General features: G+C 46.4%; 3 protein-coding genes, 1 non-coding gene and 1 pseudogene across 7 annotated transcripts; 2 read left to right on the top strand and 3 right to left on the bottom strand.

The window, feature by feature from the left end:
* Window positions 1–8928: 8928 nt before the first annotated feature.
* Window positions 8929–10509, top strand: LOC113596037 (pre-B-cell leukemia transcription factor 2-like; annotated as a pseudogene).
* A 4221-nt stretch (window positions 10510–14730) lies between these two features.
* LOC113598419 (U6 spliceosomal RNA) lies at window positions 14731–14838 on the bottom strand. The gene has a single exon (XR_003419070.1). It is a non-coding gene; the product is annotated as a U6 spliceosomal RNA (small nuclear RNA).
* Window positions 14839–27693: 12855 nt separating this feature from the next.
* Window positions 27694–51119, bottom strand: COPS7B (COP9 signalosome subunit 7B). 3 transcript variants are annotated; one of them, XM_015079092.3, is made up of 7 exons: window positions 50797–51114; window positions 44207–44384; window positions 40415–40490; window positions 38984–39072; window positions 37122–37324; window positions 34954–35059; window positions 27694–28923 (listed from the first exon to the last, which is right to left on the bottom strand). In XM_015079092.3, exons 2-7 carry the CDS (start codon window positions 44366–44368, stop codon window positions 28765–28767), a joined length of 795 nt encoding a protein of 264 aa, XP_014934578.1. In that variant the 5' UTR covers window positions 44369–44384; window positions 50797–51114; the 3' UTR covers window positions 27694–28764. The 3 variants fall into 3 exon arrangements, with proteins under 3 accessions (XP_014934578.1, XP_026903636.1, XP_014934579.1); XM_027047835.2 differs by lacking the exon at window positions 50797–51114 and adding an exon at window positions 46235–47143; XM_015079093.3 differs by lacking the exon at window positions 44207–44384 and having other exon boundaries at window positions 50797–51119.
* Window positions 51042–102618, top strand: PDE6D (phosphodiesterase 6D). Its single transcript, XM_027056324.2, has 6 exons — window positions 51042–51138; window positions 51333–51624; window positions 98479–98567; window positions 99176–99301; window positions 100026–100131; window positions 102013–102618. Exons 1-6 carry the CDS (start codon window positions 51042–51044, stop codon window positions 102092–102094), a joined length of 792 nt encoding a protein of 263 aa, XP_026912125.1. The 3' UTR covers window positions 102095–102618.
* Window positions 102619–117208: 14590 nt separating this feature from the next.
* On the bottom strand, window positions 117209–122221 carry PTMA (prothymosin alpha). 2 transcript variants are annotated; one of them, XM_027047858.2, is made up of 5 exons: window positions 121979–122221; window positions 119165–119236; window positions 118802–118898; window positions 118218–118291; window positions 117209–117960 (listed from the first exon to the last, which is right to left on the bottom strand). In XM_027047858.2, the coding sequence occupies exons 1-5, from the start codon at window positions 122021–122023 to the stop codon at window positions 117913–117915; spliced, it is 336 nt and encodes a 111-aa protein (XP_026903659.1). In that variant the 5' UTR covers window positions 122024–122221; the 3' UTR covers window positions 117209–117912. The 2 variants fall into 2 exon arrangements, with proteins under 2 accessions (XP_026903659.1, XP_026903666.1); XM_027047865.2 differs by having other exon boundaries at window positions 118802–118895.
* Window positions 122222–142681: the final 20460 nt, after the last annotated feature.

Here is a 142681-nt window from a genome sequence, read left to right as displayed (position 1 = left end):
ATAATCCCCACAACAATCCTTATTAGGTGATTACTATACTTATCCCATTTTATAGACGAGAAAACCAAGGCATAGATGCTAGCTCATTAGGCTGGCAAAAATTAGAATCAGGATCTAAACCCGGGTAGTCTTGGTTGGAATCATTGAATCCTTCCATGAACAATCCTTCAAAGAGGATGCCCTGGGTACAAGCTTGCCAGAGGGACTTAGGACAAAGAGAGGTCTTAATCAGGGGAAACTGGGGCTATTTTGCAGGTGCCTGCAACAGGAAGTAATCATGAGGCCCAAGGAGGAGAAAGAGACTGGGTGGGAGAAGGCAGTTCTTAAAATTCATAAAATAAAACACAAGGATGCAAAGCTTTAAAAACCCTGGAGGATTTCTCTGAAGTGTTGAACTGTGCGGAGAGTCGAAATGGCTGCTAATATCCTCGCGTTCCTACTTCTGCTCCTACCTGGCGAGGGATTTGCATTTCCTGCGGGTTCCCGGGATGGTTTCTATTCCATCCCGAACTCGTCTGTCACGCGGACTGGCCCGTGTGTGCAGCCAGGTGTGGAGCCTGAGCACAGCTGGCTCTAATTTGAGGGGCCTTCTGCCATTTGAAGATGACCTCACTCCATTCCCTTGACTTTTTAATATGCAATTCACGCCATTTTTCAAAAATTGGGGTAATGATTTATTGGCTTCTTTTCTTGCATTATCCTGCAGTGTGAGGTTTTTTGTGTGTGTAAGGGCTTGATAACTGTTCTTGATAGGAGGATTGTAAATGTATCTACTACAGGAGTGATCACTTTATTTCCACCATACTCGCTATATTTTAGTCCTGGCCAAGGAACTCCTTCCCATCATCCTGTGTCTCCCACCTCTACCTTTGACAGGTGAATGTAGAACAAAGGGGTGATGGTTAAGTGGCTTTGGCATGAACAGCTCTGTACCTTGCCTCTGACATTTAGCTGTATGACTCTGGGCAAAACAGGGGACTATACCACATGGTCTATCCCAGCAGCAGCAGGAAATACCCACTCCCTCGGTCCCTTCTGTCCCTCCTAAGGCAGTGGTACTCTGTACTACCTGACCATAGCTGATGGGCCAGGGTAGGCATCTGACCTATGAATGTCTGGCATGAAAGGCGAGTGGAAATGAATTAGGCCAATCAGATTCCCTTTCAGAAACCTAAATTGGGAGAGGCACCTGGGTGACTCAGTAGGTTGAGCGTCCAACTTGGGCTCAAGTCATGATCTCTAGGTTGGTGAGTTCAAGCCCATGTGGGGGCTCTGTGCTGACAGCTCAGGGCCTGGAGCCCGTTTCGGATTCTGTATCTCCCTCTCTCTGCCTTCCCTGCTCATACTCTGTCTCTCAAAAATGAATGAACATTAAAATAAAAATAAAAAGGAAAAAAAAAAGAAACCTAAACTGGGATAAAGAAGCAGCTTTAATCACAGCAGCTGGGTCTCAGTGGGCAGTGGTGAAACCTGGCAGGGAAGCCCCAGATCATCTTTTAATTTCCATTTTTGAGAGAGGGAGAGAGACAGAGCGTGAGTGGGGGAAGGGCAGAGAGAGAGGGAGACACAGAATCGAAAGCGGGCTCCAGGCTCTAAGCTGTCAGCACAGAGCCTGATGCGGGGCTCGTACTCACAGACCGTGAGACCATGAGCTGAGCTGAAGTTGGATGCTTAACTAACTGAGCCACCCAGGTGCCCCTTAGATCTTTTTTTTTTTTTTAATGTTTAATTTATTTTGGGGAGGGAGCAACAGAGCTCAAGCAGGGGAGGGGTAGAGAGAGAGAGGGAGACACAGAATCCAGAGCAGGCTCCAGGCTCTGAGCTGTCAGCATAGAGCCTCACACGGGGCTTGAACTCACCAACCAGGAGATCATGACCTGAGCTTAAGTTGGACGCTTAACTGACTGAGCCACCTGGGTGCCCCTTAGACCATCTTTTTATCAGATGACAGAATACCTGGTCCTAGAGCTACCTTAAATCCACAGCTCATCTCCAGGGTGCGGGGACACAATGGTCTCTGTGTTAGAATTTTGGGGGGCACCTCTCCATCTGATTATAAATGAAAACAGGAGGCTGCAGCCATGTTTTCCCGGGAGGGGAGGGGATGGAGGAGGCAGCCCACTCATATCGGTGGGGAAAGAAACCTTTACACAGCTCTCCTCCCCTCGTGGGGGCTCGTGGGGAAGGGATAAAGAAAATCAGGGAAGAAAGAGACGCCTCTGGTAGTTCTTCAGTCCCCTTTCAACGTGTGTGCTCAGCAGATACTCTGTTTAGCAGAGTATTATTGGGGTAGGGGCTGCCTGGGGAGGCCCAGACCCCAGTGAGAGAGGAAATTAAACTTCTCGGCACGATGTGGAGGAGGAGTTTGGAGGAGGCACAGAAAAGACCCCAAAAGTGGAATCAGGGCGTGTTGGGAGCGCCTCCCCAAATGTCCAGGAGGCTGCAGGCTGTCCAGAGAGGTATACAGGGGAAGTTCCTGATGATGGACACCTAGAGGATTTTTAGGACAATAAAAATATTGAGTCAAACAGTTTGCATTCCTGTGAGGTAAACACCTTTTACCATCCAGCACATTCAGTAAAATAGCACAAAATATCCATTAAGAAAATACCCCAGAAGACAGAGTGCCTGGGGGTTTCTGGATCCCTCAATGAACACCCACTGCTTGAGGAGCTGGGGTGAGCCTCTTGTTTCTAGAACCAGAAGAGTCTGCTACAGAACATTTCCTGCAGCAGGTCACAAGGACTGGGGTGTGGGGTGCACGGAGTGCCCAGCATGGTGCCTGGCGCGGGGAGGGGTGCAGCCCATAGCATCACACAGAAGCTAATCGGCACCCACCCCCAAGTGCCCACTGGGTGGAACACGCAGCAAAGATGGAAACAGAGACAGGACTTCCTGTTGGGCTGACAGCCACAGACTTGTTGATCCAAGGGCTGAGGGGACACAGGCATTTGTCAGAAAATGAAATGGCCCGGAGGCAGCTTCATCAGGTGATAAATGCCTTGAAGGGACCACAGTATCACCTGAAAGACAAATGAGCTCTGGATTTTGTGTGGCCCAAACTTCCCAGTCCCACCAGCCCTCATCACAGGCATGGAAGTAACCTGTGCTACCATGGGGACAACCCCCATTTACTCCATTTACTCCCAAGGACCCTCTCCCTTTGCACAGTTCCCTTTGGCTGTTTTCTGGGAGGCCACAAGGGTAGTCACACATGAGCTCCTGGACAACCCCATTCAGTTCCTGCAGGGTGTGTGACAGCCTCCCCACTTGTGCCTACCACCGGCATCTCTCAGCATGGCCGTCGATGCCTGGTACATCTGGAGGGCCCAAAGCTCTGAGCCACTGTTCAGAGCTGAGTGTTGAAGCTCATGCTCTTTGACCTCAGCTCTCAGGACAACTAAGATGAAAGGCTGTCAAGGCAGGGCATAAGGGAGCAAGCTTTCATACTGCTAGTGAGTTTGGTCCAAGGATCACAACATAAACTCATTTCCCTACAAGAGAAACGTACTGTTCACGTATTCGGTCATCGAAAACAAAAACAAAAGCAAACAAACCCCCACGTGTTCCAAGGACTTGGACATTTTCACATTGAACTTGGCATCTCCAATCTAACTTTTGTGAGGGGCACTCTGGGTCTCTTGTAATAATCTGTGTCCTGTCTGGGACACAAACTGTTATCTGTTCACTAGATGATTTCCACCTCATCTGGACTTCACTTCCCAGACTCCTTTGCAGTTAGGTGTGGCCATGTGACAGTTCAGATCAAAGGAATGTGGGCAGAAGTGACATGTGCCACTTCCAGGCTGGCCCATGGAAATCTCCCACGTGTGATCCTCTGTGCTCTTCAGCCCCTCCAGTCAGCTTCATGAGGACAAGCATGGCGACCCTGGAAGTGACATGTTGAAGACAGCAAGGCCATAAGACGGCAGGGTCCTGGGCCCAAGAATCAGTGCCTAGAGGAGAGCCAGCCTGCCAAGCACAACACCCACTTTGGACTTTCCATCATGTTTGAGCCCCATATATCATGTTTCTTTGTTACAGCAGCTAGCATTCCCTTAAGTAAAGCCAACTGGAAGATCTATGTGACCATTAGGGAAAATGTTGTCCTGTTCTGAAACTTGGAAACTTAGATGTGTTTGTGGTATCTGCTTCCTTTCTTAAAGCTGCACAAACGAACTTGATTTTGTCAAATACTAAAAATCAATATACGGTGCTAAACGCATGGAGAGGAACAGCAAGACCTGCTTCAACAGCTTAGGATAAAAAGGGAGTCACGTCTCTACTGAATTTCTAGTTACATGTCTACAGCTTTTATCAGCAGGAAGTTCAGTATGTCCATCTTGAGGCCTCCCCAACCCATATCTGACACCAGGCAGAGAATCACTGCCGTCTTTGCCTCTGATGCTACCACCCACGGTCACTGCTAACAAAGGGTCCCCAAATCTGCAGGATGCTATGGACCGCTGCAGTGATGCCCCTGCTTATCCTGACCCTCGTCTGAGCTCCAAGGCCTCAGTTTGTTTGGGTCATCTTCGTGAGCTTGGGACTCTGCCCAAACCGCCATGCCAGCAGGGTGGCTGAGTGGGGGACTGCCAGCCTCAGCCCACACTGTGCACGGAGCAGCACGGCCCTGTCAGCATAGCAACCTTGGCCAAAGTCCGCTAGATGACCCCACAGGCCTGCCTAGCTTCGAATCTCAGGGAGAAGGGGCTCGGGTCTCAGTTCTTTCCTCCCCGGAGGCTCTTGGTTTGCGTGTGCCAGAACTCTGCACGCCAGGGAGGCCAGCACCTGCTAAGCCTGTTCTTCACTGACCCCCACCTGGAAAATGAGAGCCCACTCTCCTTCCATTGCAAAACAAAGGGGCCACCCAGTGACTCTCAACAGATCCAGATCGACTCTAAGATGTCCTTCTGTTTCGGCTTGTTCAAAAAAGCAGCTGGGAGCTTTTTCTTCTCTATTAAAAAAAAAATTGCTGCTTATTACATTGAGTTGAAGGGAATAGATGATGAGCCCCTGGGAAGATATTAATTTCTATTTTGTTACAAAAACATCCAAGCAGACTGCTGAGAATCTGATCCCCTCATTTTGCTTGTAAAACATGTTTTATATTAGTTCATGCTTTTTTCCAGAGTCTATTAATTTGCATTCGCTCCTTCTTAGAATTTGGCTAATGGCTTATTAATTTTTTTAAGACTGTCTATAAAGGAACTTTCCCTTCAAATAACCATAGTATTAAATCCTCTAAAGAACCAGCCCGAAAAGAACTTGTGAGCCCAGCATAGCCAGTCTCCCCGCTCTGTGCCCGCATTTGTCACCCGTGACTGGGGTGACTTCACCCAGCCGGTGGTATCCGATCCCCAAATGCTCTGTCCTGAGGGCAGGCAAAACCAAGAACTTGTCCTTTTCTCACTCAAGATGAAATTCAATTTCTTCTTAAAATTAAAAACAAGATAAGACAGAGGAAAAGGAGGACCCTTAAGCAGTGTAGGACCACATGGATTTATGAAGAAGGGGTGTAAGGCCCACGATAGGGTGCACTTGCCTCAAGTTGTGTGCCTCCCTCTCCCTGGCTGCAGGGTCTGCTGGGCGCTTTCCTGACTTTGAGCATTCTCTATTCCACCCCAAGTACTTCTGATACTGATTAGGGCGAGAACTCCTGTCAGGATCCACGGCCAGTGGGTGGCCACAGGGCTAACTGAACCCCCTTCCCCAAGCCCACTTGCCCCCAGGCATCTGATGGGAAGGAAGAGCGGACTGCCTGGAGAAGCCAGGCCCCTTCCTCCATCCTGTCCCACTTTGCCCCACTCCGCAGAAGGGTCATTTCCTTCCACGTGCTATTGATTAAGTTTATCAATTCTCTCTCTTCTTCCTCCATTTTGTTTAAATTTATTACTTCCTTTTTCTCCTTTCTCTTGGTTTGTAACTTAAAGGGAACAAAGTTCATCAGGTATGGACTTGATTTATTGTTTCTCTTTTTTTCTCTCCATAATATAAGCCCTGGGAGCAATAAATCTCCTCTAAGTACTGCATTGGCAGCATCCCAGAAATTGAGATATGTCACTTCCATGGTTTTGTTCTTTAAATATTCTGTAGAGTCCTAAATGTCTTCCCTAACGAAAGGTTTATTTAAGAAAGGATCTGCTCTGCTGAACACAATAAGAAACAGCTGAAAAAGAGGTTCAGCTAGAGGAAGGGAAAGGCAGGAGATAGAATGATCATTTGTTGATAATGTGATTTTATTCCTAAAATTACCAGATGAAAAATTCTTAGGACTAATAATAGTTTACTTAAAGTGAATGGATACCAAATAATTCACAAATCAATTCCTTTCCTCTATACTAATAATCAGAAGGCAAAAGGGTGGGGGAACAGTAAAAGTACATACACTATAGCAACTGTAATAATATACCCTAAAATTAGTTTAACAATAAATGTGCAGAAACTATATAAAAACTGAGAGTTACAAAACAAGAAAGTAAAAATGCATGCCATGTTCATGGTAAAACTCAATGTTGTAATGATTTGAATCTTTTCAAGTTGACTGTATAATGTCAATCAAAATATCAATGGAAATTTTTAGGAAAAGTGCCCAAATGATTCTGAAGCACATCTGGAAAACTAAAGAGACACAACTCCCACCAGGTCTCCTCCTGGGGAGGAGAAGGTCTGGGCTGGGAGAGTTGGGCATAAATGGCAGGGGTGGGAGGCAGGTAGGGACAGGGCAGTGGCCACTACCAGGCCTTACAATCCCTGAGCTTTGAAAGTGGTCCCAGTTGTTAACTCCCAGACATGACTTTAGGCATTTCACACTGAGGAAGACGCATTTCCAAAAATATTTACTGAGCATCAGGCTGCAAAGGGAGCAAGCATACTCTTGGTGAAACTGGCTGTTTTGTTGTGTAGCGCTCTGACTCCTCTGTTCGTGTTGGAGGGCCATGTATCTTCTAAGAGCCATAAAAAGAAACCTTCAGTGGCAGATAAACTCTAGAGTGTCATTCAGTGACAAAGATAAGGAAGTTTCTCAATGACAATGTTGAAGTATAAGTGGAGTATTATTTGCCCATATAAATTATGGCTGAGGCCGGGTTAATTTTTCCAAAGGTTATATATGGATGAGAAAAAGGGTGTTAGCATTTTTATGAGGTCATGGAACGTCAGGACTGACTAATGTTTCTGAATAAGTATCTCATGCAAGGAACTTAATCCTCTCCCAGCTCCCTCGTAGAGGAAAGCCCAAACGGTCGGACAGCCACCTATGATCTGCCATTCCTGCGTTAGAGCACTTGCTAAAAAACTTACTTTGCAATGTGGAGGCCATGGACTCATTCTTCAGGGCAGAGAATGACTGATCACCACCCTCCTATCTCTTTGGGATGCTTGACCAGTGAGAAGTGCACATGCCTGTAGCCATACTTATTGATTTCATAAGATCATAGTCACTCTGCAGGCCCCATACCCAGAGGCCCTGCTGTAGAGGTAGATTAATTATAGATTCGTGTTTGATGGTACTCCTTGGCGCTTACAATAAGGCTTCTTCCAACTCTCCAAAAATGTGCAAGAAGGGGAGAAAAGATTGCCCTCCAAGAGTGATCAAAAAGAGGCTTGTAAGAATACCCAGTTAGGACTCCACCTGACCTATGTCTGACCACCACCCTCCCCCACAGAAAGAATGGCTTATATTTGTGTTAGGCTTCCGTGTGGACATGATTCCCATTCTCTCGGTATATACCTAGGAGTGAAATTGCTGGGTCAAATGGTAACTCTATGTTGAACTTCTTGAGGAACAACCAGACCATTTTCCAAAGTGGCTGCACCATTTTACATTACTACTAGCAATGTACGAGGGCTCCAATTCTCCACATTCTTACCAACACTGTTTTTTCGGTCTTTTTGATTATAACAATTTTAGTGGGTGTGGAGTGGTATCTCACTGTGGTTTTGATGTGCATTTCCCTGGTAAACGATGTCGAGCATCTTTTCACATGTATTGGCCTTTGTATATCTCTTTGAAAAATATCTATTTGGATCCTTTGCCCATTTTTTAATCGGTGAGAGGCTATTTTCCCCCCTCCTGACACCAGATACATGGTATCTTTCCCAACTTCACTTCTTCAACTCTCCAGCGCCAACTGGGTGTCCAACAATTAATCCTATTCTAACACTGCCTGGAGTTAGCACCAGACTCCACAGGTTTAAGAGCTCAGTCCCACAACAGTGCCTCCACTTCAGAAGCCACCTGCAAGTATTAGGTCCCCAGGTTACCTACATGTCTGTCCAGCTTGGCTAAAAGTCAGGGGTTCCCACCCACCCCAGGTTCAATAATTTGCTAGGACAACTCATAAAGGTCAGAAAAACTCCAATGAGTCCTGAGCATAGACGCCTCGGTCCTCATGGAGTTGGGCTCTGCCACCCTCCTGACATATGGATGCGTTGGCCTACTCAGAAGCTCTCCAAACCCTGTCATTTAGGGGTTCTCGTGGAGGTTTCATTATGTAGGCATGACGGTGCCATTGGTGATTATCACAATCTCTAGCCCCTCTCCCCTCCCTCGAGGTTGGGGGGTAGGGTTGAAAGTTCCAAGCTTCTAAACAAGGCTTGGACTTTCTGGGAACCAGTCCCTGTCCTAAAGATACCAAGAGGTGGGCCCCTCTTCCAGTTTCCTCCCTTGCTTCCCCCCTTCTCCCTCCTCCCTCTCTCACACACACCCCCCTTTGGGCCTCCTTTCTATGACTCCATTTTCTCTGCTGCCACCAGGGGCCAGGGTCTCCTGTGGGGAGCCCAGCCGGTACCCAGGTCTCCCTTCAGGGCTGGGGTGAGCCTCCGGGAGAGCCAGGAGGGGAGAGATGGGAGAGGGTTGGGGCAGAGGGAGCAGCGAGCCCACGGAGTTTGGGGGGGCAGTAATCAGACGGGGGGGGCAGTAATCAGGCAGGGGGAGGGGAGGAGCAGGGAGGAGGCCTCAGGGCCCCCCCCACAGCTATGGAAGAGCAGCTGCTGGGGCCTCCCCCTCCAGGTGGGGGCTGGGGGCGCCTGGGATTGGTGGGTGGGGAGCCTGGGGACCCTGATGAGCCTCCTAGTGGCAGAGACCCTGGTGCGGGGAGGGAGGGGGTCCCGGGAGGTCGAGGGAAGCAAAACATCAGGGACTTTCTGCAGCAGATAATGACCATAACCGACCAGAGCCTGGACGAGGCCCAGGCCAAGAAACACGCCCTCACCTGCCACCACATGAAGCCTGCTCTTTAGTGTCCTGTGTGGAACCAAGGAGAAAACTGGCCTCGGCATTCGAAGCTCCCAGAGGAGCCGGTGGGCCCACAGTGGATGCGCCCAGACAACATGCTTCTGGCATGGGTGTGGCTGGGCCTGAGAAAGGAGGGGGCTCAGCAGCAGCAGTGTCCCCCTACAACTCCATCCAACACTTGGGCTATGGCAGCAAACCTGCTCAGATCTGCCACATCTGCCATTGGGAGCTGGAGAAACGTGAGCGGCGGGCATGAATCGAGTTCACAACCACGTCACGAACCTGCTGAGGGAACAGAGCCGCACTCGGCCTGTGGCACCCAAGGAGATGGAGCACGTGTCATCCATGGAAAGTTCCACGCCATCCAGATGCAACTCAGGCAGAGCACCCGTGAGGCTGTCATGGCCCCACGTTCCCGCTTCTTGGATGGATGGCAGAAGAAAAGGCTGCAACTTGAGCACACAGGCTACTGAGGTCTCAGTGAGTATTTCTACTGGCATCTGAGTAACCCAGAGCCTAGTGACGAGGCTGAGGAGGAGCTTGCCAAGAAGTGTGGAGGTGTCTCGGGTCTCCAACTGGTATGGCAGCAAACGGATTGGGTATGAGAAAAATACTGGAAAGTTCCAAGAGGAGGCCAACACCTATGCTGTCAAGACCCCCACGTCAGTCACCCAGGGGGTCCACAGCCACACCAGCTCCCAGATACCCCCCTCCTCTGCAGGCTCTGGTGGCTCTTTCAATCTCTCAAGATCCAGAGACTTGTTTTCCGGGGATGCCTGGGCTCAACGGAGATTTCTACTCTGCTTCCCAGTGGAATCACTCTGGCACTCAGTGGGGTCAGGGCTACAGGGATAACCTTGGGGGAGGCCAGATGTACAGCCCTCAGCAAGTAAGGGCAAACGGTGGCTGGCAGGAGGCTGTAAGCCCATCCTCAGTGGTGTCCCCAACAGAGGGACCGGGGAGCATTCACTCTGACACCTCCAACTGATCTTGCCCTCAGGGCCACAGGGGTGGGGGCTCACAAAACGACTTTTGAAGAGGACACAGGCATCCAGAGGACAAACCCCAGACACAGGAGAAGCACAAGACAGAGAAGGGAGAATGGGGTCATCCCTTCCCCAATCAGACTCCCTCAGTGCTGGGGGTGCTGTGCTGACTACGTGGCAGGGAGAATGGGCTCCCCTAAGGGGAGAGTGGGGTCTGTTGTCTCCTTTTTTCAAGTCTTTTTCTCTTTCTCTCACAAATACCCAGAATCCCATTGTTCAGATCCCTTTCCCTTCTTCCTGTCCCCCAACCCCAAACCATATTCCATTTCTCTCTCCCTCTCTCTCTCTCCCCACCCCCCCCCCCCCACTCTCCCTCCCCAACCTTATCTACCTATCTGCTCTGGGATCTGTGGAGAAGCCAGCCCTGCCTGACCAGAGATGCCAAAACTGCAGACACACCTTCTGGACAGAGGACATGGGCCACAAACCCTGTGTCTCCCCACCCCCTACCCCTCCAGATGGCTTTATTACCTCATATGCAGCTCATCTTAAACCAACAGAATCGCTCAGTGGACTAGGGGAAAAAAAAGATACCTAGAGGTGGATGAAGAGTCACCCCATTAGAACAAAAGAGGCTCCTGTCACACTTATCACTCAGGAAATCCCAAGGGTTTTAGGAGCTCTGTGCCAGGAACTAAAAACAAGGACCAAATATCTTTCGTGTTATACCACAATTAAGTTATTTGCCTTTTTGTTATTGAGTTATGAGTTCTGTACGCAATCTAGATTATCAGTTCCTTATCAGATGTATAATTTCTCCCATTCAGTAGGCTGTCTTTTAACTTTCTTGTTGGTGTCTTTAGCGCAAAACATTCAATTTTGATGAAGTCCAATTTACCTGTTTTTTGTCTTAGTTTCTTATGCTTTTGGTATCATATCTAAGATGCCATTACCACATCCGAGGTGACAAGATTTATCCTTATTTTCTTCTAAGAATTTTATGGTTTTATCCCTTATATTTAGGTCTAAGATTCATACGGGGCTAATCTATCTAGTGTGAGACACATCCACAACTTCAATTTTTTTGCAGGTGGATATCCAGTTGTCCCAGTGCCGTTTGTTAAAAACCCTATTCTGGGAGAACCCCTCTACTTGCTAGACGGGATGCTGCCTGATTCATGAATCACTTAATAAAGCCAATTAAGATCTTCAAAACAAACCAACGAACACAAACACACACACACACACACACACACACACACACACACACACACACACAGCGCCACACTATTCTTTCCCCCATGGATTGTCTTGGCACCCTTGTTAAAAATCAGTTTGACTACAAATGTGAGGTTTATTCCTGGACTCTGAAATCTATTCCATTGATCAACGTGTCTATCTTTGTGCCACTACCACATTGTCTTAATCACGTTTTTTTCTTTCTTTTTTAGTAAATTCTGAAATTATAAAGTCCTCCAAATTTCTTCTTTTTCAAGATATTTTTGGTGTTCTTGGCCTCTTGAGTTCCCTACGAATTTTAGGATCAGTTTGTCAATTTCTGCAAAGAAGCCACCTGGAATTCTGACAGAGATCACATTGAGTCTATAGATCAATTTGGGGAGTATTACCAGTTTAATAATCTTAAGCCTTTTGATTCATAAACAGGATGTCTTTCCATTTATTTGGGATTTTTAAATTTAACATTTTGCAGTTTTAAGACTGTAAGTTTTACACTTCCATTGTCAAAGTTATTCATTTCATTCCTTTTGGTGTTACTGCAAATGAAAAATTTTTTTTAATGTTTGTTTATTTTTGAGAGAGATAGAGAGACAGAGTGTGAGCAGGTGAGGGGAAAAGAGAAAGGGAGACACAGAATCCGAAGCAAGTTCCAGGCTCTGAGTTGTCAGCACAGAGCCTGACATGGGGCACAGACTCACAAACTGTGAGATCATGACCTGAGCTGAAGTCGGAGGCTTAACCAACTGAACCACCCAGGTGCCCCTGAAATTGTTTTCTTAATTTCATTTTTAGATTATGCATTATAAGTATATAGAAATTCAACTGATTTTTTATATTAATCTTGTATCCTGCAACCTTGTTGAATTTATTAGTTCTAATAATTCTTTTTAAAAAACACTGTATACTAAAATGACAGAAGTTAGGAACTCTTCCTCAAACCACTTCATTCCAAAAGTTCAGAGAACTAATCTCACATTAAAAAAAAAAAAAAAAAAAAAGAGGAACACAAAGTATCAATGTAAAAGTCCCACCCAAAGTATCTGTATGAAAAAAAAGATAAGCAGAACATCCATACAGACTAGTAAGTGAAACTATACCAAATATTCCAAGTCAAGAAAAAAAACATTACAAAAGTCAGAGTTAGAAAAACTCAGAAGTGAGAGCACAGCACTTAGGATAGATTTAGAAATAAAAGAAACAATAATTTCAGATATGAAGTCTAAATTAGAGGAAATACAAGAGCAAATCAGATGATGCCTCATGAGACATAAAATGTGAAAAGTAGGAATTTTTTAAATCAAAAAAGAAAAGCACACATAAAGGAGTTCAAGAGAAAATGACAAATACTGGAAGTATGCAAAGAAGTCCCTGAAAATGAAACTCACAACAAGGGAACATAATACTAAAAACAATAAAAATTAAATTAAAAATTAAAAATAAAGAGCATGGCAGAGATCTGATATTACATTGCATTAGTCAGGATCCACTTAGAAGAAAGAAACCACAAAGGGGGACACCTGGGTGGCTCAGTAGGTTGGGCGTCTGACTTCAGCTCAGGTCACGATCTCGTGGTTCGTGAGTTTGGGTCCTGAGTTGGGCTCTATGCTGACAGCTCTGAGCCTGGAGCCTGATTCGGATTCTGTGTCTCCCTCTCTCTCTGTGCTCCTCCTCTGCTCACACTCTGTCTCTCTCTCTCAAAAATGAATGAACATTAAAAAAAAATTAAAAAAGAAAGAAAAAAGAAATCACAAAGGAATCTGAGTAGGAAAAGTTTTATATAAAGGATTACTAACTGTAACAGGAGGCTGGAATAATGGAGGAATGACCAGTAAAGACTAAAAGGAACTTTAAAGAACACGGAAGTAGTAAAGCCTCTACACCTAGGGCTGAGACAGAGGAACCAAGAAAAGGGCCTCCTTCCTCAGGGTTGGTACCAAGACCCTGGTAGGAGACACAGCTGTGACTCACTGGATGGTGGCCTGAAACCACCCAAGGGGATGCCAAGGGAAGCTTTCCAGGGGTGGCGCCCTGTAATGATGACCACCAGGCTCTGCTGGAGATAGCTCCGGGAGCTGCAGACACTGCATGAGCCTGGTGCAAGAGGCACCCTAGAGTCAAGAAGAGAAACCCCTTCCTCCTCCAGTGCCCCTACAGCGCCCTCTACTGACAAAGTTCAACACTGGGCCAAGTCACAAAGGGGAACTAGCTATCCGGTTTAGCTCCATTATTGCAGAGCGGACAGTGAAGATGGCTTTGGAAGCTGAGACACTATAGATTAATAACTGGTGCCTATATATTAAAAAAGAATACAATATGCCTGAGAAAACTGACTCAGAATGAGCAACACCAAGACATATTTTAGTAAATTTACTGGATATTAAGAGGTAGAGGGGATCCTTTAATCATGGAAGTGAAAAAGTGACTCACAAAGGAAAGAAAATTAGATTATCATCAGACTTTTCAACAGCACTTCTTTGTATGAGAAAAAAAAATGGTGTGACCTATCTAAGGCAAAAGTCTGAGCCAAGGATCTTATATTCAAGAAAACTGACCTTCAAGTATAAAAGGTACGAACTGTAATCAATGTACAAGAACTCAGGGAATATTGTTCCCGTGAGCATTTCCTGAAGAATTTACTAGAGACAAGCCTCAGACTGCCAAAATTACTAGCTATATCAGCAGAAGAACTAGCAGAGAGCATTAAATACATAATTACTTGTAGAACCAAAACTGTATGATATTTAAAAGAGAGGATATGATATATGAAAGCTATACGCTCTATTGATGTAAATACAGAACGGCTAGGGGTGCCTGGGTGGCTCAGTTGTTTAAGTGACCCGACTCCCGATTTCGTCTCAGGTCATGATCCCAGGGTTGTAGGATCAAGCGCATCAGGCTCCATGCTGAGCATGGAGCCTACTTGGGATCTCTCTCTCTCTCTGCCCCTTCCCCACTTGCACTCTCTTTCTCTCTCTCTCTCAGAATAAATAAATGAATATTTTATTTAAAAATACAGGGGGGTGCCGGGGTGGCTCAGTTGGTTAAGCGTCCGACTTCAGCTCAGGTCATGATCTCATAGTTTGTGAACTCAAGCCCCATGTTGGGTCTGTGCTGACAGCTCAGAACCTGGAGCCTGCTTTGTTTCCCTCTCTCTCTCTGTCCCTCCCACACTTGCACTCCATCTCCCTCTCTCTCTCAAAAATAATCATTAAAAAATTTTTTTAATACAGAACAGCTATAAAAATTAGGGTGAGAACCTTTTTTTTTTTTAATATGGAACACTTCACAAATTTTGTATGTCACCCTTGCACAGGGGCCATGCTAATCTTCTCTGTATCATTCCAATTTTAGCATATGTGCTGCAAGAATGAGCACGAGAACTTTCAAACTCTTCTCAGCTATCATTCTGGTGGTAGCAGCATTAGTATTGATATTCCCTGTTGTGTGTGTAATGTAGCCTAAAACAAGTGAGTAATTATGAGCTATTTTAACTATCATCCCCCGTGTCCTAAAAATCAAGATTCTCAGTGTGGAAGAAAGAAGAGACAGCTGTAATTTTTTCAAAGATTAAATAAAAAAAAATCTATAGTCCTGAAACTTAATTGGAAAAACAGTATGAACATATGACGTTTTCAATCTATCATTTTATCTATATCGAATAGCTCTGTCTGTTGAAAAGGCCTGGAAACAATGACCAATTCATAGCAGCTAGTATCCCTGGAGTCCACACTGTGGTCATAAAATGCCATTTCCCACTGAAAGTCAGAGCTGCATGGAGAAATGACTGACTGCAGGTCAGAAGAGGAAATACAAACGAAGTCTAGAACATCTTGACATAAACGACAGCACACACGCCATCACAGACAGGCTCATGGAGCCCAGGGTAGCGTCAAAAGAACACCGAAGCCAATTCACAAGGGTTCCCACTGGCCAAAGACAGGACAATTTGAGCTTCGAACATAGTACCAATGGCAACAAACTGAAACTCACCAGGTTTATTTAAATCCGTGAACTCATAATGATAATGAAAAAGTGAACTGGTCACCTCCAGAGGATAAGGAACCAGTTTATTATTTTGCAAACTGATAAACACAAGGAATAAAGGCATTTATCCTGCCTCTTCTACATGAGCTATACCACTGGGTAACCTCATGGTAGATGAAAGGAAGCATCTGTTTATAAAGAATTCCAGCAAATAAATGAAAAAGAAATGATGGAATTAAAATATCATCATTTTGTAGTGGTGGCAGCTGTGGTTCTTCTCATTACCTCATGTAAAACACTGGAACAGTCTCATCAACGTTGCCATCATCTGTTTAACATTCTCAAGGTATTTTCTCAAAGCCTATTTACTTATAAATTGTGTGGAATGACAAAATTAATAAGCAATAAAATGTGAATCATACCACAATGAAAACGATATATGCCACCATTTTGGACCCCCAGGGAATTAAGGATCTAGGGACTGAGCATCCATAGCTATGAACACCACCAAAGGAGAGACAGCCTGACATTATGTGGCCCCTGATGAAGGAACACATCACCACCTAGAGTCTTGCCAGAAGACAGAAGCTGAGTCTGATCAAGCTTCTCAATCCAGCTGACAATGCGTGTGGCACAGGCAAAGGGGAATGGAGCATGCTGAAATGTCCCATGCGTAGGCGGCAAACAAACCCCGCACTGTGGGAAATGCTACAGTCAGATGGCCTGGATTCAACAGACAAAATGAAAGGAAAAAGATGAGAGGGGACTCGAAACATGAAAAGGAGGTAAATAAAGATACATTTTTAAAAGTGGGCAAGACAGAGCCATCATTTCTAAACATGCACACTTGGACTCTAAGACCATAAACATAAGGAAGTGATTACTACAGAAGCCAGGCAGTGGTTACTCCTGGCGGGGGGTATGACTGTGACTTGGACAGGGAACATGAAGGTGTTTCTGGGGTGGCTGCAACATTCCACCTCTTGGGTTACAAAAGCATGTGGGGTGTTTGCCTTATACTTCATGAAGCTCTTTGTTTTGTGTATTTTTCTGTATCTCCATTCCAAAACAAATGTTGTAAGTACAAAGATTTAAAAAGGAATATTAAAAAATTGATGCACGTGTCACGTAACACCATGGTACAAAATAGTGCGCTTTGAGAAATGTTGAGCTTTTCCATAAGCTCGGGTAATGACAGGCACTGAAAGCCACCTTGCCACAGGAAAGTCTCTCTCAAAGATCTCTGTGCCCATCTGGACTGGGTGGACTTCATGGTGGGGGTAGGGAAGAGTACAGCAGGAAAGTGACGTCCATACTGGACAGCCTGAGCAGCTGTCCAGTGAACGCAGTGTAGATGGGGTGGGGCAGGGAGAGAGGGCTCCCACCTAAATACATCCTAAGCCGTGCCTAGCAGATGCAGCTGAAACCCAAGACCCTGTCTCAACCACAGCATCTCCTAAGCGGCCCACCGGGCTCCTGCAGACCTGTACCAGGCCAGTGGGGACGGCCAGAGATGCCACCACCAGCTTAAAATCTTGAGGCACGTGGAGACCCACAGAACAGGGACTCGGAGGCATGGACCACTATCGTGGTAGAAACCTCCTAGGATATCTGTCCAGCTGTCATCCCCGTTTATGCAAGAACTGCATCCCCATCCCAGTAGACATGCCTGAACTATATGATCCTGTCCTCCCCATCACAGCTGATTTGACCAGAGAGGAACGCCCCATGCTGGAGGCAGTAGACCCCTGTGGTTTTACTGTCCAGCATTTATTTCCCCTCCCACTCGCAGCAGCACCTCAATTCTTTTCAGACACCTCCTGTCTCCCATGTGGTCAGGGGATGGGATGATCTTATCTCTAGTTTAAGTTTAAATAAAATATCCCTATATCCAAGTGTTCAAGGAGCAGTTAGGAGTCCAGGCACAAGCCAATCAGTGAATGTCATTCCCTTGGCCCTGTGGTTGGTTGAGGGATAGGCACTGAAGCTGGTCCAGTTAGAATGAACCTTACAACTCCTGTAGGAAATGATGAAATCCCCCTAGTCCCTCACTTCTGTGTCACATGCAGTGAGGATGAAAGGTCCAGGACTGCCGCAGCTTCTGTTGATCTTGAGGGAAGGTGCCTGAGAATAAAGCCAGAACTCAAAAGTATGCAGAGCCATGGACATTCCAGAGAAATGCAGCAAATTTCTGATGGCACTTTGAGCCTCCGGGACCAGTTCAGTCATTCCTCTGGATTTTATTACATGAACCATTATTCCTCCCTTTTTTTTTTTTGAGAAAGAGAGCATGAGAGTGGGGGAGAGGGAGCATGGGGTAGAGAGAGAGAGGGGGAGACAGAATCTCAGACTCCACACTCAGCACAGAGCTCAACTTGGAGCTCGATCCCACGACCCTGGGGTCATAACCTGAGCTGAAATCAGGAGTTGGATGCTTGGGGCGCCTGGGTGGCTCAGTTAAGTATCCCACTTCGGCTCAGGTCACGATCTTGCGGTTCGTGAGTTCAAGCCCCGTGTCGGTCTCTGTGCTGATAGCTCAGAGCCTGGAGCCTACTTCAGATTCTGTGTCTCCCTCTTTCTCTGCCCCTTGTCAGATGCTCAATGCCACCCACGCGCAAACTGGCCTGGTTTGCAACAGATTTTCTGCACTTTGTAATGGTGTGTATGTTAGGAATGTTATGGCTGGAAGTAACAGAAAATGCTACTAACATTTGACTTAAACAAATATAGATATACTATTGCACAAAACAAGAAGTCCAAAAGATGGTGTCTAGGACTATTCATATAGCTCAGCAATGCCATGCACACACATGAATGCGTGTAAAAATCATGGCATCTGAATAAGGCCTGGATTGTACCAATATCAATTTCCTAGTTTAGGTACTGTGCTAAAGTTATGGGAGATGCCAGCACTGGGGGCAACTGGGTGAAAGGTACATGGGGTCTCTACTTTTTGCAACTACTTCTACAGCGGTATTTGTAATTATCTCAAAATTAAATGTTTTTCAAAAGAAGACATGTAAGTGCATAGATAATTCTGCGTAAGGTTTCAGGGCTTCCTATCTCCCGGAGGCTCATCTAGCTCCTGGAGCAGCATTCACAAGTCCCCTGCCCTTCATAATCCCACTTTCCACAATCGTCACCAGGCCATCCCTATTATGCTGCTTCAATTTCTCAGTGAGACTAAGAACAAGACAGCTCAAAGAGAGTGCCTGGCATACACGACAGTGTATTCAACTACCTTTCTGGAGGTTGGGGTGGACATTTGTGCACGCGTGTGTGCATATACACACCCTTACTCTGGCAACAACTTGGGACTCACAGTGCCACAATGACAGGAAAAGTGCCTTCCACCTAAGGGCTCCTGGATGTCTCCTACCAGACAGAATTCATTTACCACTCTGGGACCTACAGTCTTGGCCTTTAAAAGTCATCATCTTGTTCCAAACCCACCCATACACTTTCAGACAAATCATTCACTTTGGATAGGAAAGTAACCATCTTGTCTGTCTAAGTTCCCCCTGAACCCATTGACGCCAACACCCCCAGGACCCAGGATCTGACTGTCAAAAATAACACTGTTAAGGTTCAGGTTTCAACACCATGTCTTCAGCACCCTGGTGCACTGCTGCACTCTGCTGGTGACTTCTAGGTAGTACTTAGAAATCCTACAAAAGCAATGGCCCCAGTGGAGAAATGAAATAAGGGACAAGAACAAGAAAGTCACAAAAGAAGAAATGCAATGGGATAATCAGCATATAAAAAATATTTACCTTCACTGGTAATTAAAGAAATTCAAACTATAACGTCAAAGAGATACCATTCCCCCTTAATCAGATTGGCTATAATGGAAAACAATGGCAAGGTCTAGTGCTGTTCAGGGCTTGTCCCACGAGGCACACACAGAAAGTACTCAACACCCTCTGAAACCACCAGGGCTCGGGCACCCTGGCACCCTGTGGTGAAGCTCTGGCTCGCACAGCTGGACAGAGGTAAGTCAGCAAGGTCTTTTGGGGGAGTTTGGTTCTATGTACCAATGACCTTAAAAATTCCAACTACTCTCTCAAACTTTTCACCTCTAGGAATTTCTCCTAAAGAAGTCATCAGACAATTGAGTGAAGAAATTATAACCAGAGGAGCCAGTCTTCATATTGCCATGTTCTCAGACAAGATGCCCTCATTCTTCTCCCAGAAGTGAACCAGGCAACCATTTCAAATTTAAACACTGCTCACCCAACCCTCCCCACCCCCCCCCCCACACACACACAAAACTAGAACCAAGCCTGTGGTTCCTTTGAAGCCGACCCCCAAGAGGCTGTTGCGTGAAACCTTTCCCCACACTCACAGTAATGGGGCCGATTTTTACCTCTTTTACTCCTTTACTGTCTATCTCTGCACGAGAACAAAAGCTCTGTGAAGTTAGATGTGTCCTCTGGTTCCTTCACAGCACTCAGAACGTGCCTGACACACTATAGACAAACAATACTTGTCAAATGAATGAATCTACAGGCATCAGGCACGGTCTGGAAGCAAGACGGTGAATAAAGGGGACTCGCTGCTCTTTAACAATGGCAAGTGCCACCCACCCTGGAATTGTGTTGAGTTTAGGGAATTCTTTTCTTTAACAGAGATCTAGGAAGGCAGTTCTACAGACCTGCTGAGAGCAGAGACCGCACCATTTTCTAGCTGTATGACCTCAGGTCGTGTCACCTCTCTGACCTTCAGTTTCATCATCTTAATAAAAAGATAATGATGCATGCTTCAAAAAGTTAATGTCAGAATTGAATTATGTGATCCATGCAAAGTGCCAAACCAAGTGCCCTGAAAAGTTATTCAATAAATGTTATTTGTTAGTAGTCTTCCTTACTGCTGAGAATTTGTATTTTTCCTTGAGAGATGCGGAGAGAACAGCCAAGAAGATCGAGGCCTCAGCACTGTACTCAGGTAGGCAAGGCCAAGTTCTCTGCAGAGGGGTGAAGAAAAAGAGGGGATCATTGAATGTCCGAGGAAGAGGTCCCCAAGGAGAGCATTACCACGTGGATGAAGGCAGGCTAGGAGTTCCGTGGGGTAGGAGGGAGCTGAGGCCCAAGGGAGCCAAATCAGCATGGAGGAACTGACCCAGGCGGATATGAGACAACACCCCACCACCCCGAAATGCTAGGTGAAGGGGACAATCGTCAAAGATAAAGGGCTAGTATCTGTTACATGCCTATAAAACTCTACATGAATAGGGAGATTTTTCACATAAATACTGCATGACCAATTGTCCAATGGCTATACAAATTGATGCATTTACATCATGGACAAAACTAGGGCCTAGCACTATTCTTGCTGGTATCTCTTCCAATTAGCTAATGCTGAGTAACAAGCCACTCCCCAGCCAGAAGCCTAAACAATAGCAGCATTTACAGACAGTACTCGATATATGATAATTCAACTTACGATTCTTTTGATTTTACAATGGTGCAAAAACAATACACTCTCGGTGGAAGCCATATTCCAAATTTTTGATTTGGATCTTTACCCATGGCTAGTGATGTGCACTATGATCCTCTCATAATGCTGAGCAGCGGCAGAGAGCTGCAGGTCCCAGTCAGCCACTCAATCAGAAGAGCTAAGGGGCGCCTGGGTGGCTCAGTTGGTTGGGTGACCAACTTCAGCTCAGGTCATGATCTCATGGTCTGTGGGTTCGAGCCCCCTATCAGACTCTGTGCTGACAGCTCAGAGCCTGGAGCCTGCTTCGGATTCTGTGTCTCCCTCTGTCTCTGCCCTTCCCCACCCCTTGTGTTCGGTCTATCAAAAATAAACAAACATTAAAAAAAATAAAAAAAAAAAAAAAGAAGAGCCAACAACTGATATATACAACCATTATGTTTGTCATTTTCACCACAGTATTTAATGAATTACATGACATAGTCAACATTTTATTATAAAATAGGCTTTGTGTCAGATGACTTTGCCCAACTACAGTTAATGTGAGTGTTCTGAGCACGTTCAAGGTACACTAGGCTAAGCTATGATGTTTGGTAGGTTAGGTTTGTTTTTTTTTTAATGTTTGTTTTTGAGAGAGAGAGAGACAGAGTGTGAGCAGGGGAGGAACACAGAGTGAGGGAGACACAGAATCCAAAGCAGGCTCCAGGCTCTGAGCTGTCAGCACACAGCCCAATACGGGGCTCGAACTCACCAACCGTGAGATCATGACCTGAGCCGAAGTCGGACGTTAAACCGACTGAGCCACCCAGGCGCCCCAGTAGGTCAGGTGTTTTAAATGCATTTTCAATTTATATTTTCAACTTACAATGGGTTTATCAGGACATAACCTCAATGTAAGTCAAGAAAGATCTGTACCGTGTTTTCCTCACCAGTCTGCCATCTGTGAGGGCTTGGCAGGGAGAGCCGGTCTCTGCTCCAGTTGACACGAGCCTCAAAAGTTAGGCACTGGAATTACCTGAAGACTTGCTCATTCTTAGGTAGCACCTGTACTATGCAGATGCCTTGGCGTCTCGCTCTCTCCCTTCTTCCCTCCCTCCTCCTGCCCCTGCCCCTAGGGGTGATCTCCCAGCAGGGCAGCATCAGCAAAGCCAAGGATTCCAAGGCATGCATCCCAAGAAAGAGCTAGGGGGAAGCTGTATTGCCTTTTCTCATCTAGCCTCAAAAGACACTCGGCCATCACTTCTGCCACAGTCTATTCAACAGCAATGTGTCACTGAGATGGACCCATTTTCAAGAGGAGGAAAATCAGGCTCCACCTTTTGTGGGAGGAGTAGCAAAGACTTTGTAGACATACTTTAAAACCACCACAACATGGAAAGATGTTTACAATACATTAAGAGAAAAAAAATTACAAAAGAATAGGAACAGCCTGGGAGAGCAAGAGCCCCTTTGCCGTCTATGTACACCCAGTCCTGGGGCCTGAAGCTGACCTCCCCCAGCCTCCCAGAGGTACAGCCATGCCTTAATTTCAGGTGCTGTCTGAGTGTCAGGTCTGGATATATAAATCCCAGCTCTGCCACATGGGAACTCAGAGCTCTTTCCTCAGTAGTAAAACCAGAGGTTTTACTAGAGGTAAAACCAGAGTAAAACCAGTAAAACCAGAGTAGTAAAACCAGTAGTGCTCACCTTACAGTTCCTGTGAGGATCCAGTGAGCTACCCGGGAGGAGCGCTCACCTTAGCACCCAGAACACAGGCGCTAGCTGCACCACCTGGACAAGCCTAGACTGACGCACGCCTGTGCGCTGGGAGTCGAGATCCTGCTGAACGTTTTGGGGCAGCGACAGGATGCCATTCTACGTTCCACTAGCTCCCCGTGACAGTCAGCGTGCCTCCACCTTCCGGGGCTCCAGGTAACCACAGCAGCCGCCTCCACCCACACCTGCCCGAGACCGTGCCTCTGCCAGTTCCTGTGGCACAAGCACCGTGGGCCGGGGAAGGCCTCTCTCTAACTGAGCCCCACGGAGGCATGAGAAGGGAGCACAGCCCCTGCTCCAAAGAAGCTCATGGTCTAGTTGGGGGGGGGGGGAGGGACAAATCAATCACAAAGGACTATAATGCAAGAAATAGGTGGGAACACCAAAAAAGGAGTAGGGTACCAAATGGTGCAACTGGGGATTACCCCTGGCAATGGGAGCTTTCGTGGATGAGCGTTTGCCAGGTGGAGAGGGGCAGGGGAGGGAGGAAACCCAGACTGAGCAAACAGCACAAAGGTAAAGAGGTCCAACGGTGCAGACGGGCATGGCGCTTTCTGAGCCACAGAAGTTCAGGAAGACTGGAACATACTGGGTGAGGAGGGGAGGGACACGTGACAGGGTCTGGGTCCACAGCTTGAGGGGGCTTCTCAAGACCAGACAGAAACTTGGACTTTATGAGAGGGGATGCCATGTAGTCTGCAACAGGGACTACTTACTTGAAAGATGACGAGGGAGGTGGCAAGAGGCTGCACTGATGGCAGGAGAAACTGCTGCCACAAACAGGGAAGGATGGAGAGGCTGAAATTTATGTTCTCCCCAAATCTGTGTTGAAGCCCTAACCCTAATGTGACTGTACTCGGGGATAGACTTTAAAGAGGTAATTAAGGTTAAACGAAGTCATAAAAGTGGGGCCCTAATCCAATATGACTCGTGTCCTTATAAGAAGAGACAGAGACAACAGGGATATACATGCACAGAGGAGAGGCCACATGAGGCCACAGTGAGAAGGGGCCCATCTGCAAGCTGAGGAGAGAGGCCTCAGGAGACGCCAAGTTTGCCAACACCTCGATCTTCGACTTCCAGCCTCCAGAACTGTGAGGGAATACATTTCTGTTCTTTTAGCCCCCAGTCTGTGGTATTCTGCGATGTCAGCCCTACAAAATAGTACACTTGGCAAATGGTAGGCACCATTTATGGCCTACCTGAGTAGAGCTGGAAAACAGCACGTACAGATGCCCACTTGGCCGCTGACCACACAAGTTGGCAGAACGAGTGGAAGTAGATTGGGGTGTTAGGCAATAGACATGGAACCATGGGAATGAGTCACAGAACTGATGGAGAACGTACAGAAGTAAAATAAGAAGGTCACCATGGAACCCTAGCAAATGCCTACAACTAAAACCAAAGGAAGAGATGCCCCTGAAAAACATTTAGAACAGGCAGGAAAACACAAGACAAATCTAGAGACAGGCCGTGAACACTAAGAGAACACTTAAATAAGTGAGCTCAACAGCGTCAACTGTAACATAGAGATGAAGGCAGATAAAGACTGAAATGATCAGGGAGCTGGAGATCAATGGTCTCCTTGACAAGAAATTCATCAGCAGGTGGTTCACAGTAGGCATCACGTGGCAAACAAATGTAGGTGTGAGGAAGGAAGTAGAGACAGGGTAGGCAACTCTCCAGCCTGACTGTCAAATAGAAAAAAGGTGGTGGCTGGGGACATCAGGTTCAGGGAGAGTCTCTGAAAGTATACAATTCCTCATCACACACAGCCATTAAGATGAAAGGCAACAGAGGCAGAAAACTCCAGGGACAAGAGAGGCAGATCGATACAGCACAGGTGGACGAATTACACTCACATGGAAGGAGGGCCATCCTTTCCACTGCGGTAAGAACAAAGGATGTAAGGCTGGAAGGTGGGGAGACCCTAGTGTTTTCTTTCCACTACAAAGCCGGAAAATACAGTCACCCGCTGAGAGTGACGGGTGATGGAACAAGCTGCTTCAAGAGAATGGTGAAACTCGAACAGCTGTAGGCCATGAGCGTGTGCTGCCTAAGGACAGATGTTGGGATGGCCCAACAGCTCTGAGGACTCAGTTACATTTAGAAACAATCGTGCAGTGGCACCACCTTGCAGTCGTGGGACTTCTCCAGCAGCAATAGGAGGTGCTACATGAGTTCTCAATCTCTTCAGATTTTCCTGTGTTTCTCTGCCCGTGCTAAGATTTCTTCAGGGGCATCCCTCTCTTCCTTTAGTTTTTTTTTTTTTTTTTTCTTTTAACATTTTTAAAAGTTCTTAATTTATTATTTATTTTTGAGAAAGACAGCATATGTGAGCAGGGGCAGGGCAGAGAGAGAGGAAGAATCTCAAGCAGGCTCCGTGCTGTCAGTGCAGAGACCAATGTGGGTAGGGCTCGAATTCATGGAAACTGAGATCATGACCTGAGCCAAAATCAAGAGCTGGACCCTTAAATGACTGAACGACCTGGGAGCCCCTCTCTCTTCCTTTAGAGTCTAGCTGGGGGTGTTGCTAGGGTTCTGTGGTGACCTTCTTATTTACTTACATACCCTCTCCATAAGTCCTATGATTCACTCCCATGGCTCCATCCCAGTTCTTATGACTCGATAGTCTGGGAAGGTAACTAGATGAATGCATAGTGGGTCTGGTTAGGGAAAAGCAGTATAAAGACAGGCATAAATGACCCCAAGAAGAGTTAGGCTGCACCCTATCTTTCCTTTCCCCATCACTTACCTCCTTGTGGGTTTCAACCTTAACTAAGAACAGTTCTTATCCCTAAAAGACCCAACATTCCCTTTTGATAATAAACAGTTACCACCCACCTTTACCGTCCTGAGGTCAAGTCATACACAACCTGCCTAACAAACATAAAGTTTAAAAGATCCTTTTTAAGGTCCTCAGGATAACGTAAAGGAGACGCAAAGTTAAATTTCTAGTAAAAAAATAGATTTCAATCTGTAAATCTCAAGCATAACTACAAGAAAAGACTTAATGAAGCAGTCAGATGCTCATAGCTGTATACAGAATCCCCAGGAAGATACCGGTATAATCACAGAATGACCAAAGTACGTTATGCTCAAAATTCAAAATACATGAGTATGCGACAGTCCTTCAGGTCCAGTAAAAATCAATCAATTTTCAAAAAAATGTTTGAAATCTCAGGCTGTTAGAATACGACTCTAATTCTAACAACCAGAAGGTGGTTTGGTTTCCAGCAACCAGCACATCAGACAGAGAAGACAGCAAATACATCGTACATCACAAGCTGTTGATCATCTTAGTTCTTTGGTCATCACCCCATTTTCTAAGGCTCAGAAGCATAGGGTGAAAAAGAAATCTACCACCAGTGGTGGTCATCTCAGACTTACAACATATGAACAGTCTGTACTGGGGGCTTTGACCACCTCCCTACTGCTTCCCAAGTAGGAACCAGAATGTGTCTCGTTTGGACAGTAAAGACCAGAGGACTTCAGGAAGCAAACAGCTGAGGCTTAAAGAAGGTGGTTAGAGGCACTGCTGCCAAGCTGATTCCGCTTAATGCTGCAGCGTCTCCAGCCTAAGATGTTGCCCTGTTGATGACGACACTCCTTCTAACACCATACGTTAAAACCTTCTGGTTATTTCAGACGGAAGCCCAAGCCATCACAGCATGGCAAGTGGGAAACCCAACAGAGCAATGAACATCCTAGCTCTTCCCACCATGCCTGAAGACCCACCACCATTCTCTGTGTGTCCTTGCAAAGTGGCTAAGTGGGTTTGGGAAGCAGAGGCTGTGGTGTGTGGGGTGTCACTTAAAACAAGATGAGCCCTCGGAGGAACAAGGAGGAAAAGGATGCCAAGGGTCTGTCTGGGGAGCGGACAAATTTTAGTACATGTGCTGCTGACACAAGCACTGGGGAGCAGACGCTAAATTAGAATGTACCAGAGAGAAGATGGCGGGATGTACGACTCAGATCTAGGAGTCTGTCTGCCACTTACATCAGGGTACTTCGAGTCTCTGAGTCGCCATTTTCTCATATGGAAAGTGAGGATGACTGTGGTAATACTTACTTACTTACCCTTTACTGGCCGGAGGAGACTGAGTGGAAAGTATTCAATGGCTTATTGTACATGGAGACACTTTACAGAGCACTTGACAAATGTGTTCTAAGTGCTGCCGTTACCATCTTTAAGTAAGCAAACAGCAGACTTGTGAAGATGAACCTAGAGCTCCTTAGGGCCCTGGGGCAAACATTTCACACAAGTCAAGCCAGCTTCCTGGTCTACTTGCCAGTGGGAAAAATAAGGATGAAAGACCACCTGCCAAGACGACAGTGCCTGTTTCAGGTATCGAAAGAATATCTGTAAAAACCTAAGAGGCTGGAAGGTGTTTCTGAGAAACAGATAATGTTTCCAAAGATTTCCTCAAAATGTGTTCCACTAGCTATTACCAAGAATTTGGAGAGATCAGTGTGGGAATAGGTTTCCTCACTCAGGCCTCTTCTGAGACCTTAAAAATGAATTTCCAGTGTGGATGTGGGATAGAGGATGTGCCGTATTTATTTAATATCGGAACCCCTTTTCCACAGAGCATCTGTCAGGGGTTTCATGGAACATACTTTGAGAATTAAACTCTCCAGTCGGGCACAAGGTTAGATGGGCACACAGACCAGCTGAAAAGGGAAACGAGAATACTTCGCTGACATTCAATCCAACAGTCAACACCTGCTGGACAGTTTGGAAAAAGGAGAAACCCATTTTTTCACCATGGTACTGAAACAGTGTCACATTTTCCCTGAACCACCCTAATTCCAGACCCTCAAGATCCACCAGCCATGCAACCCCGCACTCCACAGTCACATACATTAAATCTACATTTTTATTTTTTGTTCTAAAATGTGCTTTTACTCTCAATGAACTTGAGTCAGTCCAGGACCACCACCTCCCCTTTAAAAACAACAACAACAACTACAACACACGCACACATACACACATGCCACCCTCCAACCAGGTGAAAAATCCCCGGCGATTAGTCTGTAACAAATATTGACACGAAGGGGAAAAAAAGCATGTTGAAATGTATTAGAATCAGAACCTGTACAAAAAAAAAAAAAATTAAAATATAACCTGAAACAGTCAAGTTCAGAAAGGCCAGTCAAGTCCTTTTCTCTTGCCAGGAGAATGCCGTCATCAGAGGGCCCTGGGTCATCAGCCAAGGAGGGGCAGAAAGAGAGAAACAGAAGCAGCAACAGGTCCTTCACCAGACAGAGGGGCCTGGGCACTGCCATCCCCAGCACGGACACAGCCGGGAGGGATTAAAGATCTCGGGAGGGCAAGTGTCGGCAGACAGTCCCAGGTGGCAGCTGGGGCCTTCGCACCGAAAACCAGTCTGAGTGGTCAGGGGCAGCAGGAAGCGCGGCCAGCAGAGAACACCAACCCAGAAGAAACTTCTGCCACCCAGCAGACCCACAGCGCCCTCCACTGGTGCTCAGATTCCAGAGGTTAGTGCTCCCAATGGATGAGAGATTGGAGCTGGGCTTAAGAGGCTGAAAACCCGCAGGTTTAGTAAACATAGCCCAGCATCACATCCCTCCGTGGCCTGATCGGAGCTGCCAACAAGGGATAAGGCAGGAGAGGGGAAACAAAGCATTTGATACCTGGCTAGAGATCACCTGCACCAGTGTGGGAGCTGTGGTACATGGGCTGGAGAAGGCACACCCCCCTCCTCACGCAGAGAGGGGCCTCCTCCGCAGTCATCCCTGTGGGCCGGCTAAAGCTGCCTCCGGCTTATGACCAGCCTGACAAAATGACATGGAGCAAAAGAAAAACTGGGAGGGAGACAAGCCCTTACACAGAGACGAGAACCTCCTGGAGGAAAGCTGGGCAGTGTCTGACCCTGTTGGGATGGCATCAGTGGAGCCCCTGAGTCTGAAGGAACTGGGGGAGGAGGGAGTGGGTGAGGGAAGGATTAACGGTTCTTCTGGAACAGTACCAACAGGGTGGGAGGCGCTGGTGAGGGGACGGGCAGGTCTGGAACTCACTGAAGGTAGAGAGGGGAGGAAATAGGCCCTTGGTGTCCCCTCCCCACCTGACCCAGGCCTGGTGAGTGCCAGCTGCCCCAGCCGGCCCTAGTGGCGGCTGGAGACCAGACCTTTCACTTTGGACATCTTCTTGGTGGGCTGCCTCTGCTCAGCGTGAGGGGGACACTCCCGTTCAGCCAACTGCTGCTCCATCTCCTGAGCCGAGGAGGAGGCGGTGGCTTTGAGTGTCTTCTTAATGTTGGTAACCTGGAGGGAGACACAGGATTAAGCTGCTCAGCCTCTAAGTGCCAGAAACTCACTGAAACCTGTTCTCATTGTACTGGGGGCCACCCAGGGAAGAAACCAGAATCCTCTGCAAGAAAATCTGAGATTATCTTCAGAAACCCAGATGAGGAGAAACAAGCAGGGGCCACTCATAGAAGATACGTGGAAATGAATCACGCAAAAAAAGGAACTAACACTTTCTTGGTTGAAAAGAGGGAATAAGGGGTGCCTGGGCAGCTCAGTCAGTTAAGCATCCGACTCTTGATTTTGGCTCAGGTCATAATCATGCGGACAGCATGGAGCCTGCTTGGGATTCTCTCTCTCCTGTCTTTCTGCCCCTCCCCCTGCTCGCTCGCTCTCTCCAAATAAACAAACTTAAAAAAGAGAGAATGAGAGAGGATAAGCCAGTGGAAGTGGACCATCTGACAAAGAGGTACAACACACCAGGTTAAAACGGCCTTAGAAACAAAAAGGAGGTCCCAAGAATGCAATAGTCAGCTCACCACTGGCTCATGTATGAAACTAAAAATACTTTCATAGGAACTTTGGGAAAACAGCTCCATGAGCCTTCTGGAATAAACAACTAGTGGATGAAATTTAGCCAACCAAGTGACAAATGACGAAAACACAGCAAAAGGACTGACAGACAAGATTACGCTAGGTTTCAGCATACCTTTCTTCACCTAACAAAGGAGGGCTCAAAAATATTTAAGCAACTTCTGAACATTTTCCACATCGAATACATGTCCTTGGTAACATCTGTGTATTGTTATTACGAATGTGCTACAATTTTTAAATTAGTTCCCAGTTTGCTTTGCACTTAGGTATAGCGCTGCTATGAACAGTCTCCTATGTTTACCTATTCGTACTTGTGTGACCAGCTTTGGAGGGCATATTCCTAGAAGTGAGCTTTCCAGATCAAAGGGTTGGCACATTTTACATTTTAACAACTATCGTCATCTTGTGGAAACTCATTGCACCACCCTGTACTTCTACCAACTGTGTCCTCCTGTGTCTGTTTATATACACATTCCCCAACAGCTGTTCTGAAAGATCTTTTATGGGGCGCCTGGGTGGCTTGGTCGGTTAAGTGTCCGACTTCGGCTCAGGTCATGATCTCATGGTCTGTGAGTTCGAGCCCCACGTCAGGCTCTGTGCTGACAGCTCAGAGCCTGGAGCCTGTTTCAGATCCTGTGTCTCCCTCTCTCTCTGCCCCTCCCCTGTTCGTGCTCTGTGTCTATCTGTCTCAAAAATAAATAAACGTTAAAAAAAATAATAAAAAAGATCTTTTATGCTTTTGCCCTTCAGCCAGATGAGAGGAAGAAAAACGGGAAGAAAAGCATTGGAAGGAAGAAGAGAAAGTAGAGATGTTTCCCCAGTTTGACGGCCCCCATGTTTTCTGGGAAGCAGGCCTGGCTTGCTATAAAGAAGGGAATTGTCGGGGTCAAAAGTTCTCAGCAGTTAGACTACCAGGAGCTGGAATAAGAGGCAGTTCAACCCAGAGACGAAACAATGCTGTGACTGAGGCCAACACCAGGCTCTTGCAGATCTATCATCTGCAGAATGAGCCTTGACTAGATTAAAGCTCATTATTTATTTTGGTTTTTGTTGTTGTTTTGTGATGAAGGAACAGCCACGCCCTAAACTGATGTCACCTTGATCAACATTATAACCTTTCTGAAAGGAGGGTTAACAGAGGGCTGTGGGCTGGGACACTGAAGACACAGGGCAGCCTAAGTCAAGTGTGGCTTCGTCCTGTGTCCAGTCAGTCCAAGACATGCCATCTTGAACCCCAGGCGGCACACCTCCCAGGGCGTCACTGCCTGCTTTGGGATCTCTTGTTCAGGAGAGTTACTTGGGGATAGAGTAGAGAAGAATCTGAAGCAAATGGATGGCCTGCCACTTTTATCTTGTAAAAGAGATATTTACGTTTTGTTTGTTTTATTTCAAGGCGTATTTTGGCTGCCAAGGTAGGTCCACCAATTAAACCTGTTGTGGCCGCGTGGAACAATCAGGACAAGTCCACTTCCTCTTTCACAGAGCCACCCTTCAAGTGATGGCAAACATCCCAATGACTTGTCTTTTTTGGCCTAAATGTCCCTGGCCCCTTCCAATTTTCTTTGAGTAGCTAGTTGACAGGACATCACATCTCATTTACTAGATGACCTAGAGTTTGTCAAGCCCTACAAACCATGGGCCTCAGAAACTTTCAAATGGGACTGTACCCGCTAACAAGACTACAGCCTAACTCCATCAGAGACTTTAAATATTCAAGCCAAAGGAGGGAGAAGAGCCTCCTGGGGGAGGAAAACTTTTGGCTGTGGGGCAAAGGTGGACGAGAGGAAGCAGAGTCACAGCTGGGAAGGTCAAAGATGAGGAGAGCGGGGAGTGGTGAGAATGAGCCTCCAGGAGGAAGCAAGGGCACCCTGTACTCTGGCAGCCGCCAGACTCAAGATCCATCACTAACTTAACCCCCTGGAATTCTCTACAGAATGGAAAGCAGCTTACTTTGCCCAGTTACGGTTTATCACCTACATGCCTGGAACACAGCCTATTTTGTGAATGTAGCAAGAGCTATACGCTGACATTCCATAGAACATCAGACATAAGCACATTCAAATGTAAAGAAAGATACATTCCAAAATCAAATATAAATGAAAAGGTGTTTCGTGTTGTTTCAACTAATCATTACCTCCCCTCCAGATTGTTGTCTGCGAGATAAGGAAATAGCTCACAATGTTAATGTTCTATCTCCCCCAGGTATGCTGGAATTGTAACTAATATGTATCACTTCTGTGAAAGGCAGAAAGGAGAGAAGATTCCTAGGCAGTTAATGATGGGACTGACTTCATTAATAGGGAAGGCTCTCAAAACTAATATTCATCAGAAAAAAAGCTGCTGTTATAAGATTTGGGGGGAAAAAACATCAAGTTTTTCCCTCTGAGAACAAGCAATCTAATTTAAGGACAAATAAAAGATCAACTTAGTTGAAAAAAATGCCAAAAAAAAGTTGGGTTAAGGGTAACAGAAGCATAAGTACAAGCAGAATATGACAGAATTACACATTCATTCTTAATAGATTTGTTTTCAAGTCAACAAACTGGGATGCCTGGGTGGCTCAGCATCTGACTTTTGATTTTGGCTCAGGTCATGATCTCACGGTTCCTGGGATTGAGCCCTATCGGGCTCTGCACTGACAGCATGGAGCCTGCTTGGGATTCTCTCTCTCCCTCTCTCTGTCCTTCCTCTGCTCATTCTTGGATGTGCACGCTCGCTCCCTCTCTCTCTCAAAATAAAAACAAACAAACAAACAAACAAAAAACAGCTAGCCTTCCATGTGCCTTAAGCTGGGGAATGATCAATAAGTACCCTACACAGATTATGCATTTACTGAATGGAAAACTGACAAGGCTCTGGGTTTTGACCATGTTCCTTCTCTCCTCATACTGGTCTGTTCCAGGTTTTCTAAAAGACTGTTAAGTCAGTAGACTGTTTTAATTGGTGGTGGAAGTGGCCTTGGTATTTTTCTCAAATTTCTTTCTCTCAAAATTTAATTAAATTATCACCGCCACCTGGTGGCAGCATCGGGTTCTGCCAGCAGGAGTAACCTCAGCTGTGGTTTTCCAACAAATCCACATGCACAGGTCCTTTTATTATTTTTTTAATGTTTATTTATTTTGAGACAAAAACAGAAAACATGAGTGGGAGAGAGCAGGGGGGAGAGGGGGGAGAATCCCAAGCAGGCTCCATGCTGCCAGTGCACATCCTGATGCGGGCTACATCTTTGCAAACCGTGAGATCGTAACCTGAGCCGGAATCAAGAGCCAGACGATTCACCTACCTAGCCACCCAGGCGCCCCTCTCTTTTTTGTTTTAATATCTGTAATTTAAGGAACCCACACTGTTCTCAAGTATTGGTCATGGCCCAACATTAGTCAGTGCCTTCTTTCATCAGATGCCATTTGTCACAGAAATAAACTTGAACCACTCAAAATTCTAAAATTAATATCATTCATTTTTGCTAGTGACCACACTCCAAGCCCACCACCTACCGCACTATGAGCAACAGTCTGGGCACAATGGGGCAGCCAGCTACTAACCAGGTTACAATATGGTTTGCTTCACACAGGCCACCCCAAGTCAGGTGGGCACAGTTCACCTCCAAACCTCATGTTTCCACGGTTTGATTTACAGAGAAGTATCAAGGATAGGAGAGAGTGCTCAGCCCTTCCTACTTTGCTGAGACATCAATCTCAGCTCAGAGAAGAGGTCACCATATTTAAGAGGGGAATTATACAGATTAGAGAAACAGCAGGCTTTCTATCCTAATTGTATATGTTGTTGGCTAGTGCTAAATTAAATGTAGTTCATACTTCTATGGCTAGAAGTAGGGTTAAAAATTAATGTACTGAACCAATTCACAGACTTGGTAGGTATGTACCTACAAGCATGTAGGGGGCTGTGTGTATCCAAAATAAATTTGTTCTAGTTCATGAAAAGTCTAGTTCAGCAGTCCACCGACACACAGGGTGTACCAGAAATATTCAGTACAACAAACATTTCAGCACCTACTACGGGTCAGGCATGTGACAAAGAGATGGTCTTACATAGACAAGAGAGGTTTTATTTTCAAGGAATACATATAACAGAGTAAGGGAAATCTTCAAATTCCACGAGTCCCCTTTGAAACCTGACTGAGACTGGGTGGCTCAGCTGGTTAAGCATTTGACTTCGGCTCAGGTTCATGATCTCACACTTTGTGGGTTCAAGCCCCATGTCAGGCTCTGCGCTGACAGTACACAGCTTGCTTGGGATTCTCTCTCTCTCCTTCTCTGTCTGCCCCTCACCCACTCACATTTTCTCTCAAAATAAATAAATAAACTTACATAAAAAAAAAAAAAAAGAGGAGCGCCTGAGGGGGGCTCAGTCAGTTAAGGGTCCGACTTCTGCTCGGGTCATGATCTCACAGTCTATGAGTTCGAGACCCACATCATGCTATGTGCTAACAGCTCAGAGCCTGGATCCTACTTCGGATCTGTGTCTCCCTCTCTCTCTGCCCCTCCTCCATCTGTGCTCTCTCTCTCTCTCAAAAATAATGAAAGAAAGAAAGAAAGAAAGAAAGAAAGAAAGAAAGAAAGAAAGAAAGAAAGAAAGAAAGAAAGAAAGAAAGAAAAGCATATCTACATATTTCTTATGTTTCTTAAGTATAACTCTGGGTCCCATTCTGCCATACTCTTGGCCACCTGATTTATAAAACCCATTAAATAACATTAACACTTCAAGCTCCATCGCACTAGAAAAGGACTTTCAATGCTAAAATTTTTCTTATGGGCTCCAAACTCTGAGGTCTCCCTACAGGTGTCCCGGCCACAGACTCCCGGCCACAGACACACAAACTCCCATTAATCCAAAGGCTAGAGCCTATGTCTTTCGGACAGGTTAAAAGTGTCTGGAACAACCAGGTGTCACTAAAACCACAATCACACACTTTTAACTTCACTTGTTTTTCACCTGCCAAATGTTTTCCCTTTCTTCCTTTTTCAATATGAAATCTATCATGCATGTCAAAAGGTTATCACACGTATAGTTTAAAGAATAAAATGGACGCTGTGAGCCTATCACACGGCTTTAAGAAACAGAACAGAACCAGGGCCTTGAAGCTCCATGCGCCCCTGCCCCCTGCCCCCCTCCTCCATCCCGCCAGCTAACCACCATCCTCTCACCCATCTCGAAGACCTATCCCCAAACTCGTTTCTTTTACTCCACAGCTGCAGAATGCATGTGTACTGCGGAAGGACAGCATTCTCCACTCTCCAAGCCTGCTCACCCTCTGGTAACCAGGAATCAGAAAGGAGACAGAGAGCATCAAAAGCAGGGACCGTGTCATACTCATCTCTACCCCACTAGCCCAGTGCCTATCTGTTGGTGACTGTTTCATCTACGCCAAGAATCGCAAGATGAAGGAGCAAACAGGGATACCCTGGAGCAAGTAACAAATGTTCTCTTCCTTACCTCGGCCTCTACCTGCTGCTGAGTTCGGCTGTGGTTCTCCTTGTACTGGTTGGCTCTCAGAACTTGCTGCTCAATGCCCAGCAGAACTGCTTCGCAGCCATCACACCTACAAAGGAGACAATGGGCTCTGAGCCACAGAAAGGTCTGGGAGCTCTCCACCAGCCTCCAAAATCTCCCTCCCTAACCCCTTATGGGGACTTCCTTTAACACCCTGTCTGCCAAGGAGGGCTCTTGTGCTTCACTCCTTCCAAGACCAGTGTTTCTGAATACAAAACACAGGGCACCTGGAGACAAACACGGAGGATGTGGGATGGTTTCCTAGAACACAGCTTGAATTTCAACCTTTGTCTCCAATGGGAAAGGTTTACAGAATGTGCCCTTAAAGAGATTAGGACAGTCCTTACAGGTAGAACAGATTCACCGCTTTTCTCAAAGGAAATAATGATTTTCTAAAAGCCTCCCATTTTAAAGATTGCCCCTCTCCTCAGAAGTTTGTTACTTCCTAATTGCCATCCCCCTTATTTCATTCCCCAACTTTTTATTTTGAAAATGTTAAAACCTAAAAAAAAAGTTGAAAGAACAGTACAATACCCATTTACCCTCTACCTAAAAGTCAACAGGTGCAAACATTCCGCCATATTTGGGGTACTGTCCTACCTAACAATTTTAAATCTAACTCAGTGCTTTAACATAAGCTTTAAGAACCTGGACTGGCAAACATCTTGGGATGGGGTTAGGATGGCACCTCTAGGTGGAAACACAGTGAAGCTAGACTATGGATGTGAGAACAGTGTCAGCCATCTCAAAGATGGAGTAAGAGCCAACACCGGTAGGGCTAGAGGCCTGGATTGTACTCCAGCTAGAGCACTTCCACACAAGGGGCGTTTTCTAAGTTTTTTTCCCCATTTACTCTGATTGAAGACTTTTACAGTATTTTGAAAGTTCCTGCCTGTGTCAGGAAGGTGTTTGGGGTCATACCTGGGACAGAACCTGGGGTAAAGAGTGGACGACACATACCCTGGGTTCCAATAGTAGCTGAAGGAGGGAAATTTGGGGGGCTCTGAATGTGGGGTGGGGGTGGGGAGTCAAAGCTGAGCCATTCATGCCTGTAAAGTTTCAGTCTGTTTTAAAGAAGACAATTTCAGGGGTGCCTGGGTGGCTCAGCTGGTTAAGCATCCAGCTTCAGCTCAGGTCACAATCTCACAGTTCATGAGTTCGAGCCCCATGTTAGGCTCTGTGCTGACAGTGTGGAGCCTGGAGCCTACTTCAGATTCTGTGTCTTCCTCTCTCTCTGACCCTCTCTGGCTCGTGCTCTGTCTCTGTCTCTTTCATAAATAAATAAACATTAAAAAAAAATTTTTTTTTTAAACGAACAAAAAAATAAAGAAGACAATTTCCCTACCCCTTGCACAAAGCTTGAGTGCTCTGCTTCATGATCTCCAACAACACCACGTGCCTGCTTGGGGACATGCTCTCCTGACCTCCAACTACGCCCTAACCCTGCCCTCCTTCAAAACTCAGCTAGAACCTCTTCTCCAACTAGTCCCATGTAGCTTTGTAAGCTCCAAATCATTTCAATAACTCCATAATAAATCCTTCTAGAACATGCAAAGCTATTGCAAACATCAAATCCTATTAACATAGAAAACATGCAAAAACAAAATAAAATACAGAACATGCAAACGCCCCCCTTCTTTTTACATACCAGAAGTTATCAAACAGTCTATGTGTACATCTTGTGTTCCAACTTAGAATAACCCATTCTTTGTCTTCATGATCCCTCACAATGTTTTGCCAACACTAGCCCAAGGTTACTGATGCTGAACATGGGTTCTCTTATCCAAGGAATCTGAACAACACTAACTTCCTGAGCTTCATCAAACTCAGAGGCTGAGTTTGCAAAGCACTGGATCCACGTCAGAAGCCAGGTCTCAGAGGCTCCAGCTGCCAAGACTACCATTCAATAGTCCCCCCACTGCAACAGGACAACCAAGGCCCTGGGAGGCCTGCAGTGACTCCTGCTGCCACACAGCTTTAGTCACAAATGCAGCCCAACCCCCTGGCTTACTGTCCCAAGGCTCCAGCTTCCAGGCAGCCCCAGCTGACACTGGAAGACATTTCCCCAAGCAGAGGCACGAATGGCACACCCCTCCTTCTTTCAGCCTCACCATTCATGCAAGGTCTTGACAATATTATTGATATCCTTCTTTCGGATGTCACGGCCAATGCAAAAATCCACTTCCAGCAGCTGGTTTCTCTGGTCCAGCTTGCCCTGGATGATGTCAGTATAGACAGCCTCAATGATGAGGTCTTCCAGTTCCCGGAGATTCCGCATCTCCAGGTCCTTCAGCAGCACGGAGTAGGGGATACACTGTAGATAAAGCCATGTGATATTTACAAAAACTGCTGACAAGCACTAAAGAAAATGCAGGTGTACACCTGCCTCGGGGCTTTGGGAAATGCAGTCTGGTTGTAATTATTAACATCTATGGCAATAAGACATGGATAAATGAGCTGTGAGACCTCTAGGATCCAAACAAGACCCAGAGCCTCTAGGAATGCATTCTCCTAGATTCTCTACCCCTGGACTTCACCCAGACTTTAGCTTTCATGTTGTGAAGCACTCTTAGAAAGTGTCCGAGACAAGAAAGGGAAATACTCGGTGGGTGCCACTCTGCCACCTTCTGGAAGCTTGCAGACTTGACATAAAATGCCAGATCATCAAAAAACTCCAAACAATTTCAGACACTGGAGAGAACTGGCTGCCTGCCCAGGAAAGCACAAGCAAAAAACATTTGCAAGCTAACATATCCACCTACAGGTAGCCAGTGGGTACTGCATCTGTTTTCTCAGACTTGAAACCAATGTCAGTGCCCCAACAACAGTCCCTTACTGGGGTACACCAACATCTTGCCTTTCTCCAAGACAACTGTGTATCTAAATATCCACTTTTGTGGACACATCACTACTAGTATGGAAATTAACACAGCAATCAAATCTGCAAAATCAGACAGGAGGAAGAGGTATATAAAAAAGAGTAACAGCAAACACTGCTAGGGAGATTTTTAATAACTAAAGGTATAGATGGGTTTATAATGACAGGTTGCAGAAATAGGAAAAAAAAAAGTTACTCCTAAAATTTGCTACACTTGGGAAGTCCATGATCAGGACAAAAAGAAAGATCAGGTCCTCATTTCCTAACAAAACAGCCATCCCACCTGAAATGCCAGGCTGAGAATCAGAAATTTGTGACTAGACCAGGGAAAATGATCTCAGCAACTGAAATGGCAATGCAAGAACAAATCTACATCTCTCAAGCTCAATCACAAAGGGGAAATGTAAAGGGCAAACCTCTTCTGATGGCAAAGCACTACAAAAACTTTGACAGTTATGCCAAGGTTGGGTAGAGAGCCAAAACAACTATAAATTAATGGAATCTGGATCTTCTTTGTTAACGGCTATGAGAAGCTGGCTGCAAGGCCTTTTCTAAATTGAGTGGGGCAGAGACCTCAGAGAGATGATGAAGTAGTTTTCTTACAGAAGGTTAGGGTCTAAAGATAGCATATAACGCAAAAATCCAGCTCAGTATAATTAACCTTGACAATCCCCAGAAGGCCACATATTAAAAACCTAGTCTCAGTAAGTCCAACAAAGCCAGTTTTTCCTCCAGCACTGGCACAATTCACTGTGCACTGAGCAACAGATGGAAGTGGTTAACCTGCCTTGAGATGTCCTGCTGTTTGAAAAACTACGTCTCCCTTTAGTACAGCAAAATGCTCACACGGAGTGAGTCACCACAGCATGCCAGAACTGAGACCTGCTGATTCACAATGTCTCCTGGGCATACTTTTCCTGAATGAAACGGTGAGTAGTTGTCTAATTGTTGTCTTTTCTTCTTTTGTCCTTTGCCAAGCAAATTTTATGCATTTATGACATGACTACTGTGCACAGCTGGCAGCTCGCACATTGATGCCAGTGCAACACCCGCCTAAGGGTGAGGAGCAAGACAGGAACGAGTTCAGGACTGTACCTTCATTCTCGACGCCAAGCTCACGATGGTTAGGTGCTTCAGCTTGTTCTGCTGAGCTGTGCTCAATTCTGGCAGGCTCTCCTTGTTGGCTGCTCAGTCCCACCCACCACAAAAATCAAGACACAAAATAAAATTAGAATTTTTTTACCGAACAAGCTTACCAACTCCCCACATGAAATCTACTATTGATTCACTGTCATGACTCTGCACTTATTCATGAGACAAATGTTCCACGAGCACCTCCTGTCTTCTTTGAAAGACCATGTGCTCCTGAAAAGCCAGGCATGAATGCACAAAATGACAGGACAATCATCTTAATCTATCTGTGCCCTTTGTGACATTCAACCAAGCTCAACATGTCTTCACTGGGAATCTGTTACGTGCAATGCACTGTCCTAAGTGATTCAGAGACGTCAAGGATAAATTAGATGGGCTTTGTCAGGGCTGCTGCACTATACAACCCCAGGGATAATAACCACCAGACTCGTGCAACTCAATGGCCTTGGACTTGTCCTCGGTCTTACAATCAAGTATTTCAACAGCTACAAGTCCAAGACAGAAATACTAGAAGAAAGGTACAAACCACCAGAAGAGAGCCAGAGAGTGAGGAAGAGGAGGAGAGGCAGAAAGGGAGAGAGAGGGAGGCAGGGGAGAAAAGGAAAGAAACAGAAAGGGAGAGAGCAAGTGAGTACAATCACATTGAGGAGGTACAGGAAAGGAAAACAAAGATGGAATTTGAGATGAGCTTTGAAGACTGGGAAAAATTTTAGTAATAACAATAATAATAATAACAGCAGCAAAGGCAGCAGCAAAGACCATGTGTATACACACACATGCAGTTAATCCTTCACAACGACCTCGCAAGATAGATCCCAAATGCCTTCAATTCCTTATCGGTAATCCTGGATTCCAAAAAGGTGAATCCAAACTGATTTTTTTTCTTGAGCATGGTGCTGAAATTCATCTGGTGGCAATTCCTGACCTGAATTGATGCAGGCTTTTAATCCTACTTGTTGTAAGTATCCATTTGTTTAGCTGAAAAACTGAATGTGTTTTGACTACAGGTGCTGTCCACGTCTTGAAGCGTGTTCCATAAAAAGGTGTATGTGTATCATATTACCTCTTTAGAGTCCCCAAAATTCTAAATTCCGAAACATCTAGCCCAAGGAGTGCATGTTCAATTGGATTTTTCCCCGATCTTTCAAATTATTAGTAATCCAATCTAATTTTACCCCAAGTTGAGATAAAAATATTGACTAGAAGGCGCCCAAGACATCATCCTTGCCCTCTTTCCCTCTCCCTCCCCCAACTTCCCATTCCTGCTCACCAGTGCACCTCACAAGCCCACAAAGCTTCAGCCCTGAAATTCCTTGGAAACCAAATAGAGTTACATAAGTAAGAAAAGTCTTTGGAAGATCTTAACCAACTCACCTATGTAATCTGGGTATGTTCCATAGGCAAACAGGTTCAGCAACTGCAAATATGCAGCATTAGCTCCTTCTGCAAGCTGAGGAAGAAAAAAAAAAAAAAGAGTTCACAGACGTCTACCAGTCACTGCAGGGTTCAAGCAAAGGGTGATGATCGTGTGCCTCAGTTGACCGTTTCACTAGATGGTCCCTGAGGTTCCTTCCAACTCTGATTCTTTGGAAAAAAATAAAATTTAATTTTAAATTTAATTCTTCTCTCTTAACAATACATGTTTTATGCACTGCACAGCATGCCCAAGTAACTACTTCTGTCTGTCCATCTCTCTCTCTCTCACTCACACACACACACACACACACACACACACACACACACACACACAGTAGTTAGTGCTGGAAGCAGTGCAGGTTTTCTCAGGATTTCCTTGCCATTAAAACAAAGAGTGGAGCAGCCTTGTCTACATACCAGGTTGGCGGGTACAACACTAGCCACTATCAGTCCAACCTGAGCAAGGTGTAGGGCAGGTTCCGAGGTTCGGGACCACACAAGTACAAGGAGCGCTAGGAAAGATTAGCACAGCATAAAATGTAACACAAGAGCCCAGGCGGGACAGGAAACCACAATATCAGGCAGCTTCAAATAAAAACGTTCACTAAAATTACTTATTCCTCACTAAAATGGCAAAGAGTCATCTGTGGAAGTAAAACAGAGATACTAATCTGTCTGGAACTGCTCTGCTCTGTTGTTGGTTAACTGGGTGTTTCTTTTACTTACAAATGTGTACCTGTTACTCCATAAAATCCATATACCAAACTCCATAAAGTAGTACCCAAGGAGTATTCTGTGGACACTGACAGTAATACTACTTAATTTGACCTATCTTTTTATTGGGACACCTGGGTGGCTCAGTCAGTTAAGTGTCCGACGTTGGCTCAGGTCATGATCTCTCAGTTCTTGAGTTCAAGCCCCACGTCGGGCTCTGTACTGATGACAGCTCAGAACCTGGAGCCTGCTTCAGATTCTGTGTCTCCATTCTCTCTGTTCCTCCCCAACTTGCTCTCTCTCTCAAAAATAAACATTAAAAAAAATTAAAAAGAAAATAAACTATCATTTTATTTTATTTTATTTTATAAGTTTATTTTGAGAGAGAAAGTGCGAGCAGGGGAGGAAGAGAGACAGGGAGAGAAAGAATCCCAAGCAGGCTCCACACTGTCAGCACAGAGCCTGATGTGGGGCTCAAACTCACAAAACCGTGAGATCATGACCTGAGCTGAAATCAAGAGTCGGTCGCCTAACCAACTGAGCCACTAAGGCGCCCCTAACCATCTTTAAAAAAAAAAAAAAGGTTCCAAGAACTACATCCATAATTTCAGATCACTGAAAAACTACTAGTGTTCCCAGCTCACACACAGAAAAACAAACAAACAAAAACCAAACTGTGGGGAGATAGAGGTGATCTGCTCAGCACCCGCATGAGAACTCTCACATCCTAATAACCTAGTCTACCCTATCAGGGTTATCAAGAACCTCTTGAGGTCCTGAATCAGAGGAGGAAGAGATCATCAAACCTAGCCCCTACTTTTCAGACAGATGATTACAAAACTAACCCTAAAAGACTATTTTCTCTAGAGTAGATAGTCCAAAACTGCTCCCACTGGCCTAAATCAATGTCTTTCTCACTTTAATTTCCGTCCATCTCCTCTCAGCCAATCTTCCTTAGTTACAAAACCACCACTTGACATATTCATTTAGGCTTTTCATGAACCTGAAGGAACATATTACCCCTTTGTCATCTCTTCTGTTGAAAAAATGATGAGCTATCAAACCATAAAAAGACACGGAAATTTAAGTGCATATCACTAAGTAAAAGAAGCCAATCTGAAACAGCTGCATACTGTATGATTTCAACTCTACGACATTCTGGAAAAGTCAAAACTAGGAAGACAGTAGAAAGATCAATGGTTGCCAGGGATTAAGAGGAGAGGGCGAGATGAAGAGACGGAAAAAGAGGATTTTTAGGGCAGAGAAATTACGCTGCATGACACTGTAACAGTGGACACATGTCATTACACATTTCTCCAAATCCACAGAATGTACAACATCAAAAGTGAACCCTAATGTAAACTACGGTGTTTGGGTGATAATGTGTCACTATAGGTTCCACACTGGCTGGGGATATTGGTAATGGAGGAAGCTATGCATGTATAAGGGCAGGGATATATTGAAAATCTCTATACTTTCCTCTCAATTTTGTTGTGAATCTAAAACTGCTCTAAAAAATAAAATCTATTAAAAAAAAAAAAAAACCTAGCTTTAAAAATTTTTCTTCACAGGATTCCTTTTACATCACTGGTAAATTAAAATTTGACTATAAGCCAACTGTATGTCAAGCTATATATTAAGTGCTAAGGAAACAATGAGGAGCACAAGAGACCTTACCCTTACTGAGTTCACAGTCCAGCAAGCAAGGCTGACATTAAATAAAAATTCACAATTAAAAAATAAAAGCGGCTCTTTCGGTCTCCGGCTGCCATAGGGAGACAAGATGATGCAGGACCATACATCAGCAATGGACAGCCACGGGGAACCGCTCCAGTTTCCTAATCAAGAGGAACAGCAGATGTGCAGCAGTGAGTCCCACAGCCTGACGGCCCACACCTCTCCTACGAGGGGCTGATTCACCACAAGGCTGTGGACACGGAGCCAGCAACTGCCAGCCAAGGTGTCCTAGTGGTCATGAAGTGAAGAACCAGTCGGCAAGAACCCACTACCTCCTATATGTGGACCACCATCGACAAGAACGCCGCCCTCAGCAGCATGGTGCACACAGCAAGGCGCACGCAATCCAGAAGAACGAGCACCACACAGATCTGTGTACGGCGGCCATCCGTAGAGCCAGCGGCCGTCCACAGAGCCAGTGGCCATTGGCAGCGCCAACACCATCCTAGGCAGCCAGAGGGAAGTTGTGATGGTGAAGAGCAAGCTCACCCACCCTCCAAGAGCTTCTGAGCACAACCCCCAAAATAATAAAGATGTCACCAGACTTTTCAATCAATTAGTCAACACAAAATTATCCATCAATAAATGTAAAAGTATCCAAAGTGAGAAGCAGAGATTGAAAAGTATAGGTTGCTTCACAACTCTTTGTTCTACCTGGTCATTCTTCACCAGTCTTCTCATTTTTAAGGCACAATAACCAAAATTAGATACCCAAAGTTTTAAGGACAACAATCAAAAAAAAAAAAAGTAAACAAAGCAAAAAGGACTACTTCCCAGCTTTTCATGTCATATTTTTTTTACATACCAACTTAGCGTAACATTGTCCTTTTCATCAGGACAATATATTCCTTCTACAATATATTCCTTCTTCATGCCCAGCTCATTCAACAGCAACCATCTTCTGCTACGTATGTATGTACCTGACCAATCTTTGTCTATATTTGCCCTGTATTTTTGATCCCTGCAAATGCCTGAAACAACCTCTGTTAAATATCAGCCGGTGCTTATACTCTACTTTTCTTATTTATCAGGTTCAAATGGATTTTTCCCCGACCTTTCAAATTATTAGTAACCCAATCTAATTTTACCCCAAGTTGAGATGAAAATATTGACCAGAAGGAGCTCAAGCCATCATCCTTGCTCTCCTTTGCTCCCCGTCCCCCAAATTCCCATCTCTCCCTCAACAGTGCACCTCACAGGTCCACAGAGCTTCAGCCCCAAAATTCCTTGGAAACCTGGAGAATCACAGGAAGGTTTAGATCAAAGAAGACAGAGAAATTGTTTGGAAACTGCTCTTACCTCCTGCACATTGGCCAGCTCCAGCAGTTCTCCAAAGACATACACTCCAGGAGCCTCCAAGACTTGGCTTATGAGAGCAGTGAGGGCTGAGCCACTGGTACCTTTGGCTAGTAAAATAAACTGTTCTAGGAGGTTACTTGATGGTTTCTGTTCACCTGCCATTCTCTGGCCTTGAGATCTGTCCAAAAGAAAAGTGTTTCAGTCATTCTTCCTTCTCCTTTGCAAAGTCTATGCTTATTTAATGCCAGATCAGACATCAGTAATACTTTAATTTTATAGTGTTCAAAAAGAGGGGCGCCTGGGTGGCTCAGTCAGTTGAGCGTCCAACTGCGGCTCAGGTCATGATCTCATGATTCGTAGGTTCGAGCCCCGCATTGGGCTCTGTGCTGACAGCTAGGAGCCTAGAGCCGGCTTCAGATTCTGGGTCTCCCTCTCTCTCTGCCCCTCCCCACTTGCACTGTGTGTGTGTGTGTGTGTGTGTGTGTGTCTCAAAAACAAATAACTAAAAATTCAAAAAGAAAAACAGCTCCTGAGTCCGTATGCTACAGCCACTTTGTGAGATGGACAGGGTTCCACCTAGAGTTAATGGGATTTTGTCCTTGTTCAAAGGTTTGAAACACGTTTAGGAAAAACCACTTCATCCCCATGTGGCCCTCCCCCAACAGCAAGCAGCACCTTCTAAGCCCTTAAACCTGACCAGACCCAAAGAAACACACAGGAGTTTCTCAGGAGCTGTTTTATCCACCTCACTTACAGACTCTAGTTAAGAGAGAATCTGGCCCGTACACAGAGGCAGCAGATGTAAGCAAAAGCAATCAGTTACAGCTTTCAGTGTATCAATGGAATCCCACCTACAGCCAGATACAAATGAGGAAAGCCACAAAAAGCAGACAAGACCTCTCATTAAGTCAAAGAAGTCATTTAAGCATAGAAAAAGGGGGGAAATCATATTGAAAGATAAGCAACATATTCAAACTCAGAAAATACATGCTGTGTAAGTCCATAAGGAAAATCCCTCTATTTGACTTCCCACTGCCATATGATTTTACCAAATATGACTTCAGAATTTGTACAAAATCTCAAGAAAAAGGTTTGAGAAAACAATGAAGATACCGTACTGCAATCCTGAAGATATCAGGGAGGACGGCCCCTCAATTGTACAAGCCAATTACATGCTGGGTGTATGTGAACACACACTGCATACCTACACTGCAGGAGTCGACTACCCCTCCAAGAATGACACATTTTGGGGGTACTAAGACAAAAAGAAGAGAACAATTCCAAGAACTGTTTGGTGCAAGAGAAACTAAGTTTTCCTGTGGAGGCAGGCATAGAGAGCAGCAGCCCTTTCAGAGTAGGACAGAAACAATGATGTCGCCTCACTTAGGGTTACGTAAGAACGTCTCGTCGGAAACAGAAAAAGTGAAGTGCTAAGGGAATAAAAGTTGCTGAGGAGAAAAGAGGAAAGAGGAGAGGGATGGGGTAGGGTGGGAGAAGGCGGGAGAGGTGATGGTTAGGAGAGTAAAGAAAACCTCCCCTCCAAGCGGACACGTGTGGAGGCTGAATGGAAAGGCCTGGGGTGGAGAGGGAGTGGAGAAAAGACCTAAACTTCAGTCCCTCAAAAAAATTCCGGCCTAAGGCGCAAAGCCCGTAGGGGCAAAGAGGTAAGAAGACGCAGAGTCGATTTTTTGTGAAGTGGGAGGGGCGGAGGAGGAGGGGAGATGAATTCGCGTCGTGGGGGGGCGCTATTTTGATGCACAGCAGAGAGGCAAAGAGGCAGCCTGTGGGGGTGGGGAAGCGAAAGCAGCCGCGGGTTAGGAACTGAGGGTCGCAGGCTGGGGTGGACTTCAAGGCGGACGGCGTGCTCCAGGCAGGGCCGCGGGTGCGGAGTGAGGGGCCGCGGGGCGCGCTCCCCGGGGCGGGGCCGGAGCGGTGTGGCCGCGGGCTTTCCTGAGGGCTGGCGCTAAACCAGACGGCTGGGACAAGGCTGGCGCGCCGGGCTCCGCCCTCTCGCCAGCCCCTACCTACCCTCGCCACCTCTCCGTCCTCTCGGTCGCTGGCTCGGCCTCCCGGCGCCTGTCCGCAGGTTGTCAAGCGTCCATGATCGGCCCGGCGTCCGACGCTTTTCTGCCTCCGCCGACCCGTTGCCCTTGCGGCTCCCCCGGAAGCCTCCTGCCGCTGCACTCGAGTTCCGCCCACACTACGTTCCCCCCGCGGCGTAGGCGGCCTCAGCTCTCCTGTGCGGCCTGGGCCTGGGCGAGACCGTCAGAGGCGGGTCGTAGCCCAGGAACCGGGTGGAGAGGAGTCCGAGGAGCGCAGCCTAGGGCAGTACTGGGGCCCAAACCGTCGCCATCACCATCCTGGGCCCGAAATTCACCTCTTTGGCCGAGCTACCCCTCAGGAGCTCCCTATGGCGACTGCGGCTACCCAGGGGTACAAAGACCTATTAAGTCTAACAACAGCTACCGCTTATTGTGCCAGGCGCCTACATTGTCTTGTTGAATTATCAAAACTCTATGGCCTGTAGCAGTAATCCGATTTTTCAGATGAGTTAACAAAGCTTAAAAATCCAAAAGCCAGTAAGTAGCAAAGGTTGCTTTGGAACCCAGGCTTCGGAAGCCAATGACCATATTCGTGACGTCTTCAGAATAGTTTTAAAATAAGCAAGAGACGGGTTGAGCCAACAATGGTTCTGTGAGCAAAATGACAGAGGTTGCGTTGCATTTGGTACTCAGCAACTCTCCCGGAAGATGGCTAAGGGATGCTAGGCAGCTGAACACTTAAGCTGGTTCCTTTAAAGCGTATACCACAGACTTTCGAGACTTGAAGAGCCCTGTTTGCCTTTGGTGAAATAGAGTGCAGAAATCAGACAGATGCAAAGGAACCTAGCACCAACTCACTGATCTATTCAAAAGATGTCTTGTTCTAATTTCTATGTTCTGGAAGATTTATATAAAGAGAAGACAAGGTTCTTGCCCTCAAACGGCTTCAATGTGGGGGCGCCTGGCTGGCTCAGTAGGTACAGCATGTGACACTCAATGTCTGGTGGTGAGTTCAAGTCCCACGTTGGGCATGAAGCCTACTTATAAAAAAAAAAAAATTCAATGTGTCATGAGTATGCTAGGGAAGAGAAAGGCATCTTCCAGGCAAAAAGGCAAAAAAAAATTTATTTTAAGGCAAAAAGTTGGCAGACCATAGTCACAGAGGTTTGCTCTGTGTAGCATACACTAATGCAGAAAAGAAACACGGAGTGTCTGGAACCCAAGGTTCAGGGGTGAGAAATGAGCGCTACAGACCCGGAGTCAGGTCATCAAGGGTCTTCTAAACCATATGCAAGGCACTATACCCAGCAAAAACCTTAATACAGCAAAGTTCCTACCTGGGGGAGCCCACAGCCCCTGAGACAGACAGACCTGTCTGGCTATGACAAACAGTTGCCATAGGCACCCTAGTGATACAGATAAGGCTCTCCTGCCTCTGCTCTGGGAAGAGGTGATTTGAGGCAGGGTTCTAGAGGAGATGAGGCTTGAGTTGAGCATGGAAAAATGAGCAAGAAAATCACAAAAAGGGTAAGCCATGGAAAGGAGTTTTTATTTTATCTTAAGGGCACTGGGGAACTATTTAGGAGTTTTAACCTGTGAAGTGTGAATGATTGCCACTTTAGAATGATCACACTAGCTGCTATAGGAATGGACTGGCTATGCAAAGAGCTGGAGGCCAGGAAACTCTTGAGGGGATACAGTCTAGATAAAAGATTGTGAGGTCTTGAACAAAGGCAGTGGCAGTTGGGCGTGAAAAAGAAGGGATGTTGTTGGAGACATTTAGACCATAGAATCTATTGGACTGGGGGACCAGCTGAATGCAGGTATAGGGGAGGAGGATATTACCCAGGATTCTGGCTGAGTAGGCCAGACAGAGCTGTCTTGGAGGTGGTGTTAAGTGAATAGGGCTGCAGAAAAGAAGAGGCAAATTTGGCAGTGGAAGGAAAACAACTAAGTTCTGTTTGAGTTCATAAATATTCTGGCAGTGCCTCCACTTCCTCCAGAATAATGTCCAGACTCCAAGGCTGCAGTGAAAGCCCTTCTCAGTATGCTTCCCTCAACATTTCCAGCTTTGTCTCACCCCACCTTCCTACAGCCCAAACTCCAGGCCTTCCCATGCCCATCACAAGAGGTGTACCTTCCCTCTGACACCAGGGTCTATGCTGAAACTTGCTCTCTCTCTTTTTTTAAAAAAGTTTTATTTATTTATTTTGAAAGAGAGAGAGAGCGAGAGCGAGCAGGGGCAGAGAGAGAGGGAGGGAGAGAATCCCAAGCAGGCTCTGCCCTGCCAGCGTGCCCAGATGCCCCAGCTCTCTCTTCTTTTTTGCAATGCTCTTCCTTCATATTTGCCTGTTAAAATCCTACCAACCCTGGCGTGCCTCGGTGGCTCAGTCAGTTAGGCGTCTGACTCTTGATTTTAGTTCAGGTCATGATGTCACCACTGTGGAATCCAGCCCAGCATCGGGCTCTGTGCTGACAGCGTGGAGCCTGCCTGGGATTCTCTCTCTTTCCCTCTTTCTCTGTCCCTCTCCAGCTCACACGCATGCTCTGTCACTCGCTCACGTTCTCTCTCAAAATAAGTAAATAAACATTAAAAAAAATCCTACCAACCCTGTAGGCAAAGATTTCTTAAACTCAATGCAAAAAGGCACTAGTCATAAAAGAAAACACTGAACTATTGCACTCCATTAAGAATTGCTGTTTACCAAAGACACCAGTGTGAAACTGAAAAGGCAAGCCACAGACTTGGAAAAGATATTTGCAAAGCCTGTATCAGACCAAGAACTCCATACCCAAACTTTATAAAGAACTACAAATAAATAAGAAGACAAAAAGCCCAAACTAAAGAGTGGGCAAAAGACTTGAACAAGCACTTCACAAAAGAGGACATTCAAATGGTCAAAAAGCAAATTAAAAGGTGTTCAACACCAGAGACCATGTAAGAAAAAACTATAAGAGACCACATTTAGCCAAAATAGCTAAAATTAGAAAGACTGACAAGACCCTGTTTTGACAAGGATGAAAGACAACTAGAATTTTTTTACATTGCTGGTGAAGGCAAAATGATACAAACCCTTAGGAATACTGGCAATATCTAATGTTGCTGATCATATGCATACTGTACAAGCCAGCTACTCCTCTCCTAGAAATGAGTGCAGTCTACAAAAAGGAAACGTATAAGAATGAGCATTGCAGCTTTGTTAATAAAAGCCAAAAACTGATAGCTGACAACCTAAATACCCATCAACAGAATAGATAAATATTGCTACATACATACAATGGAATACTAGTAAGCAATTTTTAAAAAAAGGCTACTGTTACATATAACATGGATGAATCTCACAAAAATAACTGCTGAACAAAAAATGCCATTTACTCTACATACTAAATGATTACATTTAAATGAAATTCAAGACAAAACTAATTTGTGGTAATAGAAGTCAGAAGAGTGGTTTTGGGGGTGGGAGGATGCAGTGCTGATTGCGGAGAGGCACAAGGGTGTTAGAAATCTTGATTTGGGGGATGGTGTATACATATGCAAAACCTGGGCCCTTCCTGCATATGCCATACCTCATTAACAACAACAAAAAAATTCAAGAGTAAGTTTTTCAGCAGAAAAAAAATCCACCCGTCCTTCAAATTCAAATGCCACCTCCTCCATCAAGTCTTGCCAGCTAGAATTAATCTTTCCACAGAACCTCTGTGGCATTCCGATGACCTTTCCCTTAAGACATTTATTGAAGCCCATCTTAAATCTCAGCAGAGTCTCCTTTTTTTTCCTAACTAGATGGTTATCTTCCTTGTGGCAGTGACAATGCCTTTCACTCTTTACTGGAAACCTGAAAAGGCTTTTTGTTGAATTACATGGAAGGAAAAATTGGGTGGGTGAAAAGGGGACAGGAAGAGGAAGGAAGGCCTAGGAAAAGAGATAGGAGATCTCTAAGGAAACCTTAGCTTGCAGTACAATTTTACCTAGTTCCTGAACTGAAAGCACATTAAATGTCACCTTGAGCAACAAAGAACAAATCAAAACACCAAGTCCTTCCTAGATTGAAGATAAACATCACACTCCTTCACTTGCAGGAAATTCACCAAATAAATGCTTACTTAACCTCTGGGTATTTCAACCTGGATGGGGAAACTTCACCAAGCAGAATAATCACACAGCCATGCTGCTAAAAATATCGCCACCTTAGTGTGGTGTAAACAGCCCAGACTGCGGATCAGGAGACTTAGGGCCGAATTCTAACTCTATCCCAACTTGCTGTAGCCGGTGGACAATCTCTGAGCCTCTCTGGGCCTCAGTTTCCTCACATGTAAAACGACACGGGTTGGATTGGCAAATTTTCTTAATATCCCTTCCGGTATGGATATTCTGAGTATACAATCGATATCTCTCCCAGTCCAACGCAGTAGCACACCAGAAACCCCTGAAAAACAAGTAAAAAGCGCCCCAGACCAGCAAACAAGCACAATTTGAAGGAGTCATTTTGTTACATTATCTTCCATGGTTTAATCAGTGTTTTTGTTTGTTGTTTGCAGTCTTACCATGATTTGCAGGAGATTTCTGAGTTCCATGTAAACAGATGTTACCTCTCTGTGGGCTGTCATCTTCTTCTGAGAGTTAACGGGGTCTTCCCGCCTAGTTTCAAGTCTCCGAATTCAGAAACCCCCAAGGCAGAGGACGGTTTATGAATTTGCGCACACTGCGCGGCACACTGGAGTCTAAGTTACAGAGGAACGGGGTGCAGGGAATGCTGGGATTTGTAGTCCCTGGGCCTCTTTGTTGCGTGATGGGATCTGTGGTCCCCCGAGCACTCTCCTGGAATGCTGGGAAATGTAGTCTCTTTCGCATCGCCCAGTGCAACCTGCTGTCATCCCAGAACCTTAGTGTGCCCAGCGGCGGGAGCGGGCCCCTCGAGCCTCTGCAGATTTGAAGCCAATCCTCCGCTGGGGCAAAGTCTAGGCAACAAGACCTAAGGAACGATTTGTCCTACGGGACTTCCCAGGGAGGGCCCTTCCCACTGACGCTCGTCGTCCCCCCCTCTCCGCGAAGCCGCTGAGTATTTCTATTGGCTGGTCAGGTTGCCAGTCGGCGAGACGGGCTTTCCATTGGCTTCGGGGCGGGCACTCCGAGGCTAGGGGGAAGGAGAAGAGATCAGGAGCGGGAGCTGAGGGGAGGGAGAGGCCGGTCCGGGTCTGGCCGCTGCCGCTGCTCGCCCGAGGTCTCCAGGCCGGGCTGCGGCTCCGTCCTCGGCTCCTGGGCACCGTCTACGAGGCTCCGCCGGGCCAGCGTGGGAGAGCCGCGGGCGGCGGCCGCCGCATCATGTCAGCCAAGGACGAGCGGGCCAGGGAGATCCTGAGGGGCTTCAAACTGTATCCGCCCGGGAGCGGGGCGGGGCCGGGAGGACTTGGGAGGCGGTCGCTCTCTGAGGAGACTGGCGGGAGGCGAGGGTCGCGCCAGGTGGACACCGGACGGGAGTGCGGCGGGAGGCGACAGAAAGAACGGCGTCCATGCCCCCGGCGGGACCGGGCGCTGGAGGCGGGGCAAGGGGCGTCCTGAGGGAGGAAGGGGACGTTGACGCGAGCCCCGGGGGCTGGAGGCGGAGGAGACCCGGAATTGGGCTGGGAGAAGCGCGGAGCGTCGGACACGGGTGTCGGGGAGGCCAGCTTGGCTCCGAGCTTCGGCCCGCACCCAGAGGCCGGGAAGGGGTTGCGGCCCGCAGGGGAGGGCCGAGGGGGCGCGGTGGGCTGGCCTCGGAGCCCAGCAGCCCATTTGGCGGGAAGCACCGGGGGAGCAGGAAAAAGTGACTTGGAGCGAGTGACCTTGTGTGGGACAAATGCAAATGCTTGTGTGAAACTCTCTCGGGTTCCCCCATCCCATCCCATCCCATCCCATCCCATCCCATCCCATCCCATCCCATCCCACCCCACCCCCGCCTTGTTTCCACAACTTCTCTGCCTCACTTGTGGCTCCTTCCAGGACTGGAGCCGAGGAAGGTGGGGAAAGAGAAGTCCGGCATCGACCTTATCTTAATTCTGGCTTGGCCTTCTGAGGCATTGGATGGTGGCTGCTGCTTTCTCAGCTTTTCACTTTTCTGTCCAGCGAAATGAGGACCCTAAACTTGTGCGTGAGATGCCTTCAGGTGTTTGGGTTTTGCACTGGGACTCCTGGCAAAGGTATCTGCTGGGTCGCGTCGGTGTGGTTAACGCGTAGACAGGGTGGAGCTGTCCAGCAATTATTTGATTACGTTGGGGACACGGTAGGATTTAGCAGGATATAGAAATCATTGCCTCGGGCCTGTTGTGGTGCCGCTTGTGCAGCCTCTCTCCTTCACGTAGTGAGGAAGCCTCGTGTTTTAACGGAGTGTTGGTCGGTAACCGTATGATGCGGATGAAAAAATGCAATCCCGTACATTCCAATTTCACATTTTCCTGCTGACCTTAATCCCTTTTTTACATCCTGTGCCTACAATATGGACCATTCTTAAATTCCTCTCTCAGCGAAATTGTAGTCGTCCCTTTAGGTCTCCTCCCCTAACAGATTTGGCGGAGACTGTTCTCTGAGCCGCCTGTGTGTTTTCACAATGCCCACTTCAGCCCTGCAGATTTTAATTGCTTTGTCACAGTCAGAAACCAACTTGGTAGTAAATGTGAGAACAAGAAATGCAAAAAAGTTGCAGGATGTTTTGGATGTACAAATGAGAAGTTTCACATGGAAACTGACCTGCTGTGCTTCCTTTGAAAAAACAGAGGGCATCATCACCTATGCGTACTGCCATTGTTGTAAACTTTCATACTTTTACGTGGTGAAGTTTAGTAACAGCCTCTTTTATAGCTTCATGCACCTTTCCTTGTTTCTCTTCATAATGGCACCTAGAAGTAAATCGGGATGGCTGACGTGTTAGAAGAACTCTGACACAGATTTTATTTTTCCCTTAAGGAATTTGTATTGTTACTTAACAGGTATGCTGTAGACAGTAAAGCCAGAGACTGTGGAGAATTGGGAGATTTCAGAAGCAACGTTTTTATCCGATAGGAATTAATGTATTGCCGAAAACAAGAAAGAATTTTTTAAATGGCTTTCAGACAAAGCAGAAGGGGAAAGTTTAACTTCTCACCTCATTCTGGGCTCTTGCAGCTGTGAGAAAGAGGCTAAGGGGCAAATAGGGAAGAGAGTAGAAAGAAGAACCTGCGACAGCCCACTAGGAGGGCAGGTGAATTAATCAGTTCAATGATGACGCTAGTGTGTCAAGAAACAGGCTTTCAGAGAAGGTTTGACCTGAGCTGATTAAATCTCAAGGGAAGCAGCCACATAAAAAAGTTAGCATAGGACCAATAAAGATGCCATCGTCTGGTACCCTTTGTTGACATCTGAGGATTAAGAGAGAAAAGGAAAAGAGTTCTAATATTTGCTAGTACCTTCGAGGAAAAAAACCAATATTTTAGTAAAACAAACTACCTGTTGCCCACCTTTTATTGGGTAAATTGTTTTTCTAAACTTTCCTTGTATCTGTTTCTGTAAGAGTTTTTTCTACAAAAAGGAAGTGCCGAGATATTCTCCTACTGACCGTGTTGACAGTACTCATTTTTCACATTGACTGTGTCTTTTTTATTTTTGCCAATTTAGACAAATGAAATCTTGTTTTAATTTGTATTTACCTGGGTACCTAGATCCCTGGACAGGCAATATAGCATGGTGCTTAAGAGTGATTCCGAACTGTAGAGCTATATGCTGTCTGCGTTGGAATCCCAGCCTTGCACTCTTGGTTGTGTGTCCCTGAGCAACTCCTTTAACCTCTGCCTCAATTTCCTCATCTGGAATCAGGAATAAAAATAGTACTTATCTCATAGGATTGTTGTGAAGATTGAATGAGTTGATAGCTAAAGCATTTAAAAAAACACCTGATCCCTAGTAAGCATTATGTATTAGCTATTGTTAGAGAAGTTGCAAAATCTTCTGTTTGGCAATTTCTTTTCTGTGAATTGCTTGTTAATTTTCCCTTTGCCCATTTTACTTTTGAATTTTTTACTTTTCTTATTGGTTTATAGGTGTTTTTATTTTAATATCAATCATTTGCCTGTTCTGTATATTGCAACTATTTTTTATCAATGTATTGCTCATTTCCTTTTTTGTTAAACAAATTTTAAATTATCATTTCAAATTCATCAATATTTTGCACATGGCTTTTGCATTTTGTATCTTAAGAAGACTTTCCTGACCTTGGGCTAGTCACTCAACTCTCATTTTGCATCCATTTTTTAAATATTCAAACTGATAAAAATCATACAGATTAAGTGAATTGTTATAACTAAACAGACAGATAAAACAAGACCTTCCTTATCCCAAGATTAATTAAATACTCTTTATTTTCATCTTTTTTTTAATGTTTAGCTCTTTAATCCACCTGGAATGTATTTACACAGATGATATGTGGTAGAACTCTAAGTTCTTGTGCAGTTTTAAAATAGATTTAGGGGAGCGCCTGGGTGGCTGTGCATAGAGCCCACTTAAAAAAAATATTTAGTGGGGGGCGCCTGGGTGGCTTAGTCGGTTAAGCATCCGACTTCGGCTCAGATCATGATCTCACAGTTCGTGGGTTCGAGCCCCATGTGGGGCTCTGTGCTGACAGCTCAGAGCCTGGAGCCTGCTTCTGAATCTGTGTCTGCCTCTCTCTCTCTGCCCCTCCCCTGCTCACGCTCTGTCTCTGTCTTTCAAAAATAAATTTTTAAAAACTGTAAAAAAAAAAAAGAAAAAGAAAAGAAAAAGAAATATTTAGGGGCACCTGGCTGGCTCAGTTGATGGAGCATGCAACTCTTAATCTTGGGATTATGAGTTTGAGCCCCACATTGAGTGCAGAGATTACTTAATATATATATAATCTTTACAAAGTAAATAAAATGGTATTTAAATTTTCTATTACAAACTCCAGCCACCTAGAAATGACCTTTATTGATAATTTAATACAGCCTTCCAATGTAGCTAATGTAATGTATTTGCTTTTATAAAAATAGAATCACAAGCATTATTTTGTAACTTACTTTTTTCACTTAATAAATTTACCATGTTCGTAATTTCCAAAGATAATTACTTTTAATTGCTTTCCATGACATAAACGTATCACAGTCCTCTTATACTAGTTTTCTAGGGTAGTCTGTGTAATGCACTATTCTACCTATTCAAACTGCTCCTCCTCAAAATAAATATAATTGATCCTTGAACAACATGGGTTTGAACTATATGAGCTCACTTATGCGACAATTTTTTCAATAACTACAGTATACAGTATTGTAAATGTGTTTTCCTTATTTTTTTGCATTTTCTCTTACAATTTTCCTTTTTTTAAATTTTTTTTTAATGTTTGTTTATTCTTGAGAGAGAGACAGACAGAGCTTAAGTGGGGGAAGGGCAGAGAGTGAGAGAGACACACACACACACACACACAGAATCCAAAGCAGGCTCCAGGCTCTAGGCTCTGAGCTGTCAGCATAGAGCCCAGTGCGGGGCTATAACTCACCAACTGTGAGATCATGACCTGAGCCGAAGTCAGATCCTTAATTGACTGAGCCACCCAGGGGCCCCTCTTATGACTTTCTTTTTTTTTGTTAAATTTTTATAGTGTTTATTTATTTTTGAGGGAGGGGAGGGGCAGAGAAAGAATGAGAGACAGAATCCAAAGCAGGCTCTAGGCTCTGAGCTGTCAGCAAAGAGCCCTATGCGGGGCTTGAACTCATAGACCTCGAGATCATGACCTGAGTGGAAGTCAGACAGTTAACTGACTGAGCCACCCAGGCACCCCTCTTATGATTTTCTTAATAACATTTTTTCCTCTTGCCTTACTTTATTGTAAGAATATGGTATATATTCATATATATAAGAATGGGTATACAGTGTATATGCTGTGTGTGTGTGTGTATATATATATATGTATATATATATATGAGTATATACCATATTCTTATATGTATATAAGAATATATGCCATATTCTTATATATATATGTGTATATATATATATGTATATATATACACATATGAAGCACGCACTGTTTATGTTGTTAGTAAGGCTTCTAGCCAACAATAGACTATTAATAAGTTTTGAAGGGTCAAAACTTATATACAGATTTTTGACCGTGAGAATTGATGCCTCAACCCCTGCATTGCTCAAGAATCAACTGTACAACTTTATTAATATCAAGAAACTGACAGAGTACCATAAGAAAAATTATGCTTTTATGATTTTATTATTTTTACTCCATCTGGAATTTGCTTTGGTCTAAGGTATGAAGTAGTAATTTAACTTTTTCTTTGAAGATTAGCTAATCATTCCTATTTACTTATATTCCAGAAGTTAATATAATATCTAGAATGTAAATGACTGCCTCCAAATCAAGAAGATATTTAACTGAAAATGGACAAAGGCTATGAACAGTTCACAGAAAAAAAATAGCCAATGAATAAATTAAGAGATATTCAACCTTAATAACTCAACAAACTATCCCTTTTTCCCAATTGATTGACAAAAATTTAAAAGGTTGTCAATAGGGGTGCCTATCTGGCTCAGTTGGTGGAGCCTGTGACTCTTGATTTTGGGGTCATGAGTTCAAGCCCCACATTGGAGTATTATTAATAAATAAAAAAAATTTTTTTTAATGTTTATTTATTTTTGAGACAGAGAGACAGAGCGTGAGCAGGGAAGGACAGAGAGAGAGAGAGACACAGAATCCAAAGCAAACTCCAGGCTCTGAGCTGTCTGCAGAGAGCTCGACGTGAGGCTTGAACTCGCAAACCATGAGATCATGACCTGAGCCAAAGTCAGACATTTAACCGACTAAGCCACCCAGGGGGCCCTATTAATTTTTTTAATGTTTATTTATTTTTGAGGAGAGTGAGAGAAAGAGAGACAGAGAGACAGAGCATGAGTGGGGGAGGGGCAGAGAGAGAGGGAGGGAGACAGAGTCCAAGCAGTCTCCAGGCTCTGAGCTGTCAGCACAGAGCCTGACGCAGGGCTCAAACCCACAATCCATGAGATCATGATCTGAGATGAAGTTGAATGCTTAACCAACTGACCTCCCAGGTGCCCCACATTGGGCACAGAGTGTACAATAAATAAATAAATAAATAAATAAATAAATAACGATCAATTGATAATATTCAGTATTGGCAACTCTTGATGGAAAGGGACTTCATTTGCTTCATTTGCTGTGTGTGTATAGCTTTTATGGAGAATAATTGAGACCTACAAAAGTTTACACATAACTGAAGCAGAGCATAGAGCGGTGGTTAAGAGTGTGGACTCTGGGTTCAGACTTAATGCCTCCACTATTGTTACCCTAGACAGAGCATTCAAACTCGGAACCTCGGTATCCATTTAGTTTCCTCAGAGGGTTGTTATGAGCCTTAAATGAGACTGCACATATAAAGTACTTAGTACAGTTCCTGGCACATAGTAATAAATGTTAACTGTGTTATTTGTTTTATTAATAATTACTAACATTATGATAATAACCATGATGTTAGTATTACTGGAAAGCCATATTTTTTTCCTGAGATAAACCAATGCCTTCATGCTGTTATTCTCCTTATTGAGAAACCATAATATTTCTGCTTTGCCTCTTTGAAGAAATGTTTAGTTAATAAGCAAATATGTATGCCTAGTGTTTTCTTGTTTTCTAGGAACTAATTACATTTCAATGTATGACAACAGAAAAAGAGCTAGTTTGGCTCAGAAGGTTTCTGAAAGTATTTTTCACTTGTGTTTTTGCATTTCCTGTCCATAGTTTGGTCCTGGATTCCCCATATCCTCTTTCTCATAGCACCTTGATCTTTGACTTTACTTCCAGTCAAAAATAGTTGGCTTTAGATCTTTTGTTCACTTAGATTTCCTTATTAAAAATAGTTGACTGGGGCACCTGGGTGGCTCAGTTGGTTAAGCATCCAACTCTTGATTTCAGCTCAGGTCTTGATCTCAGGGTCATGAGTTCAAGCCCCACGTTGGGCTCCACGCTGGGCATAGAGCCTACTTTAAAAAAAAAAAAAATAGTAGACCGTCAAACTTTTCTTGAATATCAGTATTCCCTAATAGATGCCTTTGCCAAGTGTTAAAAATGGGTTTGTGGTTTATGCTTTTCTAAAATACAGTTTTGTTTGTCAACTGAAGCTCTGGGAAAGCAACCAAAACATAGCATTCATATAGCCAGTGAACACTGTGGATCACACATTGTCTAGTCATAAATTTCAAGTAGATTGTGATTGGTAGTATGTTTTCCAGGATCCTCAAGCATGGACTCTGAGAAGTTGTTATTATTATCCTGAACGGATTAAATGAATATAATGTCCTATTGATCATGTTACTTAGAATTTTAAAATGGGTATTCCTACTTTCACATTTTGGGGAAGATTTTGGAGTATAATTAGATATTTATAGTCTTCTTCAGACCTTCTAAATTTCTTTCAGGATTCTATATGTGGTTTATAGTGAAAATTATAGTAACTTCTGGAGAAATGGAACAGAACATGGTAAGACTCCCATGAAAAATTCTAGCTGTATTGTCAATGTATTTGATAAAGGGCTAGCAACAGTGCTGAGGTTTGGCAGCCCTAAGTTCTTATTAAATTTGACCTCACTTTTGGCTTACAAGCCTTCCTTGTCAGCATTCTGCATCCTCAAATCCCCATGACAGAGGAGAACTTGACTTCTGAATGTATGGACTTGTCCCTCTTCCTGAGCTTTAGCATCATAGGAAGGTAGTTTAAAGGCCAGTCATTGCTTGAATACTTAAAATTTAATTTTTAAGATTTTTAAGAGCAGTGTTCTATATTTGCTTCTGACCTGCTGATAATTTTGGAGCTGAGAGAAAAAGCAAATCTATTTTCTTACAGTCCCATGTCCATAAAGATCACAGTGATTGGCAAAGAAGGTAATAGTCCCACACGTGAGGAATTTGTTTGGTCTACAATGAGGGGGTCATGGTTAAGTGGTGCTGTCCCAGAGGAGAGGCACTAGAAACATGTCATACATACAATGATCTGAGAAGTGGGAAGGTTTGACCTAAAGATGAAAAATGAGGCAAAGGAGGTGAGTGTTCTCTTCTGAAGCTTAAGATACTGTTCCAAAGAGAAGTAAACATGTTCTATGTGGCTCTCAGAGAAGTATGAGACTCAAGGGTAGACATTATAGGGGACAAGGTTTACTTAGCCCAGTTTCTAACAATTAGAATTACCTTGAGGGGAAAAAGAAAAAAAAAAAAAATACACACACACACACACACATATTTTCCAGAAAGTATTTTCAGCAGCATATGGGTGCTCCTGTCCATCAAGAGTATTGCAGCAGGAGATTATACATGCATCAGAGAAGGTGTTAGAGTAGATGTTCTCCAGAAGGACTCAAATCCTTTTCCAATACCGCATTTCTTTGATTTGGTGACAGTCATTCTTAATTAACAAGCATTCTTTTCAGCAAGTATTTCTATTCAGATATATGCTACACCTAAAATAGGCAAAACATTTTTTTGTAATTTGATATAATTAAACAAGATATCATTTCCATTTTATTTTTCAGACCACTCTTCCTAGATACTCAGTATTGATGAAGTATTCTGTTCAGTGCATTGTGGATCCACTGATTCAGAGTCATGGAGAGCAATTATTGTCTCTGAATTTAGATGCGGCCTACAGAACTAAACAAAATAGCTCTAATATAAATAACACTTTAACTATGACAAGAAGAAAAGGGGTGGCCTAATAATATCTGACCTTCCTATAGTCTTTTTCAATTTTTCAAAGTACTTTGATATATTATTACATTATGACAACAATTCTATACATTACTATCCTCACTTTATAGATGGGAAATTAAAGATTGATGAGGTTATCACTGAGATAAAGGCAGAACCTTAATTTAAACCTTGCTTTATCTTCGTATAAACTGGTTTTTTCTACAGTGTACCATGATGTCTGTCTAGAGAAATTTTTTCTGTATTATTGATTTTGAGTTTAAAAACTTGCCTCAGTGTTTAAGTTACAGATTTATTTTTCACTTGAAAATCATTCTTTTCTATTGTGGTCTTCTTTGTTTTTCCTCAACTCTCAGTTACAGAGAGTAAGGTGTAGCTTGGGATTAGAGTTACTTGAAAAGGACATCTTCCAGAAAGTTTTAAGCAGCATGTATTAGTCTATTAGAGCTGCTATAACAAAATACCATAGACTAGGTAGCTTAAACAATGGACATTTATTTCTCAACAGTTCGGAGGCTGGAAAGTCCAAGATAAGATACTATCTCATTTGGTTTCTAGAGGGGTCTCTGCTCCTGGCTTGCAGATGGCCACCTTCTCCCTGTGTCCTCACATGGTGGCAAGAGAGTGGATGGGCAGATTGTAGGAGAGCACAACTATACCATATGTGGCACTGCTACCTGGGTGACAGTTCTACTTGGAAAGGGTGGTTCGTGGACAGGTTGTTCCTAAATGAAAGGTTTTTTAAGAGAGACTAAATCTGAGAATCTAACCCAGCCACTTTCATGGAATAAGAAATAAGGAATTTAACTCTAAGCCTTTGCTTTTGAGCCATCTTCTGTGGAAAGAGCAAAAGCAGAGGAGCTCTGGCCTTAGGCTGCCACTTAACTGGCCATTCATTCGGACACTTGTTAGCAGGATCTATAAGTGCCATGTAAACTGTTAACCGAATGCAAAATGATAAACCAGTTTTCGTATCCAAAGACGTTGTATAAGGGAGAGAGGAAGGGACAGTAACAGGCAGAACACAATGTGGTAAGTGCCTAGTAGCATAAAGTGCTGTGGAATCTCAGAGGAAGAATGGCTGCTGCTGGAGGTGTTGTGGAGGACTTCAGAATTGTCATTTGAATAGGATCTTGCAAGATGAGTAGGTGTTGAGCAGTTTAATTTTGAAGACATTGGAGAGTAACAGGAAGAAAAATGATGATGTGAAAAATTCAGAAAGAGAGTGTTTCAGCGGGGATTTGGGATCAAGAAGGAGGAGGAATGAGGGTTACAAACAAGTCCTTGGAATTGCTGGAAACTATTCATTCACTGAATGAATATTTGAGACGCTACTGAACATCTGATGATCCCTTATGATCATTGGTGATCCTTTTGACAGTACCTGATATTTGGGGAAACAAATTAAGTATAATCCGCCAAGATTTGAAAATGGATAATAGATGAGGAAATAAAGTCACCAAGCATAGATTACTCTTTTTTTTTTTTAAGTTTATTTATTTTGAGAGAGAGTGTGTGAGCAGGGGAGGGGCAGAGAGAGAAAGGGAGAAAGAGGGAATCCTAAGCAGGCTTTGTGCTGTCAGCACAGAGCCCAACACAGAACTCGAACTGACAAACCTTGAGATCATGACCTGAGCTGAAATCAAGAGTCAGACGCTTAACCAACTGAGCCACCAAGCGCCCCAAGAATAAATTACTTTATAAAGAATCTGGTGACCTAGGAAAGCAGAGATTAGAGAAGTGGCTTTAAGAGCCTGGGTGGCTCAGTTGGTTAAATGTCCAGCTCTTGATTTTAGCTCAGGTCCCGATCCCAGGGTCATGAGATCAAGCCCCGTTTTGGGCTCCATGTTCAGCATGGGATTCTCTCTCCCTCCCCCTCCCCCTCTCCTTTCCCTCTTCCTCCCCCTGCCCCTCTCCCCTGCTCAAGCACACTCTTTCTCTTTCTCTAAAATAAATAAATGAATGATGGGTGGCTCAGTCAGTTAGGTGTCCGACTCTTGATCTTAGCTCAGATCATGACCTCATGGTTTCATGAGATGGAGCCCCCTGTCAGGCTCTTTGCTGTCGTCCGCAGAGCCTGCTTGGGATCTCTCTCTCCCTCTCTTCCTCTCTCCCTAATCCCTCCCTCCCCCTTCCCCTCTCCTCCCCTCCATTGCCCATGAGTGCTTTCTCTCTGTCAAGATAAACATTTTTTTAAAAATTTTAAATGAATAGCTGAATGAATGAGAAGTAGCTTTAGTAGATAGATCTTTATTAAAGAATGGAGGGGTGGAGTGCCTAGGTGGCTTAGTCAGTTAAGTGTCTGACTTCGGCTCAGGTCATGATCTTATGGTTCATGAGTTCCAGCCTCTTTTAGAGCTCTGTGCTGACAGCTCAGAGCCTGGGGCCTGCTTCGGATTCTGTGTCTCCTCTCTCTCTGCCCCTCCCCTGCTAGCGCTCTCTCTCTCTCTCTCTCTCTCTATCTTTTTAAAATATAAATAAACCTTAAAAAAAAAAAAAAGGAGGGGCACTTGGGTAGCTCAGTGAGTTAACGCTTCCAACTTCAGCTCAGGTCGTGATCTCACCATTCGTGAATTTGAGTCCCGCATCAGGCTCTGGGCTGACAGCTTGGAGCCTGCTTCAAATTCTGTGTTTCCCCCTCTCTCTCTGCCCCTCCTCCACTGACACTCTGTCTCTCTCTCAAAAATAAACATTAAAAAAAATTTTTTTAAATAAATAAAGTATGGAAATCACTATGGTGCCTGACTGGCTCAGTTGGTACAATATGAAACTCTTGATCTCAGGGCAGTGAGTTTAAGCCACACATTGGGCATAAAGATTACTTAGTTAAAAAAAAATGGAAATCACTTATTTAAGCTATCTAACCTTGTGCAAGTTGCTTAATATCTATAAAACAAGGAAAATGCTTTGTCTGCTTTACAGAGATGTTAGGAAATTTGAGTGAAATAATACATGTCTACTCACTTTAAAAACCATAGCTCTACAAATGCATTATGCTTACTATAGCATTGTTTCAATTATTTATTTTTGCTTTAAAGTTCAGGGTTGCTTTCTCTTTTGTAAATGTGTAGGTTTCATGTTTCAGGGTATTAATAAAAAGCCAGAGTCTTAGTGATTCTTTTTTACTCCAGCTTAGAAATCTGAAGCTTTGTTTTCACAGTTCTGGGAGGTAGTGAGTATTAGAGTGATAGCAAAGGAAGCCTTCTACATGACACTTATGTCCTATTTGAAAACCAAAATCATCTTTGCTTTTGCTTTTCTTTTTTTAAGAGGATTATAACTTGAAGAGGGTACCTGGCTGGCCCAGTCTATGGAGCATATAACTCTTGATCTCAGGATTGTGAGTTCTAGCCCCATGTTGGGTGTAGAGATTACTTTAAAAAATAAAATCTTTAGAGGTACCTGGGTGGCTCAGTCCATTAAGTGTCTGACTTCAGTTCAGGTCATGATCTTGGGGTTTGTGAATTGAAGCCCTACATCGGGCTCTCTGCTATCAGTGCAAAGCCTGCTTCCAATCCTCTGTCTCCCTCTCTCTGTCTGCCCCTACCCCTCTCTCTCTCTCAAAACTAAATAAAACATTTTAAATAAAGTAAAATCTTTAAAAAAAAAAAGAGGGTTATAACTTGAGGAAGTTGATTTCCCTCTCAATACTAGCATTTTTTAAAATCTAGGTAAAATTCACAGATCTCTGAATGTGGCTTTTGGTTAGATTCAAAGCAATATCCCTCTGCCTCCAAATAGTATATAAGAAATAGTGGCTGATACTTTCAGGAACATATCCTTGGGAAAGGACCTTGTATTATCTCTTCTTCAATCAGGAGGTTCTGGGAAGCAAATAAAAATGCAAAGTGGATCTCTAAGAATCTCTAGGGCTATGTCTATTCTAGCTTGTTTCTGACCAGTTTTAGGCACATAACTGCACACATCAGTAGAGTAATTGACCTGTTAGAAGAAAAAGGGTTTGTTTCATTTGTGCTGGTGAGAAGACTGTGTTATATTTCAAATAGTGATCTTTTTCTCATTACTAAATTACTTGCCTCCACTGTTTCCCAGGCCAGTTTGAATTTTGATTGTATGCTTTCCAAACACAGCGCCTTTGCCAGGGCTAGAGTATTATTTCACAGGGATATCATCACCACTGATTACAGTGCTGCATATTATGTTTCAAGGATACTGAAACCTGGTTTCTCAGGGATCCATTTATATTTTCTCACCTTGTCCCCCACAAACAGGAAAAAATGCCACAGGGAAAATCACTGGGAAATTTTGGGGCAGAGAAAGATGTGTAAATGTCTGTGAATTAGAATTGGTTCTTATAAATGTAAGGATATGTACAGATTGCTCTGTGTAACCAGTGCTAGTGCAGAAAAAGCCTACAAGAAGGGCTTTGAAAGAAGTGATATTTAAGAATTATTGAAGGTTCGGGGCGCCTGGATAGCTCAATCAGTAAAGTGTCCAACTTCGGCTCAGGTCGTGAATTTGCAGTTCATTAGTTCGAACCCAGCTTTGGGTTCTGTGCTGACAGCTCAGAGCCTGGAGGCTACTCCAGATCCTTTGTCTCCCTTTCTCCCTGTGCCCTTCCCTCACTCATGCTCTGTCTCTCTCTGCCTCTCAAAAATGAAAAAACGTTAAAAAAAAAAAAAAAAAGAATTAACAAAGGTTTGGGGCACCTGGCCCACTCAGTCAGTAGAGCACGCGACTCTGGACCTCAGGGTTGTGATTTCAAGCCCCATGTTGGGTGTAGAGATTACTTAAAAAATAAATAAATAAATAAACAAACAAACAAATAAATAAATAACAGTAAAAGTAAAAGAATGAAGGTGGGAGCAAGAAAAGGAAATGAGTTCAGAAAGTGAGCATGGAGAGAGTTTGAGTGGGGAGAGATCATAAAGGCAGAGTGTTAAAAGCAAGCCCGAAGAAGAAAGAAAAAGAAAAAGCCACAACCCAAAACTAGGAAAGCAGAGCAAAGAAAGGCATTCCTATGATGCAAATGCTTAGGATACCACCAAATAGAAACTCCCTTTGTTTATTTCTGGTCATTGCAGCTGCTTCCAGCCCAGAGAAATGAGAAGAGAGGTTTTTCTTCATGCCTGTGACCTTGGTGTTGAAGCTTTGCCTCCTTTTGCTCTGGCCTGCCATGGTAGACATTAGCATATATCAGTATGTGCTGAGTCAGGCACTTTGCCTGGAAATTCTACTTACCTTGAAATTCCTCAAACTATAGGTAATGAACCACATGCCCATATATAATTTACAGATACTCTGCCAAGTCATGAATTCAACTTCAAGTAGAATGGGTTTTTAAATTCTAATGTGTTTTTACCTGCAATTTGGCTGCCTGACTTAGCTGTTCTCCTTAGGGAGAAGGGGGGTTTTTTGGTTAGTTGGTTTGCTTCTTGTTTTTGCCGAGCTCCAGTTCTAAGTAGTCCTTTCGACAGCCTTCTGAATCCTCAGTGAACAGTTCTCCACGTTTGGCTCCTGGATACTCTTCACTGAGCCTTGCTTTCTGGCTGCTCAGCCTGAGAGAGAGAATTCTAGTCAACCCCTCTGACTTGCTCTCTGATACTCATTGTGGTTCAACACCTATTTGAGTGCCAATTATGGGCTGAGCACTGAGAAGGTGTAAATAATATTGTGCCAGTGGAATTTAGCTTGCATTCTGGTAAGTACTGTGATGCAGGTGTAAACAAGTGTACAGGTGCAGTGAGAAGGGATCAAATAGCCTTGCCTCAGGGTGTATCAGGGACCACAGTTAGAGAGGAAGCTGGCGTAGCACTGTGGCTTTAAGGAGCATGCTGGGAGTGGGATGCATGTTGTAGGCGGAGTAGAGCAGCATGTGCTGAGCGCTGAAGCACAAGAATATACCGTCTTTGGGAAATGTAGCAACTAAACATGGCTGGAGGATAGGGTGCATCTGGGGGCTCAAGAATGGAATGAAAGGCAGAGACCAGACTCAGTGTCTTTCTTCCCCCAACAAACCTTAATTTATCCTCTTAACTTCATTATCCCAGGCTTATAGCACTTTATTATACCTGCTACCCTCTGAGTTCTTGTTCTTTATCAAATTATCCTTTCTACTTGACACTACCTTCCTATCTCACCCCTCTCTGTTGTTCTTTTAACCTACTATTAACTCCTAACCCTTTAAAAAGAAAATCGGGCAGCTGGGTGGTTCAGTCAGTTGACTTTGGCTCAGGTCATGATCTTGGAGTTTGTGAGTTCAAGCCCTGCATCAGGCTTGCTGCTGTCAGCACAGAGCCTGCTTCAGATCCTTTGTCCCCCTCTCTGTCTGCTCCACCCCCGCTCATACTTTCTCTCTCTCTCTCTCTCAAAAATGAATAAACATTAAAAAAATAGTTTCAAAAAAAAAATCAACATTCCCCAACCCTGTTTTTTACAAAACCTGAACTTTATATGCCCCTTGGAAAGGTTTATGTCTGAAAATGGAAGGACTTTTTTTTATTGGACATTGACATAGGATTATACTGAGACCATGTCAGGACCAGAGGTCTTATCTTTGTACCTAGAACAGTCCTTAAACTATTACTGGTAAAAATCCAGGCTTTTACTTCTAATCCTTCACAGACCAATATTTTCATAAAATAAATAAAAATGAGTTATTAGAAAAATGACATACAAAATAAAAGCTGAAAAATTTTATTAGAATCAACAAATTACTCTGCTTAATGGTTTTAAAGTTTTTAAACATTTAACCTTGCCACAGACTGGTAACAGACCATTCACAAACCAGCTTCACTGGTCTGTGGATCACATTTTCGGCAGCACAGCTGTAGAATCCTCAATACAGCTTGTGGGTACACAGTAGGCCCTCAGTGCATGTTTCGAGTTGTAATGAGATGGCTACATGATTACAGTAGAAAAGAGAAAACAGCAGTAGCAGCTCTCCTTGGAAGGTTGGGGGAAATGATAAAGGGAGAAAGAATGCTGCATGTTACTCTCCATATAAAACAAACTCTTTCTCATCACTCTCGCTGAACATTGTCGTTCCTTTGTTTCTGTAGCAAGAAGAAACATATTAGTAAATCACTTGTGTAGATTTCTGAGAAATAATAGTTTGATCTTGCCGATTATGCAAAACTTAACTCAGTGTTTGCAGATGTCAACCCATGTCTCTGAACTAGCTCTCGTGAGCAAGCCTTCAGTTGGCTAGGATTGATTTCAAATACTAACCCCTGCTCTTTGAATCAAAGCATTATTCCTCCATTTTGTAATATGGACCATACTGCCAAATGCTTTCCCTGCCTCAGATTTTCGCTTCCTTTGGTATCTTCTGAATAGGGTAAGAAGTCTTTTTTTTCTTTCTTTCTTTCTTTCTTTTTTTTTTTTTTTTAAAGTACACCAGGCATGGAGCCCAATGTGGGGCTTGAACTCATGAATGACTCTGAGAGCAGACTGGAGCTGAGATCAGGCATGGGATGCATAACCAGCTGAGCCACCCAGGCACCCCAAAAGGTCTTTTTATCAAAAACTTTGTAACAAATTAGCCTTCAATGTCAATTAACATAATTTTAGCTTGCTTACAACACTGCAAATTCTCAATTCTTAAAAGCCAATTGTAAGGTCTTGAATCCCCTTCAAATAACAGGGATTCATGGTAGCATTCAGAAGATAGAAAAGCAGGTCTGTTTTTTAATATTCAGACATTTGGCTGCTTTTGAAGGATATTGTTATTTTGAAATATTCAAACTCAATATTTGAATGTAACAATAGGGGAGTTTTATTATCATAAGTAGAATTTTGTATCCATCATGGATCAGTACAGCATCAATAACTCAGTACATCATCCTCATTCTCTGCTAAACATACCCCAGGAGAACATTGTTAGCAGACCAAAAAGATCACTTCCATGGCATATTTGAGGATCTGGCTGCCTTTCGCACCCTCTTATCAATTCCCTCAGCTCTTCCAGCTCTGGATACCTGTCCTCACAAAAAAATACCTAGGACCCTGCAGCTGCCTGAAGCCACTGTCTTTCTAAGAGTATATAGTGTAGACATATCTCTGAATGCTAGCTATGTTATTTACTAGCTGTGGGTTGCTTAGAAAGGTATTTAACTTTCGAGAGCACCACTGTTTCATGTGAATGTGAGTATTAAATAAGATTGGAAAATTTAAAAGAAAAAGAGCTCTTCCTACTGTGCTTGAGATATATATATACTGAATGTAGGTACTCAAATATTAGTTCTTTTACCCTGCCTCATCTTTCTTTGAGTACTAGCTTTAAGCAATGAATGTAGCCAGCTGCCAGATAAGGCTGGAGGTACTGTTTACCTTTTCCCTGGCCTTATACTGTCAGCAATTACTAAGTTAAACAAGACTGTTAGGAAGCCAGCTCTGAGAAATGCAAAAGAGTTAGGACTTCGTCTGCATTAGTAATGAAGCACTGATTAAGAATCGTTGACTTTGAGACATCTGGTTGGCTCAGTGGGAAGAACATGTGACTCTTGATCTCTGGGTGGTGAGTTTGAGCCCTACTTTGGGTGTAGAGATTACTTAAATAAGTAAAACTTAAAAATAAAAAGAATTCTTAACCTTTTTAGCCATCCTTAGGCTAATGCAGTGAGTGAGGTTTTCCTTACCCTTGGAAGACTTTATAGAAACTCAGAAGAGAGACCAGAACCTTAATCTTAGACTGATCTGTTTTCCCAATCTTAACTAGGCCACACGCCTTAGCATTTGAACATGGAAGAGACCAACCCTCAACTGGTGCTAGATCTGTTACTTGGACATTGTGGCTTTATCAATTTTATATAGTTTGATGTGGTTCGATAATTTCCAAAAAGTTTGACTAAGCTAGAATATGGTGTCTCTAGTCACACAAAGTGTCCTTTTTGTAAATATATTTTTTACCCGTCAAAGATATATAAAAGATCAAGAATCAGGGACCCCAGGGGTGCTTGGGTGGCTTAGCCTGTTGAGCTTCCTGACTCTTGATTTCAGCTAAGGTCATGATCCCAGGGTCATGGGATTGGGCCTTGCATCAGGCTCTACACTGAACATGGAGCCTGCTTAAGATTCTCTCTCTTTCCCCCTGCCCCTCTCCCCCACTCACGTTCGCTCTCCCTTAAAAAAAAAAAAAAAAAAAGAGAGAGAATCAGGGACCCCAAGAGTAAATGAATTCTGACCTGGGGAAAACACTAGCAAGCATAATCCGAGCTGGCATTCTATGATACCAAAGACAGCTGTATCCCACAGTGTTTCGAACTGCCTTTCTAGCCTCTGGTCCTGGAAGGACTGCTTACCCTGTACCATGAGCTTAAGGATCATGACTTACTCATCTTCTGTCCCCCTGTCTTACGTATAGTCTCTCCCTGATACAAACTGGGCATGCAGGATAGCTGATCTTGTCATAAATGTTAAGAATATAGACATTAAATCAGGTGGTCAAAAACTAACTTTACTGCTTACTGGCTTGCTGACCTTTGAGCAAGGTACTTGCCTTCCCTAAACCATAGATTCCTCATTCATATACCAACCCTAATAATCAATGCCTATTTCATAGCATTGTGAGGATTGATTTAGATATGGATAAGGCACTTAGCCCCATATCTGGCACTCAGTAAATGTTAGCCATTGTCATTATACAATAAATAAGTGCTGAATGTAAAGATCAACGGTACTGTTATGATTGTCTATGTTTCTGCCAAAGATCCTTACACTCAAGAAATGTGTAACATGAATTATCTGGCAACAGAATTCTTTCCATTTCTTAGTAAAATCTTCCCCTTTCATTTCTTCTGTTCATTTAAACAGAAATTTACTTAGAAATGGCCCCCTTTAGGGGCACCTGGGTGGCTCAGTCATTTAAGCATCTGACTTCAGCTCAGGTCATGATCTCACGGTTCCTGAGTTCGAGCCCCGTGTCGGATTCTGTGCTGCCAGATCAGAGCCTAGAGCCTGCTTTGGATTCTGTGTCTCCCTCTCTCTCTGCTCCTCACCTACTCACATTCTGTCTCTCTCAAAAATAAATAGACATTACAAAAAAATGGCCCACTTAATAAGGAATGTCTGATAAAGTATACTAACTGATTCTTATAACTGCTGCAGGTAATCTTATATGAAAGTTTTCATATTTTATTGTTTTTAAAATTACTTTGGAAAAAATAACAGCATGGTAGTGACATGAATATTTTTATATTAAGTATTTATTAACTTTGTCATGCTAAAAAAATATCCTAAACATTTCCAATTTCCATGGGAAAGTCCTCAGGGAGAAGAAATTTTTCCCCCTTTTTTTTTTTAATACCTCTAGTGACGTTTAGAAATTCAAAGGGTATTGTGGAGAAGCCGCAAAGAGACCCCACGTTTGAGTTTCTTGATGTTCTTTCTGTGCACAAAGAGAAACATTTGGGCAAATAGTCCACTGTTTGTTGTTGGTTCCCAAAGCACTGCCAAGGGAGACTTAATACTCTTGGGTCTCTTCTTAGGCTCCCAGGAGGGAGTTGATGGAAGACGGTTTTAATCTACACCACCTTCAGTTTATTAGCTGTAGTGGTTCCCAAACATGTTTTTGGCAGAGAAATGAACTCTGCAGGCAGTGTTTCTCTGTCCCTTTCTAGCACTGCAGCCAAGGGTTTTATTTTTTCCGTAACAATTTTTTAGACATTTGATCTTTTTTCTCACTGCCCACCTCTCTTCTTCCCCCTGCTTGTTTGTCCTCCTTTGTGCACACAAAATAGATAAGCTTCAATGACTGGTTTTCCTCTGAAAAGTGTATTATTGCGAACTTTTTTCCAGTTCTCTAAAATCTTAACTTCCTAGAAACATCTTTTAACAAACAGCGTCAGTTCCTTGTTCATCCCCTGTTGATCACCACTCCCTGTCTTATGGTGTAAAAATGGGCTTCAGGGGCTACAAGTTGTTCTTTCCATTCTTAAAAGAAAGGTTCTTTCCCAGAACCCTAAATCTCTTAAGTGTAGTCCCTGAGCCAGTAGTCTTGGCATAACCTGAGAGCTAGTTAGCAAAGCAGCATCTCAGGTCCTACCCAGACCTACTGAACTGGAATGTATATTTTAACAAGGTCCCCAGAGGATTTGTATGCACATGCCAGTTTAAGAAAGCACTGCTATCAACCCTGATGTGTTCAAAGCGAGGGAAACGGTCATGTAGTTCTCAACCCTGGCTGTTCAGTGGAATCACCTAAGGAACTTTGAAAAATACCAATACCTGGACTCCATCTCCAGAAATTCTTTATTTTCTTAATTTTTTAAATGTTGATTTTAGAGAGAGAGCGCGAGTGAGCGTGAGGGGGGTGGCGCAGAGAGGGAGGGAGACGCAGAATCTGAAACAGGCTCCAGGCTCCAAGCTGTCAGCACAGAGCCTGACACAGGACCCGAACTCAAAAGCTGTGAGATCCCTGAGGCAAAGTCAGATGCTTAACCAACTGAACCACCCAGGCACCTCAGTCCATCTCCAGAAATTCTGATTTAATTGGTCTGGGAAAGGTCCCATTGGGAGTTTTAAATGTTCCCCAGGTCAATTCTAATATGTATCCAAGGTTGAGAACCACTGTTGTACATGAATCTTATAATTTGTCCTAGATTTTTAGAATAGCGTGTATATGTAAATCAATGCAAAACTAATGAATAAAAAAAACAAGAAAACCTATATTTTTTAAAGTCACATCTATTGGGAGGAAGTATATATGCATAGAAAAAATATTGGAAATACGTACACCAAAATATTAAACAGTAATCTCTGGGTTATAAGATTTATACCTTTCTTATTTTTTGTCTTATATTTTTCAAACGTTTTAAAAAATTTTTTTATTAATGTTTATTTTTGAGAGACAGAGCATGAGCAGGGAAGGGGCAGAGAGAGAGGGAGACACAGAATCCAAAGCAGGCTCCGGGCTCTGAGCTGTCAGCACAGAGCCTGACGTGGGGCTCAAACTCACGAACCGCAAGATCGTGACCTGAGTCAAAGTCGGATCTTAACCAACTGAGCCACCCAGGCGCCCCTAATTTATTTTTGAAAGAGCATGCACAAGCAGGGGAGGGGCAGAGAGAGAGAGAGAGGGAGGCAGAGGATCCAAAGCAGGCTCTGTGCTGAGAGCAGAGAGCCCGATGCAGGGCTCAAACTCAAGAACTGTGAGATCATGACCTGAGCCGAAGTCTGACTTAACCAACTGAGCCACCCGGGTGCCCCATCTGTTTTGTTTCTTAAATTCCACATGATTGGAATCATATGGTATTTGTCTTTTTCTGACTGACTTATTTCGCTTAGCACAGTATACTCCAGCTCCATCCACATTGTTGCAAATGGCAAGATTTCACTCCTATTAATGGCTGAGTAATATTCCAGTGTGTGTGTGTGTGTGTGTGTGTGTGTGTGTGTGTGTGTATACATACATACCACATCCTTATCCATTCATCAGCCAATGGACATTTGGGCTCTTTCCATAGTTTGGCTATTGTTGATAATGCTGCTATAAACATCAGGGTACACGTACCCCTGCAAATCTGTATTTTTGTATCTTTTGGGTAAATACCTAGTAGTGCTATTGCCGGATCATAGGGTGGTTCTGTTTTAACTTTGTGAGGAACCTCCATACTGCTTTCTAAGTGGCTGCATAGTTTGCATTCCCACCAACAGTGCAAGAGGGCTCCCCTTTCTCTGCATTCCCGCCAACATTTGTTGTCTCTTGTGTTAATTTTAGCCATTCTGACAGGTGGCTCTTATCGTGGTTTTAATTTGTACTTCCCTGATGATGAGTGATGTTTAGCATCTTTTCATGTGTTAACCATCTAGATGTCTTCTTTGGAAAAACGTCTATTCATGTCTTCTGCCCATTTCTTCACTGGATTCTTTGCTTTGGGTGTTGAGTTTGATAAGTTTTTTATAGATTTTGGATACTAACCCTTTATCAGATATGTCATTTGCAAATATCTTCTCCCATTCTGTAGGCTGCATTTTAGTTTTGTTGAGCTCTGAAACCCAATAAATAGAATTTGACTTTACTCTTGCAGAATATGCTGCTCCCAGGGAATTCTTAATGATGTTTGGATTGCAACATGTGTGTCCTATTGGAGGGAATTATATTTCTAAACTTCCTTTTTAGGTTAGTTGGAATTGTGCTTCAGGACAATATCTCTTATAGTTTGAATTTCCTGTTTATTAATATGTACTTTATGATATGGAAAGCTGGCAAATTCTTAGAGCAACATCTTGAAACCTCAGTGGTGTGGAATTGGCCAAGCTATGTAATCAAAGAAAGTCAAGTACATCCTCTTTCCCAAACCTTAGGAATAAAAACTGGTTTTACAACTTCAAAACAATGATCTACCTCTCAAACTGTTCTGTCCTTAACCCAGTTAAGTTGTATCATATGGGAAGAGAATAATTTTGCTAGTGGTCTCTGCACGAAAGGAGACACAGTCTGCATTTGGGGAAACTTTCAAAGATGCACAGTAGCTTGCACTGCAGGAGAAAAGCTCTATTTGGCATCTTTACCTTATAACCTTTTCTCTACCAAAATCTGTATATGAAACGTTCAGAAATGTGCAGTTTTGGAAAAATAGGCTTAATATTTATTCACAGAATTGAAGTTCTGACTAATAGAGCTTTTAAACTTAGCATTTCTTCTGAAGAGAAAGATTCCCAAGCACTTCATAACCTAAAGACTTCAGGAGCTGTACCTGTTGACTGAGGTCATGACATGATGTATATTCTTTAAAGTACTTAATGTTTGGTCTGAGTTTTACCCTTAACCTGAGATGGTAGCACACTATCAACCTTGGCTATCTTATCTGAATATGCAAATCAGGAAGAGACAAGATAGCACAGGGACAGGGTATAACACTGTATCGCAAGGTGATACAGGTTAGCAAGTGTGTGTTCAGCTTTGGAGTCATGTTTTAGACACTGATATTTATCTTATCTAACAAGACTTGATCACAAGTAAGCTGAAGATGGTACTTTGTACAAGCTTCCCTTATAGACAGTCCTTCTCACATGGCACTGTAATTATTATTTTACCTGGTGGTTTTCCCTTGCTGGAGGAGAAGCTCCAGGGAATATGTACAGGTATTATGTATTATTAATCATAGTATATCCTGGCCCTGAGCCCGACACTTATAAATCTTCAGTAAATGTTAGACAATTGGAATGTCCAATTCAGCCTTGTTATAATCCAAAACCCTCTGATCGTATTCAAATCTGAGTTAGCTTTGGGCACCTGGGTGGCTCAGTCGGTTGGGCATCTGACTTTGGCTCAGGTCATGATCTCGTGGTCTGTGAGTTTGAGCCCCACCTCAGGCTCTGTGCTGACAGCTCAGAGCCTAGAGCCTGCTTCAGAGTCTGTGTCTCCCTCTCTCTCTCTGCCCCTTCTCCTCTCATGCTCGGTCTCTAAAAAATAAATAAATGTTAAACAAATTTTTTTTTTAATCTGGGTTAGCTTTATTTTTTATTTTTTCACCAGTTATGCCAGTGAGTGATTAACAACTGTAAAGTTGATGACTATTCTGGACATTCTGGAAGCAAATAATTATGAAACCTTTTATCTAAAATTACATCAATATTAGGGCTTTGGGGGCACCTATCTGGCTCAGTCGGGGGAGCATGCAACTCTTGATCTTAGAGTTGTGGGTTGAAGCCCTATGTTGGGTGTAGAGATTACTTAAAATCTTTATTTAGAAAAAAACTTTTTTTAATGTTTATTTTTAAGAGAGAGAGACAGAGTGCAAGCAGGGGAGGGGCAGAGAGAGAGGGAGACAGAATCTGAAGCAGGCTGCAGGCTCCGAGCTGTCAGCACAGAATCCTACGTAGGGCTCGAACTCACTGACCACGAGATCACAACCTAAGCTGAAGTCAGACACTTAACTGACTGAGCCACTGAGGCACCCCTAAAATAAGATCTTCCCCCAAAATTGGGGAATTTAAATTTTAGACCACATTTGTGTCCAGAATGAACATGTGTTGGAGTATGTGTGTATAGTGCACTGTCCTCATAGTGCTTTACCTCTTAAATAAGATGAAAACACAAAGAAAATGATTTCTGTGGCTACTGATGTTAATATATTAGGTAAATTGAATGTTTGATATTTGGATGCCTAGCAAAGTTATTGCCTGAGAGCATTATTTTGACCTCTTAAGCATTAGTATCTGTGGTAGTCAGCTTGGAATTTGTTCAGCCTGATAGTTTTTTATTTTTAAGAAATGAAATATATATGATTGAGATTAGAATATATATTAAACTGTATTTTAACTGTGTTTTAGTATATACCAAATTACTATTTATACTGAGTTCTAAATATTGTATGTAAGAGAAAATTCATCAAGAAAAACCTGTAGTAAAAAATAAAGGAATATTCTTGGGGCACCTGGCTGACTTAGTCAGTAGAGCATCCGACTCTTGATCTTGGGGTTGTGAATTTGAGCCCCACATTGGGTATAGAGATCACTTAAATAAAGTTTAAAAATAAAGGAATATTCTGTACAAAAGAGCATTTCTTCATAAGCTTAAAAGGTGGCCTAGTAGAGGTAAGACCTGGGTTCTAATGTAGTTCTACCTCTCACTAGCTATGAGGCTTTGAGTCTGTTAATGTCTCTGAGGCTGTTTTTTAATCTTTATTAATTTTTTTTTGAGAGAGAGAGAGAGTGCATGCCCATATGCACACAAGTGGGGGAGGGGCAGAGGGAGAGGGAGAGAGAGAATCCCAAGCAGGCTCCCCACTGTTAGTGCAGAGCCTGATGCAGGACTCCAACTCAAGAACCGTGAGATCATGACCTGAGCTGAAACCAAGAGTTGGACACTTAACCAACTGAGTGACCCAGGTACCCCTGTATTTTAATCTTTAATATGGGAATGATACCTACTTTAAGAGGGTCAGCTGATAAAATATGTTTAAAAATGATTTATAAACTTTAAGGTGCTATACAAATGAATGATGGGTTTCATTAATGGCCTTAGGTTTGATAAACCAATTCTGTATCTTTTTATTATTGCATAATCATAATAAATCTAGTAAAACAATGGTTTGGAAAACATTTGGTTGGAAGGTTTTCTTGGTCATAAAAAATAATTACCACTAAGCTTTTTGTATATCTACAGAGTCTATATGCAGACTAGACTCTTTTTTGTTATTTATACAATAATACTGCAAAGAAAGGTGGAACAGGTTATGTTAGACTCTCCCTAGTTTTTCTTTTAATATTTTTCCAGTTTTATCACAATATAATCAACATGTTTTTTCTTTTTCTTTTTTTTTTTTTTTTCAGAACAAATCCAGACCAAGAATATGTTCTTTGTTCTAGACCCTTTCCATTCCTATAGATCCCTTTTTCACATGCTTACCAAGTGTCTCTCTGTTCTTTATTGGATTTTTGCTTTTGAAACATTTTATGACCCTTTTATTAATTTTGAAAGTCTTTTTTTTTAATATTTCTGTAATTTTTAAAAAAAAATAATTATATATTGTTGATGAACATTTGGGTTGTTTCCACTTTTTTGATTATTATGTATAATGCTGCTATGAACATTCACATACGAGTTTTTGTGTGAACGTATGTTCTTATCTCCCTTGGGCATATACCAAGGAGTGGAATAGCTGGGCCATATGGTAACTCCATGTTTAACTTTTTGAAGAACGCCAGGTTCTTTTCCAAAGCGGGTGCCCCATTTTACATTTCCAGCAGTAGTGGATAAGGGTTCTAATTTCACTACATCCTCATCAACACTTATGTCTTTTTGATAATACCCCTCCTAGAGGGTATAAAATGGTATCTCTTTGTGGTTATAATTTGCCTTTCCCTAATAACTAATGATGTTCAGCTTCTTTTTATGTGTTTATTGGCCATCTTTGGAGAAATGTCCAGATTCTTGCTCACTTTTTAATTGGGTTATTTGGCTTATTATCGAGTTATAAGAATTCTTTATATATTCTGGATACAATTTCCTTGTCAGATCTGTGATTTGCAAATATTTTCTCCCATTCTGTGGATTGTCTTTCTACTTTCTTGATAATATCCTTTGAAGCTTAAGAGTTTTTAATTTTGAATAAGTCCAATTGGTGGGATTTTTTTTTTTTTGGTCACTTATGTTTTTTTTATCATATTTAAGAAGACTATGCCTAACTCTAGATCACAAAGAGTTACTCCTGTATTTTTTCTAACAGATTCATAATTTTTAACTCTTACATATGGATCTGTGATCCATTTTGAGTTCATTTTTATGTATGGGAGAGTTGGGAATCCAGTTTGTTTTTGCATGTAGGTATCTGTGGTCTCAGCACCATTTGTTGAAGACTCTTCTCCCATTGAATTATCTTGGCAACCTTAGCAAAAATCAATTGACCATATATGTGAGGTTTATCTGTGTATTCTCAATTCCATTCCATTGATCTATATGTCTGTCATTATGCCAGTACCACACTATCTTGATTACTGTAGCTTATAGTGAGTTTTGAAATCAGGAAATCTGAGTTGCCCAACTTTGTTCTCTTTCTTGGGATTGATTGGCTGCTATGAGACCCTTGATTTCTATATGATTTTAGTATCAGTTTGTAAATTTTCGTAAAAAAAAAATCCACCTGGGATTTTGATAAGGATTAAGCTGAATCTGTAGATGAATTTGGGAAGTATTGCCATTTTAACAGTATTAATTTGTGCCATCCATGTAATTCTTTTTTGATCTACAGGAGAGAATAACAAAAAGCATCATGGAAGAAGTTCTTGCTCTCCTTCCACAAGTAAAAAGCCTCCAGGGAGAATCCAACAAGTGGATGGATAAAGAAAAAAAACCCTCAGAACCCTATTAGTCATCCATCTTTCCCAGTTTCCTAGCTCAGGAAGTTATATAACACTAAGCCTTGGAGAATCCACACCTAGGGTTTCCATAGGCTGACAGTGGGCCTCTCCCCTACTGATGGGGATGTATATTTTGCTCCTTCTGACATCTAAAGTATCCTAAGTGATCAGACACAGTAGAGCAGGGGAGACATGTTTGTTTCCTAAGTAGATGAACCCGTTGGTTTTGTCTCCTTCAGAACTTTCACTTTCCTGAACATGAGAAGATTGCTTTTTGTTGTTGCCATTTTGTCTTATGGCTGTTAGTTTCTTTTGCTTGTCTTTTTGGAGGAGTTCTTTAAACTTTATCAACCAAAACATTTTGGGAGTTAGCAAGATAAAATTTGCAGGTTTAGCTTAGACGCCATGCTTCTTCACTCTATAAACTGTAGGCTTCTAAAGAAGCAATGTGTAATGATTCCATTGGAAATCAGTTTGTAAACCTAAATACAATATCAGTTAATGGCTCATTTTTATGTTCCTTCAGTTCTTACCCCCCCCCCCCCGCCCTGCCAAATTCTACTTGTATGTAGTTGCACTCTCATGTAATAGATCAGAGTAAAGAATACACAGTGGTAGGGTTTGTCCTTCCCATGCCCTTGAGGGTTTTGTCTTTCTTACTCTTAAGACTCACACTCTTTTAAATGTTACCTTTGGGAAAATTTGGCCTCTTCTGTGCTCAGGAGGCTTGGCTCTTTGTATTAAGAACCTCTTTTTTATCCTCAAAAAACTAAAGGAGGATAAAGGATGCCTTTTGCTGATGGAAACCTGGTTTTTGTTCTTGATCCCTGATGGCATGATTTCTGACTCTGGAAATGATCTTCCTCTCTTCTAACAAAACTTGGTGCTTCTAGTATATTCTCTGTCTGAAAGTCAAAGGGTAACAAGCAGTCCCTGGAGGAAAGCATGGGCTCTGACTGTTTGCTGAGTGATGTTGAAGCCAGATCTAGTGACAGTGCTCAGTTCTCCCTGGGGAAATCTCTAGGTAAGGGAAGAATGACAGAACTGGCTCATTAGGACTGCCCAGTGATCATTTGTAGAAATCCTAGGCAATTTTTAATCTTAAAAAGAAGTCAATCAAAAAAAATCACTTGCATCTTTATCCCACTGTTTGCTAGCTGTTTAATATTGGGTAAGGTTTTAATATCTCCAAAACTTCATTTTCCCATCCAGAAAGTGAAGTAATAGAGGTAACGATACCTAAATCGTGGGGTTTTGTATCTGTAAAGCCCCTAATGCACGGCTTGGCACACCGACTATTAATGAGATGAAGTCTATAGTATAGGAAACAAGACCTAAGTATAAAAAGTTTAAGTGGGAGATAAAATAACAATGCACACAAGCTATTACCAGCTAGTGAAACAGACTTGGCACTCAGAGGAAAGAGTGTATTTGGACAATAATATTAATACTGATCTAGTGAGTACTTACTGTGTTCTAGGCACTGTCATTTAATTCTCATCAAATCTTCAGAAAAATCATGTAAATACATATTACATTTTGGCTGGCAGAGCCATGGTTACAACCTTGGCTGTGAGACTCCACACTTGTGCTTTAACCACATGTACACTGATGGTAAGAGAGGGAATGGAACCAAATATGAGAGAATGCTAGAATATGGAGAAGTAAAAGGGAAAGAAAAGAGGATTTCAGGTGCAGTGTAGGGCATAGGAAGACATAGAAAAGGTTTCAGGGGGTGGTGTCACATATAGAGATAGGTCAGTGATTGAACCAGTAGACTGGAGCAGATATTTTTTTGAGGCAAACTGGAGGCATCTCAGAGTTAAGGGTGTTGGATGAGGGCTGTGTTTATACTTGATCCAGTGACTGTAGAAAGCACTGAAAGGTTTTGGAGCAGAGAGATGGCAGGATCCAAGTGAAATTTTAGAAACAATAGTCTGGCAGTAGTGTGCAGATTGGGTTGAAAAAACGTGCAAATGAATTTCAATGGGAGAAATAGCAGGGCTTGGTGACTGACTACAAAGGAAGGTCAGGAGGTCGTGAAGGTCAGTGCCCAAAGAGACAGAGCCCTCAGGCAATTTTGACACCAAAATAGCTTTGTCAAATTTGGAAACCTTGAGAATAGGCTATAAATGTCTCCCTGACTCTCATTCCTGTAAACTTCCTGTACTTCCAAAATGCAGGCTCCTCCGGGCCTCAGCCCCTTGTGGTGGCCTCATCCTTTTGCTTATACTCCACCCATTTCTCTCCAACAGCACCCTGTCTGAATGCCCTTTTCCATTCTAAACAAAATCCTTCCCTCCTGGGGCTCTTCAGAGTCCTCCCTCCCATTCCTGCCTCCCTGACCCTGCCTCCCTGACACCTGACCCTTCCGCAGGAGGCCACATCCTTGGGAGGGTTAGGGAGGACAGCTCTTCCCCACCCACTGAGGGCCAGGCTCAGGGTGCCAGTTTGACAGGTGAAAATTTGCATTTCCCCCATGTTTTGCCTAATGTTCTTTTGAAACATTACTTTGTTTCTTGTATAAATGCTCCTTGTATAGTAAAGACCCTGTCCCTTTGCTTGTCATAATACAAATATTTTTCTAGTTTTTCATTTGACTTGATTTATGATGGCTTTGAGGTATAGAATGTGTTCTGTTTTTACTTTCAGAAATACTTTCAGAACTAAATTTAATTAATTCAGGGAATACACAAATATATTTAACTTGTAAAAACTTAACAACAATTTGAATAAACTTGTCTCTTTTTGTCTGTACGTACCCAACCCTAGTCCTCTTTCCTTTCTACTGAAACCACTCAGGTTCTAAACTTTTTCTGTGGAATCGTATATATTTAGTTTAGTTTTGGTTTTTTTTATGATTCTTCTTTTGTTTTTCTGCTCGGGGAGGCCTTCTTTATCCTTAGTTCATATAAAATATTCACCTCTATTTTCTTTATATCTAACTCTTGAGGCCACCTGGGTTAAGGGATCCCCTGCTTTTCAAAAGTTCGTGTTTGGCCACTTCACTTTTATGAAAGACCTACATCAGTACTTGTTTTCACTAACTGAAAGAAATCCAAAGAGAATCTTCACTTCTATGGAAAAAGGTAAAAAGCAACAATAGTGTTGAGCGTTTGTCCAGCCGTGAGCCATTATGGAAGCAGCACACACCCCAAGCTGCGAGCACAGCACCATCCAGCTCCTACCCTGGAAACTACACCCACCATAGCTTTGAACTGTGTCTGTGAGAATCTGTGCTTTATCTGGATTTACTTTGCGCATCTGTTGGCAAGATGTGTTCTACAGTATCAGAAAAGCCTAAGAGAGATGGTTTTATAGGTGTAGAAACACTCAGAACTTTTTCCACATAAACTCTAATTACTTCTTTGCTTTTTGCCATTTCGGCTTACGAAAGGTTTTATAGGAACGCTGTACTTTCGGATAGTGGGGGAAACTTGTCTATTACAGTAAGCAGTGTGAGATAATTAACTGTTTTTTCACTGATTTGGAATTTAGCATATATAAAAGTCAGTATATGCTAGGGTCACAGCTAAGTTTTTTGGTATATCAATCTGCCTATTTTTATGCTAGTACCACACTAATTGTAGTTTGGAAAAGTATACTTTAGTGTACTTCCCGCCACTACCACCTACGCGTTCTACGTTACCTTTTTTCCCCCCATTCTTAAGGTTTGTGGAGGGCCTTCCTGTTAGCCTCCTTCTTTACCAACCCTTTCCAAAACCCTCCTCTCTAAAGTAAAATCCGTTTTCTCTCTTGAATTCCTTGTTTGTTTGTTTTTCAAGTAGGCTCCATGCCAACGTGGGGCTTGTACTCACGACCCTGAGATTGAGTCCAGTTCTCTACTGACTGAGCCAGCCAGCTGCCCCATTGAATTCCTTAAGTTTTAGAAAGTTTCCTTATTTTTCTAGCTACCCTGGTTCCAAACCACCACCAGCTGTTTACAACTATTAACTTTTCTTAATTTTTCTCCCACCCTGAAACCTGTAATTGTCAGGCAGAGAAATGAACCCCAGTCAAAGGAGGACAAAAAACAAAACAAAACAAAACCCTCCTCCCAGCCTTTTCCGTAGTTTCCCTTTAATTTCACTTGGACTATACTCCTGGCCTCTCTTTGCCTTTTTTCCCTATTGAAATTTTTGTTATACTACTGGAATATCATTTACTCTGATATTACTAAGGAATAAAAAAACTAAGTGATAAGGTTTAAAACATAAGTAAGGTAAAACAACAATGGGGTATTGAAGGCCATAAAGAAAGACACAGCTGTAAAGTCTTGAATGTTTTAGAAACTAGCAATGTGGGTGTACATGTGGGTGTCTTTGTTAATTTTTTTATTTTTAAGCTTCATTTTGAAATAATTTTAGCTTACAAGAAGTTGTAAAAATAGTACAGTGAATTCCCATAAACCCCTTATCCAGTATCCCTCAATGATAACATCTTACATAGCCATAGTATATTATCAAAACCAGGAAATGGACAGTGGTAGAATACCATTAACTGCTGTTTTACCTAGATAACAGACATTCTAGAATTACCCTGAGAGTTCACTTGGCAAATAACCATGCAAAACAGTCATGGAACCGGCAGCTTTTCAAGTATCTTATTTACATTCAGGTTTGGTGATGTACATCAAAAGAAGTGAGAAGTTGAACAAAGAAGCAAAGGGTAATAATTGGACTTTGTTGTCAAAGCCAGCTCTTCAGAATTTCCTCCTGATCCTCCTCTGACAGACATTTCCATGTTCCCCAAGTAGCCAACCAGAAGTTTCATGGAATAGCAGATTACTCGTCCTGTTTGGTATGTTCTGTCTCCAGCTCTATCCTGTTTCCAGGGGAGGAGCCAGGAGTCAAGTTAGGCAGGGGAGGGAATCCATAGCCTCTGCTGTTGTTACAAGTCAAAAGCAAACCCCGTAGCCCTCCCCTGTGGCTTCTGACTGAGACAAAGGAAAATAATAGGACAGGAACAAGTTGACAGTGGCCGCATCTGCCAGCAGTTACTAATATAGCCTAGATGTCAGGTTCTTTTGGTCACACAAAGTTTGTGCTGCCCTGGATGTTTCCCATAGATAGTTTGGTCTTCGCCCTTGCTTGAGGCAATATTGGAAGTGTATGCTTATCATAGAGTGTCATCGGTATATATGACAGTGCTACATTTCAGGTTCTTTGGGGAAAAAACAAACAACTAACTTTATGAAGACATCAAAGGAAATTTGTGTTTTTTGTGTGTTTTTTTGAGACGTCCTGTGTGGCAAAGAAAGGTGTATTACAGTGGTATGACAAATTAAGGTCTGGCTTTTTAGGGAACTCAGTATCTGCAATGTGATTAGATAACTCATTTGGTACTTTTAATTTTTTTTTTTTTTTAAGTAGGTTCTACGCCCAGTGTGGAGCCCAAAACAAAGCCTGACACAGGGCCCAAACTCAACACTTTGAGATCAAGACCTGAGCTGAGATCAAGAGTCAGGCACTTAACTGATTGAACCACCCAGCAGTCCCCATTTGGTACTTTTAAAATAGAGCTTTTTAAATTGTTTAATTTACGAAAACAAAAACAAAAACAAACTTCATTTTCACTGTTTCTTTTTTCTTTTCCCACCAACTGTTTTTAATGTCTTAGGGGTTTTGGGTTGTTTTGTTTTTGTTTTTGTCCTTGTTTTTAAGAAAGAGAACATGGGAGGGGCAGAGGGAGAGGGAGACAGAGGATCCAAAGCAGGCTCTGCGCTGAAATTTGCAGAGCTCAATGTGGGGCTCGAACCCACGAACTGTGAGATCATGCCCTGAGCCGAGGGAGATGCTTAATCAACTGAGCCACCCAAGCACCCCTCCCACCAACTGTTTTAAGTTGCTAAAATTCGCTTGTATAAAAAAGCATTCTTTCTGTGTTCCTTTTTTTTTTTAATGTTTTTATTTATCTTTGAGAGGGAGAAAGACAGTGCAAGAGTGGGGGAAGGGCAGAGAGAGACACACACACACACACACACACACACACACACACACACACACAGAATCCGAAGCAGGCTCCAGGCTGTGAGCTGTCAACACAGAGACCGACGCAGGGCTTAAACTCCTGAACCACGAGATCATGACCTGAACCAAAGTCCGACACTTAACTGCCTGAGCTACCCAGGCAGCCCTCTGTGTTCTCATATTAAGGCATCTCACAGGCTCTTAGATGCGGTATCTTTTTCTACTTAAAAGTGTGCATTCACATGACCAGCGAGCAGATGTACCTGTTTATTTTTAAAAGCTAACAAATCTCCTGTGATCCTTGATTTTGGCTCAGGTCATGAGCTAACTAACAGTTGTGAGATTGAGCCTCTCATCAGGCTCCTGTGCTGAGCATGGAGCCTACTTAAGATTCTCTCTTCTCCCTCTGTCCCTACCTGCCTCCCCCCTTGCAACCATGCACATGAACTTGTGTGTGTGTCTCTCTCAATTAAAAAAAAAACAAAAACAAAAAAAAACCTTTAAAAATAAATAAATAAAAGCTAACAAATCTCCAAAAATAGTATGGAAATCTAAAAAGACTCTGTTATTTATTTAGAACAGTACCCATTTTAAAAAGATCCCTTTGTTGTGTCAACTATACTTCAATAATAAAAAAATTGTAAGTAAATAAAAATACAAAAAAATTTTCAGCGTAAAATCCTGTGGAATATTTATGTCAGCAAAATTCAAGGACTTCCAAATGGATGTGCCTATTATTTGAAAGTGAATTGAAGACATTTATAAGATAAAGATTGTGTGTTTATGATTTCTACACTTAATGGGAAAAATCATTCTAAATGAGATTTATTCATTAAAAGCATTTAAGACCAAAATAATGATTTATTTGTGCTTGTTCCAGATTTATGCTAGTAGAGGGGTACCTTGGTGGCTCAATTGGCTAAGCGTGTGCCTCTTGGTTTCAGCTCAGCTCATGACCTCAGGGTTTGTGAGATGGCGTCCCCACGTCCCTGCTGTCAGCACACGGCTGCTTGGGATTCTTGCTCTCTCCCTCTCTCTTTGCCCCTCCCCTGCTCATACGCACGTTCATGGCTTGCTCCCTCTCTCTCAAAATAAATAAACTTTAACAAAAAAATATTTATGCTAGTTGAGCTAGTGATCTTTGTTTTTCTGGCGTAGCTTTAGGAATGTGCCCCTGTTTTGACTTTGGTAGTATCTTTAAGAGATTTCATTTTCCAAAGTTTATAATTCTAAACTGTCCTTAAAATGACAGGAAAGGATTATTTCTAGAATCTGATTATTTTTTAAATAGACTAAAAATAACTGTACAACAACTCTAAGATACCTGTTAATAAGTGCCATAAGAAGGAGATCATTTGGACTTTTCAAAGTAGAATAAAAATAAAATACTGATTGGGGCACCTGGATGGCTCAGCCTGTTAAGCGTCCAGCTTGGCTTCAGCGCAGGTTATGATCTCATGGTTTGTGGGTTTGGTCCCCAAGTGGGCCTCTGGGCTGACGGTGTGGAACCTGCTTGGGATTCTGTCTGCCCCTCCCCCACTCGTGCTTTTTCTCTCTCTCTCTCTCTCAAAATAAATAATAAACTTAAAAAATAATAATAATTAAGGGTGCCTGAGTGGCTCAGTTAAGAGTCCAATTTCGGCTCAGGCCATGATCTTGCAGTTTGTCAGTTCAAGCCCCGCGTTCAGCTCTCTCTGTCAGCACACAGCCCACTTCAGATCCTCTGTCCCCACTCTCTCTGCCCCTACCCAACTCGTTCTCTCTCTCTCTCTCTCTCTCTGTCTCTCAAAAATAAATATTTAGGGGCGCCTGGGTGGCTCATTTGGTTAAGCGTCCAACTTCGGCTCAGGTCATGATCTCACACTTCTTGAGTTCAAGCCCCACATCCTGCTCTCTGCTGTCAACACAGGACTGGATCCTCAGTCCCCTTCTCTCTCTGCCCCTCCCCTACTTGTTCTCCCTCCCTCCCTCCCTCCCTCCCTCCCTCTCTCTCTCTCTCTCAAAATAAATAAATTTAAAAAACTAAAATTAAAAAAATTTTTAATACCAATTAAGAAATCAGTCCCCTTTTTGCCTTAATTCAAACATAATTCTAAAATGAAAAGCTTTCATTAAAAAAATAAAATAAAAATGAATAAAATGAAAGGCTTTCCTAAGAAAATGTACCCTGGAAAAAACTGATACTGACTATTCTTATACAGAGTGCCCTAAACCTAATAATCTAAAAATAGTTTCTCTATCATTTGTCCTTCCTAGCCATATTATCCAAAAGAAAAATAAAATCTTTGGTAAGTACCTTCGTACACCAGAAAGTTACTGATTGACGTAGCTAAATGCCAGAAACTCATAGTCAAAGATTTCCCTGCTTTTGCTGTCAGCTCAACGAGAGGAAACACCTCTGCCCTCAAGAAGCACCTGGTCAAATTAGGGAGACAGTAACTAGTATACAAAACCCCCACTGAAAGCACTATGAGTGTTGAGAAGTGTAAGAGGGAGCAAGTACTAGAAAATCACAGAGGAAGAGAAGAAACAGGCACTGAGGAGGTGCCATTTGGCAAGTAGAAGCTGATTTTTAAGTGTTGATTAGTTCAGAGATGTAGAACTATAATGTCTTAGCTGGGAAGTACATGTATATGGCCTGATAATTCTGCCCCTCACTTTAGAGAGGCTGCATACCTCTGCCTTCAATGAAGTGACACCAGTGACTCCAGAGTTGACATGGTAGAAGGTGCACAGGGTAATCTGATCAAATTCAGTGGACCCTGCTGGACTCTTCTCCTTCCAAAAGAAGTTGGTGTATATTAGACTGATTAGGAACCCAGACCCAAATCATCACTAAAAAGAAAATGAAAGAGAAATTTAAGTGACCTAATGTTAAGAAAGGACTAAAAGCTATATTTTAGGGGCACCTGGGTGGCTCAGTCGGTTGAGAGTCTTACTCTTGATTTCAGCTCAGGTCGTGGTACCAGAATCATGGGACTGAGCCCTGCATTGGGCTCCATGCTAAGCATGGAGTCTGCTTGGGATTCTCTTTCTCTCCCTCTGTCCCTCTCCCCCACTTGCACTCACTCTGTCTCTCTAAAATAAAAAAAATAAAAAACAAGAACTTTATTTTTTTTATTAATTTTTTTTAAGTTTATTTAAAGAGAGAGAGCATGTGTGGGGGTGTGGGGAGGTGTGCAGACAGAGAGGGAGAGAGAATCCAAGCAGGCTCTGCACTATAAGTGGGAGGAGCCCAGTGCGGGGCTTGACCTCACCAACCTGTAAGATCATGACCTGAGCCAAAATCTAGAGTCTGATGCTTAACTGACTGAGCCACCCAGGCACCCCTCAAAAAACAAGAACTTTAAACACAAAGACGTTAAGACTTTACTCAGTGAAAATCTTTTGAAAGTTTTTGAAGGGGAAGTATTGATATGATTCAGCTTGGATTTTAGGAGCGTTACTCTAGTCACTGTGTATTAGATTATAAAGGCTAGATGAGTGGTACTTCAACTTTACTGCACATAAAAATTGCTTTTTACAATGGCACTCCCAGGGCGCCTGGGCAGCTCAGTCAGAAGAGCATGTGGCTCTTGATCTCTCGTAAGTTCAAGCCCCACGTTGGGCATAGAGATTACATACAAACATACATACATACATACATACATACATACATACATACATTTTTAAATGAGCATTCCCAGACCTTACTTGGGGAGACTCTAATTAAGTAGGTTTGAGATGAAGCCCTAGAAACAGCATTTTTAACAAGATCATCAAACTATGCTTTGAGAAACAATGGACTAGAGATTGAAGGAGATAAGTTAGTTGAAAGGCTATTGTATCAACAATAGGGACACGTGGGTGGCTCAGTCGGTTGAACTTCCGACTTTCGACTTAGGTCATGATCTCGAGGTTCATGGGTTTGAGCCCCACATCAGGCTCTGTGCTGACAGCTCAGAGCCTGCTTCAGATTCTGTGTCTCCCTCTCTCTGTCCCTCCCCGGCTCGCACTCTGTCTCTCTCAAAAATAAACAAACATTAAAACAATTGTTAAAAAAATAAGAGAAAAAAATACCTTAAGACAACTAGCTAAACTACAAGTGCCAACACTGGGGGGAAATCATTCTTCTCTAGTCCTTTTTCTCAAAGAAATCTACTTAAGTCTCTATTTTAGTTAATACATATCAATCCTGATTTCTATGTGAAATTGGGTAAAGTAGAAAATCAGGACTTAAAGTTGGGTTTTATTGGAAATGCTAAAACTAGGGAGCATCCCTACCTTTAAATTGTTTTATGGTTAAGATAACTCAAACCCCTCAAATGCAGTTTTTCTCTCTATATCTGATATGTAGAATATAAGTTTTTACAAACATAAAAGTAGAATTAGGTCTTATGTGTACTCAGAACAGATGAAGGGATGCAGATTAATATATGAGCAACACAAAGGACTGCAGCATATTTTCTGGGAATTAGAAGATTTTGAGTGAATAAAACCAAAGTCAAATATTCATACAACTAAGTTTTTGGTGACTTTTCCCTTATTGAAAATTATAGAGTATCTAAGATAATATGTTCCTTTCTTTTTTCTTTTCTTTTTTTTTTGTAGGAGAGAGCCCAAGCAGGGGAGTGAGGGTAGAGGGAGAGAGAAAAAATCCCAAGCATGCTTCATGCTCAGTTCAGAACCCTACATGGGGCTTGATCCCACCACCCTGGGATTATGACCCAAGCTGACATCAAGAATCAGATGCTCAACCTACCGAGCCACCCTGGTGCCCCAAGATAATATGTGCTTTTATTAGAGAATTTGAAATAGCTTGTAAAAAGTTACTTCATCAGGTTTTTTTGCTTTTTCCAGTCCTGAATAATAATGATATAATAATGTCCAACATTTGCATCATGTTTTACAATGTATAAACCATTTTTGTAGGCATTTCATATAATGCTGCAATAACCTTAAGGCTCTGGTATTATCTGTGGTTTATAAACTAAAACTCTTGTAAGTTAAAACACTTATCTAAGATCACAGCTATTATGCAATAGAAACAACTCCAACCCAGGTGTTTTGCTCCAAACCAATTTTTATTTTCCCCTCTCTCAGCCTTGCCTTATGACTATACGCTAATATATCCTGTGGTCTCTCTCTTCCTCCCACAGCCCAAATGAATCCCTGAGACTTATAAGTGAGCTTTTTTTTTTAATTTTTTTATGTTTGTTTATTTTTGAGAGAGCACATGCATGCTTACACAAGTGAGCAAGGGAGGGGCAGAGGGAGGGAGACAGAGGTTCCAAAGCAGGCTCCACACTGACAGCAGAGAGCCCAACATGGGGTTCAAACTCATGAACCTGAGCTGAAGTCAGATGCTCAACCTGCTGAGCCACCCAGGCACCTGTATAGATGAGCATCTTAACTAAATATTCTTAAGCAGATTGCTTAGTGTTGAAATATTTTCATGTTGGGAGATAAAAATTTAGGGATCAGAGCACAGTCATTTGATAATAAACAAATGGCCTGATATAAATAAATAATTGAATCAAAAATGGGAGGGGTGACTCAGTCAGCTAAGTGACTCAGTCTCAGCTCAGGTCTTCGTCTCAGGGTCATGAGTTCAAGCCCCACGTTGGGCTCCACGATGGGCGTGAAGCCTACTTTAAAAAATAGAAGAGACCGATCTCTACTGCAAAATTCCAAATACTCATATAGTTATTCTTACCTCAAGGAGATGGAGAACTCCCCACTCATTAGTTTGGGCTGCATATAGTGACTTCCTTCCAAGAATACAACGTGGAAAGGAGGGGAAAAGTATATTTACAGTGGAGAAACGACAAGCACCACCTCAGCCAGGTGATCAAGATCAACATCAACAGTAATAAGTCACGTGGATAGTACGTACCCATGATGTGATGGGATGAAGATAGCATTTTAACTCAGTGGTCTTCCTCCTGAAAACCCACAACTCCAGCCTCATCAAGAGAAAAACATCAGACAAACCCTGATTGACAAACACCCAGAAAATACCTGACCAGTACTAAACACTGTCAAGGTCATCAAAAACAAAAGAAGTCTGAGAAACTCTCATAGCCCAGAGGAGCTTCAGGAGACATGACAACTAAATGAAATGTGGGATCCTGGACCAGATCCTGGGACAGAAAAAGGACATTAGATTAAAACTAAGGAAATCTGAACAAACTGTAGACTTTAGTTACTGATAATGTATCCATATTAGCTCATTAGTTGTGGCAAATCTGTCTCTAATAGGGGAACTAGGTGTGGGGGTATATGAGAACGGTGCTATTTTATAAACTTTCTGTAAATCTAAAACAGTTTACTTCTTAAAAAGAGCTAGAACAGAATAACACTTGATAAACCAGTTCCCTTCCTGGTGAATTGTTAGGAATTGAAATGATATAGATCTTCCATCCCTAGATTAGTAATCAGGATGTGAGTTAATATCATTAGAGAGTTATCTCAGTATCACTGGGAATTATCCAGCTTGAGTATGAGTTGTTTTGAAGGGCATGAATAAATAAGTTTTTTGGCCATATATATAGAGGAAATCCACAAAATTAGTAGAATAATGCCCAAATATAAGGTGACCGTGAATATAAGGCAATCTGTTACCATTCCAATGAAAAAATATTTTTTAAAGTGATGTGAGTGGAATAGACAAATATATATTTTACTTCTCGAACACCATAAATTTATAAAATAATGTATAGATATAAAAATATTGTGCTTTATATGTCTGTCACTTTTTATGAAACCGTATTGCCCAAATTTTTTACATGCAACTTTGATGTCAATACCTGGCACATAGGAGGTTGTTAATAAGTACTTAGCGAATGAATGATAGTTTGAGGGGCACCTTGGTGGCTCATTGAAGCATCCAACTTCTGACTTCGGCTCAGGTCATGATCTCATGGTTTGTGAGATGGAGCCCCAAGTAGGGCTCCACGCTGACAGCACAGAGCCTTCTTGGGACTCTCTCTTTCCCATTCTCTCTGTCCTGCTTATGTGCTTGCTCTCTCTCGCTCTCTCGCTCTCTCAAAATAAATAAAAAGGGGGGGGGATGCCTGGGTGGCTCAGTCGTTTGGGCATCTGATTTCGGCTCAGGTCATGATCTCACAGTTCGTGAGTTCGAGCCCCGTGTCGGGTTCTATGCGGACAGCTTGGAGCCTGCTTCGGATTCTGTCTCCCTCTCTCTCTCTCCCTGCCCCTCCCCTGCCTCTCTTTCTCTCTAAAAAATAAACACTAAAAAAAAAAAAAAAGAAAGAAAGAAGAAGAATAGTTTGAAATCAGATATATGGAGAGACCTGGATCAGTCTGTGAAGATCCTTTGAAGGTCTTTGACCAGGAAAGTAATACAGCAAAGGTGAAGTGGTATTCAGTCTCCTCTCAGGGGAAATGGAGATAGCACAAACTGCTCAGGGGAAGCCAGGTTGTGGTCAGGGTTGGCATGGGGGCACAGAAGGAGCCCCAACTTAGGAGGCAGCAAATCTAGATTCAGAGATCACTGTAGACTGACTGAGTGGTCCCAAGAGTGTGGGGGTGTGAAGAGTAAGGGCAAGAGCACTCAGGTGACATCGTGAGCAGAAGACACTAGCGTGTTGAAGAAAGGAGACTTATGGCTGGAACATAGTAACTGGGGAACTTGCAAACCATGGAAAGGACTTGCGTTTTGTTTTTAAGTGCAAAGGAAAACAAGGGATTGCCATCTAATTCACAGTTTTTAAGAAACTGCCTTCTGTGAGGAGTATGGATTGAAAGAGGAGGCAAGAATGGAAGCAAGGAAAACCATCAGGAGACTAGGTAGGAGATGATAAAGAATTTGTAACAACACTCTGTTCACTAAATGCCTGGGCACTGTTCTAAGCACCTTACATGAACCAACTCATTTAAGTGTGCTGTCCAGTTAGCACCCTCTTTCATTCTCAAAAGTACAAGTTTGGATGACAAATTACAGGAAACTATGAATCAGTCAATTAACATTTTCAGGGAGGCAGTCTTCCTACCCATCAATTTCAAATCATTCTATGAAAGCCACTAACCAAGACAACTCTACAATACACGATTCAAGCAGGAAAAACTAGAATCTCATCTCTGAACTTCTTCCTTATTGTTCCCATCTGTTCTGGGCCTGTCTCTTGGTTATCAGTTACATGTGGGCATTTCTATTTGTCTCTTTCTCAGTATCTTTTTTCTTTCACTCCATCTGTTGTGTATGTCTTTCTGTGTGTTTACGTGTTCTATGTTTCTTTCCTCTTTCCCCTTTTTGCCTTCCCCATTCCTCCTCTCTCCTTCTCCCCCTCCCCTAATCTCCCTCTCGTCTCTCCTCTCAACTGGCCAGTGAGGTACTGCCGTGTATCTGTTCTGTTTAATATGTAAAAATTGAGGTTGACCATTTCCATTTAAAACTAAGCAAGAGCCAGTACTCATTCCAAAATGCTTCTAGATGATTGTCACTAAATATTTTAAATTCTTTTATCCCAGTTCCTTCATTCACATCTCAAGGAAATTTACCTAGTACCTCATTCACCTGACTAGTATCTTCCAGCCCCCAAGCCTTTTCTTCCCACTCCACCACCACCTCCCTGGCTGTCTTCTCTACCTCAGGTCTGTCCTCAGCTCCCGCACTGGATCGAAATCATACCAGGTCACAGCTATTTAAAACATAAGAGGACTTATGTAACCTTCTGTGTTGAGCCAAGTGACTCTCACTCTTCCATGTTTATCTTAGTTTATACTTCCTTTTTTACCTTTCCTAAAAGGCTGGACACTTTACCATCTATTGATTTTTTTTTTTTTTCTGGAGCTTATTGATTCCAGGCCGAAGCTTATTTTTAAGATGCTCTTACATATGAGAGTGCTACTTTTGTCTGCCTGGTTCCAAATAAGCTACCAGGAACAGCTCTCTGAGAGAGGCTTCCCATAGTAAAGGAGTGTTCCTTTGTGCTCATCTTAGGTATAAATCACCTGGGAGCTTTTAAATGAGAAAAGACCTGGCTGACCCAGAAGGTGGTATTTATAAATAGTCCTCCAGCCCCCCTCCTTAAAGCCTGTCTGCCTAATCCTCTCCTCTCTCAAGATTGGAAGTGACTTGACCTTTGAGTCTTAAAACTCAGGCTCTTTTTCTCTGAAAAATCTAGTTAGCAAAAAGCTGTTAAAAATGTTTTCAGCCAAATGATCAGCCATCAAAGCTTGCCTTTCATTTCCAGCATTTTTAGCCAAATATGCTGCTTCTTTTGAGGGCCATCTTTTCTCATTGTTATTATTTTAAGATACCTACCTTAATAATTTTTATTTCTGGGGCACCTGGATGGCTCAGTCCGTTGAGCTTCCGACTTCAGCTCAGGTCATGATCTCGCTCTTCATGAGTTCAGGCCCCGCATCAGGCTCTGCTCTCAGTTCAGATTCTGTCTCTCTCTCTCTCTCTCTGCCCCTCCCCTACTTGTGCTCTCTCTCTTTCAAAAGTAGATCAACATTAAATAATAATAATTTTTATTTCTTTTTGCTATTGGGCTGTTATGGATTTATATTTTTATGATTTATAAAGCTGTTCCCAAATGGCTGCATCTCTGCCATGAATTAAAGAGTATTCCTTTGTACCTCTGACTTACAGAACCTGGAGGGGTTCTAAGCAGCCTCCACCCCAACATCACTGGATGGAACTCTGTATGTATTTCTCTCATTTTGTGTTACTTATTGAGGGTAAAGTCTTACAGGTTTTCTTAGGATTATAAAATGAAGCACATGACATAGACACTGATAGGTTTCCAGACTAAGGTACATGTAGGAAATGCCTAGTTGTTGAACTAGCCAAAATATTTTTTTAATCTATTTCCCAAAAAGATAATTAAAGTTCTTAAATTGATTATTTATAAAGAGAAGAGGTGCTTATGTTAGGGAGATAAGCCATATATTTTTAGCAGCTTATCTCCCTTGCTATAAAATGGAGGAAGCTTAAATTCACTATCCACTATTTACCGGAGAGAACACTCATTTTCTTTCTATCCTCTAATAGACTGAAGAGTAAGTTCTGGTGCCAGGCTTTTCTTTGCTGACCTGGGCAAGCAGCAATAATGCTTTTTCTGAAAACTGCTAGGTCTGATCTAGCTGTTGCTTTATGAAGGGAGCCTCTTTTCCCAGGCTTTTCTTGCAGTAGTTTTGCTAGAAAGCTCCACTTGTGTGTGAGCCTGAAACTTGAAGAATAATTTTAGTATTGTTGTTTAATTTAAGAACGTGTTTAAGTACGTTGGAACGTGTCCAACGTAGCTATATTGGTACACGTGTCTATGTGAAGAGAAAGAATGAAAAGCATGTATAGGATAGGTTAAATGAGTACCGTGTCTTCTGAAAACCTTGGGCTTAAATGTCTAAGGCAGTTCTGTTTAGATCTGAGCTCAAGAGTGGACTTGCTGGACAGAGCGATAGTATACATTGTTTCATTTCTCCAGTTGGGGAAGCTTTCTCTTAATATATGGAGACCCCAGAATACATAAGTGTATTTGTAGTAATTGGAATTTTAATACATGATCTAGGGGCATCTGGCTGGCTCAGTTAGTAGACCATTTGACTCTTGATCTTGGGATGGTGAGGTCAAGCCCCACACTGGGTGTAGGACCTACTTTAAAAAAAAAACAACAAAGTGATCTAATAAGTATGTATACTTTTGACTTGCTTTTGAATTTAGTTGTTTTTAAAAAAAGTGGAATTTCAGGGATGCCTGGATGGCTCGGTCAGTTAAGCATCCGGCTCTTGGTTTTGGCTCAGGTCATGAATTCAGGGTCCCTGAGATCTAGCCCTGTATTGAACTTAGTGCTGACAGCACAGAGCCTACTTGGGACTCTCTCTCTGCCCTTCCCCCCCACCCCCACTCTCTCTCACTCTCCTCTCCAAATAAACATATAAACATTAAAAATAAAGTGGAATTTCAAAATATGAAGTAGGGAAGAGAACACCACATAGGTGTATAAGAGCAGCAGTATCTGATGATACAATGAGCATACAAGGAGACGTGGTTAGGATTGCACACACCGAGAGGAGAGTAGCACAGCAGTGGTAGGTTCATGTGGGAGGGTGGGGATATAGTGCACAAGCAAATGGAGGGCCCCAGAGGCTTCGGTACCCCTCACATTCAAGGCACTCTACTGGATAACCCTTAGCTACCTTTTGTGACTTTTCTCTTACCGCAGCAAAACCTAGAAAGAATCTCTCCAGAGGGTTAAATGTACCATTACGTGCATAGTGATGCTAACCAGCTGTGCTGCTTGGGGTTCAACACCGCAAGCTGCCCAAACAGTGGGAAAGGCCAAAGGCTCCCTGGGGTTTCAGAACTGACTGGCAGTCGGACCAGAACCTGCAGCAACAGCCACACTGCAGGAAAGGTTGGCTTCGCACCGCCTGCTGCCCCGTTCTGAAGAACGGCCGCCTTTTCCTCAAGCCCTTGTGTGACTGGGCCCTCAAACTGGTGCCCAGGCGTCCAAGCCTAGGCCATGTGCTTGCCTCCCGCTGTTCCAGGCTCCCGAGAGAAGGATTTGGGTCTGCTAGTTACAGTACCCCCGAGCAGTGGCTGTTTCCCATGAGGGCATGGAGGCTGCAGGGTGCTGTTGGGAAGAGGGTTTGGTTGCTAGACGGCAGAAAGAGAAAACACAAGACCTGCAAACCAAACCGTATCACCTGTATTTATCTGAAGCTCAGTCTCTTTACAAATATGAACGATTTTTCTCAGACTTAGCCTCTATGGATAGATAATATTAATTTTCTTTTTCCGTAATTATTTGTCCATTGTTAAAAAAAACAACACCTCAGGACTATCTTCGTAAGTTTAGTCCATCTTTGTCACAGTTGTGTGTGTGCATCGCTCAGTGTCTTAGTTCTACCTGGTTTTGCATGATGAGCAGAGTTCTGTGCCCTCTGACTCCTGTTTTCTACTCCCCAGAGAAAACTATTTTCAATTTCTGGCTGATTTATTTGGTATTTGTCTTCATATTTCTGAGTTGCACACTGTGGCTATGTCTTAATGTTTCCACTTTAGACATTGTTTATCAACTTCCCACTCTGGAAAATGAGTTTTACTCTTTCCCAGCACTTCTGCCTGAGCATACATACATGCTCTCCTTCCCCCATCCTCGTGGGATAGCGGTATTGGGTCCACAGCCTGTGTCTTTATTATTATGACTATGTGAACATTTTTGCGATGAAGCCGTGTAGTCAACTATAACTACACTTTTCTTCCAATACTACCTTTGGTTTTTCCCTGGTGATAATTACTGTCTTGGTTTTTTATTTATTTGCTTAGATTTTCTGTGCTTCTCACAAATTTAACCCCCAAATCTCCCCTAATTGTAGGAATCTTCCCATATAAACACATTAGATATTCAATGAATTTCTTAATCTCTCTCTAGGCATTCTTTTTTTTTTTTTTACACATATATTTATTTTTGAGAGGGGAGAGTCAGAGCATGAGTGGGGGAGGGGCAGAGAGAGGGGGAGACATAGAATCTGAAGTAGGCTCCAGTCTCCGAGCTGTCAGCACAGAGCCCAACGCAGGGCTTGAACCCATGAACCATGAGATCATGACCTGAGCCAAAGTCAGATGCTTTACCGATTGAGCCACCCAGGCACCCCTCTCCCTAAGCATTCTGACCTGTTCTTGTCTGGACCCTTGACCAGTTGCCCTCCAGACCCACTAAGGAGCTGTTGTTCTGGGGTCTCTTTCACAATCATTTGAGGACCTTCACCTGTATCTTGTTTCAGATCCCTTGCTTCCTGGATTCAATATTGTTCTCTTCCTTAGTCTTCACCTGTTACTTTGAAATAGCAGATTACCATTAGTTTCTTGAGAAAGTAAATATTTTTTTAGTTCCAGGAATTTCCCTGAGAATTTTAAAGTCACTGCTTCATTTTTTTTTTCTCTATCCTTCAGAGTCCCTGTTGAAAAGTGTAATTCATTCTGATTCTTTTTTTCCCATTCTGATTCTGACCTTTTATGTGACAGCTTGTTTTCCCTCTGAAAGCTTCTCTCTAACATTGATGTTCTGCAGATTCTCTCTGATGTGACTTGGGCACTTGCTGGACCCTTTCAATCTGGGACATTTTTGTGAATTAACTCATTCATGACTTTCTCTCCTTGGTCTTTCTCTTCTGTCTTTCTTGAACTGCTGTTATTTAGATGTTGGACCTCTTAGACTGATACCCAGTTTTTGTATCTTTACTCTCCTGTGTTCTATCATTGTGGCTTTTTATTTTTCTTTCTGAAAGAGTTCCTCAACTTTGTCTTCCAACCCTTACATTGAGTTGTTTGGTTCTGCTATCAAAATGTGTATTTTTCTGGGGCGCCTGGGTGGCTTGAAGTTGAAGTCAGACACTTCAACTCAGGTCATGATCTTGTGGTTTGTGAATTCAAGCTCCATGCCGAGCTCTCTGCTGTCAGTGCAGAGCCCGCTCCGGATCCTCTTTCTCCCTCTCTTTGCCCTTCCCCCACTCATGCTTTCTCTCTGTCTCTCTCAAAAAGAAACATTTTTAAATGTGAATGAATAAACAAAATATTTTTTTCTAACATTATTTCTAACATTTTTCTGAATGTTCATTTTTTCATTGCTATTTATTACTGACTCATTTATTGTATGATGAACAATACAGAAACTAGAAAATATAATTACTTGAAGGCATTTTATGACAAAAAGAGATTGTCAGTCGACTAGCCTCAAAATTTGTAAGCTCGGGGTGCCTGGGTAGCTCCGTTGGTTAAGGGTCTGGCTCTGTTTCGGCTCAGGTCATGATCTCACGGTTCGTGAGTTCTAGCCTGTGCTTGGGATTCTCTCTCTCTCTCCATCCCTCCAGTGCTCGCTCTCTCTTGCTCTCTTTCAAAATAAATAAGTTAAAAAAAAAATTGTAAGCTTGAGCCAGAGAAAATCACCTAAAATACACAAAATTCTATTGTATATAATTTTTAGCGACCATAAGGGTTATGTTATCTCTGGCTGTTTTGTTTGTTTTTAATGTATCTTTTTAAAAGTTTGTATCTTCCTGTATATTCTCTTTTTTCCTCTGAGTTGCTTTTTTCTCCCTATTTTGGTCTATCTTTCATAGTAAATGCTTTCCTCAATTTCTGGTGATCCTTGGCTATTTTCTGATATTTAAGAGCAGGCCACTAAACAGGTGCGTGAGAGCTCTGGACTTGTGAGTAAAACTTACAGGCTGTGAGCCTCACTGTGGGCTGGGGTGGTCTGCATGTGTACTGGTATACCTGTCTTACCTTTTTCTTTAGGTCTGTTTATTTATTTATTGAGACCACACAAGCAGGGGAGAAGGGCAGAGAGAGAACGAATCTCGAGCAAGTTCTACGCTTAGTCCCACCATCCCAGGATTGTGACCTGAGCTGAAATCAAGAGTCAGACCCTTAACTGACTGAGCCACTCAGGCACCCACCCCTCTTTAGGTCTTTTATCTTGGCTGGTCTGATTCTGTTGGAAATTTTCTAACTTTGCACTATTTATTTTCTACCACTTTCTTGCAATTTCTAGGTGTATATGGTCTTTGGTTCTTATGTTGTAGATAAAAATATCTCCACTGGGTCTCTGCTAAAATCTTTCTTTAGATGTCCTTTAGACCCTCCTGTACTCTTATTTGCTTCCATGGCACTTAGCAGATAGGCCAACTTGCTAAACAGTAAACAGGAGTCAGTAGGAACAGATCTGAGAGCTAGAACACATCTAGATTACAAAGTAAGAGTCACTTTCAGTGCATTATTTTTCCTTAGTATATTTGATCAGAAATTGGATGAACCTCCGGGATGCTGAGACAGGGAAGATACTATGGCAAGGAACAGAAGACCTGTCAGTCCCCGGTGTGGAGCATGAAGGTACTCTCCAACCCTTTATCTGCACAGGGCTCTCATGTTTCAGGAGCAGGGCCCAAGCATCAGGGAGCTGAATTAATGCAGACCCTAATGGGGGGCAAGCCCCTGCAGGCACAGCACATGTTGAGCTTCCTAGTTCCTTTCCTATCGTTCTTTCTCTCACTTCCGAAAGTCCACTTTGTGCTGAAATTTTAGCATCAGAACATACCTAACGATGCAAACTAAGATCTCAACTTTGTTTTGTTTTTTTTTTCCAAAAGAAAATTTGCCTTTTTATCCCCCTGAAATAAAAGAAAAACTAAGGGGTTAAAACTAACAAAACACAGTAGAGAAGGTGCCTGTTCAGCCCACTTCCTGATGACAGCAGCTAGGGAAGGCCCTTAGATGCACTATATCTTGTGTTTCTTGATGATCTTTCAGTCAGATGCACTTGACCAATTGGGGACCTCTGCCTAAATTAAAAAGTATAATTCTGTTACCAAGGCATCCTCTGAAATTTAACATAGATAATGTGTTCTCTAAATCAGCTCTAAAAAGCTCCCAGAAACTTGAAGCACCATAGTATGTGATTTTCGTTGAGGGTGGCTTCAATATTTCTTTTTCTTTACCAGCCCGTGTTCCCAAGAAAATCCTCAAGTGCAAGGCAGTGTCTCGAGAATTGAACTTCTCTTCAGCAGAGCAAATGGAAAAATTCCGCCTGGAGCAAAAAGTTTACTTCAAAGGGCAATGCCTAGAAGGTATTCTGTGGCCTTTGTGCCTAGAAGCCACACTTAGGGTGACAGGGAAAAAAAGGCAAGATCCAGGGAACTACAGCACTGCTTTGGTAACATTCATTTTGCAACTCAATTTGTGATAGGATTCCTACACCCTGTGAGACTGGGGGCCCCCAGCAAAAAGAAACAAAAACAAAGCTGATGACAAGGGGCACTGAGCCCAACAAAAGGGTTTCTGACCCTGGTGGGCCTGGGGTTGGTGTCTACTTTGTCACTGGTGAATTGTAACAAGGTCACGAGGAAGCAGCCGATTGGAGCCTGGTACAGTGCTCTCCATACAGTCTCAGGCAGATCTGACTGGCAAGGCCACTCTGCACTGATTTTCTAACCATGGACTGTAAGAGTGCACGTATGTGTGTTAGAGCTGAAATTCCAAGTAGAAGGCCTATTCTGTCCTTCTCTTTATCATTTACATATTGCCTACTTCTAAGAAAGCCTTGCTTATGCTGTATCTGCCCACTGGTCCTAGTGCTTTAGACCCTGGAGCATAGGCAGCAAGCCTCTGGTGGGTTCAGAGGACAGCCTGAGGGGGCTTCCATGTCCTTTCTTATGGCTCTGGCTCCAGAGGTTTCTGACGGCTGCATTTATGGTTCTTGGGGTAAGAAGAGGCTGGCTCCAAAGGGGGGTGGACAAAGAGTCCTGAGACTGTCTGGGAAGCCCACTCACCCACTTTTCCTTCTTCCTTCAGAATGGTTCTTCGAGTTTGGCTTTGTGATCCCTAACTCCACAAACACCTGGCAGTCCCTGATAGAGGCAGCGCCCGAGTCCCAGATGATGCCTGCCAGCGTGCTAACGTGAGTGAGCAGACCACAGGGATTGTGGAGTGTGTCTAGAAGCAGGCGTTCCAGGCAGTGGGGGGACTGGTCAGCAGGCAACCTAGGTTGAAAATAAGGGTAAAGAGTATCCAGAGATATTCAGATTTACAGGTTACTGACTTCTGTCATATGAAAAAGATAGTGTGATCAAATGGAAAAAATATACAACTTTAGACTAAACAACTTTAGATTTAGACTAAATTCCTGATTAACCCTGACTAGCTATGCAATCTTGGACAATACCTCTGGCCTTATTTTTCTCCTCTCTAAACACAGAATTAATAATTCTGTCTCACAGGGGTGTAGTCAGGACAAAATGAGATGATATGGAAGGACACTGGCGTGTGCTATATATTAAATCTATGCTACTTTGCTCACTTTCCTGACTACCAAACGTCTGATACTCTGTACGTTTCTTGAATAGCCTTTAATGGAGTCTGTCAAAGGTCTAATTTTGTTTTAGAGGATAATCTTTGGTTACAGTTTTTCAGAGACTAGCTTACCATTTTTAATAGCTATGCTTCCTGCTCAAAGAATAATTAGTTTGTCCTTTGTCCAAAACAACTGTCAGTAACAACCCAATTGCCATTCTCTCTTGGAAAAAGGTATTAGTCTTTCAAAGGTTTTAGTAATACTGTGTTGTTTGGGTTATTCACACAGATAATCATGTAATATTGGATTGTCCCTTTAAACAGATCCTTGATGAAAGCCACACTGAATATAGAGGTTGTTTATAAGTCCTTAATAGATTTTTAATTACAATAGTAGGTGTTTTTATATTCTATTAGCATATTTAAATCTTGAGTTTCTTATGTACCTACTTTATAATTAATTACCAGCAAAAATGTATCTGCTGGCTATTAATTACCCTGGAAAAGTACAGGGTAGTATATAGAAGGGCGTTTTTTATATTTTATTAGCCTTCATTTGACTCCTCCTTGACCAAGCCCAATTTTTTTCAGGTACTAAAACCAGTAAGTATATGATGACATATCTAGGTTATTTCAGTCATATTTTACTTTTTGGAACCTAAAATCAGTTCCTCTGTTGCCCTTAACTTGGTTCAAGAGTGCTTTGGTTTGGAAACACTGAGATACCCACCAAGAAAAATGAAATTCTACTCTGTGCAGCGATACAGGTGTATCATTTGGGGTTCTTTGGCTGCAAGCTGTAGAAACTGACTCCAGCTAATAGGACAGAGCTGAAAGGTGTGGGGTGTCCTGAGACCTGGGCAGCTCAAAAGATGCAGGTGGCAGGAATCCGTGGATGATTTCCTTCAGGAGCAGCCATAGGAAGTATCCTGCTCTAGGGAGAGAGTCTGACTGGCCCAAATTATGTCCTATGCCCACCTCTTTGCCAGGTGAAGCGGGGGCTACTTGACTGACACAGACTGGAGATGGTGTGGGTCCCCAAAAGAAGAGCAGAGTGCTGTTACCCAAAGTGATGAGAACAGATGCAGGAAAGGCCAACCCTCAGCTGTCCACCAGAGTAGGTGTTGTAGGGAAAGATACCACCCCTGAGGCCTGCAGGTTTCTAGGCGTATCAAAAAGTCAGTTATTTAAAAAAAAAAAAAAAAAAGTCACATTTTATAAGCACCCCTGTGTGCAAAGTCCTCTACTAAGGGCTTTATATATATCAAGGATTAAGATATGCTCTCTCTTCTTTTTTCTGAACTTGCAGAAAGTTAAATGTCACATTAGACTTCTAACCCCATTTAGACATAGATTTTAGTGTCCCCAAGCCAAGGTTCTAGGTGGGTGCATGTCCTTGAGCCCAGCAGACCCAAACTGAAACCACTTGGTGAGAATGAAATCTGTTGCCTAACACATTCACTCTTTTGCCCTCTTTTCTTACTTATAGTGGGAATGTTATCATAGAGACAAAGTTTTTTGACGACGATCTTCTTGTAAGCACATCCAGAGTGAGACTTTTCTACGTTTGAGAGAAGAATGTGTGTGCATTTCAAGAATTTGGGGTTTTGGGGGGAAAGGAGGAAACTGTTTACTTTTTTCCTCCACACATTTGGTTTTTGACACTTTCACCCCTAATTCCCTCTATGGCAAAACCCACCTGCAGCCACCAGGGGACCAGTTCTGTGTAGGTAACCAGATGGCTGTTTCCTCCCAAGCTGCCATCTTCCACTGACCAGACTAAACTCCCAACCCCAGACCAGGGTAGAAGGCGAGCCTTGAGTCCTTCCCACGGTGACACAGGGACAAACGCTCACCACGAGAGTGGATGCTCTTCCCACCCCCTCCCTGCCTCCTCCTTGGGCCCTGCAGGCAACACATCTTCCTTTGGCCCCTGGTTTTGGAAAAATTCATATTCCTGACTTATGTTTAGTTTTTTTCCTACCATTTCTATTTCATACATTCTCATACACCTAACTTGTAAAATAGACTGATATTATTATTACATAATGAATTAAAACATATGAATTAAAATATTCCTACAGTCTTTAGCATGGCACTGCTTTCATCTCTACTTTTTCCGGAACATGAACTCGGCCCCATGATGGGAAGAAAGACTTTTATCAGACCATAGGATCACCACTATGTTTTACTCCAGAGATTGACTGATAGATCTTGCGGTTCCCGTTGCTTCAGTTGCTGCTTTCCAAGAATGTTACAACGTACCCAGACAAGACCCATGACCTTAACATTTGTCTTTTAGACGTGATATTTAGTGGTTCTCTTCCAGAACATAGATGCGCCCGTTGTTTGTTTGTTGTTAACTTTTTTCATACCTTTATGATGTACATTTGTTCAAGAGATTTCCTTGGCAGAGTAGGGACTCTTATATTCCTAAGTGAGAGAACAGAGGTTACAAAATGGAGAAAAAAAAATCTCCTTCGAGTCATGTGGAGAACGATGGAAATGCATCTGGGATGGGGTGGGGTGCTGGGAGGCCTCAAAACCCAGTCAAATGGTGGTGTGACCGGTGTGGTGTGGGAGAGAGCGATCATATCTGCAGTGCCTGCAAGTCCGACATGAGAGAGAGAAGGGATCTTTTTTAGGAACTTACCTCTGACCTCCCAGTAGCTTTCACTATCCTTTATAAAATACCAACAATTAAAAGTTTTGCGGTTCCCACAGTAGTAAGGTCTGAGGCCAGAGGGGAGGAGACTACACCAAAAGATGGGCCCTCTGTGGTGTAGCCCCTGCTCCCAGATTCCTCCTCTCCTTCTGTCTGTTGCCGAAGGGTCTGTTTGCATCTGTGGATGGGGAGAGAAGTACATTTTTAGTATACTATTGCCCTGTTTCAGTGGTAATTCTATTCTTCACATTAGGGCTGTTGTCTTCAAAAGCCAATTTTTAAATTCCAAGGTTGGATTAAAACAACAACAACAAAGTTCAAATGAATCCAGGTTTCCTTTTACTTTCTGGAAATACCATCTCTTTTCTCAGAGTGAGAGCTCGTCTCCTTTCCTTTTCCTAAACTGTATCTGCTCCCCATCAAGGAAGGCTCTCAGGGGACTGGACACCTCCCAGTGGAGAAAAGACCATCCCAGGGAAGCTTCTCCACCTGCTTAGAGCCTCCTTCACTGTCAGGGACACACTTCTTTGCCAGCTGCTCTTAGAAAAAAAGTTACAGCCCAGTCCTCCTTAGACTCTTACCATCTCCTCAGGCAACAGCACATATGCTCAGGCAATGTGGATCGTCTTATCGTGAAATAACTAAGGCCAAAAAAGTGTGTACTCCAGGGACAGTGTGATAGAGGGACCGTGCAGGAGGGACCGGAGCAGGCCCAGAGGGGGGCTGCAGCTGTGGTGGACTAGGAGAAGGGGGGAGGAGCATGGGCAGCGGGGAGCACAAGCAGAAGGAGAGGACAGAGCTGCGGGGACAAGGCCCTCGTAGGTTAAAGTCCGCCTTGGTAGAGTGGGTGCAGATCCGAATGCCTGCAGAGCTGGGCCGTCCATGGATACATCGAAGGCCACAGAACGTTATGAAAGAGAGCATATAGCCCAGGCGTAGCACAGCGTACAGCCACTCGTTCTCAAACATTTACAAGTACCTGCCAGAGACTCTGATTCAGTCGGCGCGGGGCCTAGAAATCCACCTGTTAAAACACCCCAGGTGATTCTGATGCAGGTGGTCTGTGGACCATACTTTGAGAAGTACTGGTGGAGACATTGAGGAAAAGTCAGAGAAGTAAATATGTACAGCCACACAGGTGGCTGTAAGATAAACTAAAGTCTCCGGGCAGCATGCTTGATGAACAAAGGGTGCTCCCAGTTCGGACTTGTGCAGGCAGAGGGTAAGCATTCAGATGCTGCGGGCAATCAAGAGGACCTGAAGAGTCTGTGTAGGTAGGGGAGGAGAAGACAGATGACCTTGGAGAAAGATGTGGGAGAACTTAGAAGACCCTTTCAAACATAGATTTCTATGTAGAAAACTCTGGTTGAGGTTTGCTGCGTTCCTTGCCGGTGTTTTTGGACTTCTGTGGTGGGCGTGTGGTGAAGCACTGAGTCTGGCCCCAGGTGGGCAAAAGCAGGGGTTGCAGGCAGTCAAGTCTACCAAAGGCCACATTAGGTCACACTTATCCTCTTACTATATATGTGTGTGTGAGGCACAGGCCTGCCTTTCACGTGCCTCTAGTAGAGGGACGTGACGAGTAGAAGTGCCTGCCATAAGGGAAGCACGGGTGAATTTAAAGGAAGAAGAGATCGGGGTGCCTGGCTGGCTCAGTCGGAAGAGCGTGCAACTCCTGATCTCGAGGTTGTGAGTTTGAGCCCCTTAAAAAAAATACAACTTTAGGGGCACCTGGGTGGCTCAGTCGGTTGGGCGTCCGACTTCGGCTCGGGTCATGATCTCGCGGTCCGTGAGTTTGAGCCCTGCTTCGGGCTCTGTGCTGACAGCTCAGAGCCTGGAGACTGCTTCGGATTCTGTGTCTCCCTCTCTCTCTCTGACCCTCTCCCATTCATGCTCTCTCTCTGTCTCAAAAATAAATAAACGTTAAAAAAAATTTTTTTTAAATACAACTTTAAAAGAAAGGAAGGAGAGATAAAAAAATAAATGAATAAGATGAAAATTTAAAAAGGAAGAAGAGATGACACACAATTCAGAAAAATCAGCAAAGCCCTCTTCTCTGAGTCCTTCAGTTCTTAACCTCAAAATGTATTGAAGTCACCCTAAAAACCAAGTTTTTAAAAATAACGTTTTCCTTCAGTCCTGCTGCATCCTTCTCTTTCTCTGCAGATGCAAACTCCTTGGAATTGTCTCCACTCCTTCTTTCCACTCCCTGCCTCTCATTCACTCCTCAGCCACTGCTGTCTGGCTCTGGCCCGGGCCTCCTCTCCTCCAGTGCATACTCGAACGCCACTGATCCACTGCCCCCTTCTGGTCCTTCCTGTTCTGTCTCCTGCCTTTAATCCTTTTGACATCTGGAGATTCTTCTGGATTCAGGGAGCCCCTTTTCTGGGAGTTCAGCTCCTCTCAGACTCTTCATTTGCTTCCAACCACCTTGTCCCTAAAATGTTTGTTAGTGGATTTTTTTTCTTTTCTCTTCTTTTCCTTTCTTTTCTTTTCTTTTCTCTTGTTTTCTTTCTTTCTTTTTTAGCTCTTGAATATCGAGAATATACGATATGCAAACCCTTTAAGCATTATACATTCATTCCACACATATGTATCGAGCACTTTTTATATACCAACCACTGTTCTAAATGGTGGAGGTACTTGCTGGACAAGACTAGGGAAGTCCCTACCATTAGATTCTAATGAGAGGAGACAGGAAGCAAATAATTTCAGATAGTGATCAATGCTCTGAAGAAATAGGACAGCGCAATGGCAGCATCAGTCTGGTGTGAAAAGGAACAGAAGGCGGCGTTCAGCTTTTGACCACCAAAACAGGCTGGATGAGTCCCCAGCAAGCCAACAGCCTTTGACAGCCAGGCTTCTCCTCGAAAAGATGTTTTGAGTCCCCTAAACGCTCAACAAAGCAAGAACCCGGTATGGTACCCACGATTCTCTAATTTACTACAAGGGACTCCTCCTTGTGAGAGGCATGAACCGGCCCCATGCAGCCTGGTGCAGGGTGGAGAGGAGAAAACGGGCCACAGAGGTCCCTGCTTTCCTTCACCACCACCCCCCAGGCTCGGGTGGGACTGGCAGGCAGAAACATCTGCCCAGCTCAGGGAAGGAGGAGAACTTCAGAGCTGATGACCCCTCCCTGGAGGTTAGTGGGGAGAATGGGCCGCCCCACAATTCAGACCAGCCTGTTGACCAGCTTCACAGACATCTTTTCCAGCCCTGCTCCCCGTGCTGTGGTTCCTACAACCACCTGGGGCCTGTGGGGCCAACTGCATCGCCTCCCCTTCTGATTTATCCTTCGCATCACGGCCAAAAAGAGCCCCAAAATGTGCGTCTGGTTGCCAATCCCTCTGTATTGAATGGTTTATTTTTAGAATTTCTTGCTGGTGAGCAGGCAATTGTTTCGGCAGCTTTCAAAATACACTGTTAAAATAGTCCTCACAGTGAAGACATAATCTGCTTAGCGGTTTTTTCGGTGCTTTTATTGGGTCTGAAACGAGCATCTTTGGCCGTAGTTTTGAATAAAACAGAGGGGTGAAGTGGAATGGAGTGAAAAGTAGAGATTTGGTTCCCAAACTGTGCACCGAGGCACCCCAGGGCACTTCAGCAAATTCACAAGGGTGCCAAAGGATATTTTAATTTTCAAAGGAAATGCAACAATTTGGGACATATGTTGTACACTGGTCACTATGAACTCAAGGCAGTTCGGTTTCAACATCACATTACACCACGTTACATTCTTTTTGAGGAGGTATCTTTAAGAAACCGAGTTTTGGGAAGTTTGGGTGATAAGTAAGCACCCCTTAAAAATCAACGTGAATAGGAAATGAGGGTGGTTGTGTCCAATCTGATTCCAAAGTTTGAGAAGCTGTGCGGTGCTCAGCAGGCACATAGCCCATCAGTAAGTCATTGTGATTACAAATAAAATAAAAATATTTTTTCTCGCAATTTATGTGGCTTTTCTTTTTCCCAGATAATATGACAGCTACTAACTAGGTTAGGATATAAATATTTAATATACTACATAATAAAGAGAAGTGTTGTTTATTTTGGTTTAGTTGCATTATGAAAAAACTACTGAGACACTAAGGATGCTGTGAACAGAGAAAGTTTAAGAACTTTCTAGTAAGCCCTTAGGTGTTCTGTTGTTGTTGTTTTCAGATTTATTTTCGAGTAATTTCCACACCCAGTGTGAGGCTCAGACTCACCACTCTGAGATCAAAGAGTCACATTCTCTACCAACAGCCAGCCAGGTGCCCTAAGCCTTTAGTTTAACATATGCTTTTCAGGGAGCTCAGTGGGTTAAGCGTCTGACTTCCACTCAGGTCATGATCTCGCAGTTCATGAGTTCCAGCCCTATGTCGGGCTCTGTGCTGACAGCTCAGAGCCTGGAGCCTGCTTCAAATTCTGTGTCTCCCTCTCTCTCTGCTCCTCCCCTGATCATGTTCTGTCTCTGTCTCTCTCACACAAAAATAAATAAACATTAAGGAAAAAAAATCTCTAAAAAAATATGTCTTTCAGGAGCACCTGGCTGGCTCAGTCGGTAGAGTATGCAACTCTTGATCTTGGGGTCATTAGTTTGAGCCCAACATCAGGTGTAGAGATTACTTAAAATGAAATCCACCTTTCAGATGGCTAGAAACACATGCACATAAAACCTTCAATGGCAGCTAGCAAAACTGGGTATTGACCACCCCCTCCCCACCCCATCTCCCGAACTCAGACAGCTCTTGGTTCCATGGAATGCTTTTGAATTCTTGTACTTATTAGAGGAAATGTTTTCAAGGGAAAAGAAGGCATTTATTCAAATTTCTTAGAGTGGCTTTTTAAGTGACTTGATTTATTCAAATCATCCTCCAAATAGCTCTTCTCAATTATAAGAGGATAAGCAAGATTATTATCACATGAATGTTTTATGTATAATTATTATTTTCATCTGGGGCTAACATATGTGTATTAAAGCCATACAATATGGTATTTGAATATTTTATGGTGCACAGGGAACCCCTGTGTCATCAGGGGTTCTATTTACAGAACTTGGAATTTCATTCCACTTTTTTATCTTGTTCGAGATTGATAATGGTCATTTCTTTTCTTTCATGGTATATTATGGGCCATATATATATACTGTTTACTCAGGGCTCAGCCCTTGGTCAGGATTGGGATCCAAATCCCTTCTTCTGGCAAATTGTCGAATTGTTACCCTCTTTTAATTGGCTTGTATTCAGCAATGATCAGCAATACATTTGGTACAATTAGGTTAAGGTTTTTCTTGAGGGGTTTACATCTACTTAAAAGTAGACACTTTATTTATTTTGAGAGAGTGCACGAGCACACGTGCGTGTGAGGGGGGGAGAGGCAGAGAGTGAGGGAGAGAGAGAATCCCAAGCAGGCCCTGCGTTGCCAGTGCAAGTCCAACGTGGGGCTGGAACCCACGAACCGGGAGATGGTGACCTGAGCCAAAAGCAAGAGTCGGAGGCTTAACCGACTGAACCACCCAGGCACCCCAAAAGTAGACACCTTATATGATATTCAGGTGGTTTTATGGCCACAGTGATCCTCAAACATTTCCAGGCTCAGATGATATCATTCTGGCACAGAATTCTGAGACCTCACTGTGGATTTGATGGCGTTTTGAAGAAGACACACCATCATTTGCTGAAAAAAACCTTGCCCCTGCCCACAGGCACCTCCTTGGCCTCCTTGCAGAGGCAAGTGGCCACTGGGAGTGCCACATCTAAAAAATGTCATGGCATTACAGGAGACGAACCGTTTATAACTTTTTTTTAATGTTTATTTATTTTTGAGAGAGAGAGAGACAGAGCATGAGTGGGGGGAGGGGCAGAGAGAGAGGGAGACACAGAATCCAAAACAGGCTTCAGGCTCTGAGCTGTCAGCACAGAGCCCCACATGGGGCTCGAATTCTGGAATGGCGAGATCATGACCTAGGCCAAAGTCAGACACTTAACCAACTGAGCCATCCAGGCGCCCCACAAGAGACTACCATTTAAAAGCTAAGTCATTGTTTGTGATTTTGGCAAGCCCCTGAGCAGCCCAGGAAAATAATATAAAGCCCGCCTACCTAATAATGGGACTCATTTAATGCCAAGGTCTTTAAAATGCATCCAGGGGCGCCTGGGTGGCTCAGTCGGTTAAGCGTCCGACTTCGGCTCAAGTCACTATCTCGTGTTTCATGAGCTCAAGCCCCGCATCGGGCTCTGTGCTGACAGCTCAGAGCCTGAAGCCTGCTTCAGATTCTGTGTCTCCCCCTCTCTCTGCCCCTCCCCTGCTTGTGCTCTCTGTCTCTCAAAAAATGAGTAAATGTTAAAAAAAAGTTTTTTAATAAATCAATAAAATAAAATGCGTCCAGACCACACTGTCTCCAAGGAAAGAAATGAGCATCTCCTGGAGAGAGATATTTGCTGAGAGGTTGACCAGTAGAGAGGCCAGCGGCCCCTCAAAGCTGGCTAGGGACAATGTTGACAAAGGGATCGGAATTGTAGAATCCACTGTCACCTCCCCCCTGGTGCTGGAACCCATCCAGCCTCAGTATCTTCAAGACTAGATGTCTGCCCATCATCAGTCTCCAACAGGCCACAGCCCCCAGCTCTAGTGGGACATTGTGGGGAGATTGGTGAGAAGGACCCAGAGAATACCTGTGGGAAGTGGTAGCAATTTTCCTAGGGTACAGAATGGAGTTGCAGATGAATCCCTAAGACAAAAGAGTATGTGCACATTTTTGTTTTTTAATTTGATATACAGGGTCAAATGCTTTCCAGAAAGATTTGTACCACTTTCCACTTTTTGCTCCACCCAAACCTACTGATACCAACAACCTCTTGGGCCGTGTTGACAAGGGTTACAGGGCCCCAGACTACCGGCAGCTGAGAGAGCCTGCATGAGGCCCATGCAGGGTTCTGTGAGCCAGACTATGGAACCATCCCAAAGGAATCCTTTCCTATCATCTGTTTAGTTCAGCAAACATTCCCTGAGCCCTGGTTGGGGTCCTTGTACAAGGTCAGCTTTTTCTGGACACTAATGTCCTTCAATATGTTAATAGGCTTTCTATTAAAAAAAAAAAATCCAGGTCGAATTTGGAATGAGCTGCACATGTGAAATTTTCCTCTTAGAGACTCCATTGTATATTAAAGACCCAGTGAGACCCTGTTCTGCAGAAAGAAAACCCTTCAACCTTGCTTACCTCAGCACTTTGGCAAACTGGATGGATCTCACCTCTCAGGCACACCTTGGAGCAGAGAAACAACTGGGAGGTGCCAGGCTGCATGAAGACGGGGGGGGGGGGGGGGGCTCTCCCCTTATTCAGGAGTCGCACAGCGACTGAGTCCAGTGAGACTGTGTTTGGCTGTGAGGCATAGGTGGGAAGACCGTAAGTTCAGTGAGTTGCTGGGAGGCCAGAGGACCAGAGAGCACTGATGGCTGGAGAAGAGGGAAAGGGCAACTCCAAGCAGTGGAATTAAGGTGGGGAGCTTGGGTGGCTGGGCCTTGCCCCCACCCCCAACCCAGCTGGGAATGAGTCAAGCGGTACTCCGATCCCACTGAGAGATGAACCATGAGCATCGCGGTATCTTCTGAGGTTGACTCACCTCCCTCTGCTCCCCCTCAACCTAGAAAACACACCAGGAAAGCAATGCCCACACCTCTTCGTTCCTCCCTCCTCAAGCTGTCTTTGTTGTTCATGGAGGCCTGGTTGGCTTTGGAGATTGGAGCCTGGAGCCCCCTATTCTTCTGTCTGCTAATATGACTCAGTTACAGGCGACGGAAAACCCAACCTTAACCAGCCTAAACTAGGAGGAAATTTACACACTTGCGTAACTGAACAGTCCAGAGATTGGTACGGCATTTAGGCACAGCTCAACCCAGAGACTCAAGCAATGTCATCAGAACTTAGAGTTCCTCTGGGCACCCGGGTGGCTCAGTCGGTTGAGCATCTGACTTTGGATCAGGTCATGATCTCGTGGTTTGTGAGTTCTGTGAGTTCGAGTCCCACATCAGTCTGTCAGCACAGAGCCCGCTTCGGGACCCTCTGTCACCTTCTCTCTCCACTTCCCCCACTTGCGCCGTCCCAAAAATAAATATATATATTAAAAAAAAAATAGAACTTAGAGTTCCTCTGCCTCTTGGCTCAACTCTGCTTCTATCTGTATGGGCTGCAGTCTCCACCATCGATCTCAGTTCAAGGCTTACCTCCCAGGTCCAAGTTTCTTCCCTTTTCAACAACTCAATAAAAAAATCCCAGATTTTGAGTACCTGGCTGGCTGAGCTGGTGGAGTACGTGACTCTTGATCTCAGAGTCATGAATTCAAGCCCCCTGTTGGGCTAGAGCTTACTTAAAAAACAAACAAACAATCCCAGGGTGCCTGGGTGGCTCAGTCAGCTAAGTGTCTGACTTCGGCACACGTCATGATCTCACGGTTTGTGAGTTCAAGCCCCACATCGGCTCACTGCTGTCGGCACAGAGCATGGTTCGGATCCTCTGTCCTCCTCTCTCTGTCCCTCCCCTACTTGTGCGCTCTCTCTCTCTCTCTCAAAAATAAACATTTAGGGGCACCTGGGTGGCTCAGTCGGTTGGGCGTCCGACTTCGGCTCAGGTCATGATCTTGCGGTCCGTGAGTTCGAGCCCCGCGACGGGCTCTGGGCTGATGGCTCAGAGCCCGGAGCCTGATTCCGATTCTGTGTCTCCCTCTCTCTCTGCCCCTCCCCCGTTCATGCTCTGTCTCTCTCTGTCTCAAAAATAAATAAACGTTAAAAAAAATAAACATTTAAGGAGTGCCTCAGTAGCTGAGTCGGTTGAGTGTCCGACTCTTGACTTCAGCTCGGGTCATGATCTCAGGGTTGGCGGGTTTGAGCCCCGTGTCCAGCTCTGTGCTGGTGACACAGCATGGAGCCTGCATGGGATTCTCCTTCTCCCTCTCTCTGCCCTCCCCTGCTCGCTGGCTCTCCCTCTCTCTCTCTCAAAATAAATAAACGTGCATGAATAAATAAATTATTTTTTGAAAATCCCAAGGCTCACTCCGATTGGACCAGCTACGGTCATGGGCCAACCCTGAGCCAATCCTGGGCACTGAGTGGTCAAGACCAAGTCACATACTCTGCGGTGGAATTTGAGAGTACCCGGGCTGAAGTTCTTTAAGAGGCAAACTGGACGCCATTTCAGGAGATTATTGCCAAGAGGACGATGGGATGGCTGCTGGTGACAAAAACGACATATGTCCCCTGGTACCTTATGGAATCCTCACCAGCAGCTCCTTCCTGCCAGAGATCTGCTCTCTGCCAAGAGCCTCACAGCTGGGCCCCAGCATGGGTGCATGTGAAATGAGGTTGTCTCGAGTGACCACCTGGCTCTTGTTGCTGCATTTCTGCTGCCAAAGGCAGCAGCCTTGACAAAGAGCTCACGAAGGCATACACCCTCCAAGCTGGGTCCCTTGGCTATGCTCAGGACCTCACGGAATCCCGGCCAGCCTCAGGCAGCTAGGCCTTCTCGGTGAATTGCGCACACGCACTAGGTACCATTCCCCTAGTATATAAGGTCCGTGTTGCAGGCAGCCTCAGAATGTTTCAGCTGTTTCCTAATTCGAGCTCTCATTGCCTCTCTGAACTCAGACCAGACCCTGTGAGCAGAGGCTGAGGTCTCTGAAGAGGCAGGCCTGAGGAGAGCACTGCCCCCTTCCCTGGCTGGCCCCACCCTTGCCTTCAAGGGCTTGGAGCTAGGGGTTGACAAGCGGCTACACTGCAAAATTGTACTACCCCAAGGAGAGCTGGGACCAGAATTTCCATCCCCATGAAGCAGCTTTCACCAGGCAGGGACCACACAGTGGCCAGGGCCTGAGGCGGGCAGGGACGGCCCGTATCCAGGACATAGGAGGCCTCAGAGGAAGCATGGCAGAAGGCTGGGCACTGGGGATGTAGGCCGTCTTTGGACCCGTGGGCCGGCGTTGGCAGCTGAGAAGAGGTGGGACCAGATCCTGGCACTCAGGCCTGGGGCAGCCTGGCAGGCAGCTCAGAGCACCAGGGAGTGCCTCTGGGAGCCTGGGACCTCCAGCTCCCAATTCCAAGGAGCAGAGGCTCCTGGGACTGTGACTTAGGTCAGCAGTCACTGTGAATAGCGAGCAGAGATGACCAAGAGCTGGACCTGTCCTAGAGGGTGCTGTGTACACCAAGCATTTGACCGGAGTTAAGCAAGAGGGAGCTCAGGGGACCGGAACTCAAGGTAGACACAGGAGGAACTGCCCCTGACCTCAGCTCAACTCTGGAGGGTCCTGGGGTCTCCCCTTGAGGAAAATAAGGACCAGATTCCTGGGCCATCAGCTGCCCAGAGGAAAGGCTTTCGAAATGACCGCTGACTCTCAGGTCTGATTGGGGCTCCAGAAACAGAGAGGGAGGAAGGTCTTTTTGTGGGATGGCCGTGGCCGAGGTTGCGCTCCCCGAGGCTAGGGCCCCTGAAGGGCTCTTTCCCGGACTGAGCAGAATCCAGCAGAGCCCCCTGCAGTTCCTCTATGTCCACCAGAGGGAGCCCGTCCCTTGCAAATCTTCCAATTTGGGCCGTGCGGGCAGCCTGGCCCACGGAGGGGACTTTGGGAGGAAGATGGATGCGTAGAACAGGTTGTCTGAGAACAGGTCCCCAGGGAGTGACAAATAGTGTAGCGGCCTTTAGAAGGACTAGTGCCAAAGTGCCAAAGGCAGCAAAGGGCTATTCCAGGCCAAACTTCGGGGGGCGAAGCGATGCGGTGAGGCCATGTGGCTGGGACAGAGGGTGCCGGGAGCTAGGTGCGGACATGGGACATTAAGAAAGAAAGCCCTGGGTCTGGCTCATGACTCACACTCTTGTTCCCATTGTGCAGAGGAGGACAGGGAGGCCCAGCAAGGTTCAGTTACTTGCCCATTAACACAGCTGTCAAATCTGCATCTGGATGGGGCTAAGCCTCTTACCTCTTTTCTAGAAGTTTTGAGGATAGTAGTTCCTTCCAAGACCGAGGGAGCCTGGGAGCCTGATGCCAGCTCCATGCGTTGCCTTCTATGTTCCTTCTTTGCCCCTTGGGCTAGAGACCCAGCCTGGGCTATGGGCCTTGGGAACATCTGCAGGACCGAGCTGCCCTGGAGCTGGTCAGCCTTGCCTCGAGAAGCCACCAGCCCAGCCTGTGCGGGACACATGGGGTGGGTGCTCAGGGCTAGAAGTTCCTTCCTACCGAAGCCTTGATCCGACCCCGACCCTGGCAGCAGTTTGGGTGCAGTTCAGTGGGCGACAGGCAGCCTGGGGCTTGAGCAGCCCAGGACTCTCCACACTTGTCTTCACACGCTCCAACACCTGTGCAGGGCAAGCCCCCCACCCCCCGCCAGAATGGGGTGCCCAGCAGAATCCACGAACGAGGGTGGGGGAGACAAAGGTGTGGAATGCTCTCTCACAACCCGGAGGTGCCCTGTGGTGTCCGGAGAGCACTGGGCGCACATGTAAATGAACGAATGAATGAACGAACGAACGAACGAATGAATGGAATCGACAGAATACTGTGTGCAGGGACACGTGGTAAACAAAGCACTGGGGACAGCCAAGAAACACACAAACCGGTAAAATATACGAGCTCACATTGTGAGACCTGCTTTGTGGTTGAGGGACAGAACCGGGGAAGGCCTTCTTTAAGTCAGGGACAGGGACGGCCTGTCTGGGGAGGTAACACTGGCACTGAGACCTAACATGGATTGAGTCATGAGAAGTTTGGGAATCAGACATCCCTGGGGCAGGAGTGGCAAGTGCAGAGTCCCTGCGGAAGGACCAAGCTTGCCTTGGACACAAGGAGGCTAATGTGCTGGTGAGCTAGGGAGGCGGGGCCTGGGATGAAGGGAGAGGTGGCCCTGGGCTCAGAGCTTTCACTTACTGAGAGGGACAGCATCTAGCTCTGTGTTCCCTGGTGTGACTTAATGCCCTGTGTCTTCTTGCCGGGCCCTCGTCCTGGCCTATCTTGTTCGTACCTCGGCCTCGGTTACTCTGGCCCAGCCCAGGCCTCTCTTCTGCCCCCAGACCTGTGCACCCAACAGCCTCTGACAATTCACCTCAAACACAGCAAGGTTTCCGTGCAGGTCTAGACCTTCATCTCCAGCCCCTTCCACGTGGCAAATGGCTCCTCCCTGTGCCGAAGGGCTCAGGCCCCAGCCTGGGGTCGGGGATCCTGGCCTCCAACACCCAACCTATCCCGGAGTCTTGACACTTTCCCCCACGTTGTATCTCAAAATCACCTGTTTCTCTTCCACCCAGGACTTCTTCTTAATCCAGGACCCCTGCCCCGACAGATGTCACTTCAGTGCTTTCCAGGAAGTTTTCCTACTAAAGCCATTCCATGGCTTCCCCGGAAGTCCTACCTCAGCACCTGGTGCAGACTGCCCGCCCCCTTTGCCTGTGCGTTCTCAGCACCCTCCTGCATCAGGGCCTGGCCGCGCACCGCTGCTGACCCCCCGAACTGTCCCGCATCTCCTTTTTCATCCTCCTGGCCTTTCCAGTCTCAGCTTCAGTGCTGCCTCCCCAGGGAGGCCCTCCCTGCTGTCGGGACCCCTTGTCCTGGTGCTCAGAGTCCCCTTGTCCAAGATTCTCCTTAAAGAGTTGTGGATGGGTACCTCAGCTAACCTCCCCCTCCCCCCAACCCCTCACTGCCCACGGGTGTTTTGAAGACTCTTTAATGCAGAGCAGGGCCTGAGGTGGAGGGAGGGCAGAGGGAGACGGGAGCGATTGTCAGGACAGGGTTGCCTCTTTGGTTAAAACAGTGGGTAAGTCAGCTCAAGTGCGAGGCAAGAACTCCCACATGCCGCGTTGGGAGGTAGGGAGGGTGCATGGTTTTTCTGTCCCCACCTCCTCCTCTGCCCACTCCTGCCTGTGGCATAGGCTCAGGCACACCGACCTGAGACGCATCCCTCCTGAGGATGGATCTGTGCACCACCCCCTTCCAGCCCCCTTTCCCTCTCAGCCCTGCGTATCTAAGAGCAAGGCATCTTTAAGACCGCATTCGGGAGGGACAAAGGAGGCCCAGGGTCCCCCCAGCGGGTGGCAGAGCCCATACATTTACATGCTCAGTGAACAGGCCCCTCACAGTGGGTCCTGCAGCCTGTTTGCCAGTAGGATTTCAATCTTGCTGACAGCCTAGGGAATGGGTACCACCGATTCAGGGGCACACACTAGGGATGCCTATAGGGAACTTCTGCTTGTGAAGCTCATCTTCAGGCCTCAGGCAGCTTAGGGAGCTCCAAGAGCTCCCTCTCCCTGAGGGCTTGAGCTTGAGGTCACCGTTGCTTCACTCAGCTTTCCTCACTGCTCACAACCTGTCTGAAAATCCGAAGTGCCCACCTACCACCTTCAACTGTGCTCAAGGGTCAGGCTGGCCTGCCCTTCTAACCAAGGTCCTACTTCCTTCTCCAGGCTGGAGCTTGGAAAATTAGGGCAAGGCTGCATTAGCACCCTGAAAAGTGTAAAGGGACCAGAAGGTGGCATATGCCACATGCCACCACCAGGGGGAGCCACTGTGGCCACACTAATTGGGAGAGGCCCCAGTAGGAAAGGCCAAAGTTGTCAGTTATCCTACCGGGAGGCAGGAGGCAGCCTGGCTGGGGTCTTGGCCCCGGGCTCACATCTGGCCAGTGCGGACCCCAACCCTAGGGCCTGTTCCTCTGGAGTCCCTGGGGCTGCGGACATCACACTTTCCAGGATACCCAATGAGGTAGTCGTGGGACGACCCTATGAGGTAAGCAGGAGATGGACCCAGGTTAAGCAGCTCCCCCTTCAACCCGGAACTCCAGGGTCCTTCCCCATGTCTTGGTGGCCTGTCGTGGCTCAGTCGCTGACCACCATGGCCACCCACCATGCAGCCCAACAGGCATATCCATCCTCCTTGCAAACTGGGGGTTTTGGCCCACTATCCCCAGGAAACGTAGCTGGGCTTGAGCTCAAGACCCTCCCCCTCCCATCTTCACCCCCTCCTCAAGTCTAAAGAGAAATGAAACACAGAAAAAACAGGCTTGAGACAGCTTTGTTAGAACAACTCAGCAAAATAAAATTCCGGTTTATTGTTGGACAACATTGTTTCACACATACATCAAACAGGCCAAAAAAAATAAACAGCAACTTCATAGACAAAAAAGGAAAAAAAAGAAACCTTTTATCTTTGGCCTTTTTAACCATCTCATACAAACCAACTACTTATAGTACAGCTAAGTACATACACAAAAAAAGTTACTGGAATGCTCGGAATAAGATTGTTTTTTTGTTGTTGTTTTTGCTTTTTTTACAAGGTTTTTTTTCTCCTTTGAGATTATAATGAACATGGTCACACCACAAGTAAAGTCAGAAGTAGGACAGAGAACGCTCCGAAGGCTGGTTTGGTCATCCGAGATCATTAAAAATGGCTGACCCCTAACAATATGTACAAAAATATAAAATGTAAATAAAAAATACAAACAAATTTTCCTTTTTAAAGTACTTTTAAGAAAAAAAGCAGGGCCTTGGAAGTTTTGGTTCTTTTTTCCTCCCCTGTTGCAAATTCACGTTGTGGTTTTGGTTGGGTGGCGGAGAGCGTGTGTCATCTGCGGGTGGCGCTGCCCGTGTGGGACGGGCGGGCGGGACTCTCTACTCGAAGGTGACCACGTTTAGATTCTGAGACGGGAAGTGGAGGGTGAATAGGTCACGGTGGCCTTTTCTTGTTTTGTTAAGTTTAACTTTTCCTTTTTTGCTGTCTAGTCATCCTCGTCGGTCTTCTGCTTCTTGGTGTCGACATCGTCATCCTGGGCAGAGAAAGACAGTCAAGGCCCCTGCGGGCCCCCTGCGGCCCCCCCGCCACTTGGCATAGCCAAGCAGGGGCCAGGCACTGGCCCCTCCAGAGGCTTCCAGAGCTCTGGGAAGGCAGGCCTAGGTTCCTTCCTATTCCTGCTCAAGACAAGGGAGCCTGCCTTTCAGGATCACTCACCACCCCAGACTCCAATCGGCAGCCCCTCGGGCGGTAACACCTTAGCCCCCAAGCCACATCCAAGCCAGGACCCACCTCATCATCTTCAGCTGCCCGTTTGCCCGTAGCTGCCTCAGCCTCCTCATCTTCATCTCCATCCTCTTCCTCACCTGCAGAACCAAACCCCAGGGTAAACCATGCTGCCTCCTCAACTAAGGGAAGAATCTTGGTACCCTGCCCACCCAGTGACAGCCAGAACTTGGCGGGGGGGGGGGGGGGACCACACAACACCACAGCGCCTCAGGGAATCTGCCAGTAACAGAATCGCCAGGACAAGAGACCCTTGATCTCTGCAGCCCGACAAACCGGGCAGCCAGGGTACCACAACAGCCACACGGGCACAAGTCTTCGGAGGAAGAAAAAGGGCCCACATAGCCGGCTGCACCCCCCAAGAGGACAGACGAACAGATCAGTGCGCGGAAGGCACCAAAGGGAGTCAGTGTGGGTGCATAGGGCACAGCTTCGCCTCACTAGCCTACAACAAAGTCCTAACTCCACAGTACAAACCCGGCTGCAGGGGGTCCACCGGTCTCCAACCCCAGAAACCCCCAATTCCTGCCCCTTTTCTAGCAAAGCAAGGGAAAGGAACCCCAAAAGGGGAGATGAACAAGGCTACTCACCATCACCTTCCTCCTCCTCCTCTTCTTCCTCTCCCCCTTCTTCTTCTTCTTCATCTACCTCATTGTCAGCCTCCTGCTCCCCATTTTCCTCATTCTCCTCGACAGAAAACATTACCAGGTTGTTAATGAGAACAGGCCATCGGTCCTGCCCCATCCCTTCCCCAGGACCCCACCAGTACGTCTACAGTCCCAGACCAGCTAAGAGAATTCATCAATTCATCTTCCTAAAGCTCCACCAGGGGACCACCATGCAGGAACTGCCCGAGGGCTCAGCCTCCTCCCCTAACCAGGATTAAACCCAAGCTGGAGTGAGAACTTCCTGGCCCAGAGCAGTTAGGGGTCATGGGGAAGGTGGACACTCACAGCGTTCCCATTAGCAGGGGCGTCTCTTCCATTCTCCGCCTCCTCCACAACTTCCTTCTTCTCCTTTAAGTCCTTCAAAAAGTAAGAGGGAACCAGTAAGTCTTTTTGAGAAACCCAGGGCTGGCAAAGAGGCCCAGGACTCAAGGCACCTATGTACCGCCGATGTGGGTGTCCTAACAGCCCCGTATTACACTTGGAAATACTGCAAGGAAGGGCCACAGGATACCCAGGGTGTCTGTGGTCAAGGTTTCCTCCGATTTCTCAACCCTTAAGAAACACACCAAAAAGAGTCCCCTACAGTTGTTCCCACCGTCCCTTACTCATGCTTCTTAGGAAAAGAGCCACTGTGGCACCACAGCCTTAAACCCGTCTGGCTGGGCAGACGAGCCCGGGGAACACTTCACTCTCACACACCCATCACAGACTGGTTTCCAACCAGAGGGAGCTCCGCCTCTCACAAATCCTCCTTGGAAGACAGCAGGTATGCGCCATAAATAAATAAGGTAATGGAGGGAGGGCCCGGGCGCTGCGGGGAGAACTCCCGTGGGCGGGTTAGCCTGGGAAGGGAATGGGAGGAAGCAAACAGGCAGAACTGGGGAGGCCGCCTTAGAGCCGAGCTTAAGCTCCAAGCCCACGGTAGCCCAGACCTCCAAGGGCAGGTCTTTGGAAAAAACCCGAACCCACCAATCCCCTATATGTGACAGCTGTCCCAGGAGGTCCCAGACCGTTGCCGGGAAATGCACCCCAGCTTGGGTGACTCGACCCTTGTTCAGATGCGCGCGGCCCGGAGCTCCACATCTCCCTCCCGGCTTCTCGCTGTCCGCGCGGCGGCTCTCAGTGTTCGGCCGCACCTCGAGGAGTGGACACGGTCCAAAGGGCAACGCCGTCGGGGCGCCCCAAAGCCCCGTAACTTTTTCCACCTGGCACTGCCGAACCGGCTGCCAACACAAACAGGCGTCGGGCCGGGCGCCGGTGCAGCTCGGCCTCCATCCAGTGAGCGGCCCCGGGGCACCTGTCGGCCCCATTACCCCGGGCCGACGGGCCGCGAACCCAGGCACCGCCCGCTCCCGCCCCCTGGCGGCCGAAGCCCCGGGGAGCGGGTGGGGGCGGGGAGAACGCGGCGCGCAGGCGCGCAGCCCCCGCCCGGCGGGCTTTGCGCGCGGACCTCGGCACGCACCGCGCGCGCGGAGCACGTGGCCCAGGGCCGCCGAGTGCGCCCCTGACCCTGGAGACCCGGGGCGTGCGGGCTGCGCTGGCCCAGCCACTGCGCGACTTGCGCGCCGGTCCTTCCGGGTCTCTCGACGCCCCCACCACAGGCCTCGACGCGTGGGCCTGCGTCTCGCATTTGGCGGGCAAAATCCCATGGGAGGCCGCCCTGAAGTCCACAGGGCTTTCTCAGACCGGCAGCCCGAGGCCGTCGGGGACGCGCCCCACGCGCTATTTATTGCTGGCGGGAAATTGCCTAGAAGGAAAGCGAACGCGGACGTCCGCACCGGGAAGGGCCGACCCTTCCACCCCCGACTAGTTCCCGGGCTGGGCCCAGAGGGGGCCGGGCTGAAGCCCTTGCGGAGATCCCAGTCGCCAGCTCCACTAAGCAGGGGGAGTCACCCCTGGGAGAGAGCCAGAGGTGACGCCAGGGGCACAGAGGTTAAGGAGACGCCAAGGTGACTCGTCCCCGTCCCCGTAGGGGCACGAGAGAGGCGCGGACAAGAGCCTCAGGGTAAAAACGCCGATGTGCCTTAAAGTGCCGCGCTCCCGCTGAGGGCGGAGACGCTCGCCGCGCGGGCCGTGGAAACTACCCGGCGCGCAGGACCAGAACTGCGCCAAACGCCCAAGACCTCAAAACCGAGGGCAGTGAACCCGCAGCACCAGTCTCCCAAACACCTCTGGCGCCCGGCTTGACCCCGCAACGGGGCAGCCGCGGCCACAGCTTTTGTTCGTCCGCGTCGCCTCCGGAGCGGCCGCGCACACGGTGCTTCCCGGGCAGCCGCGGGGGGCGCCCATCGTCGCCGCGGCGCGCCGTTCCTTCACTTTCCGTTTCCTCCCCAACGGCGCGTGGGCTCGCCTCCTCCACAGCCAAACCCGGCACCGCTGAATTATTGAAGCTGGGCGGCTGCTCCCGGAGCACTCTCCCCGGAGGACGCCTACCCCCGCCCTCCCTGAGGGCCCCCAGGGCGGAGGAGACCTTCACACCTCCGCGGAGACAATCGACGTAGCGGCCGGCTGACCCGCTGCCCCACTCCGCCTTATCAGAGCTTAGTCCCGATAAACCTCCTCGGACCCACTGCAAGGCGCGAAACGAGGCAGCCCGGCTCCGAACAAAGAGCAGCGCCGCCGGCGGGCGCTCGCTGCGGAGCCGCCACTTCCCGCAGCCGCCCCGCGCCTGCAACGCGCACCCCCCCCAGCACTTCCGATTCCAAACGCGCTCGAGTTTCAAAGTTATTTCCGTGTGCCCTGCGGGCTGACGACCCCCAACCCGGCCCCTCTCCTCCCGCCACTGTTCAGACGAGTCACAAACAAGTTTCAGGAGCTGTGCGACACCCATCACCCGAGCCCCTCAGCCCCCGCACCCGCCCTCGGGACCCCGAGGGCACCCCGGCCCACTCCTCGACGGGCATCACGTCTGCCCGCAGCGCTTCCCGCCCCCTCCCCCGCACACAAAAGAGTGGGCTGCCGGGGCCCTAGGCCGGGGGCGAGCAGTCTCTCCACAGGAAGAAACGACAGCGAGCTTGGGGCAGCCCAGCCGTCGCGCGCCAAACACCGCTCCGGCGGCAGCCTTCGGACCCCGAAGGGGCGGGCGGCGTCCAGCCTCACCTTGGTGGTGATCTCGGAGCTGGTGTCCACGGCCGCGTCTGACATGATGGGGCACGCCGGTGATCCGATGCAGCGGATTAAAAAGAGAGCGAGAGTTCGAGGACTCTGGCGACAAAGCTGCCGGAGTCCGGGGTGGCGGAGGAGGCGCGCGGCGGAGGTGGTTGCGGCGAACGGGAAGCCGGACGCAGGAACAATGCAAAGATGGCTTTTCAGAGCAGCCAGTGGGGAACTCACGCGGCGCCAGAACCTTTAATATAGATTAGTGGGCGGTGCTCGGCCTCCTCTGCCCGAATGCTATTGGCTGAGCACAGGGAGCGGGCGCTCGCTCATTGGCTCGATTCCGAACAATGGGCAAGCGTGCTTAAAGCGGCAGTGCCTTGGTGCGTCCCGCGCTGCGCAGTCGCCGGCCGCACTGTCATTCAGGGCCTTAGTTTGCCGGGTCTCGGCGGCGCCGGCGCCGTGGGGGAGGGGCGCGCGAGCGCGCTCTGGGCGCGCGCTCCCGCAGCTGTTTTGCTGGGGCTGCTGACGCAGAAAGCCAAAGCGCGGCAAAGCTGCCCGCCCCGCCCCCCCCCCCCGTCTTCCCCTCCCCGCTGCTGCTCGGAAGGAGGGGGAGGGAAGAGGAGGAGGCGGCGACCGGCGCGCACGACGGCTGCCAGCGAGGGGGAGGGGAGGGCCGGGTGCTGGGCTGCGCTCGCCCGGGGCGGTGCCCCGTGCAGTGCCCGGGGAGGTGCCCGCCCCCCGCTCCTGGGCACCTTCAACCAAGAATCGTCCCATGGCAAGTGGGCGGTAGCCCTAAGACGATCATTGAGGGCGCGAGGCCGAGACCCGCGCTCCTAGGCCGCCCCGTCTTTACGTCGTCAACATCCTCTGCCCAGCCCCAGACGCCCCAGTCTTTGAGGTGACCCCTTTGCCCACCACCAGCCCCGGCGTTGGCCGCCTAAGCCACCCGACGAGCGGGCTCCGTGCCAAGCACACTCTCTGGGATTCGTGCCTCGAGGGGAGCCGTGGGCCGGTGCAGGCTCCTGCCTTCGAACAGGACAATCCCACGGGCGTCGCACCACACAGCGGTCTCCGCACCCCAGGGCATTGGACAGCGCCTGCCCCGTACCGTCACTGCCGTCGTGACAGCCTCTGGGAACCTCCTTCCACGGCCCGGCCATCGAGTCTACCCTCTCTCACCGCCCTTAAGGCGCTGCGAGGGGCACATGAGCTTATACACTGAGAGTTTACTGGGGGAAATAATCGTCCTTTAGACCAGTTGGGCTAGTCCTTGGGGACTCCTTGAAGTTTGGGGCGCCATTTAGGGAACCACGCGGAGCCCTGAGAAGAGAACCATCAAGGCGCCACACTCAAGATGGCGTTGGGCTCAGTAAGCGTGGCGTGACGTGGCGATCAGATCACGCAGACGATCCGAAAACCGCAGGCTACACCCTCCTTATTGCAACCGCGCTTGGCTGTCGAAGTAAGAGGCCAGCCGTGTGGGAAGAAAGATTAGAATAGATGGGAAAATGTTCCAGAAAAAAAAATAAATAAACTCTCTGTGCCGCACTCAACATGGCGACAGATAGGGTTCATCCCCGTGTTGCCAGAAGGGGGCGCCCGACACGGAAGGCGGGACTCCGGAGAAACGGGCGCACACTGGCTGAGAGTGGCGGGCGAACACAAAGTTGACGCTTTGCGTCCTGCCATTGGCAGGTTCCGCTGTCTGTCTCTTGGGGCCGCCGATCTGGGAATGGAGAAAACCCGGAGTCTTAAGTCGTGGAGGAGGGACGGATGCCAAATCCAGTAGAGCTTCAAGTGAGGAACGGGAGGAGAGACTGAGTCGCCCTTCTTGTTTCTCTTAGGTCAGGGGCTCGCTGACCCCATTCCCACCTCGAGACTCCCTTTGCTGAGCTTACCACGCATCCGCCTGGCTGCCTCCTATGACCCGGGACTCCGCTGCCCCGCCGGGAGGAGGCGCGGAGTGCAGGGGCGCCACCTGGGTCTGGGCCCCCTCCCCGCTTCCCCTGTCCCGCACGCGTCAGGCCCGCATCCTGGTTCACATCTGTCAGTCTGGCCGTTGGGGCTTTTCCCAAGCGACTTGTTCTCTGGGAAGAGAGAAGCCCGGGCTCCCTGTCCTTTGCCCGGGAGAAACGTAGGACAGGTGCTGGAAAGGGCGGGAGCATCGCGCCACCTCCTGCTGCCTGGCGGTCGCCATCCCGTCCCGGGTACGCGGCAGCGGAGGGGGCGTCTGCGGGTCTCCGTCCTGCCCCCAGGCACCCCAATGGCTGGAAGTGGGATTTTCGGCAGGGTGGGCGCGCGTCAGTCCAAGGGACTCGCAGTAGTATCCCCAAGGACCACGCGTCCCAACTCTTTGTTCGGTCCCTTCCTCCCCCGGCCAGCTGCCTTTATTGCGGCGTGGACCTGGGGCGGTTCTTCGCCCCAGAGGAGGAAAGGGCTTGTTGTCCGCTGCCGCTGTGATCTCCTCTTTTGTGCCACAGTCTCCAAGAACTGGAGGAATTGTGCGGCATCGTAAATGAGGCAGGACAGCGCCTTCTACCTTCCTTGCATCCATTAATCTCTGGTTTACCCTAGAAGGAATTGTTCAGTCCACAAAACCCAGATGCAGCGAGAGCTTGGTCTGTGCCACATCTAAGCAATTGAGGCTTCTAACCTCCCTGGATGGTGACCTTGGGCAGTCTGTATATCCAAGCTGAAAACTGGACACGACTTCTGGATTATGGCTCAGGGACAGGGGCAGGGGCAGGGGTAGGGGCAGGGTGCGGGGCGGGGGGGCGGTGAGGGCGTAGGGGAGTGGTTCTGGGCAATGCTGCAGACGTTTGGGAGGAGCTGGGTGAGCGTGAATTTCCCTCGAAGAACTGCTTTGCCTGACCCTGTCCCCCTCCCCACCCCCTGTCCCCCAAGCTGTTGGCTCTGCTAGAAGCAGTAAGGAAGGCTCCTGCGCACCTGGTTCTGGAACCAGTATTTACATTCAGCAAGCATTCACTGAGCGCTTGCTGTGTACATAGCAGGGAGTCTTTGGCTCACCCCTCAAGCATTTTCATTTATCCTCTGCATCTTGCAAGGTAGACAGGACAATTATAGGGTTGAATCATATGAAACTGATGTTTTTGTAGGTCAAAACCAATTGAAAATCAGCAAATTTGTACGTTCAGCCTCCAATATGATATCACTTTACTTGTAACAAGTCAAAAGAGCAGACCAAGGATTATAGCAAGGAACTTGAAGTAACCAAGTGAATCAGTGACCAAGCTGGGGCTAAAATCCTAAAATGAAAGACTCTGCCTTGTTAGATGTGTCCTGGAGCAGAAGTGGCCTCCTTGGACCTCCTTGGACTCATAAGTGATGGAGTTATTTAGGCTATCAAGAGCCTCCGTTCCTCCAGGGACAGGCCACTCACATCATCTTTGCTGTTTCTGAATGGCTGTTCTTCCTGTCCTCTGTCACTTCCACTCACTGATACATCTCTGTCCTTTGCTGCTTCTGTGGCCTTTGAAACCTCCCAAGATGAGCTGGTATGCCCTGTTAGACCACATTTCCACATGCATGTCAGAGGTGCCCTGGGCTTAGGTTAGAGCTTCTCTAAGGCAGGGGCCCCAAGTGGCCCCCAGGCAAGTTTTGTTTTTAAGGAATTTGTATAAGGACACCTCTGGGTTACCTACACATTCTCCAGTTGGGACCACAGGCCTCTCGCTGCCAGGCCTGAGTCACACTTATTTCACCTGTCTGGCCCTGTAGGCACTTATGTTTGCAACCCTTGCTCCTAAGCCATTTCCAATGTATTCCTAATTGGTTGTCTCACAAGTCTGCTTGATTCCCAAAAGACCAAAAAGGTTATAAATGCTGGTAAAGCTGCCTGGGTTCATATCCCAGTCTTGCCACATGCTAGCTGTGTGAAACTAGGCAAGTCATTTCCTCACCTCTAAAAAAATGGAGATGATAATAACAGTTGCCTACCTTCTGGGGTTATGGTGGGAATTGAACTGGTTAATATTCAGAAAGTGCTTAGAAGAGTATCTGGCACATCCATCCAGGAAAACCATTGGTCTTCTCAGGGCCCCATTTTCCAGCTGCTTTCTGCACCTAAGTGGATAGGTTTCGGTGTCTGCAGATCTCTGGGCAAAGGAACAATGTCTTCAGCAAATTCTTCCCATATTCAGTGGGAAATGAGGGCACCAGCCTAGCGGAGTTTCCGGAAGCTGATGATTCGGTGCCCGACATGCTCGGCAGCCCCTCTGGCCTCAGAGGAATGACAGAGTCTGGGAGGCAGCCTGAGTGGAGCAGGCCTCAAAAACTCCCGCCTTCCCGCCCTTCAGAAACCCAGGCGTTTCAGGCTGTGGTTTCCTTGCCCGGGCAGAAGGGCCTGGGGAGCTGCCAGGGGCCTTTCAACTCTCCCGCCTTGCCGAGCCCGGATGGGATTGTGTAAGAGCCACCCCCCCACACGCCTGCTCCCCTGTGCAGCACGTCCGGGCCTGCCCTTTCTCCCGGGGAACTGTGCCAGAAGGCCCTGGTACCTACACAGGTCTGGCAGCCCCAAGAGGCTCCTGCCTGGCAGGGGGAGGGTGGGGGACATCTCTTGATGTTCAGGGCCTGCCCCCAAACATGCCAAACTGGAGCTCTGGTTGGAGACTAGATAAGGAGGCTGGGGGAGGTGTGTGTGCTGTGTCCATGGCCACCGCCGCCTCCTGAGCACGCTCGCGCCATGGTGCCCGTTCTGGACTCCGTGCAGCATGCCCCCATGCTGTCTCCAGGAATCTTCTGCCTGCCCGTGCCGTTTCCCAGCCCCTCTTCCCTGCATCCATCTGTGTGTGTGTGTGTGCACGCCTATTTGCATAGCTCAAGCTCCGTGGGTGTTTTGCTTAAGCTCTGGTTACCGTTCGTGAGTGCGTGGGCCCGGCATCATGCTGGCAGGTGAAGGTGCTGGTTGGGGGGGGGGGGTGCACGTGTGCCAGCACATCGGTCTCCCTGCCCCGTGAATGCCTGTGAGGGCGGTGCATCCAAGGAAAGGTTAAACACCTATATGTGACATGAGGAGGCATTGAACTGGACATCTCCACACCTGTCCCTTCTTGCTACCTGGCCCCACACGGGAACCCAGCAAGACAGGAGTCTCCAGTGGGTCCTAGATAAGGGTCTGTGTGCCCCCTCCAGGTCAGAAGTAAGCTCGAAGTTGGGGAGAGGTAGCTTGGAATGTCTGCTTTCCTCATCTCTGTTAATCTCTAACGGGTCTTCCCTTCACCCCTGGCAGAGAAGCCACCTCCAGCCATGTTTACGGGGAGAGGGTGTAAGGTGTGGAGGACGCACCACCAGCCAGAATTTACTCATTCTCTCACACCAAAGTGGAGTACGGACAGAGTGACCAACTCTCCAGGTTGTTCTAGGACACAGGGCTTCTCAGTGTTACAACCAGGAAACTCCCAGGCACCCTGGGACACGCTGGTCACACTGGCTCAGTCCTTGTCCACAAGCGGGTGAGAATGGCGTTTCTGAAGAAATCTATAAGCACCGCCAAGAAGGGTCCTGTGGCCCCTGATCCAAAAACAGCCCCCCACTTGGATTCTGCTTGTCTTTGCCGTGGAGGATCCAGGGTGACGCTGGGAGCATTTGGTTTGCACATGGCAGAGCAGAAGGATTGAGGGGCTTAGCAAAGATCACAGAGCAAGCTGGAGGCGCCCGGATCAGGACCTCCCGCACCCTCCCGAGAGGGCTCTCAGCTGCCATGTGCCGGGAAGGCTGACATGCGCAGTGACAGTCATGAGCACGGGAATCTTTTTCTAGATCCAGGTGGGAGCCAGGGCCTCTAGAGCAGGGGGAGAAGTCTCAGACTCCTTTCAGAAACACTCTCTCCAGGGCACCTGGGTGGCTCAGTCAGTTGCACGTCCAACTTCCGCTCAGGTCATGATTTCACGACTTGTGGGTTCCAGCCCCCCGTCCGACTCTGTGCTGACAGCTCAGAGCCTGGAGCCTGCTTCTGGTTCTGTGTCTCCCTCTCTCTCTGCCCCTCCCTGGCTCTTGCTCAGTCTCTCTCCCTCTCTCTCTCTCTCAAAAAGTAAAACAAAAACATTAAAAAAATTTTTTTAATAAAAAAATGTCCTCTCCACTTAGGGGAGCCTGGGTGTCTCAGTTGAGTGTCTGTCCAACTTCGGCTCAGGTTATGATCTCACAGTTCATGAGTTCGAGCCCTACATTGGGCTCACTGTTGTCAGCACAGAGCCCACTTCAGATCCTTTGTCCCCGTCTCTCTCTGCCCCTCCCGTGCTCACACTTTCTCTCTCTCTCTCTCTCTCTCAAAAATAATAAGGAAGGAAGGAAGGAATGAAGGAAGGAAGGAAGAGAGAGGGAGAAAGAAAGAAAGAAAGAAAGAAAGAAAGAAAGAAAGAAAGAAAGAAAAGAAAAGAAAGAAAGAAAGAAAGAAAGAAAGAAAGAAAGAAGGAAAGAGGAAAAAAGAAAGAAATACTCCCTCCAAGAGGTTTTCTGAGAATCTCACAGGAGAGAAAAAGCATGGCTCTCACTGGGACGATTCTGCAGGAAAATCTCAAAACAGGATGAAGCATTACCTCAAAACCCAAACCTCCCCAAGGAAGGGCAGCTGGCGTCCCTTTTCCAGGGAAATGTGAGCGCCTCGTGCCGTTAAAGCCTGAGAGGAAAGCTCGAGGTCACACACCTGAACTGCGAGCCGCCCCAGCGTCTTCCCCAGCTGGGGCACTTCTCAGTCGCTTGCCTGGGGCCAGGCCTTGCATGGCTCTCAGTGGCTTTCGCCAGATTGTGCCAGATTATGCCGTCTCTTGCCACCGAGGCGCTTTAGGAGTGTTACCTCAAAAGCATCAGCCAGACACCTCCCAATCCACTTGGCTCCTGGCAGGGCCTCAGTTTTCCCACTTGCTAAACGAAGAGAACATGGCACAGCTCCCAGGGAGAAAACAGCATGGCTGCTTGTCCATGCTCCTGGGCTGTTCGCAGGGCCACAGCGCTCTGAGGGGCAAAGTCCTTGGTCAAGACATGCTTTTGAGATCCCCAAAGTATTTATCACCTTGTGGTGATCAGTCTTGGGCCATATGTCATACGTTGGAGGTGTCCCTCAATCGAGACTTTCAGGATGACAAAAATGTATTCCAGAACGTTCTTCAGGAGTCACCACTACTATAAAGGCTGAATTTGGAATCAGGGACATTCATGAAAGAATTCATGACATTCATGAAAGAGAGTCAAATGTGTTCTGAATACCTGCAGAAACAGATAAAAGGGAAATTAGAAATTGATGATTAATGTTAATGAGTGAGCCTACACGGGGGGTGCCTGGCTGGCTCAGTCAGCACAGCATACGACACTTAATCTCAGGGTTGTGAGTTCGAGCCCCACATTGGGCATGGAGCCTACTTAAAAAAAAAAAAAGTAAATAAGTGAGCCTACATGAAATGAAGCAGCTCTTAGAGCAGGGAGGGACGAGCGTTAAGAATCTTAGCTCAGAATCCCAGCTTGTAATTAGTCAAAGCTCTCAGCTTCATGGAAGGCTGTCATCTTGCCATGGTGGGGGTTCTCCGTGTTTGCTTTCTTCAGTCCCAGCCTCTCTTCGTCTCGGGGCCACTGGTAGGAGTCTGGCGCACAAGTGACTGGAGGATCCACCCCTAGGCTCAACTGACACTGGTTCCGTCCCCACCCTGTTCCCATTATCTGAGCTAAAATGAGAAGGGATTTCTAGACTGGGACAGTCACGTAAGTGCCCACCTCTCTGCGTGTGCTGTGAGCTGGTGGTGGCAGGGCGGGTCTGGCTGTGACCCCGCCCGGCATGGCTCCGTGCCCTGCATGCCCGGGGACGCTTCATCAAGAAATGCCCGCTGGATTGCTCTGAATCACATGGAATTGGGCTCGACATTTCACTGAGCCCCCATGCCAGGGTGTTGACACCTGCTTCGTGCCAGAGAAGGGAAAAATTGAACCTACTTCAAGCAGTTATGGCAAAGCACCCCCGCAGATGGAGAGGACGAAAAGGAGCCTCCTTCTACAGATGGAGGCGCCGGGACCCAAAATGGGAGACTGATCTGCCAGCAGAGGGGCCCCTGGCCAGGAATAGAGCCCCCCTTGGCCCTGGCTGCCAGGGCTCCATGCCACCAGCCCTCCCTCTCACTGAATGACTGGAGCCCCGACTGACACTAGCTCTGGAAACTCAAGAGACCAGAGTGGTCAGGGGGTGCATCCTGGAGCAAGCGGGGCTCGGCAGGAACCCCAAGCCAGGGCAGGATGTGCGGGTGAGAGCAGGAGTGAGAGTCTGGGCAGCTCCGACACGGAAGCGAGCCAGGCGAGTGCGTGAGGAGAGAATGCAGCAGGAGGGGCACCAGGAAGGGGGGCTCTTCTGAAAGCTGGCTTGCCCCGACCGAACGGAGACATTTCAAGTGTGCACTTCCACTTTGTTGCACGACTGGAACCCTGCAGACCTGCCCCATCGGGGGCACAGTAAGGGACCATAGCCCCAACCCCAGCACATTGTAGGCGTAAGCAGTAGAGAGGCCACGAGAGAGTGGTGGCCCCGCTTCCTGAACGATCTCTGGACCAGATGTCGTTCTGAGTTCTAGACAAATTAACGGGTTCAGTCCCGGGAGGTTTGTTGTCATCCCTGCCTTCCGAAAGGGGAAGCTGAGGCACAGAGCAGGCAGGTGCGGCCCAAAGTCAGTGGCGGAGCTGGGATTTGAAACCAGGCAGCCTGGCTCCAGAGCCCCCCAGCTCTCACAGGGAAAAGTCCCTGGTCCTAAGCAGCCCTACCACCACCAGGCTCTGCCCACCCCACCTCTTCAAACGTCAAGGACAGGATCTTGGGGGCGCCTGGGTGGCTCAGTCGGTTAAGCGTCCGACTTCAGCTCAGGTCACGATCTCACGGTCCGTGAGTTCGAGCCCCGCGTCGGGCTCTGGGCTGATGGCTCAGAGCGTGGAGCCTGCTTCCGATTCTGTGTCTCCCTCTCTCTCTGCCCCTCCCCTGTTCATGCTCTCTCTCTGTCTCAAAAATAAATAAACGTTAAAAAAAAATTTAAAAAAAAAAAAAGGACAGGATCTTGGGGTTTCCTCTGTTGATCGCTAAGGAGTTTATTTTTACCCACTAAGGCTCTCATCCCCCAGCAGGTGTCTCTCAGGTTGCAGGAGATGAAGAGAAGTCTTCCTCAGATTGGTGATTTCTGGTTGTGAGGCAAGATTTTTTCCAGTGGGACCCAGAGGCCTGGGTGAAAGGGCACTCTGCAACTGTTTGTCACCAAGGGCTGACGAGAAAATCAGCCTCCTGAAAAGGAACTGTTCCCAGGATGTTCCATTGAATTTTTTCATGGCATCAGTAGACAACTGGTAACATCTGCCTTAGACATTCTACGGGCTGCTGTTCACCACAGCCTGGCCCTGGGCTCTGAATGTACAACATTGCACAATGTTCCTTTTATAGCGACCCTCGGGATAAATTTCTCTCTGGCATCAGCACTAGCAGGACAGTGTGACCTACTGGTTAGGAGTGCAAACCCCAGGTGTCCCCTTCATGTCCCCCTAGGAGTGTGGAGGGGAGGAACCCTTTGGATCAGGGCTCCCCGCCTACCTCTGTGACTCGGTGTGGGTCCTGAGGCAAGATTTGCCCCCCCCCCCAGTTCTCTCACCTGTAAAATGGGACTCAGTAACAACATCCTAAGACTTCTCTTGAATAGGATGTTTCATTTTGTCGTTATAGATCCTTCTTATCTTGTACCAAATCCCATTTCCCTCTCTGACTGGGCTGTGGGAAGCACAGCAACCATCTTGAGGGCACTTCTGAGTTCCAGAACATACCCTGAGGTTAACAGGAGGAACCCAATGCCTGGCTTCCTCATATATGCTACCTTATTTCCTTAGCCTAGCTTCTTCAATGATTCTTTTTCTGTTGGCCTCTAGGTATTTCAATATACGTTAGAGCTGAGGCCTAAATTAATTAAAGTGGTAACTGGGGTGCCTGGTGGCTCAGGTGGTTAAACATTGGGCTCATGAGTTTGGATCAGGTCATGATCTCACGGTTCATGGCTTCGAGCACCACGTCAGGCTTTGTGCTGACAGTGCGGAGCCTGATTGGGATTCTCTCTCTCTCCCTCTCTCTCTGCCCCTCGTCTGCATGTGTGCATGCACATGTGCTCGCTCTCTCTCAAAATAAATAAATAAACTTAAAAATAATAAAGTGGTAATTACACAAGCTGGACCACTTTATACCTAAAGCACTTCCACACTGGTTGTGCCATTTAAGCCTCACCTCAATCCAGGTGGTTGCCCCATTTTACAGGAGAAGAAGTGGAGGCCCCCAAAGGGTGCTGATGGGGTAGAGACAGGTCCGCCCCCTCTGCCCCGACTGCCAGTACTGGCCTCCCTTCGCCCTTGCCCTGGCCCCTTCCCAGCGTCCCTGCCCCATTGTGGTTTGGTGACTCTGCCCCTCCCTGACACTTTACTTCCGTCCCACCTTCCATTTCCCATTACCATTCTCTTGTCTTTGGGGGACTTTCCAAGAGATGGTAAAGTTCAGCACATGATTTAAGGAGGAGTGAAAAATCAGCCTCTCCATGACCCTCTTCATGGCATTTACATCGAATAATTCAGATTTGGCTCTCTCCTCAAGTGACAGGAATGTGTCCCCCAAGTGCTGCCACGCTTCTCAGCCTTAAGGAGATGTGGTCCCAAACACTCCCAGAAACGAGCCTCGGGATCTCGGAACAGCGGGGCACCGACAGCCTCCCTGACTATTTCCTGGGACGGTCAACCTAGACGTTCCATGGCTGTGCCTGGGCTGGTCCCTCAGAGAAACCAAAGGCAGGCTGGGAAGAGCTACCACCCAGCCCAGCACACCCCCTCACTCCCTGGATGGCCTTGGGGAAAGCCCGGGACCCCGAGGGGCTCACAAACGCCCAGCAAAATACGGACAAGACCCTCTAGATGACCCCAGCTGTCCTCACAGGCTCAGAGCCCCTGAGGCACAGGATGTGCCCGCCTGGGGGCTAGGAGCTGAGCTGGGGTCAAGGTGGAGAGAACTGAACCACTCTGCAGGATACAGGGGCACCTGAGCTCTTCGAGGACACTGGGCAGCAATTGTTTTGCTCACATGTCAGTGATAGAGCAAGCCACGACTTCGAACATACTGGTAATTTTTATTATCATTACTTGATGATAATTTCCGTGCACAAAGCTCCGTGATTGCTGCCTTTCAAGAAACCGTGGCAGTGTGGTTGGTGGTATTAGCTCTGAGGTCACCCAGCTCTGCCCTGAAGGCACTGATCCCTGCCCTCTGGTCCCCCTCCTGGGGTGGGGGTGGGGGGCTCGGTCTTTATCTGTTCCCGGCAGCCACACCCGTGCTCGTAAGTCATCCTGGAGACAGGCCTGCCTGCTACCTCCTTGCTGCTGGAGGTCAGGGGACAGGGCTGGCAGAGGGCTCAGCAGGAAAGGCTGGGAAAGAGCCAAGTGTTGCAGCCCGAAACCCCGGAAACAGGGTCAGGAAGCCCCAGCCCTGCTGGCTCACGTGTGGGCTCTGGGTCGCCAAGGTAGGCTGCCTTGTCTATCCAGACGGAAGCCCGAGTGGGAGGGGCAGTTGGCCTGGAAACCGTCAGCAGACAGGGCAGGCCAGCAGCGGCCACACCCGGCCTCGGCCCAGCTTCCCTCTTCTCTGCGACACGCCCCCTTCCAGATTACGGGTGTGCACGTGTGTTGTAAGTACAACCATGAACACAGCCCCACGTTGGGCGACATGTTTCATGAGTGCAGGCCAGACACGTGTGTTCGCGCACGTGCAGACATGAGCATGTGCCTGGGACGTCAGCGGTCACGTAAGCCCCCTTCCCACCGAGGGACTGGGGCAGGAAGCCAGACCCTGCAGGTGCATGGGTGTTTGCTTCATCCTCCTTTGGACTCTTCTGTATTTTTCTAACCTTCCCAACTGTAAGCATACACACACACACACACACACACACACACACACACACACACAGGCTCCCTGTCCTGCTCACCACCCAATAGGAGAGGCAGGCACAGTCAGGAAGGTCCTGGGGCCAGAGCAGAGGACACCGGAGGAGACAGCACATGAGCTTTGCCTGAGCAGTTATGGAGGGCTTCCCAGAGGAAGTATCCTCCAACGGGGACTCCTCCAAAGATGATGAGCGGTGCTGCTCTGGGTAGATCTGGACCTTTCCTTCTGAGGGTTGGCCCTGCCACATCTACTTCCCCGGGGCAGAGCCACAGAGCCACCCCTCTGTGGCTCCTTGCTGTGCTGTCTTCATCTCCCATCCTCACCTCACTGCACCTCCGCGACAGGACCATGTCCTGGACAGGTCCCTCAGTTTTCTGAACAAACAAAATAAGCAAATCAAACGAACAGCTAATAATGCAGCTTATCTGCATGATAATGGAACTTCAGTTCCAATGGAGACGTTTCATTCCAATGAGTGAGTATTTCTCTGGAAGTTACTGAGTCACCTAAGTCTAAAAATAGAAAGGGAGGGGGCAAAATGGCTGGCTCAGTCAGTAGAGCACACAACACTTGATCTCGGGGCCATGAGTTCAAATCCCATGTTGGGCGTAGAGCCTACTTTTAAAAAATAAATTGGGACACCTGGGTGGCTCGGTCGGTTAAGCGTCTGACTTTGGCTCAGGTCATGATCTCACGGTTTGTGGGTTGGAGCCCCACATCGGCCTCTGCACAGACAGCTCAGAGCCTGGAGCCTGCTTCAGATTCTGTGTCTCCCTCTCTCTCTGCCCCTCCCCCACTCACAGTGTCTGTGTCTGTCTCAAAAATAAATAAAACACTAAAAAATAAATAAAATAAATAAATTAGTGGGGCACCTGGGTGGTTCAGTCAGTTAAGTGTCTGATTTTGGCTCAGGTGATGATCTCACAGTTTGTGGGTTCGAGCCCCAAGTCAGGCTCTGTGCTGACAGCTCAGAGCCTGGAGCCTGCTTCAGATTCTGTCTCCCTCTCTCTGCCCCACGCCCGCAGACGCTATTTCTCTCTCCATCTCTCAAAAATGAATAAATGTTAAAAAAATTTTTTTTAATAAATTAAAATAAAAACAGAAAGAGATTATGGAAATAACCTAGTTCCACATCGCATCCTGGGAGACATGATCCCTCCATAAGCCTCCTTCGGGATCACCTTGTCTCAACCTGAACAGCCACACACACAGATGAGCACACAATCCTGCACAGACACCCGTGTGCCCAGCCTGCCTTGGAAATGCCCACCTTCCCCATTGGCCATCAGACCCCTTGCCTCCTGCCCACTCCTACCCTGTGCCTCACTCTCCCGCCTGGAACTGGGGAGACAGTAGTCTAGGGACCAGCAGGCTCCACAGGCTGGGGAGAGGTGAGCTCTGCCTCCTCCTTCCTGTGTGGTCTTAGAGAAATCTATTAACTTCTCTGGGCCTCTAAGTTTCTTTTTGTAAAGGTGGGAAGGGGATGGGGGAAAAGTTAGTTTGTAAACTGTGAACAGCTCTGCAGATGCTATTTATTAGGATGAAACCATTTGGGAGCAATTACAGAACAACCATCAAGGATTATAGAACAATACAGGGGAAATGGCACACATATGTGCCAGGGAGGCCCCCCAGGAAGAGCACTTTGAGCGGAGTCCTCTCGTGGCTTGCCATTTGGGTGGTATCTCTATGCCCTGTTTTCCTTGCACAAGATAAAACGCCTCTAATCCTCAAAGCTAGCCTGGGGGAGGGGGATCAGCCCAACATGACCATGAGGACCTGTTGGCTCAGAGACTTGATCGCACAGCTTAGAGACAACAGGCCAGGGCTGGAATTTGCATCTTCTGGCCACAGAATGTAGGTGCTTTCCACTCTGTAGGGGCAGTAGGACAGTTTTCAAGCCAGAGATCTGAGAAGATGTGAGTCACATGAGTTGATGAAGAGAGGTCACCATTTGCTGTGGGGAAGGGCATTCATTCATTCATTCATTCATCAACACCTGTTTCTAAACATGCATTTCTTGTTGAGTAAATGAAAATGAGGGGTGGGATGTCATTGAAGGGATGCCCGTGGGCTCCTAAGGGCTTTCGTGGTAGAGAGCAAGGTGGTATCTTCCTCATCCAGTTAGACCTAAAGCCAAGACCCAGCCTGAGGCTGGCAGGGACCGGCCCCAGGCAGTTACTGGGAACTTCTAAAGCATGGGCAGCGCTTCTGTTTTTCATCAAGACTGGTTAAGTGAATCCCAAGGCTTCAGTTGAGGGGGCAGGAAGGCAAAGAGGGAGAGGGAAAGGATGAGGGGGACTCCCTTGGGTCACTCGAGGGGCCCAGGGGATGAAGGGAATGGGAGACAGAGCCTGGCAGGGTGGCCAGGTTGGCGGAAGCGGGGCCGGGCACAGATCCAGGGCCACCGGGCCTGCATGAAAGAGGGGCAGGGGGATGGAAGCCAGTGCCACCGGAGGGAGCAGGGAGCAGCCTGATTAATAGGATGATACAGGCAGATGGATGGGCAGCCGGGGCTGCTCTGGGCACCAGCCCCCCGCTCCCCGGCCGCCAGCCAGGCCAGTGGTCTGGGGGCAGGGACACTGCTGGCCTCTGGAGGGGGTGAGGCTATGGTGAATGAATCACTGGCCAGTGCCAGGAGCCTGCAGGCCTCAGCACTCGTTCCCCGAGGACTAGCTAATTCACTTGGAGTGAGGCTGGGCTGCTAATGACAAGAGAAGCCTGCCTGGGCCCTGCTGAGCCCTATGCACAGCTCACCACTAAGCAAGGGGCCGGGTAGCAGGAGATAGGAGGGCCCACCCCGGCACAGGCTCAGCCAGGGCTCCCCACCTGCCTTCAGAAGGGGCAGCAGTGCCTCGAGGGATGGGGAGACCCCCACCCCGGACCAGCCTGGGGCGAAGAGGAGGTGCAAGCGCCCACTCCTGAGCTCCGCGGAGCCTGGTTATGGTGGGACAGCTAAGAATCGGGTATGGAAGAGTGGACAGGGAGGACTAGCCTAGTCCTCCTGTCCTGGGAGAAGGAGGAGGAGGAACCTCGTTCAGCCCAGGCCCATGGCCAGGTTGAGAGCTTGGCCCCACCAGGAATAGACATTCAAGTCCCTGAGAAACAAACCACTTGGAAAACAAGGCCTGGCATCTTGCCAGGTGCTCCCTGATGCCTGCTGTTTGCTGATGGCATAGGTGTGCCATTCCCAGGCTGACCCCTATCGTGCTCATGCCCCGGGTTTAGTGAGCACATACTGTGCGACTCTCTGCTGGGGTCCAGACACCGTCTCAGCCTGGAAAGGGCTCAGCACACAGTAATCACAAGGGAATAACACCCGACTTCCATGTGCCAGGTGCCTGGCCCCAAACCAGGTCTCTGCATGTGTTACCTTGTTTGTCCTCGCATACACCTGAGGGCAGCAACCGTTAAGGGTGCCCATTTTACAGATGAGAAAACTGAGGCTCAGAGGGATGGATCACTGGCTCAAGGCTTTTAACTTGTAGGCAGCAGAGGCAGATCTCCAGTGATTCCCAGGCATAGCCTCTGCTTAGCATAGGACTCTGGGTTTCAGGGTTGGGGGTCGGGAAAACCTCAGGCTTTGATTTCTTGAGGAATCAGAGGCTTCCCCAGTGGCTTGACGGGGCCGGAAGAGCTGGGCCCTGGTGAGAGGGGAGGACTCTCCATTTCGGTGTTCAGGGTTCTCCTCCCAGGAGACAACACGTTAACAAATTCTTGGACAGAAAATGGGGAGGGGAGAGGGGCTGCAAGCCCGTGAGGGCCCTGGGGGCTGCACGGTCCTGCCTGATGTGCCCTGGGCAGTGGGCTGGCTCTCCCTCCTTGTGGCTGCCATCCCTGTGCTGGCACTGGCCTTCAGCGTCAGCCATCTCACTGCCCTGTGGCCCCCCCCCCGCCCCAGCTCATCTCCTGGGCCAAGACGAGTGAGACCAAGCAGGGCCCAGAGGACTCTGTGACTAGGTGATCCCCAGGCGCGGTGGCCTCCTCCCAGGCCAGGCCGGGGAACAAAGGGGACCTGGTTTGGGAAGGTGGGTGGTGACCACATGCTCCCCCTCCCGCCGGGACTGGGCCTGGAGGGAAGGGGCCTCGGGCGCCCTCTGCTGGCCTGGCGTTTCTAGGAGGAAGGAGGAAGGAGGTGGCCGAGACCAGTAGTTCCTCCTCCGGAACCTGAGACCTGGCTGAGTGTGCTACCAGTGTGTGCAAGTACGTGTCTGTGAGCGTGTCTATGGGTGCCTGTGCGAGGCGTGCATGTGTGTGTGTATGTGTGTGTGCCTGTGTGTGCATATCTGTGTCTGCGTGAGCACCTATCGATGTGCGTGTTGGTACGTGTGCACGTCGGTGCTTGTATTTGTGTGGATGTGCGTGAGTGAGCCCATGCCTGCCTGCGTGTGCACGTGTCTGTGTGAACGCGCATGTCCTCCTGGGCCCTGGTGTGTGGAGTGTGAATGGAGCCTGGCCTTGGCTTGTAGCGGTTGCCGGGTTTGCATTTGTTCTGCAGAAAGCACCCTGGTCAGGTGGTCCCTGGAGTGGACAGCTCACGTGGGCATCAGTGGGAGGCCGGGAGGGGCAGAGTGGGCCCCTGGCCACCCTGATGTTTGCGCTGTGCCTGTGAGGAGGAAGAGAGGAAGATAGCGAGCTGGGTTCCGTCCCTAAGGAGCTCACACGCGAACAGTTCTATCTCTCATGATGAATGGCAACCACACACACACGGGTCGGCCTGTGAAGGTCTCTCTCGGTCTGGAGCAATCCCGAAGCGGGTCATGGAGGAGGCAAGCCTGAGCAGAGGCCTCAGGGCACAGAGAGCAGAGAATCAGAGCGGGAAGTGAGAGCACACCAGACAAGCAAAAAGTCCACTCGGAGTCCAGTGGTGAAGAGCTGGGCCAGAGAGGGGGCCAGGCGCAGGGGCCCCCGTTCTGCCTGGTGGGGCGGGGTGCATCCCTGAAGAAGTCTGGCCAGGGGAAAAAAAACACTGCGGGGCTTCGGGGTGGATGGAGGGCCCTCTGCCTCCTGCCAGCACCTGGGAAGGAAGGCCCGTGGTTTTTTCCCTCTGAGGGTGTGTAGGCACTGAGTTCTGCTTGCTGCACAGAAGTACCTCAGGACGGGGCGCCTGGGCGGCTCGGTCAGTTAAGTGCCCGACTTCGGCTCAGGTCATGACCTCACGGTTCCGAGTTCGAGCCCTACAACAGGCTCTGTGCTGACAATTCAGAGTCTGCTTGAATCCTTTGTCTCCCTCTCTGTCTGCCCCTCTCCCACTCATGCTCTCTCACTCAAAAAGAAATAAACATAAAAAAAAAAAAAGTACCTCAGGACAAGGATGCCCAGGGCACGCACACTGACCACAGATGCTCAGATGCGGTGCCCTGGAGCCCCGTGGAGGCCCGGGTGCCGCCGAGATCATCCTGCCTCCCCTCCAAGGCCCAGCGATGCCCATGCTGCGCCAGCTGCGGTGGCCTCTGGGCGCCTCTTTTGCCATCAATGCCTCCTCTGTGGCCTGGGCCTGGGAGGGTAGGCTGGGTAAGGCCTTGGGCCCCAGCCAGCCCAGTCCCCTCTCAGGGTGGCACCAGGCTGGCCCGTTCGGCACTGGCCTCAGGGTCTTAAGTGGGCATTCTCCATCCTGAAGCCCCCTCCGGAGGCTGGTCCTATAGCTCATGAAATCAAGCTGAAGGAAAATCTCCCTGAACACACACTTATGTGGGCTCAAGACAATGGGCACGCGTGCACACATGCCTGTGTAGGGGAGAAACGCAGCTTTATTTTTCTACACTCCAATGGTCTTTAAAAAAAAAGTTTATTTATTTTGAGAGAGAGAGAGAGAGAAAGAGAGCGAGCAAGTGAGCAGGAGCGGGGAAGGGGCAGAGAGAGAAGGAGAGAGAGGGTCCCAAGCAGGCTCCACGCTGTCAGCACAGAGCTGGACATGGGGCTAAATCCCACGAACAGTGACATCATGACCTGAGCCAAAATGAAGAGCCCACCGCTTAACCAACTCAGCCACCCAGGGGTCCCTCCAATGGCCCTTTTTATGTCAAGCTCCATTCACTGCGTACAACCTTGTGGGGTGCTGGCTTCTTGCCCACACCCTGCCTTTTCCTACGTGGCACTCAGGCCTTGTATGGGAGCCCTGGAGCCCCTCAAAGTGGTTTGTCTCTGCAGGCCACTGCTCCAACAGCCTCCTTCTTGCCCACCCACATGCCGGCTCAGGCTGAGCTTGGGCTCAGGGACACATCCTGTGTTTCTGGACCCCAGCTGCACAGCCATTGCTGTGCAGGACCCCCCTCGGGAGCCCACCAACATTCTCACTGCATACACCACTGCTGCCCCCGCTCACCGGGAAGGGAAGTGCACAACAGTGACCGCCTCGGACCACACGGAGGCTGCCCTGTGACTCAGGAGCCTGAGCCCCCGTTCAAACCACTCTTTTTCCCACTAGTGACGACAGTGCACTTTTCAGGAGAGTTCCTGCGTGCATCACATCATCCAACCCTCCCAGCAGACCCACAGGGAACTCTCGTGTTGCCCTCAAATTACAGTTGAGGGAGCTGAGCCCAGAGAGGCTCGAGGTCGAGGTTGGAACCCAGATCTGTGTGACCCCGGGACCCCTGGTGTTATCCCCACAACAGGCCACTGCTGTCCCGCATCCAAACACACCTCACTGCCTCCCCGTGGACTGTGGCCGTGGGCTCACCACTGCCCTTGTTCTCCACTCCATCTTCCTTGCTCAGCATCTTCCGTGGCTCCCATAGATTTCAGATAAATTCCTGTCACCTTGGCGTTCAAGGCCCGTCTGTCACCGGACCACATACTTCCTCCTCACTGTGAACCTCTACTCCTGTGCCCCTCTCATTCTGCACCCCTTTGCTCAGCTCTCCTGCTTCCTTGGACCGCCCTCTCTTCCTTCCCACCGTACTCAGTCCCATTCGGGCCTTGGGAGAGGGAGAGATAGGCTGCTAAAAGTGAAAGGGACAGTCTCCCCACCACCATGCTCTGGCCCAGAGCTTATGGCCCTACTGCTGAGGTTTCCTCCCTGCTGCTCCCTGCAAAGCTCAGCCCCAGGCTGCTTGGGGACCAGCCCACAGAAGCCCCAGGCTCTGAGATGTGCAGTTTGCCATGGCCCTGCCTCTGTCCTTGGAGCCTGTGTCGTAGGCAGGCCGACCCTCTTCTGGAGCAGGTGTTGGCAGGGAGCTCAAACATCAAGGGAAAAGAGGAGGCAGCAGGCGGAGGGGAGCGCACAAGAGCTGCCATCCCCTCCTGGCGCTGCCTCTCCCTGCCCCTGGGGGCGGTTGCTAGGCTGGCACACGGCAGCAGCAGGAGCACACACTCCTGTACGGGCACAGCCTGTCAGCTGCACCCACAGCCCACATGGCAGGAGCGGCCGCGGCCATGGGCAACTCTCTGCCCAGGGAAGATGCCAACAGGCCAGCCAGACCCTGGGGGCGGGGGGGGGGGGGGGGGATGGGCACAGACAGAACATGGCCCTGGGGCCACAGGAGAGGAACCTCTTCCACAAAGGTCCAGGCGTGGGTGACCAAACGGTGGCGGGGGTTCCACTCCAGACACCCGGGGTCCTGTCTGGTCTTCCTTGTTTATATGCATCCTCTCTGATGGGCCACCCAGGGCTCTTCCTGGCATAACCGGAGGCCAAGGGGCCGAGGGGAGCCTCTTGGCTTTCCCCCACAGCCTCTGTCTGCTGCTCTGCCCTGTGGGGTAGGCCCCAGGGCCGGAGGACTCTTCTAGGCCTCATGTTTGGGAGGTTCCTCTCTTCTCCAGAGTTCCAGGCACTCAGAGCTACTCCAAGGGCCTTCATGTTGACTAGACGCTCAGAGACTGATAGTCTGGGCCAGCTCCAAGTCCTCGGACGCCCTTGGGCTCTATTAGGCTCCGGCCTTTCCTGTGGGCTTCCCTGGGGCTGTTGTCAGGATGTGTGTGGCCTGAGGGGGAGGATTTGAGCCTTGGGCTGAAGGGGCCGGATGACCAAGACTGGGTCCTTCCTGCCCTCCCCTGTTGCAGTCCCAGGAGCAGATGTACAGCTGGGTGTGAGCGGTGAAGGCACAGGGTGGGGGGTGGCGGAGGGAGGGGCACAATGATTCTGGGCAGACTCTTCAGCTGGCAGAGGCTCCTGCCAAGACATTTCTCCGCCCCGCCCCCCGCCCCTCCACTCATTATCAACTTGGGGTTTGTGTGCAAACAGCAGCTGGTCTCTTTTGTCAGCCTCCCCTCCCCCCTGCCCCTTCCCTCCTCCCCAGTGCCTCCCAAATGGCTTTCCCATCTCAGGCCCTGCCTCTCCCTCCAGGTGATTTAGAAGCTGGGGCTCTGGGGGGTACCTGGGAGGGGAGGCAGCCCCTGGCCAGTCTTGGCCCTGGTCCTAAGTTCTCCTCTAGCCCCTCAAAAAGGCAATATTAAACTCATCTGGGTCGTGACACGAGCGCCAGAAAGGATGAGTAACAGAGCAAAGTCACAAAGTGGGCAAGTGCAGAGCCAGGACCCAGACCCAGGTATGCCTGTTTGCAGAGCCTGTTTGCTGAGCCAGTCTACCCCCTAGACCTAAGTGTCCTACTGTGCCTGGCATCGTTTCGACTGGGGAGCCCTGGGAATGTGGACCCACCCCCAACCTTCTAACTTGTGTCAAGGGCTTCAACTGAAGTAATTCTGTGTACCTGGGGCAGAGATGCGAAGGCAGCAGGAGGAGTTGGGAGTTACAGCCAGGAGTTGGGACTAGGTGCTGAGGACAATGGGGGAAGGAACTTTGCCAGCAGCAGGCCCCG

The sequence above is a fragment of the Acinonyx jubatus genome, chromosome C1, assembly GCF_027475565.1.
Source record: "Acinonyx jubatus isolate Ajub_Pintada_27869175 chromosome C1, VMU_Ajub_asm_v1.0, whole genome shotgun sequence".
Taxonomy (NCBI): Eukaryota; Metazoa; Chordata; class Mammalia; order Carnivora; family Felidae; genus Acinonyx; species Acinonyx jubatus.
The sequence above is the reverse complement of the archived record's forward strand: the minus strand, read 5'-3'. Positions and strand labels throughout refer to the sequence as shown.

Bases quoted from the DNA above. Each gene is read 5' to 3' on its own strand.
- COPS7B (XM_015079092.3), bottom strand. From the start codon at position 44,368: ATGGCAGGTGAACAGAAACCATCAAGTAACCTCCTAGAACAGTTTATT. The intron at 37,325-38,983 runs GTACAGTCCTGA...CTTTATCTACAG, and splicing joins GCTTGGCGTCGAGAATGAAG to TGTATCCCCTACTCCGTGCT. The intron at 35,060-37,121 runs GTGAGGCTGAAA...TCTCCTTTGTAG, and splicing joins GTCAAGACCTTGCATGAATG to GTGTGATGGCTGCGAAGCAG.
- PDE6D (XM_027056324.2), top strand. From the start codon at position 51,042: ATGGGATCTGTGGTCCCCCGAGCACTCTCCTGGAATGCTGGGAAATGT. The intron at 51,625-98,478 runs GTATCCGCCCGG...ATATTTGATCAG, and splicing joins ATCCTGAGGGGCTTCAAACT to AAATTGGATGAACCTCCGGG. The intron at 99,302-100,025 runs GTATTCTGTGGC...TTCTTCCTTCAG, and splicing joins CAAAGGGCAATGCCTAGAAG to AATGGTTCTTCGAGTTTGGC.
- PTMA (XM_027047858.2), bottom strand. From the start codon at position 122,023: ATGTCAGACGCGGCCGTGGACACCAGCTCCGAGATCACCACCAAG. The intron at 118,899-119,164 runs GTGAGTGTCCAC...TTTTCTGTCGAG, and splicing joins CCCCTGCTAATGGGAACGCT to GAGAATGAGGAAAATGGGGA. The intron at 117,961-118,217 runs GTGGGTCCTGGC...TTCTCTGCCCAG, and splicing joins GGGCAGCTGAAGATGATGAG to GATGACGATGTCGACACCAA.